Below are 120,590 nucleotides of genomic sequence, written 5' to 3' on the forward strand. Positions count from 1 at the left end.
AAAAACAATCGTCATAGATACAACTTGCTTTTTTATTTACAATATCTGTTGCTTTCTTCCTGAACTTCAAACAACTGAATAAAGTTCTAATCTACAGTCTGACGTTATGAACAGATGGAAACTGACTTTGAGAACTTGACTTATACGTAAATTGGATTAATTCTGTCATTGTTCTAAAAGTGATAGAAATCATTGCTATGGAGTATTTATTCAGTAACAGGGTTCTCTCCAGCTCTTTAAACAAAATATACATTTTCAGGTCAGGATACCAACTTTATCCAATCATGCGTCAGATTATTTTATGTGGTGTGTACAGTATTGTATAGATAATTTTTTTTACTGTTTTTATGCAGACTGCCAAGAGGAAGCGAGGACACATCAAGAACAAGTTGGTCCTGAAGAAAGGCAAGAAGCTAAACGGCAAGAAATAATGAAGATGACTCTATTAGAAAAACAGAAAAAAATGCAACTTGCAAAGCAGCCTCTTAACAACCAATGAAGAAGAACACGGTGGCTCCCTCAGACTGCCCCTGTGTGGTGGGGAGGTTGAAGTGTCATATCTGGCTAGCTCCAGAAAATGTTGTCCGTTTTAATCTCTAAGGACCTTCGTCTCAGTCATATTTTTCCTGTTTTGTTTACTTTTTGTTTGTTTTGGGTTGATGTGTTTTTTTTTTTAGCTTAATTATTTTGTACTTGAATGGCAAGGCACAGAGCAGCTTCAGTTGATTCGTGTTTTATGGTAAATTAATTAAATGCTTATCAGAATTGGGGGTGGGGGGGTGGCAAGAGGAGTCTGGGAGCATTTGCACCAAAGAGCCTTGACTTTTACTCCTCGGCACATGAATAATTTATGTTTTTGTGAGAATCAGGACACGGTGGAGGACTTGGTTCCTGACACGTGTACAGAGGAGCGTATGCGATATGGAGGAACGCCACGGCTCACCTGTAATATTAACCTTTTATTTGATCATCTTTCATCTACAGTATATTATTTGATGCGTCTGCTTGGCTCTTTTGTGCGGTTCGACAAAGTCTTCAGAATAAAAAAAACATGGCCTAATATGTAAATATGTTATGTATAGAAAATGTTTAAAAAAGGGTTATAATATATTGGAGTATTGTGGTGATTTTTTTGTTTGTTTTTTAATATGCAGATAATTGTTTTCTCTCTGTTTAATTTGATGTGAGATTTCTTTTATTTTCATTTTGTTTCAACAGACAGAACAGCGAATGCAATAATTCTTGTTTGGAGGGACGCAAGACTTTGTGGAAAGAATGAATGTGAATTTTTACGATGACGTTCTCCCCCCTTTCTCCCTTCAGAAGTCTAGATTGTATATTCTGCTGCTAGGGTTTCAGATAAATATGGAAATGAACAACAGTAGTGGTTGTAAATCAGCCCTTCCTTGGGTTCCTGTTGGAGGGAGCTGCTGTGGTTCACTGGGCAGCCTGTTGCCTCATTAGCGCTTTCCATCACATTGATATGTGTTTTCTGTCTTCTCTGGCGTCACATGCTGACATCAAGTATTCCACACTAGTAGAAATCAAGACGTATGCTGGGGAAGTGAAGGGCGACAGTCCGTGTACAGGTGTCCATGCAGGCAACTCAATATAGGAACTAAAGCTGCAATCCATAACTTTAATGTCCTGCCTGGGATTTGATCCCGGGCCCCCCCTGCCTGAGTGCCGACGTTTTACTGTTGAGCTATTAAGGGATTCAAAGTGCAGGGGAGCTATGCTTTGCTCACCAAAAGCACAGAGGTCAAGGTCATGCTAGAGCAAGGCACCACAATATGTATGTTGACTCTGTCCTCAAGACTCACTAGAGAGTTGTACAGCTCTTATCTGCATCTCAGCGACATGTTGTGCCCAACCTTTATGGAAGTCCCTCTGAAGAATCAACCTGAGAGCGTTCAGAGGAGGAATCAGGATACAGAAGGAGATGGTCAAGTTACACGTAGCAGGTGAAGTTATATAACCAGTCATGTGTGCCTTCTTGTTCAGATGAGTAAACGCATTGGCGTACCTATTTTGTGTCTTGTCCTGAAGCATTTGTAAAAATCCTTTCCTTTTATATAGTGCCACTTGGAGGACAAAACAGGATGATCTTTAGAGGCCTCATTTTAAGGAGGCCTCTGAAGTAGGGCTGAACAATATTGGGGAAAAGGTGACATTGTGATATTTTAGATAGTTTTGCAATATGTATGTTAAAGTAGGAATTACTTAATTTCACCAGATACAATGCCAATTACTATGCTTATATCTAAATGTATCACTCTAGCAATGATTAGGGTGAGTCTGGTTGACTCAATCTCTCAACGGAGAAAGTGCCAAGTTACCAGGAAGTCATTATATTTGGAGAGTTATTCCTTGCTACCGTGGAGCATAGAGGCTGACTACATGCCTGTCTCAAGACATGTCCAGAACTAGAGGGACTGATGGATGAGTCACAAAGACTAGTAACACAGTAAACTCTATTGGCTCACACACAACCGGCCTCTGTTTTATTCACTAAAAGGTTATGGATTGTAGCTTTAATTTGAAACCTATAGAATATGTTATTGAAGTCAGTCAGCTGTTAGGTTCACTGCACGCCATCTTGGATGTCCTTTTGTCCTACCCTTCCTATGAACTCTAAAGCCTGCTATATACTTAGTCGTATGACGGTGCCCCCGATCTACAAGCTCACAATGTGTTGTACAATTAAGTATACATCAGTCATATCCCTCTGGGCACAGTACTGTTCTCATCTCTTCAGGTGCTGCAGATGTCTTTGTTGAGTCACTGAAGGGTGCTCTCTGTTTTGGATGCTTTGATAGAGCGTGTTTTTGGAATAAAGGAAACCACACGTGAACAAGGCTTCCGTTTCAAGTCATGTACTGTTATGTCTGTTTTTGTATCAACCGTTTGATTTCCCATTTGTCTGGGGGTGGTTTTTTTTCCCTTTTATGTGGGAAGTTGTTTGCTGAAACAACGTGGTGTGCCACTTTTCCAAGCCTCTTCAAAATCGTTTCCACATCGTTGTTTAGCAATGTTATTCAGCTGTTTGTTTTCTTATCTGTCGACGTAAAAGACAGTTTGGACTAAGCCTTAATACGAGACAGAAAGTGTACAGATTTCTCTTACCTTTTTAATGCTTTCATTCTGTGTTTTCTTTTATCAGGGAAAATGATAACTCAATAATTTGGTTTTAGTTTATACTGTATATTGCAGTATATTCTGTTTCAAGTCCTCCACTACATCTGATTTTCTTTCCTCAACTGCGTGTCTCCCATTCAAGTTTACATTTTTACATTGTTCAGTCATGGTTAAACAAGACAAGATTAAAACAATTCAAGTTTGTGTAAGTTGTCATTCTCACGGCTAATTATTCAGTCACAATGTTTTAAATGTTATCCTAGAATCTGGTTTGACGTTTATATTTTTTATTTTGTTCTTTGCTTTGCATAATTTCCTAAGTTGTTTGGTAGACGCATCAGTCAGCCCAGACAAATACAGATGGAAGAAAAGGTAAGCTTTTAAATCGTCTCTGTCGTGTGGAAACCTCATGCCCAAAAATGATGCATTGCCAGAGCTGGGATTTGAACTCGTATTCTTCTGGTTATCAGGCACTTTACCCATTGAGCCAAGGCTCCCTTCTCTTCCAACACAGTGGCTGTTAATAATGTTCATGTCAAGGACCCACAAATTGATATGTATTTGGCTATATGCATAAAGATGTAGTGCCAGGGGCCCCGATAAGAAAGATTTATATAAAAGTATTCAACATTTTTAGAGAGAAAAGTCTTTGTCAGCGGCGAGAATCAAACCTGTAAACTACTGGTTCCAAGTCAGGCTCTTAGCCCAGTAAATTACTGGTTCCAAGTCAGGCTCTGTGCCTTACCAAATGGATAATAACAAAAGCCAGAGACTTGTTTCCATTGTGGTTCATAAACATATAGACAAAATATTATGCTTTTAACATATTTTTCTTGTGTTGTTCCTCAAAGAGGAATGAAGACCTTACCATTAGCCCAGTGTGTAAGACACTGCCTACATAATCCAACCCATTCACTCTTTACCATGAATCTTTCCTTTCCAAGGAAGGAATCTTTCCTTTACAAGGAAAGGTTCAGGGTAAGGAATCTTTCCTTTACAAGGAAAGGTTCAGGGTAAGGAGTGAGTGAGGTTTGAACTCACACACCCAGAAACCCTTAAAAAGCAACACAGAAAGCAGTGAATTTCAGCCGGTACTGATAGGGGACTAAATTCATAGTCACAAGGACTGGCATTGCCAGGACTAGTCGAACTAAGTTGCGCTAGTGTCGGGTACCGAAGATCAGCACATCCATGCGTGAGTGGGGTGGGCGTGGGGGATTATTCCCCCGTGGTTTCCAGACAATAAAGCAGAGGGTTTATAGAAAAAATAAAAATGGGCAGCTGAAACATTACAGAAAGAGAGAGGAAGGGGTGGAGCTAGAGAGGAAGGGGCGGAGCAAGAGAGGGTCGGAGCCAAGGAAATTAGAAAACAAGGAAGGGACAGCCTAGGGGGCTGGCCAACGCCATTGCTTGCATAGCAGACGCCATTGATGCTCATGGGAGCCAAAACTGGAACAGGAAGTTTGGTGAAATACTATGAAGTCTATGGCAGCCATCTGGATCAGCTTGTGAACAAACACTATTTCTGAACGATTGTGTCCTTTGTCAGATAATCGGTTCAGGAATATAAAAGAAGACATATCACAGGTTTTTATCCAATCAATTCGGATTTTTTTAGCACACTGTATAATTTTATTGAGGCATCTAAACTGAGGCATCTAAACAGCGGCATGTATCGTCCATAGACTGTATAAAAATCGTCTCTGGCAGTGTTGCCAGATTGTGTGAGAGAAATAAACCAGGTCTAGGAAAACAAGCCCAAAAGAAGCACCGGGGGCCAGGGGTCTTCAACGTTTTCCCAAACTGATGGGGAGATGGAGCAGGGACCCCCTACCTTACCTCGACCCCATATATTGTATAATTATGTATACAATTGTGTTTCATAAACATACATGTTATTGTGCATCAATACTAAGCTATTAAAAATAATAGACAGATTAATATATTCGTGCTTTTATATTAAACATACATGTTGTACAGTGAGTAGGGTGGCCGCACTGCCATTTATAAACATACCTTATTAACCGAGAACAACAATCTGTCAATTGCACAATAATCATGTATACAAGCTATTCAAAATGGACAGAATCATTTATAGATATCATCATTTATTTAATACATAAATGTGGAAAATGTTTATATATATATGATATATATATGGATATTTAAAAACATATATAAAATATTTGTATATATATAATTTATTTTTATTGTCTAATCAAGCAACAATTTCGCGGACCCCCTGCAGTACCTCGTGGACCCCCTAGGCGTTGCGGACCCCTGTTGAAGACTTGCACTAGGCCATTATGAGCACTTTAAACCTTTACTGTATACATTGAAAATAGCCAATCTACAAGCTCACAACGCGCTGTAAGCTTGATCTGCTATTTAAAAAAAATCTTGAAGTGAAATATTGAGGATTTTTGAAACACTAACAACACAAATCTGGTACGGGGCCCTGGCACAAAACATTTGAGATGGGGGTTTAGGACAAATAGCCTACATATTAATTTGAGGGTCCATGACATAAACATAATTAAGAAGAATTAAGTCCAAATAATCAACTACACTTTAGAAAAAAAGCCCATAAACCCGCAACTACCAATATACAAGCAACTTCACAGAAAAATAAGCCCAAAGTCGCTTATAATAAGTGGACATGGCAACACTGGTTTCTGTCTCGGCAGTATCGCCTACTTTGTGCTCTTTAGATAGCTCAATAAACTTATGCAGTGGACACATCGAAAAGCAACACAGCAGAAAACAATGTGTGATATGTCTTCTTTTATTTTCCAGAAGCAATTACTTTACAAAGGTCTCAGTCATTCAGAAATATATTTTGTTCATGAGCTGATCCACCGGGCTCTCATTAACTCCAATGCATTCCACTGAACTCACGGCTGCAGTCTGGCTCCCATGGTGCGACGAATCTGCCGGCTGGAATTGCATGATAGCGAAAATGACGTAGATGACCCTACCTTCTTTAAATATATCTTGGTCGGAGCGAGGAAGACGAAAGCTAGAGAGAGAGAATAGACACAGTAGTATAGTAGTAGTACTGTAGGGTAGTAGTACTGTAGGGAATGCTGGTAAACCAGGAGTTCCATACCAGTGTGTTTTCTAAATACACCTAAAAGCAGTCTTGACTTTATTTTAACCAGGAGTTCCATACCAGCGTTTTCTAAATACACCTAAAAGCAGTCTTGACTTTATTTTAACCAGGAGTTCCATACCAGCGTTTTCTAAATACACCTAAAAGCAGTCTTGATTTTATTTTTTACTTAAGTAAGTAGAAATACTCTGGTACAAGCAAGCGTTGTGCTTGTAGATATAATCAAAATCTACAATATAACTAGTAACTAAATTTTTCAAATAATTGTAGTGGAGTAAAGTTCAATATTTGTATCTCAGATAAAAGTATGGAAATACTCAAGTAAAGATGTTTCTGTCTTTAACGTGCTGTAGTGTAGGACAGTGCAAGCTGTTGCCCCTCTCCTAAACTCACTGCTGGTGTTAGATAGTGATAAACTAAACAGTTTGTATCACACCCAGTGGTGGAGTATGTACTTACCTCTGCCTAAATAATGATGTACCAAAGGAATATCACTTATCAAGACCTTGTGATCAGTGGTGGAAAGTAACTAAGTACACAATATTTTTACTTCTACTCCACTACATCTCAGAGGCAATTATTATACTTTTACTCCACTACAATTATTGAAAACTTTGGTTATTGCAAAATATACATTAATCACTTCAGCCCATATACATTTCGGCAAAATAGCCGATCTATAGATCTGCTATTTTCAAATGATTTTTTATAAATGGGACATTTCTGCATAATGAGTAGGCCTACTTTCTACTTTGGTACTCAAGTACATTCTGACTTTTACTTGTAACAGAGTATATTGATACTTTTACTTACGCACACGTCATGTTGTTTAGGGAGTCAGTCACACTCTACAGCAGTGAAAGAGAAAAGTCATTCAGTATAATTCATTAGTATTGTTATTATCACTTAACACGTCATCCTAAAGTGTCAGTCCATCCACTCCCATGTCATGAGATTTAGAAAAACAATTCTAGCTCAGATTTCTTTCTTCTTCTTTTTTTGCTGAAAAAGAGCCAATCTACAAGCTCACTGCACTGGATCTGCCAAAATACGGACTGTGGGCCTCATTTCTTTAGTATCCAATTTGATAGACTGATCATAACGTTACAGCCAATACCTTTAATTATGTTGATGGACTTCAACCTGGTATTTAAACTTTCTCCCTTTGGTCCGTACGTACATATTTCAAATATAAACTGCTTACCCATGGCCACGGATGTTACAATTATGTAGCCTACGTTCCCTACTTTCTCCATATGCTTTCAACTGTATTGCACTCAATAATATGTTATAATTATATGACAAAATGGCCACCAATCGGATTAAAATGCTTTTTATTGAACAATGTGGAAGATACGGGTAGGCTATTGTAACATCCGTGGCCATGGTTAAACACTTTATATTTGAAATCTGAACGGAGAAGTGCAAACACCAGGTTGAAGTTCATCCGACGACCCTGATGGCTAGCGCGTGCTTGTTTACGTTCTCATAAGACCGCATGGCTCATTTGCATACAAGTCAATAAATTCAGCAGTGGTGGAAACTGGAAAGTAACTAAGTACATGTACTGTAGTACCATTTTTTAGCACATTTCAGTACTTCTACTCCACTATCTCAGAGGCAAATATTATACTTTTACTCCACTACAATTATTTGAAAACTTTAGTTACTTTGTAGATTTGGATTATTATTATTACAGAACATACATTAACATCAACGAGCTTGTAGATCTGCTATTTTCAAAGAATTTCTGCATAATGAGTAGGCTACTTTGTAGCCTACATTTTGAATTCCAACTTGTAACTTGGATAACAATGACATGACTGTAAAATGTAGGGGAAACAAGAGTTCGTCACATTATTATTATATTAATGGAGGAAACAAGAGTTCGTCACATTATTATTATATTAATGGAGGCTACCTATAGAACAAGAGACATGAATGAATTGCCGTCTGATATGATGTAAAAACGAGAAAGCATTTGAATAACGAATTGGATAATGTTTTAAACCATAGCATTGTGTTACCCTAGAGCAGGGGTCCTCATAGTACTACAGGGGGTCCGCCAATTGCGCCAGATAGATTTTTTTTTACACTAACCACTTGAACCTAAAATAGCCGATCTACAAGCTCGCCTCATCAGCTTCTCCTATGTTTGGTGCTGTAGAGGCCCAAAAAAAAGAGCCAAATGTGACGGGTGAAAACGATTCACCATATATGGAATAAAACGTATTGGACATTAAGTCAGTCAGTAGAAGCGCTCGTTCTGCAATGATGACAATAACTGTGCTTAGTTTGATCAGGTTAATGTTGCATTATCGGCTACAAGCGTGGCTCGTGGCAAATAGTAATGCTTTGATCATCTCACAGAATGAATACTGAGAGTATGTTACGTTATATGGTAGCACACAAGCAAGCATACTCACAGAGCCATATTGAACTTACGTTATATGGTAGCCTACAGTAGCCTATATACGCAAGCATACTCAGAGCTAGCCATGGTTCACATGACGCTTGTATACAAGCGTCATGGTGCCGAGTCCCCCTGGTCTAAAGTTGTGTTCGATTTTTTCACATTGCCATCTCTTACATAAACATAAACGTTCAAATACAAAGTGCTTACCACCGAGCCACGGATGTTACAAGGCGATGCGGACCGCGACGAGTACTCGTATCTCCCGTATTGTTCAATAAAAAGCATTTTAATCCCATCGCCGGCCATTTTCTCCAAATTGTCTCCGATACTTTCGACCATGCGACACTAATGGTTGGAAGGTGTATTGCACTCTGATACATTACAAAAAAAAAAAAAAAAATGGCCGGCGATGGGATTAAAATGCTTTTTTATTGAACAATACGGGAGATACGGGTACTCATCGCGGTCCGCATCGCCTTGTAACATCCGTGGCTCGGTGGTAAGCACTTTATATTTGAAATCTGAACGTTTATGTGAGAGATGGCAATGTGAAAAAATAGAACACAACTTTAGACCTGGGGGACTCGGCACCATGACAGTCATGTTTCAGGGCTAACTCAGAGCCATATTGAACACAGTTGGCTCGGGCTCGGGCAGGAGTCTATCCCGTTCTCCCTTCTCCCTGTGCGTGTGGTTTTCTGTTGATTGGCCGCAGCGTCATGATGAAGGCTGTCTCTACACTCAGCAGAAGAATATGGAATATCATTCTTGTGCTGAGTGGAGACGCTGCCTTCATGATCTGATGATCATGGATTTTCAAACTCCACTCACTCTTTACCCACTAGTCAAAAGCAGTAAGAATTAGCCGGTACTATATAGCGAAGCGGACTAAGTCAGAGTCACCAGGCCTAGTACACCCGAGTTGCTACCGCCTGCCGTACTAAGGGCCGCGGGTTCGAATTCTGGTTTGCACCTAAGTCAGAGTCACCAAGCCTAGCAGACCTCGATTGCTACCGCTTGCCGTACTAAGTTCAAATCCAGATTAGTCCCATGAAGCCAGGTACTGAAGATTGTCCCGACCATGCGAGAGCGGGTTGGGCGGGGGGGGCTTATTCCCCCTGGTTTCCAGACAACAAAGCAGAGGGGTTATAGAAAAAATATAAGTTGGAAGCTGAAATTTTACAGAAAGACTTAATATCAGTTGTGGAAAACAAGAACTCTATTTTACTTGAGTAAGTATCAATGCTGTAATGTAGAATACTCTGTTACAAGTAAAAGTCCAGAATTTGGGTAAAAGTACTGGCATCACAATGTAGGCCTACTAGTAGAATCTACTAGCCTACTACTAGCAGAATAACTGTGTAAAATGCTTTTGAAAATAGCAGATCTACAAGCTTGTGAGGCATTGTGAGCTTGTAGATCTGCTATTATTATGTTTTAATAGACAACGTTTATGGTGTGTGTGTGTTGCTACTAACATGGCACCCACCAGGGGGCAGTACATTGGTAATGCTTTTGAAAATAGCAGATCTACAAGCTTGTGAGGCATTGTGAGCTTGTAGATCTGCTATTATTATGTTTTAATAGACAACGTTTATGGTGTGTGTGTTGCTACTAACATGCATGGCACCCACCAGGGGGCAGTACATTGGTAATGCTTTTGAAAATAGCAGATCTACAAGCTTGTGAGGCATTGTGAGCTTGTAGATCTGCTATTATTATGTTTTAATAGACAACGTTTATGGTGTGTGTGTTGCTACTAACATGGCACCCACCAGGGGGCAGTACATTGGTACCAGATGGGTTGGGTCCCAGAACACCACGTCGTGTCGTGGATTTGGACTCTTTGGTCTGACCTCTATGACCCCTGACCTCCAGGGATCAAGGGTCACAGAGGCACGCAAAGGCAGAGTCAAAGATTGTTAAAATAGAAAGATACACATTCTCCATTGGAACCACTTTGGAACCACTAAAGGCGAAGTAGTACACAAATCCTACAAATGGTCTCCTAAGTAGGCGTGGTTTGCTTCTCCCCCGACCATCCCACCACCCTCCCCCTCCCCTCTCCCTGGCTGACAACGTCATGTGCATTTGTGTATTTTCTTCATTAAAGAAAATAAATGCTTTACATGTTTGAAAGTGCACTGTTATTGGCAAAGATGATTTTAAAGAAACCCCAAAAAATTATCTTCTGCTAGATATGCTCCTGTTTCTGCTCAACATTGTAACAGGTCCTTTTATTTATAAGGTATATATTTTACCACTATAGACTATAATGTGTTTAGCAAAATGTCATGATTCCCAAATCATACCCCATTAACCAAGACAGTTAATAATGGAAAATGATATTATTGAGCATTGGAACACACATTTTATTTAATTTTTGAAATGTCCATAATGATTTCACGCGTAGGCCTACCATATTCACATATAGAATCTCAGTTTATCAGTTTTTAGAACATCTTATGGGGACAGACAGAGCATAGAGTTCAAATCTAATATAATAATACAATATAATATAAGGGACAGGCTATAATATAAGGGACAGACAGACAGACGGAGCATAGAGTTCAAATCTAATATAATAATACAATATAATATAAGGGACAGGCTATAATATAAGGGACAGACAGAGCCTTCTATGTCTCGTCCGTCAGACTGCAGATGGACTCGATGGACTCTTCAGATATCTTCCCAGATCTCGCGAGAGTGTGTTGCTAGGATAGAGAAAGGTGGTTAACAAAGTAGATTTTCTCCTAATTTGTGTCACTTAAAAAATAGCAATTTTAGTATGAAAATCGTGCATATTTTTTGTCTTGTGACGATCGGCTCCAATATTTAGTTCAGTAACCATGGAGCTAAAGAATGGTTCAGAAGCTGTGTTCACGTTCATAGTAGAGCGGATAGTAGGAACAATCGTTCACTTTGTGATACAAGCGTGAAAATTGGCATGAACATTCCTTTAGGTCAACTCTTTGACTTTTTTAATCGAGCCACTCAAAAATCCAAGATGGCGGCCATTTTTCAAGATGGCCGATACCTTAGTGGGCAGTTAAGTGATATGATGGTTTATTTGGTGATACAAGCATGAAAATTGGCATGAGCAGTCTCTGTGGGTCACTTGTCAATAGGCCACCCACAGCTACTTGAAATTTCAAGATGGCGGCCATTTTTCAAGATGGCCAACACTTTAGTGGAGCATTTAAGTTATATAATGGTTCATTTGGTGATACAAGCATGAAAATTGGCATGAGCAGTCTCTGTGGGTCACTTGACAATAAGCCACCCACAGCTACTTGAAATGTCAAGATGGCGGCCATTTTTCAAGATGGCCACCACCTTAGTGGACTAGTTAAGCTTAAGAAATCATTTAGTTGGTGATACAAGCATGAAAATTGCCATGAGCCGTCTCAAAAGGTCATTTGACAAGAAATCGCCCACAGCCACTTGAAATTTCAAGATGTCAATCTTTAAATGATACCTTTTCTCATAGAAATGTATTGGGTTCCTCAAAAAGCTCTGTCAAGAGAGGTTGTTTGACTGTGTTTTGTCTGACTCCTCGCCCACGACCTGTCCAGTTTGGTAAGACCTGTCAGGAGTTGCCTCCCACCGGCATAGCTCTCAGGGTTCACTGAGGTAGGCCTAAACAAGCTCCCTTACCACGACAAGGTAACAGTCACAAGGGAGGATATATATATATATATATATATATATTGTTTTTTTTAAACTAACAGCCATTACATGTGTCAAATAAATACTAAGGGGTGGGGATACAAAAAATAAGATGAATAAATTAGCACAGTTGTGGTGCTGATAAGCACAGTTGTGGTGCTGAACGGACAGTGCTCCAAAATTATGAGTAATGGCTAATACTGAATGGCAATAGCCACGGAACCATGACAAACGATACTAAGGAACTAAACTGAAAATGTGCTTCACTGTTAGATATGGCAGTGGAAGGCAGTGGAAGCAATGTTACTAAGTAACAACTGAAAATTACACAGTAATAGACTAGATAAAAAGTAAAACATGATGCGTCGATGTGACGAGGGGAAGCCGAGCCATAGGCCTCCACTTGAAAACACAGAGGACAACAGGGAATAACTCTGGCAAAATAAACATGCAAATAGGTTCTAGCAGGGGCAACTACATAGGCATGTGAAACTGAGTCCATATCTGAAGCAGTTACACCTTCCAGTACATGCCTTGGAGCACCCACATTTGGTCAACTCCCAACAACTCTCCGCAATAGGTGGAAGTGGAGTCCAGAAAACTTTCCACTTCTCGTCCTGTTCCACCCATCCCCAGTCAGATGGGCTCGGCATTTGTGGATGTCGCTTCAATGCCTGTCCCCACACGTATCCAGCCTCATAAGAAGCATGTTTGGCATGCTCTTTGAGTGCTGCTTGAGTTGGTGGGATCAAGTCATATTGTCTTTGCTTTCTGGCAAAGAGATCAAGCCTGGCCTCGTTCACAGTTGTGACATCGCTGGACCGGTCATACATTAGATCTTCTTGGCCTCTTGACATGGATATCTTTGGTATCTTCAGTGTCTTCAGCAGATGTAGATGCTCTCTTTTGGGCCCTTTCCAGCTCTGTGTTGTTGAACCTAAGTTTACAGCTTGAATTATATTTTGCTCCGTTTCTTGTCGATGTGCTTTCTATGCCATCACCTTCATCTAGTCGGGTTGGACTAAGTAAGATAGGCAGAGCATTGATCTTATGAAATAATGGAACATTTCTTGCAATGGTATCATAACCAGTACGATCGTGCTCTCTGTTGAATAAACTCGGCTGAATGAGTTTTTCCTTGGTGACCTGCTGACAAATTAAACATCTGTCCCAGTTAGTTTTCACAACTGTTATGATGGCTTCTGCCATGTCTGCAGCATAGGCAGAGGCCGAGGGTTTATCCTTTTACCACCTTTTACCAAGCACTTTGATGTATGGGATACAACTAAGTTCGTGCCTTAACCCTACACTTAGTTCGATCGTTCATCCAATGCCATTTAAATCCTGAGCGATCTGTACACCATCCGGTTAACTAAAACCCCATTAACCTTGGCTCGGCTCTCCCGTGCTGGCACAACCTGTCAATTCAGGTGCGGCTATCTAACTGTTTTGGGGTAAATTAGACAGCATTTGGGATACCAACTTTCAATTAGCTGACATTGAACCCCACTCTGAGTTTAACAGCAGTGATATATCACCAGTGTGCCCTGGTAGTGCAGATATTCACTCTTATCTAATCTATCTATGATCAACAAATCAACACAACTATATTGTGATGTGTTAAAAGTTGTTCTTTAGCATAATAATAATAATCGTATAATCGTCCTTAATGAAAAAAAAACATACATTTCTATGAGAAAATGTATCTTTTGAGGATCCAGGGGGCGGCCATCTTGAAAATAGAAATGTAAAGTGGCTGGGAGTGTTTTCTTGTCAAGCAACCCTTAGAGACTGCTCATGCCAAATTTAATGCTTGTATCACCAAATAAACCATTATATAACTTAATTGCTCCACTAAAGTGTTGGCCATCTTGAAAAATGGCCGCCATCTTGAAATTTCAAGTAGCTGTGGGTGGCCTATTGTCAAGTGACCCACAGAGACTGCTCATGCCAATGTTCATGCTTGTATCACCAAATAAACCATTATATAACTTAATTGCTCCACTAAAGTGTTGGCCATCTTGAAAAATGGCCGCCATCTTGAAATTTCAAGTAGCTGTGGGTGGCCTATTGTCAAGTGACCCACAGAGACTGCTCATGCCGATTTTCATGCTTGTATCACCAAATAAACCATCATATCACTTAACTGCCCACTAAGATGTCGGCCATCTTGAAAAATGGCCGCCATCTTTGATTTTCAAGTGGCTCGATTAAAAAAATCGATAAATGACCTCTAAAGATGATCTGTACCAAGTTTCACGCTTGTATCACCAAGTGAACGATTCTCCCAAAATATTGCTTTTATCCGCTGCACTATCACTCTTCCATTGGAATCAATAGACTCCAACTTGCTTCCGGTCTCCTAAAAAGGTGTCCACCTACGTCACGCAGAAACAAGGAGAAACGGGAAGTAAACCGGAGAATGCGACTCTTGCTATTTTCCTCTTGGGCAGAGTACATGTGGAGGGAGGGTCTGTCATTTTAGACAATGTTAACCACTTTAACCATTATCTTATACTTTGGCTATTAAAAAATAGCAGATCTACAAGGCACAGAGTGCCACGCTATGAGCTTGTAGATCTGCTATTTTTTGAAAAAGCATGTGTTTTTTTTTGCAAATCTTTGAATATATATATATTTTTAAGGTGAACATTTGTAACTCAAATCTTTGCATCTGGCGTATATCTAGATTTTTGAAATAACTTATGTTGCTATAATCAGTGGTTCTCAAACTTTTTCATGTCAAGGACCCCCAAAATGATATGTATTTGGTCACAGACCCCCATCGTAAAATATGATAGAGATATATGATAACTAATACTATATAATAGAAGATATATGATATATAATAGAAGATATATGTAACTAAATATAATATAACAGAAGATACATGAAAACTAATATCATAGAAGCTATATGATAACTAATATAATGGAAGATATGATAACTAATATAATAGAAGGGTTTGCTAGGTTAAAATAGTGGTGGTTGCTATGGTAAAACTGTGGCTGGTATGGGTGTACCAGGTGGTTGCTAGGGTCTAATAAGCAGTTCCTAGGCTCAACTGTAGCTAAATGGCATTTCCCCCATTGAAATGCATGGGATTGTTTTTAGCAATTACAAGTTAAATATCTCTAAAAGTATTAAGTATTTCAAAAATTCAAATGGTAGGCCAAACGTCAGTGGTGGAAAAATAACTCAAATGTTGTACTTAAGCATCAATACTGCAATGTAGAAATACTCCGCTACAAGTAAAAGTCCGGAAATAAAAATGTACTTGAGTAAAAGTACAAAAGTATTGGTATCAAAATGTACTTAAGAAAGTACTCATTATGTAGAATGTCCCATTTCACAAGTTTTCAAATGTATAAATATCTTATGAAAATAGCAGATCTACAAGCTCACAATGCATCGCATCGCTACGCATTGTGAGCTTGTAGATCGGCTATTTTCAAATGGCCAAAAATTTATATAGGGCTGAAGTGTGTAATGTATGTTTTGTAATCATAATCAAAATCTACAAAGTAACTAAAGTTTTCAAATGATTATACTGGAGTAAAAGTACAATATTTGCCTCTGAGATGTAGTGGAGTAGAAGTAATTGTACAGAAAATTGGAAATACTCCAGTAAAGTAAAAGATACCTCAAAATTGTACTTAAGTACAGTACTTGAGTAAATGTACTTAGTTACTTTACACCACTACCAAACGTTGTAGAGTTGGAACGGAGTTTGAAGGACTAGTTAGGGGTCAAAACATGGGCTGAATGATATGTATTGTATAATAAAAATCATGAAGATAACAATAGTGTGATGGCCTTATAGCGATCACACAAGTAGTGAAGATAACGTCACAATAATTATTGTGATACACACTGTTGCTAAAAGTTTTATCGCACACAAAAAAAAATTATTTTCAGTTGAATTCATCATCTTTTTTAATCCCAAAAATAAAGATGTAAAAAGGACAGACATTCAATAATTGCCATGGCACATTTTATTAGAACCAAAAAAACTAAACAAAAAAACTGTTCATTCCTACTTCCTCCAACCTATGACAAATGAGGTGTTGCATAGATGACGTACAGTAACTAATGGATTAAGAGGAGCACTGGCATACATTGGACTGTCAACATAGTGAGCATACATTCATGATATCTTAACGGGCACAAGTTTGTGTTTTCAAAATTAAATAAAGGGGGCAGATGGCTATTATGATGGATATACCGGCACATTTTTAATCAACAATCGGTCTCCTGTTTCATTGAGAGCTGAAGTCATCTGAAAAGTCCGTATTGGTGTTCGCTAAGGCCAGTGTTATGGTTTGTGGGTGTCTGTCTCCTGGTTACAGTGTTCAACTGTACAACTTGATGTGTGGTGTAATTATTACCATGTGGAGCAAAAATACTTGCAATGTTAAAGCAAATCTTGCTGCCACTGAGGAAAATGGCTGATAGCCTCAACAACAAACGTTTGTACTTAAAATGTCATAATACTACCATTGATTGATTTGAGAATGGAACTGGTTAGTTGCAGCATAATCCCAATCCTTGTACGTTTTCTGTACCATACGGTGAACCCCAGGGCCGGACTGGGACCAAAATTCAGCCCTGGCATTTTGGTCTGCAGTTACTGTGTTGGGTTTGAGTTTGATTTTGATTTCAGAGCAGTTCTGCAATGGATTATGGTCATTGTTATGGAACTAAAAAGGTCTTAATTCCAGCAGGCTAGATGCTTCAAGGTGTATTGCTGCCCTCTACAGTTCATAGCATGAACTGCATATTATTTCTTGCAGACTGTAGATCAGGGGGTTAAATGGATTTAATTGTTTCCAATAGTTCAACCGATCTCAGTCAATTAAGTTTGTTTTTCTACCACAGAAAATAAACCTTCATTTTGGTTGATTGTATTCATATTAATCATCATGGGAATCCTACATCAGTGCTTCTCAAATGTTTCATGTGGCCATGGATCTAAAGAGTTTGTGCCAGGGACCCCCAGAAGAGATTTGTGTTAAAACATTCAAAATTTTTCAAACAATTTTAAAGTATAAATATGGTTAAAGTGGTTAAAATGATTGCGATGCTAGATTAATTACTAATCTGGAGTCCCTCATAGACCCTTTTGAGAACCACTGTCCTGTCCGGATGTGAATGCAGTGGCTGCCCAATTACCTCATTCACTTAGATAAACGTGATGGGCAGACGTGACAGAATGGCACAGTGAAGTGATAACAGCACAACAGCTTCTGCTGTAGAGTTAAGGATAGAAAAGATATACTAGATGCAACCAGGTACATTCATAATACAACCAGAACTTTAAGTATTACTTGATTTTCTTCATATGAAGGGAAGGGATGAATGGAAAATACCACCCATACATTAAAAAAAATGGCCTCCGACAATATTTCAGGAGTATTTCAACTTGTTACTCTTACGTAAGAAGAAAAAAAATATATAGATTGTCTAATTAAGTGGTGTCCCATCATCTACGTTTTCAAGAATCAAGATTATTTACTTTAGGAATGAAACTCAGTGATATTGAACAACTTCACATCTGCTAACTTGTTATACTGCGTAACAACAATACAAGACAACAGCATCATGTACTTCTGACCGTTTCATTGATGCAGCTCATTTATACCTCCCTTTACGTACAAAAAACATAGTCCGTTACAATGTAGCCTAACCGTCACTGTTCACATACTTCCATGCATCCTTTACATTGGCATGGATGTTAAGCAATACATCTAGGGCTGCAACCATCCGTTTTCTTAGCGATTATTCTGAGAAGCACATTTTTATATATATATTTTTTAATATATCAATAAATCGAATAACCACTAAAACGAACTGCTTTATACTTCGTCGCACAACAGTATTGTACACAAATAGTGAAAATATCTGATCTACTCACAGATTAGACTGGCTATTTTCAATAGTTTTGAGATTTTTCGCGTATAGACTTCCCCAGAATAGGAATTGACTATTAATCAATTATTTTATCGAATTATCTAGTAGCAATTGTTCTTTTATAATCGACTAAATCGATTACTTAAATTAACTGTTGCAGCCCTAAATACATTCAATAGAGGGCAGACAAAAACAAACATGGCGACGGTCGAGGAGGTCGGAGAGGTTGTAAAAATGTATTGTACCGGTTTAGAAAGAGGTAAAAGCAGAGGGAGTGTTGTCCCTCTGCCACAAGGCTGCAGAGCCTTGTGTCAGTACTGACACGTATACATTTTGAGCATAAATGAGCCGCTTAATTATACTTAGGCGTACAATCCTTGACACAAAGGGTCGTTCGACAATAATGATTCTCAACTGAAAATACGTCATTTTTGTTGATCGAAAGATTTGTACGACAAAGTGTACAGTAAGTGATGCTGTGTGACCTGATCACTACTGAAAAGAGACTGTGTTGTTTGCAAACGACAGTCGTTTGCTGTTAATTGAAAATAAGTTGTAAGAAATGGGGAAACACCGGTGTCATAACTGTGCATGTGCAAAAAAGGCCTAGGCAAGGTGAAAAATAGAAATACTCTACTTGTATAGTAATACTATTATAGAAAATGTATATTTGTCCCAATAACCCCCCTAAATCTTTGTTGTTTTTTACAGTGGAGGCGCTCTTTGGCACATTGTTCCTCGCGGTGCATCTCTGGCGTCAGAGTCTATAGCACTGATCTGAGGTCTGTGGATTAGGGCCCCCTCTCCCCAGTCCTGGGTTCTGTGGTACTTTCCCATCAGACCAGTGTGTTGTCCTTGGGTCAGGGAGACTTCCACAGTGGGTCGTTATAGATCCAGACCTCTCCCTTTAACAAACAGAAGAGAACAGATAAATGGCTTCTCTCTATAATGTCCTGTGTTTTGATTATCCTGCCGAACACATAACTATTTATTTGTTCTTTTACATTGTACACTCGTACGCTGATCACAGAATGTGATCATTGAAGGGCCAAACTGGTTCAGCCCATTGACGCACTGTATACTTGGCATTACTGCCGACCATCGCCCAAAGCGTACCGTTTGATTTTGCATTTGATTCCATTCGTTTGATTATGCTATGAAAACTTGAACACTTGCTTGCTTGAAATAGGTAATCCAGCACAGTGACAGTTCTGTTAAAGTTATGTAATTGTTGCATTTTAACCTCATTAACCCTGGTGTCCCTATTTTGGGCATGTCATTATAGGCAAAAATAGCCTCGGCCTATGGTTAATTTATACACGCCGTGCAATGACATCTTGCAGCAAAAATATTAATCTACAAGCTCACAATTATGTTGTGAGCTTATAGATTGGTTATTTTCGTCGAACAACAGTGTCAGTCTTAAGGGTTTCATGTATTTCAAAGCACCGATTGATTAGAAAGATCTAGCTGAAATACCTCCCTAGGGAAATTTATGAGAATTTTAAGGTGAGTTTAACACCTGAAAGCCCGAATAGAATACATAAATAAATAGAAAATCTTGCAATTACTCTAAAATCAAACAAACTGCTATATTCTAAAAAATATCCAGTAGTACGCCATTAAAATTGACATTCTCTTTGATTTGGGAATGACCACAAATGGAACACGTTCTATCACCTTGCAGATGTTAGTATCCCAATGTTGCCGTGAAGCAAAATAAAACTTGTTAATACTTTGTGATATTGTAAGATGTTAATGACAGTGTACTATAACGAGCGAAAGACAGACTTATTTATGCATTCTTTAATTGTGTTTGTTATAGAAAGTGAATAGCTGTAGTTTGTGATGTACCTCTTTAGTGAAGTGTTTGGGCGTCCAGGGTGTGTTGTCCTTCGCTCTCTGCCTCTCCTCTGCTCTTTGGCGTTCCTCCAGACGATGTTTGTGCTCAGTGGCCTCATCGATGTTCCCCTCCTTCAGTGACTTGGTGACGTGTTGCCATAGCCGCCTACAGTATGACACACACACAGGAGGCATAGTGGATGTCATGTACACAACAACATTCAGTCAAATGTAGGGCTGTCACGATTACAAATTTAAGTTGACGATTAATTGTCACTCAAATAATTACGATTAACGATGAGTTTTTGGCATTGTTGAACATTGGAAAATACAATTAAAAAATCGGTTTGCCTTTTAGGCTTCGTAATCAAAAATTGCAAAGGGCAGATATGACAAATAACTTGAATATACAACATTAACATATTCAATATGTATTTCAATTTTATTCATGTAAAAAAGGCAGAAATAGCTGATCTACAAGCTTACAACGCGTCACGCGTTGTAAGCTTGTAGATCTGCTATTTCTGCCTTTTTTAATATTTGAAAATGTGTGAAAATGTTTCAACATATAGACGATTATGCAATAATAATTGCGATTAGCTCAAATAATTGTGATTAGACGATTATGTAATAATTGTGACAGGCCTAGTCAAATGCCTAATTTATGCTCCGTCGTACGACGGTGTCACGCACCGAAAAACTAAAACAGGCGATCGACAAAGCTCACAATGCGTCACAGATGTTGTGACACGTTGGGAGCTTGTCGGACAGCTATTTTTGGACAGAACAGACCTTGGACACTATCTGACATTGATACAGTAAGTGAATGGGGTTTACATTATAAGTTTGTACCCTGGCTTGTGTTCTAACGTACGTACCACCCAGTAAAAATCCTCAGTGTTCATTTAACACAATTTAAAAATGTACCCAGTCCAAATTATTTATAAAGCACATTTAAAACAACAGTGTTGAACCAAAGTGCTGTACACTCTGTAACAAAACATTCTAAAATACAATACAATACAATACCCAGACTTACTTGATGAGCTGAAGCCCCACCTACATGTACATGAGGTGTTTCTGTCACACTCAAGTACAGTTTGAATTCCAGACTTTTACTTGTAACAGACTATTTCTATATTTCAGTATTGATACTTTTACTTAAGTAAAAAAATGTAGCACTTTTTCCACCACTGATGGTGTGTACACATGCACACACCTACTACACACCCCATACACATAATAAGACATGAGTTTTTTTAAACTGTGCTTGTTTCACAATTTATGAGCCATCGATGGATAATATCAATTGGGAATAAGGTCATATATCTGTGTGATCATGCTGTGCCTGCACGGATTAACTGCTTTGGGAAATCCATGTGACTCCTTCCACCATGTCATTCACTTATCTCTCCATCGCAGCTTGTTGCTGTTCCCTGTCGTCAGCCTCCAGTACAGAGGTATGCCCAGTCAAGGAGACAAGGAGACGCCCAGTCCCAGTCAAGGATCATTTTTATTTTTCAGTGTGTAACATTCTGACAGCTCATGCATTTTCTGGTGTGACTTTACTGTTGAAATTGAGTGTGAATGTTAATGTTAATGTAACTAAAAAAGCTAAAAAAAAAACACTGGAATGGAACTCCTGGTTTACCGGAATGGGGTTCAAATCCCTGCAGTGTCCTGCTGATTGTCATGAAAGCCCATATTATTTGCACTCAACTGATTCATTATCTAACCTATGTTCATATAATTGGTCCTCACTAATGCTCATTATAACATGGCACCATTTTTGTCTACCCTCGTCTGTGTCTCAGAGGAGGGCTGTGGACAGTTCAGAAAACCGGCCACCAGTGACATCATTAGGCAGGTTCTTTTCTTTTTTTTTGGACAAGATTTCCTATTTTTTTTGTTATTAATGCTAGAACAATGGCTTCTATTATAGCAAGCCAACTTTCCATTTCTATTTGCTTGGATTCCCCATCGATGATGACAAAAGTTATCCTTGACAACAAGGTGCGATGGAGAGATGAGTGAATGACATGGTGGAAGGAGTCACATGGATTTCCCAAAGCAGTTAATCCGTGCAGCTACAGTATGATCACACAGATATGACCTTATTCCCAACTGATATTATCCATCAATGGCTAATAAATAGTGAAACAAGCACAGTTAAAAACATTTTTTTTACACAATTGTCTTATTATGTGTATGGGGTGTGTAGGTGTGTGCATGTGTACTCACCATGAGAGCCAGACTCCACAGCAGTGGCAAGGAGCTCCTGGTCTGACAGCTCTGCAGGCTTACAGGATGCAGCGCGTGCTTGAACACATACTATTGTGTCAATGTGTAGTAACTACTTTTTGCATCAACTCTTCCAAGTTACCGGCCATGTTGGCAGGATTTTACTGAAGAAAAGGTGAAATTGAAAACAATTAGACAAATAATGATACATTTATGATGATGATTAATAATACTGATAATCTTTGTAGGAAACCAAGTTAAGTATACATAATTATTTTCTCTTACAGGGATAGCAGGTAAATCGGTGGGCAGGCAGCCACTCACACTGTATTTTTTACATTTTCTCAACAGTTTCCCTTATCCCTTCCTGCAGGTTATACTAGCCTACAGGTCTACACCTACAATATTAGCCGTAAGTAGCCTAATCAAACTTGGCTCTACCCATCTACCCAAGTCTATCCATTTACAACAGAAATACATATCAATTTACGACATAATCCAAATATAATCAATCACTGAATCATTACTGAGGTGTTTAAGAAAATATTAACTTACTGACAGCCACAACAGAAGAAACATACAATCAAAGGGGATTTCTGAGCATGCATGTTCTCAATCAACCTAATTACATCCTGCCGCTCTTTTACAACAGTAGAATAGTAATCATATCAGTAACATTAGCATCAACCAATAGTAAAAAGTACAACGATCCTAGATCAGTGCCATCAACCAACAGTGAGTACAAAGACCATATCCTAGGATCAGTCACATTGCCATCAATGAATAGTGCCAACACTAATGCCTGACTGACATTACATGTAATTAAATCAGTCACATAGATGAAAAAGAGAAAAAAAAATAGGAACAGCAGAAGCAGTGAATCACTCTGCAGTCATTTCTAAACAATTCTAACATGAAGGACCCCTCCAGTCCAAAGGAAAAACATTTGAACAGTTACCTACCAGATTTACATCCATGTATATTCCACTGTCCCAGTGTGAAAATAAATAAGTCCCAGTATAAACCACCATAGTCCAAAAATAACCTACCACAGTCCCAGTATGAACTGCTACAGTTCGCTGTATAAACCACCACAGTCGCTGTATAAACCACCATACTCCAAGTATAGTCCCAGTATAAACTACCATAAACCACCATAGTCCAAGTATAAAGCACCAAAGTCCGACAGGGAAGCACCATGATAGGAAGCACCATAGAAGGCAGGGAAGCACCATAGGAAGCACCATAGAATATTATAATATTATAATGCTGTCAGGCACGTACTCCAAGTTTTAAAAACAACAGATGATAGAGGCATCAACAAAACTGACTAAACAGAGGAATTCTGGCTTCCATATTTTCAACCACTTATTTCAAGGCATAAATACATGGTCCATAGTACCATGCTTGTCCTTGAATCCAAAATGATTGTCTGTGGTCCTAAAATAAAAACCTAATCATCTAATCTTTCCAGGACTATGCACTTGGCCTATAGTGATCCAAGCTCCCCATTTTTATTTCATGAGTGAGAGTTTACAGACATGCTAATAAACACGTAGAGTGATATAGTAGGACACGCCTGGTTCAAAGTAGTGCACCAACAAATGTGCTCCATTTGTTATGTTAGTAGTCATTCTTTGTTAATTCACTTCAAATGTTACGTATATCCAAACAGCACTGCTGTTTTCTGCTCTTTGTTCTCTGAACAAAGGTTAAACCAAATTATGCGAAGAGCTGGAAAGAGGAAATTCAATCATTTGACTTTTGTCCAGAGCTCCTCATATTTGTCTCTCAAAACCGTTTGCAGAGGCTCTTGTCAACTTCAGGAAGGTACAGTAACACCCGCAAAGTATAACACTGTGACAGCTATTTTCAAGTGTGAGCCAAGTTGAGTGAGGAGAGCTGAGGGCAGCACTGTGAGGGAGGCAGGGCTCTAAGTGTGTGTGTGTGTGTGTGTGTGTGTGTGTGTGTGTGTGTGTGTGTGTGTGTGTGTGTGTGTGTGTGTGTGTGTGTGTGTGTGTGTGTGTGAGAGAGAGAGTGTGTGTGCAGCTTGTTTTCATGACTTCCTCTATGCAGAGAGAGGACGTTAGAGTAGTGTTTCTCAATGGGGGTGGTACAGCACCCCAGGGGGCATACAGTGAAGTTTGGGGGCCGCTGGAAGCAATATGTTTTAAAAGGGTGTGTGTGTGTGTGGGGTGCCCTCTGGGGGGGGGGGGGGATTTAATATATTCAAGTGTACATTTTCTTCATTTCATCCCAGACTTTTTTTTCATTAACTCTGAATTGTGTGTAGATGCACGTTTTTTATTGGGATGATGATGGAAGATTGGCTAGATTTGAAAGTGCTGAATGGGGTTTGTACAGGTGGAAGCATGTCTGGAAAGGCTACTAAAGCCTAATTTATACTCCGTTGTACGACAGTGTTGCTTGCCGAAAACAACACTTTTAAGAGCCAACAACATTGTATAGTGAGGAGTATAGTAGTTAATAGTTAAAAGTGTAAGCATATAAAAGTATCTATGTAGTATAATTTAAAAGGAGGTCGGCATGCTGAGGAGAGAGGGGTTACTGTTTATAGAAGGAAACCATGTATAGCACTGGTTCTCATTGTGACGTCAGGGGACCCCCATGAGTCCTTGATTGTTGAGGGAACCAAATGGACCCTTACGGAGCCGTAACTCCAACAGTGCACTAACCGAACAAAACTGTGGTTCCATTTGTACACTCTCAGAGTTCAATGTACAATGATGATTCTACAGTATAGATTGGGGTCTGTGGCCTAATGCATATCAAACAGGGGGTCCTAGAAATTAAAAAGGTTGAGAATCACTGGTCTTTAGTATGAGGTACATATGTCAGGTGACCATATATTTTACCTGGACTCTGTCCGCCCCTGCTTCTCGACAGGCCTCAGTTTCTTCCTGATGACTGGCAGCTTGGTAGTGTCGATAACTTTGGTCTCTCCGCTACTGTAGGTGAACTCCAAGGTACCATTCCACTCTCCCTGGGCCTTACACACTATGGTGCTGGTCGGGGTGTGCTTCACCTCTGCTGTCACTCTAAAGAGAAAAAGAAGTTAAGACTGTCAAGCAGGTGTGGAAATTTCAAAAACAGTGAAAATAGCACATCTACATGGTCAGAACACATCACGATGTGACATGTTGTGAGCTTGTACTGTAGATGGGCTATTTTCGTTATTACTAAAGAAATGTTTGGAGAGACAGACCGACCTGTGGACTTTCCCTCCGTAGAAAGGCTTGGTGTGGAAGGTGACTGCGGCAGAGTACCCGCTCTTCACACAGTTAATGGAGACTTTCCCCCCCAGCTCCACCCAGGGCACGGTGAGGATGGATCGCGCGTAGGCACAGGGTAACGTGAAGACGTACTCCTCGTCATGTTCCAGAAGACACAGGACTCCTAGGAGGAGACAGAGGCACAAGGACATACTGTAGATGTCAAAAACTTTAAGCAGCACACTGGTGACAGTTTAGTTTTAGTGCGTTGATCACATTATGGCATACATCCCCACTGCTGTTGTACAGCAGTGGTTAGCAGTGGTTCTCAAACATTTTCATGTCAAGGACAACCAATTTGTTATGTATTTGGCCGTAGACCCCCATCAGAGAAGAGTTTTCACAGTCTTTCAAGATTAGTCAAGACTTTTCATGATACTGACCATGATACTGACCAGGATACTGACATAATTTGACATGATACTGACCAGGATACTGACCATGATACTGACATAATTTGACATGATACTGACCAGGATACTGACCATGATACTGACCATGATACTGACCATGATACTGACATAATTTGACCAGGATACTGACCATGATACTGACATAATTTGACATGATACTGACCAGGATACTGACCATGATACTGACCATGATACTGACATAATTTGACATGATACTGACCATGATACTGACATAATTTGACATGATACTGACCAGGATACTGACGATGATACCGACATAATTTGACTTGATACTGACCAGGATACTGACCATGATACTGACATAATTTGACATGATACTGACCATGATACTGACCATGATACTGACCATGATACTGACCATGCTATGCTACTGACATGATACTGATATGATGTTGACCATGATACGGACCATGACTAACCATGATACAAACCATGACCTACCATGATACGGACCATGACTAACCATGATACTGACACGATGTTAGGGATTAAGCCTCTTGCTCAGGGACACCTCAGCAATTGCCGGGGCCAGGAATCGAACCTGGGACCTTCTGTTTCCCAGGCCGCCCCTCTACCCATTCAGCTATGGCCACGACTATCTGTATACTGTACATATACAGTACATACATTTGTATACATGCGTATACTGTATGTATACATATAAGTAATGGCCAATCTAAAATATTGTTGAAACAAAACCAATGAACTGTATTAGACAGAAAAGTCCATAGAGTACCGAAGTCCTGACGTCACCTCGCACTACCCCTGGGCCCTGGGTCACAGCGAAACAGCAAATCTTTGATCGTGTCATATAAGAGCTGTGTTAAAAAAATGAACAATTTTGTCAGGTACCGTATGTGACTCTGTCGTTTATATTGAGTTACATTTGATAACGTCTGTTTGGAGAAATGTGTACTTTTTCACAGTCAGTTGATGCTTCATATCATATGAGTAAAATTGCCTGGGTGGTTTGTTTATTTTTGGAACACAGTTCTTATATGACGCCATCTAAGATTCCCCAATGGAAATTCCAATACAAAAAATTACGCAGTGACCCCAGGAGGATAGCGCCCTCTAGCGGCAGTGATGTCAGACTTCGATGCTCTATTCTTGTCGAGTCATTTGAGGAGAAAAAAAAACTGTAGAGAACCAAATCATGTGGGAGAAAACTGAAAAAAGGGCATGGTGGTTTTTATTTCTCACCCCTGACGACAGATCAGGTGAGAGACGTCATGCAGGCCAAGCACCACTGACCTACTTCTACCACGGCGTGTGTATATCTGAGTCTACAGCACACTGCTGCTGTTTGTCTGAATGTCTATGAATGTACCGACTGTTGCAGTCGCACACACTACTTAGATCACTTGATTTGGTCTGCAGTGTTGTAAAGTAACTAAGTAAATGTACTCAAGTACTATACTTAAGTACAATTTTGAGTTTTCTTTTTTTACTTTACTGGAGTATTTGCAATTTTCAATACTTTTATCTCAGAGGCAAATATTGTACTTTTACTCGACTACAATTATTTGAAAACTTTAGTTACTACTTTGTAGATTTTTTATTATTATTACAAAACATACATTAACCACTTCAGCCCTATTTAAACTTTGGCTATTTGAAAATAGCTGATCTACAAGCTCGGAGATCGGCTATTGTCGACTATTGTCACAGGAGAGATTTGGTGGGGAGGGGGCCTAGTATAGACCCCTGGCGGACCCTGGTCAACAAAGTAAATAGGCTTTAAATTGTTAAACTGCAATCCACCTGTCCTACAGTACCTGGGACATGAACCCTGGTGTCCCACACAAATGCCAACATTTCGACAGCTGGGCTAAGACGGAAAGCCTGTTTGGGCAGGACAGATATTAGATATCACTGCCAATGCTCTCGTCAACCAGTATAGATTGGTTAAAATAACCCAAACGTTATGGATTGTAAGCAAAGAAAAAGTTTAGAATTTGATCAGAAAATGTTGCACTTTTTTGACAGAATGCTGCGATTAACCTGAGACTCAGCATAATGTGGTTGTCACCCTATGTATATTTACAGTCATGAAATATGAAGGTAAGCATCACCCATTTGGAAGCAGAGCGCTTTCTTGTGATGTTCAGTAAATGTGCATAACGCATAAATAGAATGTATAGAATGTATAGGAGGCCACTGGTGTCTCCTTTCATATAGCAACATCTTCAGAGTCCCAGCATTGCTCTGAGGCAGGCCATTAGGGTGAATTCATAATGCTTCATTACTTGCTATTCTTTCAGAGTTGGCAGACATATGACCAGTACTTGAGTCAAAGTATAAATATACTCCTGGTCAAATATTACTCAACTACTAACAGTACAAGTGAAAGTTGCTCTGTCAGATTTGTACTAGAGTTAAAGTACTGGAGTACTTGATTTTAAAAATACCTCAAGCATTCAAAAGTATTGAAATTTTGACATTTTACAAAACATTCAAAGATTTCCAGATGTTTAAAAAATATATCAATAATAGTGAAGATAGCAGTTCTACAAGCTCACAACGCATTGTGATGCGACACGTTGTGAGCTTGTAGATATTATAGCTATTTTCACTGTTCTTTATTTTGAAATACGGCTAATGTCCTTTTCCCTTCCTAGAAATGTTCTGTAGTGGAGTCAAAAGTACAATGTTTGTCTAAGACAAATATTGTACTTTTGATTTCAAAGACAAATTGTCTTTGAAATCAATGTAGTGGAGTGAAAGTCATAAGTATTAAAAAATACAAATACTCAAGTACAGATTAAAAAAAAGTTTCCCATTTAGACCTGAGGCCGATTCTAAAAACGCCAAGTTTTCTGAAAAACTTCCAACTACAGAAAGGTACTGTATAGTTACAAATAGGGGTTCCCGCCCAAAATGGGTTAACCTATTTACAGTACTCAAGTAAATGTACTGTGTTACTGTCCACCACTGCATATTCTTGTTCTTGAATAGTTTACATCATAACTGCATGTTCATTCATTTTATACATCGAACCACGTGCACAACAATGTTTCACTGCAAAACACCCACAGGGGACTGATGTAGACCATATAATAGATGGAAGCAATAGACGGAATAGATGGATACTAAGAGCTGCAGTCATTCATTTTTCATATAATGGTAAGTAGTCCCGTACGGACCTCAGCTTTCATGTGAAGCAGGCATATCTCATTGAATGAGCCTCTGTGTTCTGGTATTACTAATCATTCCTAAGTGGGTAAGTTGAAGAGTCATGAGGGTGGACATCACATGTCTGCTATAATGCACATTGCTATTTCCATTTTTACAACAAGCTTGTCTCAGCAGACCCCAGACAAACGGCAAAACAACAAACAATCACCCCAACAGATCACATCGACATTGACCTGTCAGCCTGCACTATGGACTGTACCCACTTTCCATTACTGCCCTTGAATCTCAATCAATAGTGTTTTTTAGCACCAATGATTAGTACCAAAATTGGTCATGAATGCTGCTCCATGAGACACCAACCGACATTCAGAGATACTGTAAGACTGGAAGCTTTCAGCACTATTTTCTATTGAAATAGAGCAACAATAAAAAATAAGTTACGAACAAAGCAGCAAAAGTACATAGAAATCAACAATACATAGAAATCTTATATTATTAATATTATATAACAAATGAGTTTTTAGCAGCTTTTTAAAAGCATCGACTCAGCAGTTTTTAAAGGACAGTGGAAAGCCGGGCAGAGCTATCCTCCTGGAATGTGACGCATGACTAGGGCCGAAGCAGTTCCACGTGCGCCACAGAAGGGGCCGTCGCCAAGTCACTACGATCCGGTGAGAAAGGGCCGGTCGCGTAACAGGAACTCGGTTTGGCTCCTCCCCTTTCTTAGTCCGCCACTTCCAACACTACACGTTTAAGGCAGTGGTGCTGACAGCAGAATCTGTCTTGAGAGATTAAAACCCCATCCTAACTATGGGAGCAGAGGACACCATTAATACAGCATCCAGGGAGCAGTTAGGGGTTAAGTGTTTTGCTCAGGGACACTTGGGTTAGGCGAGGGTTGAACCAGTGACCTTTCCGATCCCCAGATGGCCTCTCTAACCACTCGGCTACGGCCGCCCAAATGCTGATGATTGTGAAGGCTGGCTTATTGATCTGCCACCAGAGATGTCTCATTCTAGCAGTAGCACGCTGTGCCAGTCAGCTCTACTCAGACTGCAACTCAAACTTTAGCCAGAGGAGTAAAAATCCTATTAACAGAAACCGTTTGTTCAGTGGATTCTTTGAGCTCCTTTTACAAAATTCAGCTGACAGCTTGCAGCATGTACTGTACAAAATGCTGATAGTGACTGGCTTCAGGGCTCAAAACGAAGGCTACATTTAGATCAAGTTGGATGAGGTTGACACCAAGGTCTAAAAAGCACTTGCCCTCGGGCAAGTACAGGTCATGTTTTACTTGCCCGAAGATCGTGTTCATTGATCGAAAAATAAAAATGTAACAAGGGTGTGTGGTGGGGGTCACCATTACTGGTGGAATACGTGTGCCAGTCACTATAATAATATTATTATTATTATTATTATTATTATAATATAATATATAATAATAATACAACTTTATTTATATAGCACCTTTCAAAACTGTGTTAGAAAGTGCTTTACACATGCATACTATGCAAAATAGGCAGAAAAAGCAACGTAAGAGGACTTGTTTTATGTCTTAATCACAAGAGTAACCCGGTCCATTCAAATTAACTAGGATCGTAAACAAGGAGAGCCATATCTTTGTTGCATCAAGCTACAGCTCACATGTGCCCACACGCACACGCGCACGCACACGCGCACACACACACACACACACACACACACACACACCCACCCACACACACACAGCCCAGGACTTGGGACACAGACACTCGTTCAACTACAGACACGAACAAATGTTTGAGGGGTGAAAGACATTGCTACTCATTTCCCCCAAAAAAATTATGCACCCTAGACAGTGTAACAAACAAATTCAAACAATATCACAATGTCTAATATATAAGGCTACAAAATAACCAAAAGTATGTGAATTGTGCAGAGGATCACAACGTTTTGCTTGAACAAAATCCCACCTACAAGTTCCATTAATGATGTTAAAACCAAAAAAAATCCAAATACATTTCTACTGCTATGTTAAGACCCATTCATTTTATTTACCACCAAAAAGATATGGATTGCAGTTTTAACTCAGATAACCCTCTACCCCATTACAAGGGCTTGAGTTATCTTTGGACACCTTAATGGATACTGTTATAAAGTGCATTGCCATGATTAGTTTGCCATGGTGGCCTTGTGCTGCGTCTTGGCTTACCTTCTCCCACCATGGACACTCCTATAGACATTCCCATGAACTTGCTCTTGGTCCAAACATGGGCGTTGACACACATCCTCCTCTCTTTGCACTCGCAGTAGAACCCAGAGACAGGTGGGTGGTGAGACACCTGCTCCCCCACAAAGCACACCCGGTAGCACCCCCCCGAGGAATCGTCTCTCTCGCCCTGCGGGGAGTTGTTGGGGCCCATGTCCGGGTCCCTGGCTGACCCCTGGTTGGCTCTGGCCGAGGGCTTCACTTTGTCTCGAGACACTTCCCAGGAACAGTGGAATGTCTCTCCGAGCGCCGGGTTGTAGGGTTTCTTGGCCACAGCTCCCTTACGGCCCTCGTGGAATGCAGTCAGGTAATACTCCACGAAGCGGACAATGCGCTCCTCGGCCGTGGCACCGGCGGTGATGGACAGAAACATGTCGGGATGGGCCATGAAGTTAGCATACATCTCCAGCAGTGAGCGCTTCTCCAGGATGAAGGTAGGCAGCACCACCTTTTAGATTATGACACAAAGCACGGAAATTAGTACTTTTTTCCCCCCTTATTTTTTTCTTTTTAAAATACAGCAGCAAAAATACAGAAAATAGTAGATCTTCAAGCTCACAACGTAACGCAATCCAACGTGTTGTGAGCTTGTATAGATCGGATAGTTTCACGATTTGCGCCACACCATTGTATGACACAATTGTTTTTAAGTATAAAAAAGGTCTTAACACATTGAATGCCAAAAACGGTCCGGACCGTTTTTGAGGGTCCAAACGAGAAGTGCCGAAAACGGTCCGGACCGTTTTTGACCCAATTCTATTTTTATACATGTGGGCCACGTGGGGCGCTAAAACGAAACTTTGACATCACCCAAGCAGTTTCTGAGAAGAAGAGGCTGGATGTGGCTCCATGTCAAAAATCCTTCCGGTCGGCGTTTTCAATGTTATCTCCTTGATTAAAAGCTTAATATCTCCATTTCTTTTTAATGTGGTGGAAACGAGCCGTTTTCGATCGGCGATCACGCTGCAATGGAGGGTCGCGTTGGAAATATTATTGTTCCAGGCGTTAGTCGGGACCCTCCGCCGTCTCGCACGCACGCTTTGTTTACATGCATTTCCGCGTCGGGGCTTCTCACAGCACGAAATGTATAACGCAAGTGGATGGAAGAAATGCTGGCACTCAACGTATAATATTTTAATAAACCTCTGGCACCCAATGTGTTAAGAGGTTAATCACATTAATCGATTTAGTCGATCATAAAAGATCTATTCGAATTCTTCCACCTTGATTTGTTGACGTATTAAAAATATATTAAAAAAGTGCTTCTCAATTATTCGGTTAATCAAAAAGTCAAGCGATGGAATAATAACTAAGAATCGATAGTTTCAGCCTTGCAACTTAGCACACAGAAGAACCGTGTTAAATACACAGCTAGGGCAGTGGAAGGAGCATGTATTTTAGTAGGAGGAAACCCATGTGAACACAGGGAGAACAAGCAACCTCCACACAGTGAGGCCACAGTCAGAACCCAATGCGGGATTCAAACCCAAGACCTTCTTGCTGTGCGGCAAACACCCCACCCTAATAGCTGCCTCACCCGTGTGAGGTCCATGCCCAGTTTGAGCTGGGAGAGCAGATGCAGGATGATGCTCCGCTGGTCATCCTGGACGCCCAGATCTTCCTCCTCATTGTCCTCCGTGTCCGTCGCCTCCTCACTGGGGCTGATGTCCTCCAACCCTGGATGCTGCTGGTGAAAGACAAACACAGATGACTTAACCCATTGGTTCTCAAAGTGGGGTCCGGGGACCCCCAGGGGTCCTTAGGGGGGTACCAGGGGGTCCCCAGCAAAATCAGTTAATTTTGCATTCAATTCAGTTTAACCACTTGAGCCCAATATACATCGGCTATTTGAGAATAGCCGATCTACAAGTTCACAACCCGTCGATTTGCGTCTGCGACGCGTTGTGAACTTGTAGATCTGCTATTTAAAAAAAGAATCTTGCAACAATGTTTAACTCTCTCAGTGCCAATGAAAAAATATATATATTTTGCGAACCATGCCAACTTTTTTCTTTTTTTTTTTCAAAGTAAAAAAAAAGTGCTTAGGAAGGGGAGATACAGCCTTTTTCAGTTATAGGTTAAACAAAGAGTGGATGGAGCTGCAAATCTTCAGATAATGATATCTTGGGTTCTGAACACTTTAAAAAAAAAAAAAAAAAAAAAAAAAAAAATTTATTATTTTTTAAAAACTCAGGATTTCTCGTTCTGGCACTGAGGGTATAACCCGAAAACTCGGGATAACTCGGGGTCTGGCACTGAGAGAGTTAACATTTGGAATATTTTATAAACATTTTGACACAAATCTTGTATGGGGGGTCCCTGGCACAAAATATTTTCAGATGGGGGTCCGCGGCCAAATACATATCAATTTGGGGGTCCTTGACATGAAAAAGTTTGAGGACTTAACCCATTGAGACCTGAGGCCGATTCCACAAATGTCTTCTAAATCCTAACAGTTTTCTGAAACACTTATGTTGCTTTAATATCAGTGGTTCTCAAACCTTTTCATGTCAAGGACCCCCAAAATTATATGTATTTGGCCGTGGACCCCCCATCTCAAAATATTTAGTTCCAGGGACCCCCCCAGAAGCAAAGATTTAGGTTACAAATGTTCGCTTTAAAAAATATATATATTTCAGAGATTTGCAAAAATTGTCATGATTTTTCAAAAATTGCAGATCTACAAGCTCATAGAATAAAATAATGGTTAAAGTGGTTAAAATCTAAAATGACAGATGCTTTCCCTGTCTTAATGGGTTAAAAAATGAGGGTGATGCTGTGACTCTTATCCAGTCGTCGCCATCTCCCAGTCTCCCTCTCAGCTTTCCTACTTGTCTGTCTCTCCTACACTCTTCACACTCTCCCACTCTTTCCATCGTTGCATCGAGATACATTGTGAGCGTGCAAAGTAAGTTAACTTTTCACATTGAACATGGACTGCATACTGTACATATTGACGTGTCAGGGATGAACGTTGAAGGTTGAAGGACACAAGACAGAACAGAAGTGCTTGAGTGGCTCTCAGTCAGTCCATGGACCAGACCTCTACAACAGCTGAGCAGGCCCCCATAACACAGCAGTGTTTCAAAGCAACCAGGGCCATGACCTCCATTTGTACTCCAGCACTCAGCTGGAAGCATATCATAACGAATCTGTGTTACAGGAGGGCTAATGCTTCAGATATCTACTGAAGTAGCTTGGATGGGCAAGGAGGAGAGAGAGATTGAGAGATTGAGAGAGCAAATGATACATAATGCAGCTCCCCCACTGTGGGCAATAAAACTATCTACATCCCCCTCTCTCTATCGCACTCTCTCTCTCTCTCTCTCTCTCTCTCTCTCTTGCTGTCCCTTTCCCTCCCATACATCTCTGCTCTACCTGTCTTTCTACTATCTACAGTACTGAACCACTCTTTCTTTCTTTTCTACACCCCCAACACACTTTGTTTTGGCTTTCTATCTGCGTACAGACAGTACAGTTATATTCTAGAGAATTATGCATGAAAGAGAATGTCACCAAAACGATTTAACAGGCAAGTTAATAATAAGCAGTAAATGCTATCTGCTCTGCATGTGACGAGGCCGAGTGACCCACTTCTGTTGAGAAAGGTAGAAAATAGACAGCATTGTGTGAGTGTAGGGTGTGTGTGTGTGTGTGTGTGTGTGTGTGTGTGTGTGTGTGTGGGAGGTGCAGCTAAAGTCTTGATGTCTTCAGTAAATGGATCGTCAATGTCAGCAAAGTGAGAATAGAGTAACAAAGGGAGGATAAACAAAGTGAGATTTCCAGCAGGAAAGAGTCTGTCACATAAATACCGAATGGAATATTTATGTGGAATTTATGCAATTCCAGTGCACGGCAGCCACGCTCCACAGGCACTCGGTGCACGGGGACGCTCACTCATGTTTAATTTATAGTCCATTCACGCTTACAACATATGCGTTTATTGGCTATTTTCAGCACATGACACCGTCGTACGACAAAGTACAAGTCAGGCTTTACATGCACACGGATATTCCCACTCACTCAATCACTTCTCACTTACACTAACTGTACGCTGTATAGTCTGTATGCACGTAAACGACTGTACACACACATACACACACACACACACACACACTTATATTACTATACTTGTAAGGACATCAACAATTTAGGACGGTGATTTTATGTAATTTTTAAACCTAAACCAAAAAGGATTCAGGTTAGGAATAGGCATTTAGAAGTTTGGTTTAGGGCTTAGGGTTGGCCTTGATTTATATTTATACTTATGCTGGTGTTGTGCACCGAAAATAGGCTATTTTTGGCTTGTGAAATGTTTTTTGTATCCATAAAACAACCATTTCTCTCGTGAGGACCAGGACATTTTTCCTCACCATGTCTATTTCTCAAATTCTACTATATACTCGTGGGGACGTTTGGCCTTACGCACATACACTCACACAATGCTGTCTATTTTCTACCTTTCTCAACATAAGTGGGTCAGTCGGCCTCGTCACACACACACACACACACACGCACGCACGCACGCACGCACGCACGCACGCACGAACTCAGTGGACTCCCAGAAGCAGGGAGGCTCACAGCAGGAGTGAGTGATATATAAATAGCAGTGAAAACAAAGAGAGGGAGGCAGGGAGAGGAGTGTTGTAAAAGCTAATTAAAATGGATTTTGATAAGAACAGGAAATTACTGCTGGGGGGGTCAGAGGAGTTCTACCTGACCCTAAAGCAGACACTGTGTGGACTTTAATGGATGTTGTTATTCAAGGCTTTTACAATTTTAATGCATACAAACAGTGGATGGTAAAACAACATGAATATCCTTATTGAGCAGGAGGTTTTTTTTATGGTAAAAAAAAATAATCTTTCACTGTTTTTCAAAATAACCATTCCACATAAATGTGTTTTTTGACAACTCTAAACATTATTAAATGTCAAAATGCCTAAATGATGAGGCAATGGAAATGTAGCAGAAATGTATTTATGTTTTTAAACTAACAAAACAAAAAAAAAATGCAGTTTCCGACAACCTCTTGTTGCATTCCTGAAATATCCCAGTAGCATTCCTTTTTGAGCGGTTGGTTCTGTTTAGAGTTGGACAAACGCTGTAATGACTGGGACGTTGCCACTGGCATTGCCATGAATGTTATGAATGTTAGTATGACTCAAGTTCTTTTCCAAACATCATTTTTCCCCCTTTTTTTTTTGCAATGAAACTCCTCTTAGCTAACTCATTATCATGTGTTGTCCAGCAACAAGATAGGTGACAACGAGATACGACTCTATATAGTACTAATCTTCAATGTGGGGTCCAGGGACCCCCAGCAGTCCTTGAGGGGGTCCCCAGCTAAATATTTGATAGTTAGGAGGAACCAAATTTTGACCTGTATGGGCCTGTAACCCTGATTGTCCAAATGGAACAATGGTTCCATTTGAACACTCTCAGAGTTAAATTAACACTGAGGATTCTATAGTATATTGGGGTCCCAGAGATAAAAATGGTATCAAATGGGGGTCCATGGCCTAATGCATATCGAAATGGGGGTCCTTGAAATGAAAAAGGTTAAGAATCACTCCTATATTATACAGTAACTCTAATAACCTGAAGACAACAAAGATTTACATCATGGTTTAACAGACCAGGTTGCACTGTATAATACAGCATCATAAACCAAACCTCTAATATGCTCTCTGTTATCTCCTATTATGTGCCCTGACAGGTGGTGAAACCGCCTCTCCCATTACTAGTCTGTATTCTAGGTCAGATCTTGTTTTAGGTAATAGAGACACACAGTTCAATCAGACCATATGTCTCATCTCATTTTATCAAAGTAAAAACATCCTGTGGCAGCAGATACATGGTGGAGACGTATTTAGGCATTGGTCTATAGTGGATTGGATTATAGTGAAGCACGATAACGGCTTTGTGAGAAAAGTGATATTTACAGAACAAACTGTACTGGGACTCCACCTTCAAATTCTCACAAAAACTGTTCAGGAACTTTGAATTGTTTTCTGAAATTAAGGGAACTGGAAAATGAGCAGAATATATCTGCAGCTTACCAGCCTTGTGTGACCTGCTAGCGAGCACCTGTACAATAGGTCCTAGGGGATGGTCAAAAATACACCAAAATGTATCTTGTTACCACACACAAATACCCCTCAAACAATTGAAAATAAATATAGCTGTAATTAAATGTATTTAGCCCATTAAGACCAGGAACACATCTGTCATTTTAGATTTGAGCTATAACCATTATTTTATACTTCATTCAGAAATAGCAGATATACAAGCTCGTAGATATAGCGTGTAGATATAAAAGCTCGTAGCGCGGCTACAAGCTTGTAGATCTGCTATTTTAGAAAAATCGTGAACATTTGTAACTCAAATCTTTGCTTCTGGAGGTCCCTGGAACAAAATATTTTACAAAAGTTCGCTTTAAAAATATATATTTTCAAAGATTTGCACAAATGTTCACGATTTTGCCAAAAAATGCAGATCTACAAGCTCGTAGCGAGGCACTCGGTGCCGCACTATGACCTTGTATATCTGCTATTTTTGATGCGTTCCCGGATCAAATGGATGAATTAAAATACATTCATTTAGTATTTTAAAAACACACCTTTACTGTACGTAAATGGTAAATTTCTATAGCACCTTCATCCAAAGCACTTTACAACATGCATTACATTCACCCATTCACGCACCGACCGCGGGAGAAACCATGCAAGACAACAACCTGCTCAGCGGGAGCAGTTAGGGGTTCAGTGTCTTGCTCAAGGACACTTCGACATTAACCTAGGGGCAGCCGGGGATCAAACAACGGGAACCTTTCGATTCCCAAGAGGCTCTACCTCCTGAGCAACTGGCTCCATAAATCTGGGACATGTTACATAATTAATGTTCTTACCATTTTACGAATTTTAAGAACACATGATGATTACATTCGATGGGGACAGTGAGATTTAATTTGGACCTGTCCACTTATACAGAGATGAAAATAACAATAATATTGTATGTTACAAAAGAGAACACGGTAATTGGTGGGCTAAGTAGAGGCCCCCCCTGCAGGTGGGGTCGTATTCTCTGCAACCCCTAGATTTACACCACTGATGCATGTGCTCAACTGGATGTTAATCTGGTCAGGTGATGTGAGCTGGGTACATTTCATAAGTAGCCCAGAACTTCCTCAGGGAACATGCACGACAAGCAACCAACATACAGACTATAAACTATAAAACTATAAAGTCTATAAACTTGTTGGTTCTCAACATTAACCACATTGAACCCAACAATTCCTTTTCTGGGCATGTCACAATAGCCGAACATTCTGCAAAAACAAGGCAAACATTTGGTGGAATTAGCAGATCTACAAACTCACAACATGTCACGCTATAAGCTATCTTCGGCAAAGAGATTTCATGTAGAGGGAAAAAAGGAGGGTACCAAGTATAGACCCTGGAATCCCAGTCAGCTGATATATAGAGTAACTGTATTTACTGGTTGTTTTCCTTTAGTTTTATTTTTTTAACACAAAGTAGTTTGTATATTTTGAAAAACAACAATATATAAACGGGCATTTCTATAGGCCTGTCAAATACAAATGACAAAATACTCACAAGTAATGCAAATACCTATTTGAAATACATGTAACAGAAATACTGCCTCTCATCTCTGGGTCCTACAATGTTTATGAAGTCATCAAAGGCACAATAAAGCTCACAATCATAGAGGGCAGTAAATTATCTTGAACCCCCAAAACACATATATACTTCAAAACAAATGCGTGAATGGAAGTAGATATGTGCATCCACTGTACATGTACATAAGCACACACAATTCGTTATGTATTCTAACACTCACGTTGCATTGTTGAGAATCGACAGGTTTGCCCTCCATGGAACTAGACCTCATCTCAAGTCACCGTGTGCTTGTTTTAGAGAGAAACTTCCACAACAGAACACAAGCACACCACTGAACTCTTCAGGTAGACCAATATCAAATCACTTCACACAACCTTAAGGAGGTCACAGTTCATGCTCCTAAAAAAAACCTCCACAGATTAAGCAGTGAGCTAAGAAAGAAAATGAGGCAGCAAGAGAACAATTTTTCATCTGGGAGTTTTCTGAGTGAGTGAGCAGCTTCCTGTGTTTCTGATTCCTCTGAGAGAGAGACATGTGATGTGACTGAGTGCGTGACTCTCTGAGAGAGAGAGAGAGAGAGAGAGAGGGGGGGGGAGAACACGAGAGCATGGAACTGAGAAAGAGAGACGGGAGAGAGACGAAGAGAGAGAAAGAACATGAGAGCATGTATGTGAGCAGGCGAGAGATAGAGACAGACTGCATTAGAGAGAGAGAGGGAAAGCAAGAAAAGAGAGAGAATCTCTCTTCCTCCACCCACCCTGAACAAACAGGGGGGAAATTAAAGTGGAGGTGAATCCAGTAACTCCTCCAACTCATTCTCATCTCCTCTCTCCTCCACTGCATGTTCTCTCCCATGGCGTCTCTTGAACCTCTGTTAGCCCTTCCTCCCTCCTCCCATTGACTCCTGTTCTGCGGCCTTGTATCTCTCTACTCATATTGTATCTTTTGTTCTCCTTCGTCCCTCACTTGTTTCTCCTGTAATAATAATTATTAGTATTATTATATAACTATTAATAATAATAATTGTATTATTAGTTCATAGTAGAGAGAGATACTTGTCTCTGTCCGTCTTTAGTCATCTTTGATACATTCTTTCTCTGTCTTCCCTCCCTGGTTGTCCTCTTTCATTAAACCTTTTTTCTTTCTTTTCATTCAGCCTACATACAACATCCTTTCCCTTGCCGTCTCTCACTCTTTTCTTTCCCAGGCAGTGTCAGAGGAGAGTGTGAGCAGCTCGGATAGGAGGGCAGACAATTCAAAGGCTAACTCTTTGTTTCTTCTTTCCTCTTGACGTTACCAGGCTAACCTTTTAGGACCTCATCTCCCCCGTCATACAGAAACACTCTCTCTCTCTCTTCAAACCCTCACTTTACCACTTCCAAATGTCAGCCTGTTACCTATGCACACCCATTCTGTCAACCCTTCTCTCTTACCTTCCTTCACCGATATGACGTATCTCTTATCAGCATTCCTTTGATGTGCATATGGGTTCAAGTCAGTCAGATTTCTCCTCGTGGAACTGCTTTAAGCCTGATTTATACTTCGTCGTATGGCGGCGTCTTCACAACGCCTTATCAAATAAAGCAGCAATCATGTAGTTTGCAACATTGCAATACAATGGCTGCCTCCAAGAATTTCTTTAGGGGGAAAAAATCATGGTCAGTATCACGGTCAGTATAATGTCAGTATCATGTCAGTATCATGGTCAGTATCATGTCAGTATCATGTCAGTATCATGGTCATAACCATGATACTGACATGATACGTCAGTATCATGGTCAGTATCATGTCAGTATCATGGTCAGTATCATGGTCATAACCACGATACTGACATGATACAACAGTATCAAGGTCAGTATCATGGTCAGTATCATGGTCATAACCATGATACTGACATGATACAATAGTATCAAGGTCAGTATCACTTTAGTATCATGGTCAGTATCATGGTCAGTATCATGTCAGTATCAATTTAGTATCATGGTCATTATCACTTTAGTATCATGGTCAGTTACCCAAAGAAAACACAAGCAAGCACACCTGGATAATGGTGGCTGTCAGCTTATAGAAGTAAACACCACAATAATTCTGGACTTTTGTTCGGCCAATAAAATTATTAATATGATCATAATCTTTGATTCCATGCCTTTTTAAAAGCTCTGTGGATGCATTTTCTTTTTTATTATTCGTTTTCATAACTTATTTTATCTATATGCCCTTTAAGCATTAGTCACATTACAAAGGGACTGGGAGAAAATAATACCTAAAAGAGAGGTTGGCTAAATTATTCCCATTCTTGTTGGGAATGGGATGCCAGCTTTGTTATGCAAATTTAACTTTGTTCTGTTCTGTTCTGTGCATTTAATTTACTTGTTTGTATGTTATCAGTGGTGTAGTGGGAACAAGGGAGCGGTGCTCCCTCACTTCCAAAAATAGGATTTGGGTTTTGGTCTATGAATTTAGTTGCTTGTTTGAAAAATACAAACAATAATCACTGTATCTCTGCAGTTGCCTGTGGAGGGTGATCATTGCCTCCTGCAGGTTGTTAAGTGGAACAGTCTTGTATCCTACCAGTATGCACTTTCACAATATCCCTGCGGGAATAACATAAAGTGGCTCACAAATGCGATAATGGTTTAGAATCTCAGGCAGCCTTAAAGAACTGCAACATTAGGTTACATCCCTCCTGGGTAGATGGCATCCATAACTATAAGACTAAATTGTCTTAGAGTAATCTGTGGCAATGTCAGCCTCTCAGCCTTCTGTTTCCCCTTACACTGACTCGCGCGCAGCTTTCCTACTGTCTGTCACTCCTACACTTTCTCCGTCAGTTTTCCTAGTACTGCCATATATTATACAACCTGCACTTAATGAGGTCAGTTTTCTGTAGATAGTACAGCAGGTAACATAAATAAGTAAAGGTTTTGGAATTAATAAAAGACAGGATAAACAGCAACATCAAAATAACACAATATTTGAAGTAGTTGGGAAGTAGTTTATAATTGGTTCATGGTGTATGTGAACCCAGAGTGCAAGTTCAATAATAAAAAGACGTGTAGAGGATGACTCATTGTTTTATCTCTCTGCTCTGTCCGTCTGAAATTCATGTAAATTTCACATAAATGCAATGATGAGTCGCTCAGAATGTCATCTGAATGTGAGTGATGTGTTGAAAGTGACACTTGTGAACATTTAGATGGATTTTGATTGTTTGTCAGAGTTTCTATCGTTCATCAAATTGCTCTGAAATGTATCCTAACGATATCATTCACCAGTATCATCATTGTTGACGTCAATTCAGTGGTGGAGAAAGTACTCAAATATTTTACTTAAGTAAAAGTATCAATATATGCAATGTAGAAATACTCTGTTGCGTAAAAGTCCGGAATTCTAAAAAATTCAATAAAAGTACAAAAGTACTGGTATCAAAATATACTTACAAATAATATATATATACGTACAAAAGTAAAAGTACTTGTTATGCAGAATGTCCGATTTCACAAGTTTTCAAATGTATAAAAATCTTTTGAAAATAGCAGATCTACAAGCTCACAATGCGTCACGCATTGTGAGCTTGTAGATCGGCTATTTTCAAATGGCCGAAATGTATATAGGGCTTAAGTGGGTAATGTATGTTTGCTAATCAAAATCTACAAAGTAACTAGTAACTAAGGTTTTCAAATAATTGTAGTGGATAATAATATTTGCCTCTGAGATGTAGTGGAGTAGAAGTAAAAATACTGAATAATGGAAATACTCCAGTAAAGTAAAAACACTTCAAAATTGTACTTAAGTAGGCTACAGTACTTGAGTAAATGTACTTAGTTACTTTACACCACTGGACGACATCATAGTTGTGTTGGGGACTCTGCCATTCATTTGAGTTTTAACTATTCTTAAAATGACACATGACATTGTGTGGACAGCCCTTTATCCCGGTTTCTCTTAATCCCTTTTCATTCCAGCATTTATATAGAAAGGCTCTATAGGTAGAGAGATAACCAATCAGGCGAGCTAAAGTGCCACCGCGAGGAAGGAACTCACCATGTCAAACATGGGTGAAACTCTGCTGCCAAACACGCTTTCTGGTTCAGTATAAATCATGGCTGGGGACTGAGGAGACATTGGAGTTCATCCGTGCACGTGCAAGGAAACAAAACATGGAAAAGAGCGACCTTCGACACTCACAAAATGGCTGCATACCAACCAAAAGGTGAGGCAGGCCAGCAACTTCCATGCCTTACTGCTAATAATGTGTGCTCCTACAGTATACAGTAGTACACGCTGAGAGGGCAAGTGATTTGGAATAACACCCTATGGATACAAAGTTTTCATCAAATGGTACGCATACTGTAGATAGCATAGTGTGAGATACATTTCCTCTTGCTGTCACTGTATATCAACATAAAGACACAGCTATGCAATACAGAATTCTGCTGCCCTCTGCTGGAGAGAATTTGAAGTCATCAAAGGTGTGTTCCATGGATTTGTAACAAGGAGTTCCCAAAGGCAATTTTAGCAAGCTGTAACCCCTTTGGTTGAGCGGTACAGTAGATGTTTGGTTTCACATGGATGTTTGAATCCAGGTAGTTATTACTCTGATGCTGCCATATAACTGTATTTGCAAGTCTATCGACAGAACGTGCAGAAATAGGCCCACATGGAGCGAAGACTATCTATAAGTTAGAGTTATCTTCCAACATTATTAACATTAAATACAATTAGAGGAAAGATTGGTGATGCCAAGTTGCCAACTCTGCCACAGAGTTTAGACTAGGATTGGTGTTTATAGGACGAATCCCCTGGCACAGGTGAGAATGTTTGTACACCTGACACTACAACAAAACGAGCAAAGAAAAGAAAAAAAACTATCATTTGTAAACGTAATTAAATTCCCATTTGCCTTTTGTGTCTACAATGAGAGTACTGATGAATGTCTGTCATTAACCCCCTCCTTCCCTCGGCAGGGCAAGAAATGCACTGGTGATATTATATCATATAATGCATAAAACCTACCTGGTTTCTGCAAACACAAGCACTTTTCCGTATTCACTTTCTCATAGCAACGAGCTGGTGATGATAAAAACGATAGTGATTGAATTTTTTTTCTTGTGTGTCGCAATAACTGAATATCAAACAGCTCATTCTGCTGTGCGGTGCATGACCTCTGTTGCGGTGCAGCAATTCAAACAGAAAATGGATTATTCTGGTGTTAAGATTTGATATTTTCCTCCATGTGTTCAAGAGACTCAGTCATGGCTGTTTTAATGGGCGAATACTGCGTGTAAGCAACGTACTCACAGCATGAAACATTGCAACTCCATATGCTCATTTTAAACTCGTCTCCAGGTATGGAAATATCACATACATCGATTACAGTGCAAGTCAAGTCGTGACAAAAGTTATGCGTGCTTTACCTTTTAACACCACAAGGTGGCATCCTGTCCCTCTTTCTCATTCTACAGTACCAGGTTCACCTCTAAGGCCCTCCTGACAACTCCACATCATCCCAACAACCAGTGGTGGAAGAAGTACTCAAAGTAAAAGTATCAATACTGTAATGTAGAAACACTCTGTCACAAGTAAAAGTCAGCTAATCAAAATTTACTTGAGTAAAAGTACAAACGTATTGGCGTCAAAATATACTTAAAGTACCTATTAAATACTTTCTGTTGTGTTCTTAACAGTACCAAAAGTTAAAGTCACAGGTTATCATAATTATGTCTAAAATGTGTAAAACAAATCTTTTGAAAATAGCCGATCTACAAGCTCACAACGTTGATTCAGTTGATTTTCAAATAGTCAAAGTATAAATAGGGCTGGGTATGTTTTGTAATAATAATCCAAATCTAAAAAGTAACTAGTATCTAAAGCATTAAAATCATTATAGTGGAGAAAAAGTACAATATTTGAGATGTAGTGGAGTAGAAGTAAAAGTATAGAAAATTGGCAATACTCCAGTAAAGTTAAAGTACCTCAAAATTGTACTTGTAAGTACTTTCCACCACTGCCAACAACAGACCCAGAACACAGACACTTTAAGCTACAATCCACAACTTTCATGTCCTACCCGGGATTCGAACCCTGGTTCCTGCTTGCTAAGGGAAGAAATGTAATTTTGACCTTCAGGCAGTACCACTTGTCAACCAGTAGTGGTCCTACCAGACCACAGGATATATACTTACTGTATGTCTCAATAGAAGAGCATGCAGACCAACTACAGCCACAGCATATGTGTTAAGCATATTGTGTTAACACTATGCTACCATACATACAGATTGATCATCAATATAATGTTTTATTCATTCAAATGAAGCTCTAAGCTGCCCTATTATATACTTCATCATCAGAATCAGCTGCAGCCGCGCATCGGCGCCGCCATCTTGCGCAATCGCGATCATATGACAGTGTTGCTCTTTTTTCGGCCTTTATTCATGCCCAAAATCGGGACGCCAGGTTTAAAGTTGTTAAAACCATAAGGTCATCAACTCTGGAGGGACTAACCTTTACCAGGTCATCCCCAAACCTCCTCATCTCATCACACCGAGAGGATCTGATGACGACAATCATCATCGTCTACTGTGATTGAATATGAGAATAATCAAAAGAGAAAAACATGAAGGGTGCTGAATATCATTAGAAGATGAATAACGGCCCAATGCCGAGCTAAATGCAGACTAATGAGCCTCAACAGACTGTAAACCCAATGTTTATCCTTCGTCTTCAGACGAAGGCCAGGCCGCTTCTAAAGGCACTAATGACATCTGTCTCAGCACCACCACAGCTAACACACAAGAGCACAAGCAGCAGGGGTTCAGCCAGTCTGAACAAATCTCAAACATGATTCAGCAGCACTGTGTGTGTGTGTGTGTGTGTGTGTGTGTGTGTGTGTGTGTGTGTGTGTGTGTGTGTGTGTGTGTGTGTGTGTGTGCGTGTGACTGTGCGTGCGTGCGTGTATCCTTGGAGTCCCAGTGCCATAAAAGACCCAAACCTTAACTACTGTTAGGAGGGCTTGGTACCAAAACAAGATGGCCACAATTTGAAAGAGCGACGCCTACTCTTCACAAAATGATCGTTAGCAAAAAAAATAAAGAATAAATACAGTATCATTCTAACTGTTCAGAAATGACATTAACAGAACAGATATTATATTTTACAGAATGACAGATGAACAACAAGAACCAAAATAGAATAGCTTTTATAAATTCACTTCTTTTTTTTATTAGGTGCAACCCACTGAGACTGTCACCTTGTTAATTAATAAGGATTTTATGCAGCCATCTGGATGGGAACAACAGACCACAGGCTTGAATCAGAATGTGTCTGGTCAGTTTGTTGCTTTGCAACACATCGCAATATTCAGTTTAACACACTCATATTAACTCAGAAAAGTTCTCTCTGCCATTTCTGTAGGTAGTTATGGGTAGCAGACAAGCCAGCCTATTAGTAGGGTTAGACAGGGTTTAACAGCTGTGTGTGTGTGTGTGTGTGTGTGTGTGTGTGTGTGCGCGCGCACGCACGCACGCACGCACGCACGCACGCACGCACGCACGCACGCACGCACGCACGCACGCACGCACGCACGCACGCACGCAGACACTCAATAGAAGCGCGCACGCTTCTATTGAAGCACCAGACTTCAAGATTTTGGGAAATTAAATTGGATACAAAATGTGCAAAACTCTACCTACAGTACTGTATATATAAAAAAAAAAAAAGAAGCATTCAAATAAGTGGTTTCGATTACCATGACAACGAACAACTCTCGGAAACATTCAGCACTAATTGGTAGGAAGCTGTCTGCCTGTGTCAGGTAGCGGCTGTCTACTGCATTAACTCACCATACTTTATACAATATCATCATTACAGGAGCCAAATTAACAGAGGAAAGTCACGCCTTCTCTCTTCATTATTCTGCACATAAGTACACGCTGAACAGCTTGACAATTAGCTGTGAATAACTCTTCACTGTTGACCGCAAATCCATAGTCGCGATTCTGTAAGTCATATACGTCGATGGGAAATTATCATTAACATGAAGGATTACATCTCCCGGTCTCTAAATTACACGTCTGCTGGGCACGGCAGGACGGCTGGCTGGTAAGCCTGGTGGGGAACTTCTACTGGCTTGTTCATTCAGTGCACGTATCAGGGACAAAATGTCACCTTCCCCCTCTAAGACTCAAAGGAAAGGTTGGAGTGGCTGCATTTCATATGACCTGACAGAGACGCTTTAACGTGATATTTAACATTCCGGGGTCATGAGAAGGAACGATTTCAAACGATTTGTACAACGAGGGTATAATTAGAAGACATGAAAATACAGCTGACAAAGTGGTGCCATTAATCTTAACATGTTTATTCACCGTGAAGGATCCCTGTTCACTCTGTTGTTTGAATATTAAGACAACACAGTCAAAAGATCAATGTGACTCAAATGACAGAGCTGTGTCACAAATGGAACTGTGAATCACACACACACACACACACACACACACACACACACACACACACACACACACACACACACACACACACACACACACACACACACACACACACACACACACACACACACACACACACACACACACACACACACACACACACACACACACACACACACACACACACACACACACACACACCTCTGCTCAATGCTCCCGTTTCTACTTTTGGGCCGAGCTGCCAAGATCATTAATGAATTGATGATAGAGTTCCGGATAGCAGCTGGCTTACAATCACAGGTTAATTGAAGCGTAGAGTTAAGGTTAAAGCTGCAATACGTAACTTTTATGTACTACCCGGATTTGAACCCTGGCCTCCCCTACGCGAGAGACCAAAGATCTACCGCTCATCAAGAGGAAATTCCTGCTTGGCCAGTGGATATACTGCGCTCATGATCTTCAGGCAGTACTACTTTTCAACCATTAGGTGTCCTACCCGACACCAGGGTATATACATTTCTTACAGAAGAGCAGGAAGACCACCTCCAACCACTGCAGATGTGCTAGCTATATTGGATTAACATGCTTTACCATACAGACTGGTTAACCCTATATACCTAATTGACCGGGGTCCCTCAGACCCAGTGCTCTATACTATAACCACCTTCCTCTTCCTTTTCAGAGTAATCCTTATCCTTTCTTCTATACTAAATGAAAGAAGGAGTCCGTGCTGGAGAACTGGTGATTTTATAACAAAAATAGATTCAATAAATCTACGTGAACAGCCAGGGTTCTAACTTTGTATCATCCATAGTAACAAAAAATATCACTTGCTCTGTTTTAGTGCGTCCGCTTTCCCTCTACACCAGAACAGAAGTAAACAAAAGAACAATCCCATAATACTCCTCGCCGGCGCGCTCAGCCCGCCAACAACTTAAAAGGAACATACCCCTGTGTACAAAGCATAGGGTTACAATACTTGGTTCGCTCTTTTTTTCCCTCAACACGAAAATAGCCCGTGTACAAGCTCACCGTGTGACGTGTTGTGCACTTGCTCTGGATTGCAGCTTTAACTACCGCGAACCTCTTTATCTTCATCCCCGCCAAGCGCATGCACTTTTGCAACCTCGCCGGAAAGCAACATCCCGTTTCTGCGACACACAACCCACGACCCATGTTCCCTTTTAGAAACACAAAGCACGCCCCATCGCATAGGCTCTGAAACTGGCCATTTACGGCGGCCTGCCTTCCCTGTCACTGATACAGAGAAACAGCGAGAGCCATCAGGCAGACATTGTTCAAGTTGTCAGTCTGTCAGTCAAAACCAGGCAAGGAGGGAAGCAGATAGACATTATAAAGCCTTCCTCCTGGGGCAAGGGCTGTTTCTGTCCCTCGCTGTGTGTGACCCACTTATCTGACAGCACCGCCGTTCAAACTTTTAACCCATTAAGACCGGGAAAGCATGTGTTTTAAAGCGGACATTTTCAACTCCGATCTGTGCTTCTGGGGGGTCCCTGGAACAACATATTTTGAGATGGGGGTCCACGGTCAAATACATATCATTTTGGGGGTCCTTGACATGAAAAGGTGCATTCAAAGATTTGCTATTTTTTTCATAATTTTCGCGCTATGAGCTTGTAGATCTGCAATTTTTTAATAGCCAAAGAAATCTAAAGAATTACACAGATGTTTTCATGGTCTTAATGGGTTAACAGGCTTGAGCACCTCAGAGGCGCTCAAGAAGAACAGATGAGAATGTGAGACGGAGCGACATAAATCATTTCACCATCGTCATCACAGATGAGCTAAATCTGGGATGAAATACCATAAAATATACATCTATCATAACCTCTGCGAATCCGAATACTGTCATGTATGAGTGAAAAACCTTGGCCTGACAGTTCTTCTGTTGATTTGTCAAAACTGCGTTTAAACCACGCCAGACATTTGGCCCCAGATCATTCAAATCCAATTAAACATCAAACTGAATCAAATGAGTTTAAAGCACCTTTTACACAAATCAAAGAGCAACAATAGAGACTATAGAACACCACTAGGAACCAACAGGCTCAGTGCTAAAACCACAGCGGAGCTTAACAGCACCAATACGAACAAAACAAAGAACAAAACCGGCAACAATAATCACACAGCAACGTGTGTGTGTGTGTGTGTGTGTGTGTGTGTGTGTGTGTGTGTGTGTGTGTGTGTGTGTGTGTGTGTGTGTGTGTGTGTGTGTGTGTGTGTGTGTGTGTGTGTGATCTAGTAGTTGTCCATTATTACCAGCCAGAATGTCACACATACACTTTGGTCGTGTCGTGTGTGGTTGTCTATAACACTGGTTCTCAACATGGGTACCCCCAGGGGTCCTTGAGGGGGGTTCCAGGGTTTCCCCGGATACATAACTGAAAGTTGTAGGATGAAATGTACCTTTCTGGGGGTCTGTAACTCAGAGAGAGCACACTATCAGAGTCTCTGAGTATAGATTGAGGTCCTACTGTAGATATACAAATCGTATCAAATGGGGGTCCGTGACCTAATGCATATCAAACTGGGGGCCCTTGAAATTAATCACTGATCTATACTCATTAGAACCGTTGAAAGAGGAACAAGAAGGATAGAGAAGAAAATAGCTTGGAGCACTTCACCAATTTTCAACCTTATCTTCATATAATTGGTCCTCACTAATGTTCATTATAAGATAGCACCATCTTTGTCTACTCACTCTGCGTCTCATTGGTGGGCTGAGGACAGTTCAGAACCTTGCCTACCAATGACATCATCTATGTGGATTCCAAGTTAACAGAAACGACGACCTCTCTCTTACTGGAAAGTTAGCATGCTGAAATAGAAGCAATTGTTCTTAAAATACAAAATAAATTACTTTGAAATGACCAAGTGCCTACCGATGATGTCACTGGTATACAGGTTTCGGACCTGTCCAAAGCCCTCCTCTGGGACACAAGAGTTAGTAGAGAGAAATGGATACAAAGTTACAGGTAAAGAGTAAGAAAAAGAAAAAGTACTGTTGTGTACAGCAAAAACAAGGCAGAAGAAAAAACAAGAAGCAATGGTAAACTGGAGGTAAAAACAAATAAAGTGTCCATTACAGTCACTGCTTCATAAGTGTCTCAACGTATCTCGTCAAAAATCAGCGCAATGCCAATCAAATGGTGCCTTATAATGATCTTATAATGAGCATTAGTGAGGACCAACTATACGAAAAAAAATGGGTGTAGTGGTCCTATAAAGGACATGTAAATGTTGAATGGTCTCACCTCAGCACCATGGGACAGACTCTTTTTCCTGAGGGCCGGAGACGGCTCGGCTGATCGTAGAGGGGTCGGACCCCCGTTCTTCAGGCGCTCCCCTACTGATGGAGACTTTGGCACAGTCCATGCAGGGGCACAATCTGCAATGGGACAACACTGCACCATCACAAACAGCACATGGGTTCCGATATACCAGTGGTTCTCAGTCAAGGACCCCCAAATTGAAACGTTTGAAAAGGTTTTGGTGCCAGGGATCCCCATAAGAGAAGATTTGTGTTGTTAAAAAAAAAGAATACGTAAAAAAAAAACTAAAAAATAGGGTTAAAGTGGTTAAACTGTTCCTCATTTTGCTGGGGACCCTCTGGAAACCCTTCAAGGCCTCGTGGGGGTCCCCAGACTGCCATTTTGAGAACCACTGAGACATACAATACTGAACAACAATAAAGCCTGTGTGTTGACTTAATGTACAATTACAGTAATTGCTCTTGTTCTTTGGTCAAGGAGAACGAGACGATCGCTGAGAGATGTTTCGGAAGAAGAACAAAGACAGAAAGGGCCTGGGGAGCAACGTTGTGTTCTAGTGGGGATTCATATGATGTGTTTTGTGATGGCAAAGATAGAAGATATTAAATTTCACAGATATGAGGCCAGGCTGAGACACCCTAGCCTGGTAAACCCTCCCTCCGGAAATCTCATTTCTATTTGATTCCTGGAGTGAGTCTGGCATGAACCGCCTCTCTGCAATATTGGCTGTGTATGCCAAACGGCCGCGCCTATCAGCGTCGTCGCTCATTGTTCTGTGATTGACAGCTTACGTTGGCCAATCAGGTGGCGAGTTCGAGTGAGCCCAAAACACGAACGGCAGCCATCTTTTTCTTGTGCGGCCAATTCTCCGCTATTTTTTTACTTCAAAAAGCTCTCCAACTTCTATTTTGAGGCACGGAATTTACTTATAAGATATCGTTTGGATAGAATTTAGTTGTTTAACTTCATATATGTGGTCAATTAATCATGACAAAGCCTATTTAAAAAAAAAAAATTAGAGAACCGGTAGGGGCGGGCAGTGACACCATTGTACCCGAAAAAGGCAACCCATTTTGGGTATGGCTGTCTCAAAAGTCCCGTCGCGTCACATTAAGACTGGTGAACTGCTGATTGGCTGAAGGGGAAAAATTATCATTGGCTGAAGGGGTTGTCAGTCAACGGTATTACTCCCGCCCAACTCCAGCACAGCCAATATTGCAGACAGGCGGATCAGGCCAGACTCACTCCTGAAATGAAATGGAATTGAGATTTCCGGAGGGAGGGTTTACCAGGCTAGAGACACCCTACTGTGATGTGAATAGACAAGACAACCGGAAATTGTGTGTGTGTGTGTGTGTGTGTGTGTGTGTGTGTGTGTGTGTGTGTGTGTGTGTGTGTGTGTGTGTGTGTGTGTGTGTGTGTGTGTGTGTGTGTGTGTGTGTGTGTGTACCGTAATCTACAGTACTTGTCCATTATTACCAGACAGAATGTCACACACACACACTTTGGCAAAAAGGTCAGGAAGGACATCATTCAACACAGAACCATTAACCACTTTAGCCCTATATACCTAATCTTCCGACACCACCTCATGCTTGGCGTTGTGAGCTTGTAGATCCATTTCTGCTAATTTTAAGAAGATTTGAAAGTTTTTTAAATGTTCACCTATAATGACAAAATAGGGATGCCATGTTGAAAGTTGTTAACTGCCTAGAAACTACAACCCCCTAGACCTGCTCTTAGTTGATCGGAGATCTCCCCCTACTGATATCTAAATTCAATGAATGGGCTAAATCTGTGTGGAAACAATTACAACATTTTAAAAATAATTGCATTGCGGAACCAACGCAAAGTCTTTAGGGTGGTCCTATTGGAATGTGATCTGATTTATTTTTCAAAGCAGTGGGTGTAGGTTTGTTAGTGGCCAGTCTCGCCCCTACATTAAATTTAGAGGTCACGAGACGTTTCGTTAGGCGGAGATCACCCGTCGTCTGACTATGAGACTAGGTTCATACTTCATACACAAAAGACTTTCTGATTCAAAACCATGTACTGCAATGTTTAGTAGTTCAAAGCAAACACTTAAGGCTTTATAGTGATGGTTTCAAGGTGCAAACATAGAGGACCATGCCATAGTCATGCTAAAAATCAGCTCATATCTTACACATAAAGCAGCTCATATCTTACACATTTATATGGTTATTAGTGTGTAGAGGCATCCATTGTAGGGCAGTACAGTATACTATTAATAAAGAGATACCCAAGACTATCATCTCAGCATCCTTTAAGGTCAAATGTATAAAAATCCAGGTTACACACATCTCTCTTTCCTTGACTACACTACCATGTATAAATAAAGCAAAGAACGGCCTAAAAAGAGATCTTTAATGAAAGTATGAATGGCCAGCAGCCACAGCCTATGATATTCCGTAGTGAAAAGCAATGCCAGTCCTGAGTTGGCTTGAAGAAGTGTCTGAGGCTAGTCTCTAAAACAGACCTCAGACCAGGCAGGCTGGTCAACTGACTGGAACTTTAAGCAGTGTCTGTTAGCTAACCATCTCCAGAAATACTGTGCTTCTGTAAAAGCACTGTAAATTATTCATGACTATTGATTTGATGATTGTTTATTTGAGAAGTTCTCCTTCAGGAATAAAGGGAGCCTTGGTGCATTCCAAAAAGTGGATAGATTTCATCTGAATAATGAGGATAATTTATTACAGAAAAATACATATTAATAATATATACTCTGCATCGTGAGTGATTTTAAAGGGCAACTTCGCCGAGTTTAAACCTGAATCTGACCTAAATCTAACACATAACATGACTTAACTCTGACCACTGTGTTCTGTGGGTCAAAAGTTTGCTCTCTAGGCCGTAGAAAGTAATTGCTAGCTTACGTAAAATGCAGTGTTTTGACACATTTTATGTAAGCTGGCTGCAATTTTTCAGTGGCATTGAGAGCAAGCTCTCAACATGCATTGGGAAGTGAAAATTTGCACATCCTCACAACAGAACTATAGGGATTCAGGTATAAAATCGGCCAAGGTACGCTTAAACCACTTAAACCCCATTTTACTTAGTGGACCAGGGTCCCCCAGGGCTCTATACTAGATCCTCTAGTATTTCCCTCTTAACCAAATCTCTTTGCCCCAGAATGGGGATGATAGGGTTCAAGTGGTTAAGGTAACTGGCACATTATTCTGAGATGTCACAACAATGCACCAGAAACAGGAAGACTCTTTGTAAGAAAGAGTTTCTGTGCCATTGGATGTGTACTGGGTACCGCAGGAGCATGCAGGCCAACAGAAAGGCAGTGAACTGACAACATGACATCATGCAGTGTGTGTTTCCAATGGCATTACCTTCCAGTTCTGGGCTGTGACATCAATGCTCCGTATTTTGTGCTGCCCAATTCTGACCGAACATCCACGTCCTGCCCAACTCCAATCTCTCTCTATCGCTCTCTCTATCGCTCTCTCTCTCTCTCTCACACACACACACACACACACACACGCACACACACACACACAAACACACGTGCCCACATATGGTGGCACACACCACATACTCTCATTACATTTGACATGCCATTGACTTCTCAGCTCCATAATGCACGACTCAAGGCACTGTATGGTTTTTCTCACATCAGACTGTTGGGAACAAGGTGTCAAAGACGGTGGCAATGCAAACCATCCATTCCTTTATGGATTTTCATCTCATTAAAGGAAAATGCTCCACATGTGGGGGGCCTTCAGCAAGCGGAGTTTTTGGAAGGCGAAGGAGGTGGAGGAAGAGGAGGAGCAGGAGGAGTGGGAGAAAGGGGTGTGGTGAGGTGGTGGGAGGAGATCCAAGAGCGAGCAGCCAATCTCCTCCGTGACAGCAGCTCAAAGTGAGCAATCCGACTCGTGACCGGTGGGCGTGGTGTTTTTATCGTGGGAGTTCACCAGGACGCACTCGGTAACCAGCCCAGCACATCTACGGCACAGCGTCTCCAACGCGCTCGCCCTCATCGCAGACTCAACCACGTCACCTCGGGTCGTCGGGTCGTTTTGCCTCAGTCCTGAGCCCGGAGGGACCACTGTGCCAGCCAAACCTGGTCCCACCTCATGCTTGGCTCACAACTGGAGAGTGAACTTTGCACCCCATGCAGTGGCAGCACAGTGGCACCGTGGTCTGTCCTGTGTGGGACCGACCAACCAACCAAAACAACCCCAGCCTCCCCATCATCAGCCACAACACATCCAGACGCGGCCCCTGCCAGTGTGCCACACACACACAACCCTCTGCTCAGTCAAACCGAGCACCCTAAAGCCCTGGTACTGGGGCGTCGGGGGGTACATGCCGTAGGCGAGGCGCAGCTGGACCCCCGCAAGACTTGTCAGCCAGGCAGCGGACGGACGGAGGTTTGTACTTGCAGCCCGGTGGTCCTACACCGCACCAGCCCCTGTCTGATGAACAGGTACAGGGCAGGCTGACTGTTGGCACAAAGGGAACAGAAGACCCACAAGGCGTGAGGACGGACAGGACAGGACAGGTGACCAGTGACACCACAGCACCCCGATCCCGAGTCAGAACCCACTCAGAGCCCAGCCCAGAAACCACTCCATTAAGAATTTGAGACAGAGTTGAATCAACCTGACTCCCCTCTGCTGGAAAACAGAACCATACAGAGGTTAGTTATTATCACAACAAAAGCCTAGTTCAGACCTAAGATTTGCGAGGAGATAAAACCGGTTTAACCCTGATATATACTTTGCCTTACAATGGTGTCACACGCAGAAAATCTTGCTGATCTACAAGTTTGTAGATGTGATATTTTCCGTGTGCGACACCGTCGTGCACTGTAGCATAAATTAAGCATTAAAACGGTGCGGTCTGAATTAACCCTTACAGACCATAAATCTATGAGAGCTAAAGTACAGGACCTCATCCAGACTTATGCTCTACTTTCCACTGGTCAGGCTCCCAAATATTAACAATAGAGGGGGCATAGAAACACATAGAAGAGCCCGCAGGCTGAAAAGGGTTTGCGTTGAAAGATCTTTATTGGCTCCATTTGGATCTGGCACAGAGAGGGTTAAACATGGCAGAGAGATCTGAGGGTTTTAGGCACCAATGTGGATTTCTTTGGCAAAGACTTATTAGGCCTAATCCGCAGAGAGAAGTTAGAAGTGCATAGTATTAGTTATTAACCACTTAACCACAAATGCACAATGACGCTTCGGTAGAGGTTTGGGTTGTGCAGACAGCTTGCCATGATGGAATTACAAATAGTAATGAGATATCTTCATCTCGCCAATATTTGGAATTACATCATGGCAAGGTAACTACACAACCAAAACCTCTATTAAAGTGTCATTATGATTTAACCACAAAAATGTTCTTAAAAAAAAAAGAAAAAAAGTGAATCTACAAGCTCACAACGCATCACAATGCGAGGCGTTGTGACCTTGTATGTCTGCGATTTTCCTTTATTAACATTTTCGTCTAGAATGCTACTGTATGCCCAAAATTGGGATGCCAGGGTTAGTGGTTAAGGTTCTCTCATTCACACATACAGCACACACATTAAAACCCAATTGTTTTTCTTACATGCACTTAGCACATTGTCCAAAATGCTTCTTCATAAACCTTGTAAACAATATTGACCATAAATACGCTTTCACACACTTGCATACAGTTGGCCCTGGTAAGAAATATTAGGATTCCAATGCAAAACTGATGACAAGACATTAAGTCACAACAATGAATGGAGAAAAAAACAAAACAGCATCAACAACACAATAGAGAAACCACACTAACAACTACAAACTATGGAAGAGAAAAGATAATGGGGAAAATAAATTCAACAAACAAACATACGGATGCAACATTCAACAACATTTACTACAAACATTCAAGTTCAGGGCCCCCATCAGGTAGGGACAAGGGCCACAGTCTAGCTCCGCCAGGTGGCCCTTGTCACCAGTGCCCAACTCTGGCGAAGGAGACGGGAGGGAAGACAGAGGAGGAGAAGAGGGAGACGAAGGGGTCGGGGGCTCCAGCAGCATGGTTGGAACGGGGCCCGGGACCTGGGACTCACCGGAGGGGAGTCCATGGTCGGTGTGGTTGGCCTGGGAGGACTGGGACTGAGGGATGCTCTGGGTGTGGGTCTGAGACTGCTGGAGGATGTTCAGGCACTCTCCCAAGCAGCTGAGGGTGGCAGCGGATGTGGCTTTGAGCAGCAGCAGGTCTTGGTCAAGGCAGGAGACGGGGCCTCTGGTGGGCAGGGAGTCGATTGACTGGACCAAGGATTTCTGCTGACCCTCAGCCTGGGCCATCACCTTTAATGGAGGACAGAGATGACAAGGAGTCAGGAGACAAAGATACCTTGGGACAGTCAACAGTCTGTTATTGATCATAATTATAGACAAGTCAATACTCTGATAGTCTTGTGTGGCCAGACAATCAGAGATCTCAGAGGCCTATTGATTGTCACGGCAGACTTCTGAACAGTGTTTGTGCCAAGGTTGGTGCGGATCTGAGCAACGGATGTTATTATACGTTTCTAACGTCCACCGTCCACCCATTAGGCAATTTTAATATAGTATAAATGCATTGCAGAACCAAGCCAAGACTTTAGGGCGGACCTGCATATTAGGAAGGCGATATGATTGTTTTTTTCAGTAGCGTTTTTCTCCTCGGTTCTAGCCCATATCGGATTTCGATTTCCACAGACATATCAATAGGCAGAGGTCTCTGATCATCTGGCTATGCAAGACTAATACTCTGATTCCACTAGGCTATCTTTTACATAGTATCCTTTAAGCCAGGGAACAGTGAGGGACACCGGACTGACAAAGACTCTTTGTTCCTCCTGGTACAGGCAGCTACTGTATAGAACTCATGGGTTCTGGTGCATGTCAAAGTAGCCTGGAAACCAGACAAATCTACCACACCTAAAAAAAAAATATCCCTGGGCAGATTGGTCTGGCACTCCTCGATTTGAATCTCATTTCGCTCACCCCAGAGTTGTGGGTGACCAATCAGAGCCCAGTATTCAAAGTGGGATTTTTTTTGCTGTGACGTTTGAATCTGTTTGTAACCACCCCTTAAATTAATCTTCCACACCGAAGTTCCAGACTAATCTACTACTAATCTACTACGCAGTGATATCAGTCTGGCCATGCCAGGCTAATTTCAAAGCGTCCTGACATTTAGTGTACGTACATGTTTAGCTTACATTAGCTGATTGTGGTTGTCTTGAAGGTTTGAAAGTCCAGAGTTTATAATCCAAAGCAACATTTTTAAAAGAAGGTCAAGACCTGAGTCTGTACATCCTTTTGAGGAGAGAGAGAGAGAGAGAGAGAGAGAGAGAGAGAGAGAGAGAGAGAGAGAGAGCCAGAGAGCGAGAGAGAGAAGACCAGCTGTGCTTCCAATCTTGTGGCCCTTCTGCCACATCCTCTGCAATCACAGGCAGAGCCAAAACCTTCCCGCCAACCAGCCTTGAACAAACACAGCTTCACGGGGTTGCGACCACTTGTCACGACAATGTCCGTCAGATTGCCCCGCTCCTCCCTACAGTACCTGCCTGCTCGCCTCTCATTGAAAAGGAATTACTAGGCGCTTCAATCACTCTCCGTGTGAAAAGACCTTTAGGTTGAACCAAGGTCCCCGATTTTCTTACATAAATGTACTAGTTTAAGAAGAGTTCTGGTGTTGTTGAGGGATTTGCATTTCCTCCTCACTCTCTGGTGTTTACATTCCACTTGGAAATACAAAAGGAGTGAAAATCAACAAACAAGGGTATTGGCGTTGTAATATAGAGCTATCAGAGGCAATAATTCAATGAATATTTGACCCCCTGTGAACCAAGGTAAGATCTGAGCGAGGGGCCTTGCTGGTTGTTCCCAGGTCCTGGCTGCTTGCCAAGGCTGATCGGTCCTTTGCCCTCAGGGATCCCAGACTCTGAAACGACCAGCCAGTTATGCCTGTTAAATCAGGCTTTGGCTTGTAAATTCAATAGTTTCCTAAATGGTCCATTGATGTTTCCACTTTATTTTGTTTTATGATTCCTTCTGTTGTTTTTATAGTTCTGCCTACACCATTATACTGCCTGGATATATTTGTCTATTACTGCCTGGATATATTTGTCTATTACATAATATTATATGATCACACATCATGATGCATTACATTAACACACACACACACACACACACACACACACACACACACACACACACACACACACACACACACACACACACACACACACACACACACACACACACACACACACACACACACACACACACACACACACACACACACACACACACACACACACACACACACACACACACACACACACACACACACACACGAGAAGCTGAGTTTGTCCAATCATTCAGTAATTGATTTGAGTGGGATGTTCAAGGGTCCCATGGTAAACAACTTTTCTTCAGCATTGTTATAGTACTCAGTGGCTGCACACTGCTCCAAATACACATGCTGGGTATTTGCAAATGTTTTGACAATTAAATAAATTAAACCACAAATAAATCTGTACCCTATGGGACTCGATGCCGTACCCCCTTATTTGTTCAACATAGCTTTTTAACACTTTTAATGCTGAGCGTTAAATGTCCCACTTGGCAGATGAAAGGCATTGTGATTGTAAACTACAACATAATTTGTCACTGCAGACAGACCATGCTGTACTCCAAAGACTCAATCGATGGTAAACGGTGCAATGTTGGGTGAAGGGGAGGATGGATCGTTTCACACAAACTCTACAATAATCCATCTCACCAACTACCCTAGTGAAGGACACTCCTATGACCCACTCATGAAGGACACGCATCTCACTGCGCTTCATACAGACAGACATGTATATAATCTAAAGGCACAGATGACACAGAGTATGACTAAACTATGCCTGGGGTAACATACAAATTAAAGCAAAATTATACTTGCTATGTAGTACTGATGCAATGTAGTCATTGACATTTTTATTAAAAAATATATATATTAAAAGAATATCACCAATATTTGAAGTTGCAAGGTAACTACAAAACCCAAACCTATACCAAAGTGTAATTTAGTTTCAAGGCTGCAACAATTAATTCCATAATCAATTACCCAAAAAGCTTTCTGTGTTTTTTATGTAACTTTGAACTTGTAACCTACAGTATTTGAACTAGGAAAGCATCAGCATAACAGTCCAAATCACAGCTGAACTGTCGCTAAGTGGTCTACCTGAGATGCTTTCTGCCAAGTGTCACAGTTAAAGTGGTGTTATGCAAACTGAAGCGCCTGTCTATTTCTGACCTGCGTGTGAGAATGCCTCATAGCTCATCTGTTTCATGACGACAGTAAAACGCCTCCCTTCCCTTGTAAACAATGTGAACAAGACACAAACGGATTCCGTGCTCTCAGTCAGGAGAGAGTAGTAACTAGAAAAAGAGCTCCTCGGAGCACAGGTCTCCGCCAGGTCAGGTAGGTTATTGTGTGGGCCAGCAATGTTCGGAATTCGCCAATCAGGGTGTAATAGGAAAAATCTGACAGATCCGTCTTGATCACATGACCATTGAGATAATGTGAGCAATATAAAAACCAGTGAGGAGCCCCACCAGGAGGACGTAGAGCCTTCGTCCTACTCCTCCCGCCCAACACTCCCCGCTGACAGGTGCTGCCCCAGCCCGTAGGAGTACGTACAATGACCGATATCACCCTCCCAGCCCGGCTTCCCTCCTCTGAACACGGGCCAATTGTATTTGTGTACACGCTCGACAAAGCCGGATGCGAACCCACAACCTCTGTGGTGGTGGGCAGTGACTTTTACCACTGCGCCACCCGAACGCCTCCTTATCCAGGGTTTTAAAAATCTGACAGCTCATGGATCAGTCCGTCCTCTTCCTAGCTCCACAACCACCTCTGTTCTATCTGTAGAGCTTTCTGGCTGAATGACATCACTTGTGTTGTAATGGGGTCCTCATGTGGACATCACCGTGACATCATAGTAGAGTAGATCTGCTGTGTTTACAGCTTCACCTTCAAAACATGAACCTCTCCGTGGTCATCAATTCTAAGACAATAACATTGACAACTAGAAAAAGTGCTCCTCGGAGCACAAGTGTCCGCCAGGTCAGGTAGGTTATTATGGCCTCCTGGTGGCGCTATAATAGGCCAATGTGAAAAGGGTGCCATTTCTTCTTAGGCCTTTCACAACAATCGGACACTGCATTCATGATTTGAGGCATTTTGTTCCAAAAATGTGGTTTGCTAAATTAGACCTGCTGGTGGCGCTATAACAGGCCAATCTCAAGGGGGGCATTTCTTCCTCGGCCTAGTGGGAATGTGCGTACAAAGGTTGACGGAAATTGCACACTGCGTTCATGATTTGAGGAATTTTGTTCAAAACTGACCAATCCTGTAAACTTTGGAAGCCAATGTTAGGCAAGTAGGATGGAATATGAAATATCGGACACATCCATCTTGATCACATGACTATAGAGATACAGTGTACTGATTTGCGTGTTTTTTGGACAGAATCTGAAGGAGTAAGAGCAAAACATTTGTTTTACAAAAGTCATCCTCCTGGTGGCGCTCTAAAAGGCAAATGTGAAAAATGCAGGGCAAAGGTTTTTCCTTGGGCTTTAGGGAGTGTGCTTGCAAAGTTTCACGAAGATCGGTGCAGTTATAGGTAAAAACGTGAATCGGCCTGTTATAGCGCCACCATGAGGCTGATGTTAAAGTTTTCAAGTGGCATTTCTTCCTGGGCCAAGAGGGAATCTACGTGGAAAATTTCACGGAAATCACATGCTGCGTTCATGATTTGAGGAATTTTGTTCAAAACGAACCAATCCTGCAAACTTTGGAAGCCAATCTTAGCCAATCAGGATGGAATATGGGAAATCGGACAGATCCGTGTTAATCACATGACTGTAGAGATACTGTGTACCGATTTGTGTGTTGTTCGGACAAAATCTGTAGGAGTAATATCGAAAATGTTTTGTAAAAGTCGGCCTCATGGTGGCGCTATGACAGGCTGATCTGAAAAATGTGGGGCAGAGGTTCTGCTGTGGCATCCATGGAGTGTGTGTGCGCAGTTTCACAGCGACTGGGCCAACGGTGGCGGAGATTAGCTGCTCGCAGACAGAAGGACGGACGGACACGGACGGACGGACAGGGGGAAAAACATACTCTTCCTGGCCTGGCGGAGACAACAATACAGTGCAACATCACAGTTGGTCAATGATTAGATTCACCGTTTCTCAGTCTGGTCCAGGGCCCACCAGACGTTCAAATGGACCCTTATGGGACTGTATAAATGGAAAAAGAAATTATATTTATAAACCATAAGACACTCAGTAATTTAACTTGTGTGTACAAATGGAACCAAATGGACACCATATGGGTCCATTTGTATATACTCTCAGAGTTACAGGGTCTATTTGTACGCCCTGGTGGTCCCCGGACCCGATGTTGAGAGCCAGTGGATCAGATCTTCAGATCAGAGCGATTTGTAGGAGGAATCTAACGCATTAAACCTCATTACTCTAAGTCTCTTCATTCCTGAGATATGGTTCATTGTGTCATTTTGACCTTCACCTTTATCCAAAATCTGTTATTTTACTAACAGACACACAAACACAACAATACATAAAAAATTGCACATACGTACATACATACAATGACAATACACACACACACACACACACACACACACACACACACACACACAATGACAACAACAAATACAAACAAAATGGTAATAAATATAATATATATAAATGACAATGACAATAACCAAACAACACACAAACAAAAACAATGACAACAATAACCAAACACAATGCCAACAATACAGGCAGACAACTGACAACAATTTCTTCATACTGGGACACAACACCACAACAAGATAACCATCAGATTTTCACAGGAATCCGTGAGGCTAAGGGCACTAAGCATGAAACGTCCACTCTTCTCTCATCAGTCAGGGGAAAACAGGCCCAGTGAGATGTCCAGAAATAGCCTGAGACCTCAGAGGTCTCATGCAGCCACGGCTGGGTATGACTCACTGAGAGACAAGTCATTTGACGGGTTCACATCAGATACAAAGGCAGCTGGATGGAAGAGACATGCAGTCTGACTCCATCACACTTCTGGATGGTTGGATTGTGGATGGATGGATAAATGGATGAAAGGATGGATAAATGGATGAAAGGATGGATAAATGGAACTGGGATTGGGCCCCGACTCACAAAACGATTACAGTACCACAGTACAGTACGTTAATTTAACCACATTAACCCAGGTGTCCCTATTTAGGCAAATGTTCTGTTTTTTTCCAAAATTTGTGCCACATTATGAGCTATTTTTGGCATTTCCCATAAGATAAAGTATAGAAAAAAGGTACTGTAGAGCTTAAGTGGTTAAACCTCTAAAATGTTTAGTTATACTAAACTATCATATCGTCTTTTTGTTTATTGAATCATCTTCATCTACACACAACCTAAAGGTCACACTTTATCTCATGTGTGTCTGTGGGGTAGGCTTGTGACGATTTAAACATTTCCAAACCGGTCTGATTTTCATGGTCAAACTGGACTGAACCAGTTATACCGACTTTGGTGACCCATCATTAGATTAAGCAATGATACTTCATTTCATATATACATTTTTTTTTTGGGGGGGGGGTTTGTTTCAGCTCACCTTATTTGTTGTATTCAAATCCATAATGTCGCCATATTGCCTTTCATTTTCTTTGACAAGCGAGTCATGGCAGTGACTCATTTCTATAGTGACTAGTTTCCACTGGTCACCATTTGTGGTGCTACTGCTGTCCGTGTTCATTCAGTCATTCATGTACCTCGGATTAACAGGCTACAGACACTGGATCAGATAAACCTTGACGATTAAAACAGCAGCTGCAGCGATCAGATGTTTGGATGTCATGATTTGTAAACAACAGGTTTTATTGTGTCTGTCAGTGAAATCTGATCTCCTTGTTACCCGGTCAGTCGGCTCAGAGTAATACCCTTCTATGGTCATTCTTTTTGCATAATCTTTTGCGTTTGTTGTACTACATGCATGTTGTACAACAAACGCACCTCAACTAAGCAGAGTCGCCTACAGTGCAGCCCTAATGTTGATGCCCAACTAAGCCCAGTGCATTTATAAACAAAAATAATAATGTTAATCATGTTGACCTATTGCTTATTATTAATGATATACAATATGGATTTAGCGTCATTGGCAAGTACTTGGTCCTTTCCTTTTTTCCTCATAATTCTCCAAATTCCTTTGCCGAAAATAGCCGATCTACATGCTCAGGAATGCTAGGGTTCATATTCATAACTACGAAATGCCGTTCACGATATAGAAACGATGTAATGACTGTTCCTTCAAAATGTGAAATGTCTGTCTGGCGCAAAAACAATATTTGACAAGATAAAAGTTCACTCACAATAAAGCTTTCATGTTAGCTCAGCTACATGCACCTTTGCTGGACGACAGACAAAGATCCAAGGTAAACCATGGAGTGAAGAGAACACTGCAACCTTCTGGGACATGACTGGATAGATATTACTCTTCTGTGATGTCAGCCAGATTCAGGACAAAAGACCAACAGACAGGGGACAAGTTCCTGCCCACAGAGGTACTGTACTTGTACAATTTGAGGTATTTTTACTTTCTTCAGTATGTACAATTTTGAGGTATTTTTACTTTCTTCAGTATTTACAATTTTCAATACTTTTACTTCTACCCCACTACATCTCAGAGGAAAATATTGTACCTTTACTTATTATTACAAAACACACTAACCACTTCAGCCGTATATATATTTCGGCCATTTGAAAATAGCAGATCTACAAGTTCACAATGCGTCGCATTATTTTCAAATGATTTATTATACATTTTTAACTTGTGAAATGGGACATTCTGCTCAATGAGTATTTTTACTTTTGGTTTTAAGTATATTTTGATGCCGATACTTTTGTACTTTTACTCAAATACATTTAGAATATGTGACTTCTACTTGTAATAGAGCATATCTACATTGCCGTATTGATGCTTTTACTTAAGTAAAACATGCGAGTACTTCTTCCATCACTGCCTGCCGACCACCGCGGAGACAAAAAAAAAAGGCATCCTGCTTAGCTCCAATGAACACAATACCTGACTTACCAGCCCTGAACGCAGCCAATTATAGGCTGTGTTCACGGGTGGTAAGTCGGGCAGGGAGAACGATGGTCAGGGCAACTGTTTAACAGGGAGAAGAACTAGACTGGATAGCGCGTTCACCCTCCTGGTGAAGCTCCCCACTGTCAGGTGAAAAGAAGCGGCTGGGGAAAATTGCCATTAGGACTAAACTGGGAGACAAAAAATACCAAGCGATGGGTAGCTGAGGACGAATGTCGATCTCATTGAAGGACTGTTCCACATGCGGCTGCCTGGTGAGGTTTTGCCAAAATGGTTTTGCCAAAATAAACTCTTCAAAGGCAACGAACGTCCCAAAGTATGAGGACTGTAATGTAATTCAACAACACAAGCTACATATATATCATAATCATCAATATCATCATGGCCAACATCATGGTAGTAACACTCCGTAATTTAATCAAGAGATGTGCAATACGAACATGCCTATTGCATCCATCCAGTCACTGCTCTGTCATAAATCCACCTAAATGCACACGCCGATGTCCGAGCATGCCGTTCCAGTAATTGTACGGCAGCACTTAACTCAGCCTCCAGGCAGAATCAAATACACTCTACTCTAACATCAGCTGGCCCCATTCCAGCATCAGCCAGCCATGTTTTATGGACTTTATGACTCATGAACGTGGTGTGGTAGCCAGGCACTAAACCAACCCACATCAGGTGGAAGAGGGGAAGGGTAGAGAGAGAGAAGTGCAAAGAGGAAAACAGAGCGCAGGCGATGTTGCGCGCGAATCGGGTCGCACAACAGAACACTCAGTCATTGGATCTGACAGAGGCAGAGTTAGAACCAACATAAAAGCAATGGAAAAATGAATCACACTTCAAAGAGGACCTTGTTTGCTCCACTTTGGGAGTCCATCTGTAGAGAAATTGCTTGAAAAAGAGGGAAGCAAATGAGTGTTTGTTTTACTTAATGACCACACCATCTGCGCAATATTTACACTAATTGTCCTGGGTTCGTTTCAGGAAAACAGGCTTTCTGCTCCTAAAAAAAATGAGAAATGTTTCTCCTCGCCCACTGCTCTCTGGTTTGTCCTCTCTCTGTCTGAGCCTCACTCATCAAGTTATTCTTAGCCTGACAAGGCACAGGCACGGCAGGGGGGTTCTGACCCGGAGGAAAGCAGCAAAACTTGAAGACGGACATCTTCAATGAGCAAGAAAGGCATGTTAAAAAAGGGCCTGGCATGAGATTAGGGATGAACAGTTAATCGAACTAATCGATTTAATCAATTATATCAAATAATCTATTTTAATATAACTATGTTGTTTTAAATACAATTTAGGCATTTAGCAGACGCTCTTAATCCAGAGCGATTTACAGTAAGCAAGGTTAAACACAAGGTAATAAATAAAATGCAGTAATCTAGGATCATACAGTATGTAAACAAAGAATCTATCATCAGTCTAAACAGCATAATATCAAATAAATTATAATCTGTACATTGAAACTATACAGACTATAGGATGCCAGGTCAACAAATGAGCCTGGAACCTGTCTAATAACATACTAAATTACATTTTAATCTTTGCATAAGGTCAATGCAAGGTCGTCAAGGCTAGGGCAAGTGCTACGGCAAGTGCTGAGGGCTAAGGTGGAGTCTGAAGAGGTGAGTCTTCAGATTATGGACACGATTCTCGATTATTGGATTAATCCAAAAAGTAATAGTGTGAATAATTGTGAGGATAATGTTCGAAAGTTGCAGCCCTACATGGATAACTTCATGCAATGTCATTGAATAACAAGCAGGAGAATAATTCTACACAAGAATCTAAGTCTAAATAAAAAAACATCTGCTGGGGAAGTATGACAATCAATGTGATGGCTTGTTTTGCTAACGTTTCTCAGTATACCGCTCTGCAGTGTCAGTGCTTAGGTTGATTCATGGTACCAACATCCCATTGTGAAGCTCTGATTACATGATAGGTTATTAGCTTAGCTGCAACCTATTCACCAGCGGCCTTATTGAAACACTGTTTGGTGGAGTACATACAAAGCTGCTTTGTCCCAAACACAGCCCCCTAAATAAGAGCTGTCGTTGTTGCAGTGCCGCCTGCATGAGAACAGCCAGTGTCAGGTAGAAATAGGAGAAAGGATTCCTTCTGACTGCTGACTGCTGTGCCCTTTAGCAACAGAGCAAGGTCAGTACTGAACCAACCAGTGTTTCTCTATGATGGAGAAACAGTTTTCATTTTGATCTGTAGAGCATATTAGAGACGGTTCCTGAGTAAAGGCCATGTCTGTTATCACTATTTATCTACTTACCCCAAAACCCAAAGCACTCTACTCCTCAAACTCTTTACTTCTCCAAAAATAACTGTTTGCAGAAAAACTGGCCTTGCAAAAATAAAAATAAATATCTGCATAAAACAACATTTCTCTAACATTACAATTGTATTTCTCTCTGCAGTGAGTACATACTGTATTACAATAGTTTTTTCTCTTTCTCTCCACAATAAGCTTGGTCATCACCTTTGAAAGTCTTTCCATCAGCTAAAAATGTATTCAAGTCTTCTTATCTACATAGTTCAGTAGTACATTACCTCATTGACAATATACCAAACAAGTCCATGACTAAACAGAATGTTTTTAATCATATGGAAGCTGTCCTGCCTTCAGTACGCCTGCCAGGCATACAATCAAGTCTTTAATCAGTCCATTTACCCAAAACCCTGCATCACATCTAATCTTTTTCAGTTAATCATTAGAAGTAAACTTCTGACAGGCAATTAGTTAAGGGGGGGCTGAGGGTAGCTCCACGTTAATGGAAGATAAGAAGGCATCAGTGAATGGCTGCATTGGTGTATGAACATGTAATAGATGAGGACTTTGTGCTAATCTGAACTGACAGGTTCAGTAAGTGAAGAGAATTAATGTCTGTCAGTCTGACTTGACGGACAAGTGGGAAATTCAGAAAGGAGGGGTTTAAAATGTCTCACGATTAAGGCAAAGAAACCATACACACAAACAGGCCTCACTCCATGCATTCCTCAGTCATAGTAATCCAATAGGTTCTGTGCATAACTGTAGTCCTGGTTTCCTGAGGGTGGCACACCTGTTTCCAGTTCAGTTCCCCATAGCTTCACTTGATTGGTGCGGCAGCAGTTTTCAACCGTAAACAGTCATATGCGTTTCCAGTTTAAATCTGCTGCCTCACCAATCAAGCAAAGCTATGGGGAAACTGAACCGGAACCAGAAATGCGGTTGCCACCTTCAGGAGACCGGGACTACAGTTATGCACAGAGTGTACAGTAAAGTGATTCAAATGTTGTGAGAGCAGAAGGAAAAGGAGAAGGTAGCCGTCGTGCCTCCTTCATCAATTAGAGTTCTTGGAGCCAAACAGGGTGCAGTTTATGTTCTTGGCAATCAGTAGTGCTGCATTTATATCAGTTTATCTCCAGTGGTGTAAGGTAACTAAGTACATTTACTCAAGTACTGTACTTAAGTACAATTTTGGGGTACCGGTATTTTTGGGCGGTGAAACCGCCCCTATAAGTGAGATTTGGAAAAATGTACAAATATCTTGGGCAGTGAAACCGGCCCTAAAAGTTTGTAGAATTATCCTGCGCTGTGATTGGCCAATCACAATCTATTCAGGACTGTGATTGGCCAGTGTCACATGACACATGTGCATAGCCCTATGTGATTGGCCAGTGTCACATGACACATGTGCATAGCCCTATATAAGCAACCATAACTTAAAAAAAACCAAATTATTGTTTTTTTTAAGTTATGGTTTTGTCCATCATAAAGTGTGTTTTACAAAAGATAAATGTATTTATCTTTTGTACATGATTGATCGACTCCATTCAGTATTGTGATTAGCTAGCAAGACACATGCTGACACTAAGTGGCTCTTTCAGATCAAAGCATATATATTGGTTGACTCCATTCAGTATTGTGGTTAGCTAGGAAGACACCGCCCACTTCACACAGGGTGTGATTTTTACTTTACTGGAGTATTTCCAATTTTCAATACTTTTACTTCTACTCCACTTCATCTCTGAGACAAATATTGTACTTTCACTCCACTACATTTATTTGAAAACATTTTACCAAACAGTTACCAGTTACTTTGTAGATTTTGATTATTATTACAAAACATTAATTAACCACTTCAGCCCTGTACATTGCGGTCATTGGAAAATAGACGATCTACAAGCTCACAATGCCTGGCATCGTGAGCTTGTAGATCTGCTATTTTCAAAATATTTGTATACATTTGAAAACTTGTGAAAAGGGACATTCTGCATAATGAGTACTTTCTACTTTTGGTACTTTAAGTAAAAGTAATTTTGAATTCCGGACTTTTACTTGTAACAGAGTATTACATTGCCGTATTGATACTTTTACCTAAAAAAAATTTGTACTTTTTCCACCACTGCTTATCTCACACGGTCAGGTATATCAGAGGATACACCCATAGGTTCAATAATATATCCTCTGCCAGATCTGATCTCTGTCACCTGCCATGTTATACTGTATAGATATACAGTATATACAGGAAAATGCTAACCAAGCTAAAGTTACTGACAGACATTGAACGTACTGCAGTGTACAGCAGGCCAGAAATATTTGCTGAACTCACTGCACCAGCAGCGACCCACCTGACACTAGGGCAAACACTGAGCACAAAGGCCATGGAAAATGCAATGCAGCTCCATGGCAAGAGTCTGGGAGTGAATTCCACTAGAATCTACAGTTTCCAACATTCAGGCATTAGTCTAGGGAATGTGGAGATTCTCACAGGTTCTACCTGGTTCCAGTTAAGCCACATTATCCCTGGCCATCACTATTTTGGGCATGTCAGTGGTTAAAATATTTTATTGATGATTACTCATCAAATACATTTGTATTGACATTCCCCCTCGTTTGTGCCCTTCTCTGTAACCTTTTAAATATTTCATATTTTCATATTTGATTCCGGCGGGCGGACCTCTGACGTCACACTCATGTCACTACGTCGTCATGCACGCTCATGTCACAGCCATAACCATATAAGGAGTTCCCAATGCAGCCACGTCCAAATATGGAGTGTGTCGTCTAACCTCAATGTGTCGTCATGGCATCAGGCGCAAACAAATCCGTCAGCTTCATATATGAGCACAAAAGGGGGCATGCCCATATATGGGCATATACTGATGACATAAGGGATCTCGATATATGGGCATAAAAGGGACAAGGACAGACAGATAAAGAGATCTCCATATATGGGCATATCAGTCGGATCAGTCAAAGGTTGTAAGATGACCTCAATAGCAACCGATAATGAGCAAAATGGAGGATGTTAAAATTTTAAAAAGAATAAATAATCTTACCTTTTTCAGTTGAAAATGGGCCTTTTTGTCGAGTGACAAAGTAGGATAGATGACAGTCGTGTTTTGACATGAAGTGAACACACTAAGTGACATCATCAGCCAACACCCACCTCTTTGACCTCCATGAGTCTTCCTGGGTACTGGTTCTTAGCCCGCCGGCCAGCGGCAGGAGACTTGTGGTGGGTGATGGTGACGATGTTGCTGGGCGTGGCCGGGTGGCCCAGGTGTCTCTGGGATCCGGGGGAGGACGATGGAGGAAGGTGAGGAAGGAGGGAGAAACTTCGGGTACGACCAGAGGAGGAAGAACCCTAGGTAAGAGAGATGGAGAATTAGAGTGAAAGAGGCACGAAGAACAGAACAGGTGAGTAGAGAGGGGGGGGATAACTGAGTCAAAGCCCAGTGGGTCATCCATCACAGAAACAGAAAACTCCAAACAAATAAAATGGGTCATTTATGAACCAAGTTCAATAAATAGCACCTTGAAAATGTCCAGATTGTCGACAATGCAGGCATACAGTACAAACAAAATGGAGCCATGTGTCTGAACCAGTGACTGAATGCTTTAGAAACTCAACTTAAAGAGCAACTTAAAGGCCATTCCTATCGGAGGACGTGAAAATCTGTCGCAGGCTGAAATAAATTAACTGTTTGTGATTGGATAGTGGGGTAAAGCAGTGACCATATATGGGCATATCGGCCACGTCACTGACCCAGACATAACCATAAATAAACCTGATACGCCCAAATACAGGCAGGACCACGGCCACGTTACTCTGTCTCAGACATAGCCATAAACAAACCCGATACATCCATATATAGGCAGGACCACGGCCACGTCGCTATGACTCAGACATAACCATAAACAAACCCAATACGCCCAAACATAGGCATGCATTTATGGGACCGACCGACTTCAAACTCAGCGAGCGCATCGGCAATGACAAGAGGGAGTGTGGCGCCCGCCAACGAGTCGTTCGGATTTGCGTTTGTCCAGAACCGCCGATCCGACCAATATGCCCGTAGCTGGGCAAGCCAATATACTGTACAAGGTATAGGGCATAAAAGGGATAAGGACTGGCAGATACAGATATCTCCATATATGGGCACAAACGGGACAGACAGACAGGTACAACGGGTACCCCCGACACAATGACTCAGACATATTGGTCGGATCGGCAGAGCGACGTACTAGGTGTCGGCCCGAACCTCTAGTATAGAACACTAAGACTTCCCAATGCATTCTACTATAGGCTACTGCATGTCTCAAGAGCTAACTCTCCACTGGAATATCTATGCAAGTCTACAAAGTTGCCATTTAAAACTTTTTTAAACAAGGTCTATTTTCTGCTTATGCCTGTAAGTTTAAGCCTCTTCATCTCGGAGCCTTGGTTGTCCACGATCATTGAAGTGTTTCCAGTACTTTTAATACATAAAGCCACTGTATTTATACAGTACGCTGGCTGCAGCATCAGACAGAATCTCAATTTCGTTTTCTATCCTCCCACTCTCTCTGTACACTCTAAAGCTGGGGGGAATTAAAATGTTATCATGCTATTTATAGGTCAAATATTGATATTCAATAATGTCTCCATTTTGTTCTGTCTTTATTTACTGGCCAGTGAATCATAACGCTTTAAAAGGGTAAGTGAAAGATAGAGAGGGTGAATTAGATGATAAGATAATTGGATAAGACTAATTAGATAAGAGAATAAGAATTATGTATCTCTTGTCTCGATATTGAATTGTACCATTCTTTAAAATACTTTTTTTTTAATTATCTAGCCCTATTATTATTATCTTAGGCAGTGTCCATTGTCACAGAGATCATTTCAGACACCAGTAGGTCTGGTCATGCCAGAGTAGAGAACACACAGACACACAGAAAACAAAAATCAAATCGATGAAACTATTTTCTCCCTCCCACAGAGAAACAGCCAGGTTACTGTTTTAGAACACTGTTTCTTTCCCTGTGGCTTCAAATGAAAAATGCTAGAACAGGATAACAAAAAAAACTGAGGATAGTGCAGCATCTAACTGAGAGGCCCTGTTAGCAGCGGGAAAACACCCACTGACACTTGATTAACATTTCTCATGCTTTAATGGAATAAGATTGCTCATAACTGGTGGTTTTGCCTGGGTCATACTAACAGTTTCGGACACCAAGGAGCCGAGGATTCAGATTGGTCTGTGGGCGGGGCGGGACCAGAGCCTTCCAATAAATATTATGGTCTGAGGGCGAGGCGGGACCAGAACCTTCCAATGTAAAATTCAAGTCTCTTCCCTTCCTACTGCGATTTGTTGAGCACTATCCAATCGGCCATGAAGTGCCTATCTAAAAGTTGACGTTCATGAAATCAGGCTCAAATGGAAGCCTCCCACACTGTGAAGCGGAGTGAAAGCAACTCAGTCTGGATTCCAGGCTAGCTTCTTACAAGCAAATGGGAATTGATCAAAGGGTGGAGCTAGTGGAAACGCTATGGGGTCACCAAAAACGTTCATCCTGGAATCTGCCCATTCAATTTTCAGATAATGTGTGTGCTACAGGAAAGGCCAAGGGGTCATCAGTCAAAATCAATCTACAAGCTCACAACGTGTTGCACTGCGATGCATTGTGGTCGGCTATTTTTTGGTGTGCCTCGCCGGAGCTCAACTAAGTATATGAATCACCTTTAAGCTACTGTACGAGTCGTGAGTAAGCAGAATAGGAAACAACATTTAGGCGTGCAAACACACAAACTGTAGGCTTTGTCCTCTAAACTTGTCAAAGACAGAAGCTCCAGGCTCCTCAACAAACTGGAACGGAGAGAAGACGTCTGACAGAGATAGAGCAGGAGGGCAGGGACATTCTTGAGTGCATGAATAAGTCTGATTATATCTTGTGTTCAACCGACTGACATACAAATGCTTGAAATTTGTATGTGCATGTTCTGATAGGGATGTGGGATTTACCTGCAATTGTTGTGCAATTTCTGGTTTTCATGGGACAGACACCCATTGTACGAATGGGCTAATTAATTCAAATACGGCTTGACAATAAATTGTCTCTCTTTGGTAATAATATTACCAAAGATATTATATCAACTCAGTGTAGAGAAGCACAACCTCGGATGAGATTGCGTTTACTCCATCAACTCATTTAACGACATCTGTAAGATGTATACAGCTTTGGAAAACTTTCTTTTAGCTTACTTTCAGTTACTTTCTTTCAGCTTTACAATCACAGGGATAAATAGTCATTCCATATCATACGTTCCTTGCATAATGAGCAGCTCTGTCACCAGAGATCTGAGGCTTAGAAAAGGATTACACTGACTGGTACAGTAATAAATGTCGTCATGGGAAACAGTTACTGTGTTAAAACAGAAAAAAGTTATTTCAAAAATACGTATTATACATTACTAAAAATGTACTTTTTTCCCCACAAGCTTATATTATACAAACCTTGGCAGACAATACGAAAATTAGTTTGCATCCTGGAAATATATTTTCACATAATACATATTTTGTTCACTCAAAACATACCATTTCCCATATATCTTCCCTAAAATAGCCTAGATTTTGGGCAATCTTTGGATGATGTATAGGCTCTACGAGGGCAAAATTGTTCCTCTGTAAAATAAAATGTGTGTGATGCAGTGAGGAGCAGGTTGGCAATGAAGCAGCGTACGCATTTTATTGAGACAAATGAAACAGTACTGCTCCACTGAGTAGTAACAGTGAGAAAATACACACACTTAAACGAACGGCTGAAGTGTGGAGAGCAAACAATATTATTTGCTTTGCTTAAAAGACTACGGATCATGATGTACAGTATGTTTGTATTGTACATGAAGTCAACTGTACAGCTTTGTGTGTCTGTGTCTGTGTGTATGCAGTAACTCACCAGCCCCTCCTGGCCTGTTCTCTCCACACTCAGATGTTCATCTGATCCCTTTAATTTCCTCACCTGAAAACACACACACACACACACACACACACACACACACACACACACACACACACACGTTGACTTGGACTCAATACACAACCATACAATACACAGCAGTGTTGACCTCTCTAACACAAGATTATCTTACATATGAACAGTGTTGGGCTATATTACTTAGGAGAGTAATATGTTACTTATTACTCCTTTGAAAAGTAATAATATTATATTACTTATTACTTGGAATCAAGAGTAATATATTACGTATTACTTTATATTACTTTCCCCGCGCCCCCCGCAAAAGAAAAGACGTGTACAGTTTTTAGCCTTTTAGAACTGAATCCAATTTAATGGAACAATAGAAAACAGTCAACAGTCTTTATCCTTTTAAGTATTTTGCTGCTGCAAATTCCATATTTGGAATTGGAACAATAATTATCCTTACAGGAACAACATCAATCTGAACTGCACACACTGGCTGCAGCCTCTCAAAAACTGAAACAATAAAGTAAACTTTTTGAACATTTCTTAACCTTTTCAACACATCTTACACCAGTCAATATTAATTAGCCAAAGTGCAAGGGGGGGAGGAGAGAGGAGAGGAGATATAGAGCAGTGGTTCTCAAACTTTTTCATGTCAAGGACCCCCAAATTGACACTTATTAGCCCGCGGATCCCCATTTCAAAAGATATGCCAGGGACCCCCATAAGAGAAGATTTTTTTACGACTCTAGCAGTGATTCTCAACCATTTTAATTTCAAGGACCCCCAGTTTGACATGCATTAGGGCTACAGACCCCCATTTAATGGCATTTGGCATCACTTGGACCGCAATTTATATTGTAAAACCTATGTCAATTTAACTCTGAGAGTGTACAAATGGAACCAAATGTACCCGTTAGGGTCCATTTGGTTCCATTTGTACACTCTCAGAGTTACAGACCCATAAGGGTCCATTTGGTGCCTAATCTATCATTTAGCTGGGGACCCCCTGGAACTCCCTCAAGGACCCCTGGGGGTCCCCGGACCCCACTTTGAGAACCAATGATATAGAGGAGAGAAGAGGAGAGGAGAGGAGAGGAACACTGTTTCCTCTCCTCATCAGCAGTTCGTTTCCCCGACCTCCAGACAAGTGACGCAGGGGGACTTCTGAATAGGTTGCTTTATTGGGATACAATGCGTGTCACTGCCTGCCCCTGCCGGTTCTCTGAATTTTTATTTTTAAATAGGCTCTCATGATTAATTGACCATATATATGAAGTTAAACAACTAAATTCTATCCGAACGATATCTTATAAGTAAATTCCGTGCATAAAAATAGAAGTTTGAGAGCTTTTTTAAGTTAAACAACGGCGGAGAAATACACGACGCGGCGGTCGCATACGGGTCATGCGCTACGTCATAACTGTGCGCAGGCTGCGTGCTAAAAAGAACTGATCTGCAAGCTAAAAAGCATCTCTGTTGACGTAGGTTGATAGCTTGTAGATCTACTCTATTTTTGCATGATGCGACAACTTGCCTCTACGAGAGACGGAGAGGGAGTAAAAAAAAGACGCTCGTCATCAGTAACGAGTAACGAGGCCTTTTTTGACCGAGTAATATGGTATTATATTACTGTTTTGGCAGAATAATACCTTACTTTACTCGTTACTGGGAAAAGTAATAATATTACAGTAATATATTATTATTAATTCGTTACTACCCAACACTGCATATGAAATATCCTATATTAAAATTGCCTAAAGGGTGGGTAGACCGTGGACGCCATTGCTCCGATCCACACCAAACTTAGCACAAACACTGTTCAGGGGTCTGCCATGACAATAGTCACACCAGGGGCCACATGTGGCAATCCACACACAAACACTGTACACCAGTGTTATGGCAGTGTTACTGTTTAACTCATTCAATCCGGGAACGCATCTACAAATGTCTTCTAAATCAGTTCTCTGAAACTCTCTCTGATTGAATGGGTTAACAATTCAAATGGCAATAACTCTGTGATCATTGCTCTGCAAAATACAGTAGGACTAGATTTGAAGGCTGTGTAGCGGCCTGAAAATCGAGTTTTAATAAACTCTGGGTTCAAGTTTTCAAATGGAGTACTGAATCTTTTAATCCAGGATTTTCCCTTGACGTCGCAGGGCTTGAAATTGCGACCCCCAGGTTGAGAACCACTGCTCTAGTCAACACATCCAGACTAGCATCATAGTGTTCACTTGGCTATTAGCTCATGTATCCATGGTTACAGCCAAAAAGGGCATTCTCTAAAATGAGCTGATATACCAATGGAGAATGTACAGTTAGTCCTGCTGTCTCCTCATAGAGGGAAGCAGCCTATTAGTGTGTTTTCCACAATCCTCAACTCTAATGTGGGTGAGGTGCTGAATGATTTCTTTTTTTCTCAGCATCCATATGACATGTTGCACAGGGAAGCTTATAGCTCACATTTCTAAACCCAGAGATGCAGTATGTAGAAGCTGAGCTTGACAGCATTTCTGGGAGATACAGTGCAGTTGGTAGAGTAGCACACAAAGTCTGCATAGAGACAAGACTACATTAATTAGGTATCTGTACAGCATTAATTGGATGCCAATTACTGTTGTTTGCAGCTGTTCATTGACGTAGTCAGGAGACACGCGAAGGATACTATCTTCAATAGTCTAATTAGACACTCTTACCATTTAGAAAATATCTTAAATCACAACGATTTATAACTAGCACAAAATAAGCAGTTAAACATATTCACCTCACTTGTGCTTACTTATCTAAAAATTCTATTCTAGTTATTTAAAATAAACAATTGTTTTATATAAAATATAAAACAATTGATATTTAAATTGTGATCAGAACACCTAATTATTGTATAGGATTATGCAACATTCCACTTCAGTATTACCATTACATTTCTAGGAACAAACTTTGAATTAATATAGGACTGTCACCAATTTGTGGTGTGGTTTGCAACGGCCGCTGAAAACGGATTCAGTTGCGATTCTGTTGCACCGATCACAGTTGAGAGGGAGAGGTTACTTTAGCGTGACCGTGACTTCAAAATATTAGCAAGGCAAAGAAAAACAAGCCGTGTCGAGTCTATGAAACGTTGCAATGGTTTAAACATCTGAGCTGAAAGCATATTGGAAACTTTAAGATGGCCAGAATGAAGAAGACTACAGCGGCACTACAGCAGAACCGAACACTAAAACAAAATGAGATCTGGTCAAGTCCGGTATGCAACTCACTGAACCTCACTTGGGTTTACACAAGCGTCACAATGGCATCTATAAACAGACAGAGAAACATGCATCTTCAGTGAAATGTCAAACACCTTCCTGAGTGAGTGAGCCATTCCTGGCTGTGGCCAGTGTTTTGAACTGTCAACTGTGTGTGTTTTTGTGTGTGTGTGTGTCTGTGCACACACCTTGGCACTGCAGTCAGAGTGGCGTCTGGCGCAGGCTTGGAGTTGATTGATCCAGAACTGTTGTTCCTTGGCATCAGAGGCTGCAGGGACACACAATGCAACACAACACAATATAAGAAACATTACATGATCCAGACAATGAGAAATATCACTACAGTATAACACTATTGTATCACTACAGTAAAACAACACTATTATATCACATTCACTACAGTAAAACACTATTATACCACTACAGTATTTAACACTATTACTATCTCACTACAGTATAACAATACTATATCACTATAGTATAAAACTATTATACCATTACAATATAACACTATTATTCTCTACATCATATCATGATATTGTCTGTGTGTGCGTGCGTGCGTGCGTACTAGCATGCGTTTGTGTTCTTAATGTGAAGCACGTTGAGTTTACCTACTAAATGTGCCATACAGATAAATTGACTTGACAACCTGACAGACATGCCTATGGCATGTCTGATTTGATATCCAGAGACAACACACACACACACACACACCTTTTTTTATCTGTATTTTATCTACTTTTATTGGTCTGTGGAGGAACTTTGTGACCAAATTGTTTGGTTAAAATACTGTTGGTTCATACACTTAACAATCTGTCCTCTTATCCACATTACAGTAGGCCAAGCAAGAGGACTGACAGTGAGAACTGTACTTTAACCAGACATGGGCCGGCTGCTTGCTCCAGGCAACACTATCCTTTCCTTCCAGATCTCTGATTGATGAGCTCAGAATGTTTTCGCCAACAGCTCTGATATCACGGAAGGTCAAGTCAGGCCGAAACGTCAGCCGACATAAATATGTACAGTAAGTCAAAGAGCTGCCGGAGGCAATGAATGCCCTGATCTATAAAGCTGCTTTACTGCATCCTAAATCACGGTTTTAGTTGGCCTTTAACGTTTTAGTCAATGGCACGAGACTGCTTTAGATCTCGGTCCATTATGAGACCGATTATACCAGACAACATCGTAGTACATTTTCTAAACTTATTTGCAAGATGGGGCACTTAAGGACTGCCTGAGGCGTCACAGAGTTACACAGATCCAGCAACACAAGAGACCTGTCTCCATGGTAACTCATAAGAGAGAAGTGACGTGACATAATTCTTATTAATTAGGAACTGAAAATAACATTGTCCTCAAGTGCCCGAAGGCAATATTACTACTCTAAAAGAAAAAAGAAGAAAAACGACAAGGATTGAACGCCTAATCCTTTACGGGAGGAGGTACATTTTTATCTATCCTATGACACGTTATTTAGACTAGAGATAGGACTTACGTCACCATAGGGTGAAAATATTCACACTTGTCACGCTGCCCACAGCTGCAGCACCAGCGTGAACTCTTATAAAAGCCATCTTAACCCATTTAGACCAGAAAAGCATCTTGTGTCATTTGAGATTTCTTTGGCTATTAAAAAAAATAGCAGATCTACAAGCTCATAGCGCGGCACTGAGTGTCGCGCTACGAACTTGTAGATCTGCTATTTTTTTGCGAACATGTTGTGCTTCTGGGGGTCCCTGGAACAACATATTTTGAGATGGGGGTCCGCGGCCAAATACATATAATTTTGTGGGTCCTTGACGTGGAAAAGTTGGAGCACCACTGATATAGCAACATAATGTTAGGATGTAGAAAACATTTTTAGATATGTATTTGGCCGCGGACCCCCATCTCAAAATGTTTTGAGATTTGAGTTACAAATGAATTTGGAAAATATATATATTCAAAGATTTGCAAAAAAACAAGCTATGATCGGTGCCGCGCTATGAGCTTGTATATCTACTATTTTTGAATAGCCAAGGAAATAAAATTACACCGATGCGTTCCCGGTCTCAATGGATTAAGAGAGAAGGAAATTCACAGAAAATGAGACATTCAGTGTAAGTCTTTGATGAGCGCGGTGCACACGCTGTGCTCAGCCATGGAGCGCGGCTGCTTTTGTCTCTGAGGGGAGCAGGTGCCGGGGAGGTATGAATACAGGAACACCTGTACCCAGCTGTCATTTGCAAAGACCCCCTGCCGGGATTCACACTCCTTCAACCTCCCTATTATACATTGTATACAGCATTTCTGTTCCTCTGTGTGCACTCACATGGTAAGCGGTTTAGGAGAGGAGGTTGACTGGAAGAGCAGGCACTCCCCCAATGCAAGAGACGAGCATGAGTATTGCCATGTTCCAGAATGAAGCAGTTGCATTGTGTTTTACGTTTATAAAACGATATGTTTATTGTTTAGATGCTCATCCCCACCGATATCCTATAAACGCTCATATAAAAAGGAAACCAAATGGGCTACAAACTAAGTTGATGGACAGGATTAAAGTGGTTGACCAATTCAACTTGACACGGAATCCAGCGAAACCGAAAATATCCGACAATACCCGAGACCCATACGGGATCACATCCGTGTTTTATTATGGTCAATTGGGTCCAGGTCGGTTCAGATTCTATTACCTTGCGTCCCAGGTCTGTTGATCATTATGCATAACACCTGGGTGGATCCGCGAAGACTCGTACTCAGTGCTGATGATCAGGAGAGAATAGCATGTAGTGCTGTTTAACTTATGTGATGATTATGCTCATATAGGATCAGATTACTGCAGCGCAAAATAAGGGGAGAAAAGCTGCAAATGCATGCCAGCTGAGTTGAGAGAGCAGATGCTACGTAGCACACTTCATTAGCATATTATCACCGACTATCTACTGGTAGAACAGCATTTTGAATAGCAATTGTAATTATTAGGTTTGTCAGCTCCATATAATATCCAACAGTAAGAGTTGGTTCTGTAATATCTCTGAACTAATCGAATCTCTGAACGAATTTAACGGGTCCATTAGGGCAGTGGTTCCCAAACTTTTTAGCTTGAGACCCAAAAGAGAAATTTGATGTCTCCCCAGGACCCAAACTAGTGAAAATAGCCAATCTACAAGCTCACAACATATATTTTCCCTCTAATTAATGTATTTCGTTTTTAATGGAATTCTTTGGGAAAACGTTTGAATTTGTTTTTGACTTGTGAATTTTTTTAATAATGAATAACAAAATGTAGGAAACAAAAAATAAAGGGGTGTTTACTCGCGACCCATAAAAAGTTTGGGAAACAGTGCATTAGGGTTTAGCTCCGTCATGTTGGACCTGTGAAGACCTCTAATGCAGGGAGAGAATTTCCCTTCAGACAGAAAGTGATTCCCTTACTAATGTTAATGCTATATATCTTCATTTAAAAACACATCATAATATTTATGAACATGGGACCACGCCAATGAGCTGTGCCATAAACTAACACAGTGGGCAGGTTTTATTATCTGCAATAAAAGATGGGGAAGGTACGGTAATATTGTTATGGACAAAAGGGCCATTAACATTACATTTAGGACAGGTGTATTTAATACCTTTTCACATAAGGTTATTGATCCTAACCCATTGATTGCATTGTTTGGTGTAGTCCTACAGGAGTCACCAATAACAACTCATAAAGCTGACGCATTTACTACGCTATGTAGACCTTTATTAATCCCACAGGGTAAATTCTGCTCAGGTGGTCATGATGAGCGCTCAAGGGGGGAGCTTTTAGGGGTTAGGTGCCTTTTGCTCAGGGACACTTCGACACGTACGTGTAGACTGGGCAGACCGGGGGCGAACTGGTAACCTTCAGGTTACATGACGGCCTCTCGACTCACTAAGCTACAGCCACTAGACATCTGATACTCTTTAGTTGGAAGAAAGTTATGCCACCATCTCACAAACCCTGTTATGCCTTCAAATCTGTCACTCCTTCAATTCCATCACTGGTCTTTTAAATCTCTCACTTAAAAGTGCAACTTGGACTGGGAATAAGTGAGCATCTACATTATTATTTTCTGTGATGTGTACAAGCTTATTGTAATTGAGGAAAATCTAAAGGAATAGTTCACACCAAGAAATTACTTTATTCCCATTGTTTACCCACCCGGTGTTGTCTTTGACTCGTGCAGAGTTTTAGTTGTAAAACATTCCATAAATCATTCCAAAAATGACTCCACGTAACAACAGCAAAGCTATATAAGAAATCTGTCCATAAAGTCCAAAACACCGCTCATATTATCATTTAGATTCTGGTCTACTGAAGTCCGCTGTTCCAGAAATATCACCAAAGAATTTTAAAACACCTGGAAGCTAAACCGGCTCATGCACGAGCAAAGAACGTGCATGGGCGTGCCCGTTCCAAGGGTTCAACCGGAGCTTATTCACATGCACACGAGTGCATGTGACGCGTGCATCTTTCATGCATGAGCCGGTTTAGCCAGTACGTTTATTTTCTCGTTCTATAACCATAGAAAAAGAAAATATAGAACGTGAAGAGATAGAACAGGCTGCATTATGAACTGTGTTTTGGACTTTATGGACACATTTTTTATATCGTTTTGCTGTTAAGTGGAGTCTCATTAATTCCATTCATCAAGTGATTCTTAATTTTTAAGGAATGTTTTACAAAATTAAACTCTCAGCGAGTCAAAGACACCACCGGGTAGGTAAACGATGGAAATAAAGTCATTTCTTGGGTGAACTATTTCTTAAAGCTACTACATACAGTACACGTACCCCACATACAGTAATCATTACTTTGGAACAAACTGCCTAGTTTTTACCTCTTGAACCCTGGCGTCCCCATACTGGGCCTGGCAGTAGTACATTCAGCGAAAATAAGGTCCAGGGTATTTTCTATGAAGAGATTTGGTGTAGAGGGAAAGAATGAGTGGGCCTAGGATAAACCCCTGGAGGACCCCGATCAAAGAAGTATATAGGGTTTATAGGGTCAATGATTCTACTGACAAATTCAACAATGGTATTGTATCACAACAAGACACAGAACTCGGAAATTGAGCTTCAAGGTATTCATTTGATGAATGCCTCTGTCGCAATTGAAAGGTCTAATGAGAAAGTACTAACGAGGGCCTGTTCTGCATCTGTCCATTCACCAGGAGCTACAATAGACTTCACTTTCCTGGTCGGTGAATTGCATTTAAATGCCAAAAACTAATTCTAGGAGGTGCTTGGATGGTGGCTGAATGCTATACAGACAGACAAAGGGAGAGAAAAAGACGAAGACAAAGAGAGAGAGACAGTGAAATAGACAGAACTACTACCACTTAATTGCTAGTCAATTGTAGTACCACCATCAGCACATAATCACACTGTTGCTGATTACAGTGATGAGACCATTTACAATTTACAGTTTAGGCATTCAGAAGACGCTCTTATCCAGAGCGACTTACAAGTGCGAGATCACAGAAAATGGAATGGTAACACTAGTCAACAAACAGAGTAAATGGTCACATAATTAGAGTGCAAAGAGAACAAGGTCGTGTTTTAAAGAAACTATAACGGGTAAACATCAAACCTACGGTAGCATCTGTCTACACAACATAGTATCTCACTCACATTCTAAGCATTTCTGGAAAAGCAAAAAAAAAACGTATCTAAGTAACAACACATAATATGTGAAGAATTAACCAACACATCTGCATAGTATAACTAGCATCTATCAAAATAGGCGACAAGAAGTGATACAAGGACAGAGAAGTGCGAGGGGGTGAGGTGGAGTCTGAAGAGGTGAGTTTTCAGATGGGCAGCGAGTCTGCCAGAAGCAGACAGAAGCAGTTATTGGTCCTGATTTTGATACGCATCAGAATCAATGCATGTACCAGCCAGGGAAATCTAATTAATTTAAGGAGATATAATATGATATCAGAATTAATGGAGGCCATTCTACAGAACAGAACTAGGTTCACTGTTGCACTGTTGCAGAATCAGTTGGATAAAGGAACCGCATTGCAGCTGACGGCTTAATACGAAGGGCTCTCAAACTTTTTCATGTCAAGGACCCCCAAAATGGCTTAAAAACGACATTGCAAAATAGCAGCTCGAAATTTTTCATTCTTTTTGAAAACGCTTGACAATAATGACCCCAGAAAGAACTTAAAATGGCACAATAATATAATTAATTGAATTTGAACTGAAATTATTTTTTATGTATAATACACACATACACATTATTTTTTTCCTTTGTCTTTTCTTTCCTGTCCAATTGGCTACCCTTGCGGCCCCTCGCGGCCCCCACTTTGAAAACCTGTGGCTTAATAATGATCATTATCTTTTGGACAGGCAGGATTTAATTATTCAGATACATAGTGCGGTTAGGAAGATGGAGGTTGGCATCCTAATCAGCGTGTTCAAAAATGACTCGACCTCCATCAACACATGACTGCTTTCAGCGAGGTGTAGAATGATGAACAGCTTCATCCCACGACGTCTAATCATTCAAGCATGATTTAAATCCTCTCCCTCCCAATTTCTCTCTCTCCCCCTCTCTCTACTCTTCTCTTGACCAACAGTAAAATACAAGGCCAACTGTTTCTCCTGCACCAGGTAATAAAATTCTGGCGTTGCATTTTATTTCATTTTTTACTTTAGCACATGACCTTGTAGACAGCTTAGTCAGTGTTCAGCAGGCTGGATCCACCTCAGCTTCCGCTACATGTCACAACTGTTGTCCCCGGTCCAACGGAGATGAATAGTGATTTTTACGTTCACACAGAATGAAATAAATTACTATGAGTCATGATCGTGTACAAATCTCAAGGCAGCTTCTGAATCACAGAAGTCTAACACAGTGAGCGCAAGCCAGTGGTTCCTAAACTTTTTAGCTCAAGACCCAAAAGAAAAATCAGATGTTTGCCCCAAACTAGTGAAAATAGCAGATCTACAAGTCCACAACGTGTCGCTTCGCGCCGCATTGCGAGCATGCAGATCTGCTATTTTCACTACTTCTGACACATTCGTTTTCTAATTTGGGGGCTTTCTTTGATTATTTTTCTTTTATTCATGAAATTATTTTAGAAAAATGTTCATTTTGTTTTCAACTCATGAAAATAAAGGAAACAAAAAATAAAAGGCATATTCACTCGCGACCCACGAAAATGGATCCGTGGATCCACAAATCGGTCCCGACCCACTGTTTGGGAAACAGTGGTATAAGCTACTGGTGGTCTGAAGGGGTCAAACAAAGCTGCTTTTCAGACAGTATCAACACTGAGAGGCTAACTGGATACCGACTGCCACTTGAACATTGAACTTTATCTTTCCCCACGAGGAAAGGCCTTTCCGGGGGTCACCATGGCAACCAATGTCAAATCTGAGCCTACCTACTAATCTAAATAACCGACTGTGTAAAGGGGCTTTGTTCCTCCCCTGTGCTGTTTATGAAAAATTCTACATTTATTTCAAACGTCGCCATTCCACTTCCAGCAACTCCACAAGTGAAAAAAGTATTTTTTTTTACTTTCTTATATGCAGTAAAGATAAAACGTCTGGAAAGAGCTGGGTTTTTCGCTGAGTGGATTCACTAAATCATGCACCAATTATCTCAATGGGTCTCCAGGAGTTCTTTGACTTGCGAGTGTGTTTTCCTTCAGCTCTAGTCAGTAACAAGTCATACCTCTCCAGTGAACTGTATAAATCCTCCCCTGTGCCTGGAGGCTATGCCTCCCACCTCCATCTCTCTGTGCGATTATTTTCTTTCCTCTTAGCGTGTACACGGATGGCTGAGTTATTCATAGAATATAGGCCACGTTATTCTGATATCCCGCTTTGGGAGTGTAAGGGACATTCCAGAGACTCTTAAACAGGTTCAAGGAGTCCATCTTGCCTCAGTGAATACAGGTCAGTGCCAAGGTGCAGTAGGCCTGTAGCACAGTGACCAGCTCTAGTCTAATGGTCAGGGACCAGCTCTTACAAGTGACATCCCATTTTAGTAACGCTAATAGCTTTGAAGGCAGTAGCCTTGTACATTTTTGGACCCAAAATAGGTCATCTTTAATCATGAACCATACCTCGTTCTGTTTCTATTACTAATTTTAAAATATTTACTGGCTTTCGTGTTGAAGTACTTTTTAAGGTACTTTTAGGTGCCGAGCCATCTAAAAGAGGGTCTATAGACTCTAGTCTATCCAGGGATAATCTCACAAACCTACCTATCTAAATTTCTTGTGCATGCTGCCAGTAGGCCAAGGAAGTAGCACGCTGAATTCTTTTCACATTACATTCAACAAAAAAAATTACATACTTAACGTTTTACATTGTTTATTTTATAATGGAAGTCAACGGCGGCCAAAACAAGCTGAAACCTTGCCCAAATACAGAGACAACTGACCTACTGAAATAGTAGGTCATAGTAGTACTGACATCATAGATGGCTGACATCATAGACTGTCCACATGAAGTCCGAGATCCACATGGAAGCTACACCAATATTAGACCCCATCTTGTTAAATGTGGACCAAGAGTCATTGTGGACTTCAGTGATTTTTTCTTTTAAGATTTAGATTAATATTTAAGCTTTTACCACAGAGTATTTAAATACATGGACACGCTGAATGAAAATACAAACATCCCTTTTACAGGCTAGTGACTAAAAAGCATCCGTTCTATACTATATAGTATGTACACAATGCATTTATGTTCTTTAGCAGTATTTTTTTAGCAGCGGTCATTGGATTCCTCTCTACTAATGAAAGACCAAGCAGGAACCAGTGAATTCACCAATTCAGCAGTTCATTCAGAGCCAGTGATATTTGCATCCACACAAATAGATTCACAGCACAGGGGAAACATTAATCTACCGTTGTAATCAAAGTTAAAATCTGACTCCAGCCATTGTGACTCACATAATCTTCCACACCGCTGCGAGAATCAATGACACAATCCCAGAGTGTTAATGTACCTTGGAAAAGGGCATTTTTTCCTGTGCACACATACACACACACACACACACGTGATTCATTCTAGTAATCCATTTTCCATAAAGAGGTGAGGGTGCTGTTTAAGCTGCTTTTGGGATTACTGTTCTACTGCAACCAAAACACCCAATAATCAGAAGCAGTGTGTAATAATAACTGCAGTGTTTACAGTACACACTTGGTTATCTTTGTCTTTGGTCCAACTGTGACGCGTTATGTTCAGCATGTGTTACTAGTTTGCCAAATAAGGGCAGTCGAGGCCAGCATGAGGTCATACCTCTGAGTTTGTACAGCTCTCCGTTGACAGAGTTTACAACGAACATGTGCGGAGCCTCGTCGCTCTGGGTTACTGAGGCACCAATCAGGGGCAGGGAACCTCGGGGCTTCTGGCTCTTTCCCTGCTCATTGACAAAATACTGCAACTGTCCCAGTTCTGGATCTAAAACAAAGTATCTGCAGAGAAGAGGGGGGGGACAGAGCAAGAAATGGAGAAAGAGACAAAGGGGGAGAGAGAGAGAGAGAGAGACTCATAAATGAGGGGGATAGAGGATGTAGTGAGAGATAGAGAGAGAAGGAAACAGAAAAAGAAGGTAAGGCAGAAGAGAGGAAAAACAGCATTAATGTCATCATTTTGTTGTATGTTCTCATTATCATGTTCACTGATAACACTTTCTAATATTGCTGTTGCTGTAATTGCATAACCTTTCCAGACTGTGTATTTCCTGTGTGAAAGAGCAAGAGAGAAAAAGAGGGAGAGAGAGAAAGGTGGGTGAATTAATAATTTGACTGTGAGGAAGGTAATGAAAGAGCTTCATCGGGAATATATGGCACACTTAAATGTCTTCCATCCAGTGCAAAGTGGCAGCGTGTGGGCTAACCTTCATTAACTCCATCCACGCTGAAAATCCTCCTCTAAACCAACCCCTTGCACTTTGAAAGATCACCCTCTCGGAGGCTCATTTCCTGATCAGTCAAGGTGGCGATCAGCTTGGCCATCTTGTGCGGAACTCACAGCTCAGGGCGTGAAAATTAAACCCTGCTCTGTTCTGCTGTGTCATTATTGAAGCACATTCAATTATGACCAAATTGAATTCCTGCCTCTCCCTTCCTGCAGTGCAATACAAAGCTATGTGTGTAAATATAACTGCATGCATTGCACCCATGTAAGCATGTGCTGTGCACACATGGCTCTCTAAACTTTAGAGATGTGCAATAGACTTATTGCACAGGTCTTCAATAGGCGGTCTAAGTATATGCAACACAATGTTATACAATATACTATATGAAGTGGTGTGGCCTTGGGCTAACACCACTTTAGTGTCATATATGGTTCAGTTAGCTTTGTTGTGGATGGTATTGGTACCTACACATACAGCATATGATTCTGGACTTGCCTATGTTTGTCTCTCCTCCTGAAGCACCGTACATTTGATCTTTTTCTAGGGATTTTGACACGTTAAAGATCAATGCTCTCTTTCCATGTCTGATGAGAGAGGCTTCAGTATTGACCCAGTCAGTGGTTACATGGCTCAATAATTCCACCTCAGACACCAGCAAAAGTCCATCCTTACAGACTCTGCTGGTGCCAAGTGTTTCAGTGATTACAACATCCTCAATCTTCCCTGTATTTGATTCGAGAAGAACACAAGGTATCAATGCATGAAGTAAAGCAGCAATCCATCACCTAAGTTCCTAAGACCTAGGTTTTCTGAAAAGCTTCAAATATTTATTCAAAAATTACAAAACAATTATGTTGCAACAACCCCAAAAGGGGTTCCCGTCTTGAAAGGTAGTTACAAATAGGGGTTACCGCCCTAAATGGGTTAAGACGTTATTTTGACCTTCCTGTATGTACTAGACTCTAGTACTACCATACAGGAAGTATGTACAGGAAGTACAGGAATTGTTACTCTAGTAACTAGAGTAACAAGAGAATGCAGTTTTTGTAGTAGGGTCTGCTCCTCTATTGAGAAATGTATATCCTGTGGTGGGGTATTGCAAGAAGTTCTATGGAGACAATTTTTTCGCCCCTATACGTCCGTTTGTTTGTTTGTTTGTTTGTCTGTCTGTGAACAGCTAATCTGCGGCAACGTTGGACCGATCAGCGAGAAACTTTGTACACACTCTCCCAGTAGGCCAAGGAAGAACCTCCACCCCACACACAATACACAATATCTGGAGTCATGTGATCAAGATGTCAGATTTTTCAGATTCCATTCCGATTAGCTACAATTGGTTTGTGGGAGGGGCCCATTTTGCACAAAGTGCCACAAATCATAGACGCAGTGTCCGATTGCAGTGAAGCTTTGCCTGCACACTCCCAGTAGGCCAAGGAAGAACTGCCACACCCAATTTTTCCAATCGGCCTCATGGTGGTGCTATAACAGGTCGCTTCACGTTTTGGCCTATAACTCTTGAACCATACAATCCTATTTTCCAACATTTCCGTTTTGCAACTAATGCCGCAAATCATGAACTGATCTGATCTGCCCCACATTTGTATCACACATTGAGGGGCCTCTAGGTTCATGGGTATATGGTATTTATTGTGCACCCCCATCTAGTTATTACACTGGCCCAGGCCGCAGCCTGAGGAAAGAGAAAACATAGGAGAAAACAAGAAGACTAAACTAGCACAACAAGAAACCTATAGGAGTCCTCTACACTGCAGTGAAAAGGTGGGTCAGCATGCTTTTAAAAGTCCCAAATTAGGCCCAAATGTTCTCATGAGTCAACCCATACTGTTTGCCTGTAATTGCCTCCCATTTCTTTTACAAAAACGACATATCATGAATGCAACATCATACCAAAATAGGAATCACATAGAGCGCACCTCCAAAAGTGCTTTAAATTGTGCCCATAGGGGGCGCCACAAACCGGCACAATTGCACCACCTGTCGTCCAAACTATTCCCCCTGCAGTTTCCTTGTGTCCTGACTCCTGACTGACGGCTGCATCCGTCGACTGACAGAGGGTGAGCCTGGGTTGGCAACCCAGCCTGGCCAAGGAGGTCAAGGAGGACCAATTCTCACATTTCCAGCTCTGTGCCAAAATGCATAAGCATTTTCTAACTGAGCCAAATAAAAAGTGAAATGTGAGTATTCTGTCCTCCTTAACCTGAACTTTGAGATTTTTGTATATCCTATCATATTTTTGTAATAATAGCCCAGAATCAATGTTATCGTCACATCACACAATTACAGGTGTAGAAGAGTGGGTGGATTTTATTTGTGTGTGTGTGTGTGTGTGTGTGTGTGTGTGTGTGTGTGTGTGTGTGTGTGTGTGTGTGTGTGTGTGTGTGTGTGTGTGTGTGTGTGTGTGTGTGTAAGCACTCAACATTGGAGTTATAGAAAGAGTTAGAAGGATAGCAAAAGAGAGAACTATGCAAGGCAGAAATGCTTCTTGTGCAGATGGAAAAAATATGAAACATAAAACATTCCAATGTTCATTCTAATAGACTGATATCGACAGTAGGTCTATGTAGGTTCAACAGAGGAAACACACTAGGGTGACCACAGTCAACAACTATGTCGATGTGTGTCTGGTGTGCGTCTGTGCAATGTAGTACTAGGATTCCACTACACCCAAGTAAGAGGTGAGAGGACAAACAAGGAAGTCGGTCTTTCACATCTGACATTTTCCCATGAACCCTCAGGATTTCCCTTGAGAGAGGGGGGGGTTGAAAGAGAGAGAGAGCGAGCACGAGAGCGCACAAGAGAGAGAGGGTAATTGATCCTCTCCTACATTACAACGGTGGGTGATTCATGTTGGCCAGTGTCAGGGAACTTTGTGCCTGAGTCAGTCCTTATCGCTTCTCTCTCTCTCTCACTACAATAACTCTTTCCCCTCTCTCACACACACACACACACACACACACACACACACACACACACACACACACACACACACACACACACACACACACACACACACACACACACACACACACACACACACACACACACACACACACACACACACACACACACACACACACACACACACACACACTTCTGCAAGTTAAGCTACAAGGCAGCATAACAACCTTTACCTTTCAACGCATGAGTAACCAATGTCAAATTAAACCATAATGATAATACAACAATGTCATGCACCAAACATAAATGATCTGCAAGCTCGCAACAGATGAATTAGGCATTATGCTTGTCACCTAATGGACCGTTACAAACAAGGATAGAATAACCATTCAATTCATTTGTAAACAGTAACATTAATATCCACACAAAGCAAATAATCATTTTGTAGGCCAATATGTCTTTGCAAATCTAATTGCATGACATTTCCACTACTATGTACTACTACTAATGTAAATTAACTCAACAGCACAAAGAGTTATTGTTTCCCTAATGATCTGTAATGTCTGTAGTCTTTCAGTAGACATTCAAATTAAATTAAGATAGATTAACCTTAACATTTTCAAAGATTGTGAGGTATAACTTACCATTGTTATTATACAAATATTTGTATTGAATCTTTCAAAAAGGTACACACATGCAAACACATAAACAACTACAAGACACTACAGACACTAGTACTCAATACCCAATGAAACGGATACACATACCATCCAATTACTAATTGACCGAAAATACAAGGACATTTTAGTAGAACTTACCATTGTGAGGGAAAATATTGGTTTGCGATAAATAGGGCTATATTAATATTTCTTAATATTTGTGTTCTGAGAAGCAGGCTATGTTGCTGTATTGCTCTGTCGTGAATAAAAGATATAGAGATAAGGTCGGGCTTCGCAGTCAGAGGTCAACTAAGGTCAGCCTCTGCAAAGCCTGACAATGGCACAGAGGGGTGCCGTGTCCTGTGTGGTCCAATAAAGATAAGGTTATTAATGGTCAAATTGCCCCCCAGAGGAGGTGACATTAACACACTGCTTCTCAGGAGAGAGGAATTTTGGATCTCTACATTAGACACTGTTAATAAGGGCCTAAATTAAGCCCTCGATATCAGACCGTTCTTGTAACCTGTCATTCTATCTGTGCTTTCTTTCTATTAATGGGTCCCCTTTTGCCTGTGTTTCAGATTGATAGTCTCCCCCTGCCTTTGACTGTATCACATCCCACCATGTGGGTCTTGGTTTTAGCCTACCATAAAATAAGTGTAGGTCATCACTGCATTGTGATTTGGTCCCCGTTTTTATTGTTCACTTCAGTGTAGTATTGACCACCATCTATGGTTTGAATTACTCACTGTCTTATAATCTTCATATATTTTTTCTTTTGTATATCATTTGTTTTTTTGCATACAAATGCTGTATTTTTTTGTATTCTGCTATTTTGTATTCTTGATGTTGTATCTATAATAGTTCAATCCTACTATAGGCTGTTTTTGCAACACATTGATTGCACCTGTGTGATCATTTCAGCCCAGAACTGATTGGTGGCTGGTCTGAGGTGTTGCTTGTCTGGCTGACATCTGGCTGACATCTGGCTGACATCTCGGAGTGGATGTCGACAAACCACCTGAAGCTCAACCTGGACAAGACCGAGCTGATGTTCCTCCCGGGGAAGGGCTGTCCGCACCGAGACATGGCCATCACCATTGATAATGCTGTGGTGACCTCAACTCGGACTGCGAAGAATCTGGGTGTGACCCTGGACGATCAACTGATGTTCTCGGCAAACATCGCATCAGTGACGAGGTCCTGCAGATTCCTGCTCTACAACATCAGGAGGATTCGCCCCTTCCTCACGGAGAAGGCAGCCCAGGTGCTCATCCAGGCTCTCGTCATCTCCCGCCTGGACTACTGCAACTCCCTCCTTGCTGGTGCTCCGGCATCTGCCATCAAACCTCTGGAGCTTGTTCAGAAAGCTGCGGCTCGCCTGGTGTTCAACCGCCCCAAGTTCTCCCACACAACCATCCTTCTCCGCTCTCTACACTGGCTCCCCGTAGCGGCTCGCATCCAGTTCAAAACCGTGGTGCTAGCCTATAGGGCAGTGAAAGGAACAGCTCCTTCCTACCTCCGGGCTATGGTCGATGCCTACACCCCTGCCCGACCACTTCGGTCTGCCACCTCGGGGCGACTGATTGCCTCGTCACTCAAGGGTCCTTCTGGCCGATCCACACGGTCACGACTCTTTTCTGTTCTGGCCCCACAGTGGTGGAATGAACTTCCCACTGATGTTAGGACAGCAGAGTCACTGCCCATATTTCGCCGCAGGCTGAAAACTCACCTCTTCAGGAAACACTACCCTTCCTCTCTGCCTGACCTACTTGTTGTTAACTAGTTGTACGAACGCTTGTTTTCTATTGCTGTATTGTTTATTGGATTATTGGATTGTTTATTGGATCTTGTTTAGTCGATATTATTTGTTTTAGCTCATGCTCATTTGATTTAGCTATTTTGTCTCATCTGTTTAAGGAAATAGGTAGCTGATATATTGCACTTTTACCTTAGCGCTAGGTATACTCTTGGTTGCTTGTTTTTGCAGAAAATGCACTAAAGACTTCTGGTGATTAGTAGTTTTCGTTCCCTACCTATGTTGAATACACTTATTGTAAGTCGCTTTGGATAAAAGCGTCTGCTAAATGACTGTAATGTAATGTGTTACCACTTATAAGGAGTATTGTGTTTGTCCTTTGCCTAATTCTGAAGAAGACCTTCTGTCAAAAAGTTAATCTACAAATAAAGCCTTGACTGGGAGCTTCTTGTAAAGTCACAGCGTGCGGCCTTCTATTATTTCTTATATTAATCCACTGTTGGTCCTGCACCTGCTGCCCAGCGGATGTGCCAGTTTTATTTTTTCTATTGATGCCCACCAACTGAATATAATAAGACAGTGAGTTTTAGTAGTTCTCGGGCTGATGTTCGGTTCTGTTCTCTGGAAACTTTCAATAAACAAACAGTTTGATTCATTCCCTACATTATGATTCACTCTTGTGGGATTGTTTAATGAGCTTAACAAGTTCACATAGTTATCCACTTACAGTAAGCCAAACATTTAAGATGAATAGTGAAAATAGCTTGTACTGTAGATCGGCTATTTTCAAAATAGTTTCTAAAATGTGGAAATTTGTTTAAAGAAATTGTGTAAATCTTCACCTATGCAGATTTGAGTTGAAAGTGGTTAATAGTTAGAATTTCCATGACACCATAATGTTTCCAGGCATGGAAAACACAATCCTTAAACTGTGTAGCAACATTAGGTCAGTTTCTGATAGTCCAACACAGTTCCTCCCTCATTCAACCACTCGGGTATTATCCACTTTGACAAACAGAGTTTTACCATGAAGACACATTTCTTTCTACTATCAATAAATAACCTTGGTAATAATAGTTCTGTTAAATGTGCTTAGCGCAGTGTTATTATCCACAGCAACAGATACACTGCCATTTCCTAATGGTTTTAACATTGACTCTGCTGCAGAAAAACATTTGTCAGCACAATTCAAGTCCTCTCCCTGGGATTTTGTCATGTGATGCTGATCTGCCAGGAGCAACATAAAGGCTCACGATCACCACCTAACTGAATCACAACAGTGACTGGCAGGTAATATGAATTAGAACGTGCTGTGTAACCTTGGATGGTTTAGCTAAGTGGGATTGGTGCATTTGAAATGCACAGGGCCAGGGTAGCCTGGAAACTAGACAAATCTGCAAGGTCATCTTTGTATTTGCTCTGGCAGATATGTCTGCCCACCCTACCGTTCAGACACATTTCCAGCTGACCTGGCCCACATTGGGCCAATCACAAGTCCCAATATGAAGGACTGCCCTAAAAGTCTTTGCATTTAAAACATAACTGCAATGCAGTTATGTTTGAAATCTCTGAATTGTTTCAATACAGTTTTAGTCACCAGGCGTATCGATACTATAGGTGACATCTGTTTGTCTAGCTACATGAGACTAATCACAAGTTCACAACCGTTATTATACAATGGGTAGTTCTGGCCAAAATAGGCCGAAATAGTCTCTGAAAAATGCCTAAGGTCTATAAATAATACTCCGCCATGATTAGAAATATAGCCTACTGTTCAACCTCGACTTTACCAGAAGCTCCTCCCACTCTAGCATCGTCAATACGCTGTGCCAGTACAAGTTTGAAGTTCACAGACATACAGTAGTAGCTAAATCTGTCCATGAAAAAAGAAAAAGAAAAAAAACGAACTCTGCACAAGCGCCTCGTTCCTGACTGAGCGCATCACTAATAATGATGGTAATGCACAACCTTTCGTGTAATATTGCTTAAATCACTTAAGCCCTATTTTATACTTTCAAATAGCATAAACAGCGATCTACAAGCTATTTTGGCTATTTTTGTTATTTATTTAAAATTGTTGCCTATAATGATTGATATGCCCAAAATAGGGAAGCCAGCATGAAAAAAACAACAACAACAAAAAAACGGGTTAAATCTAATATGTGTCAGGTTTGATATGATGACTGACAGTCTGCAGGTCTGTCCAGCGCAGCACAACAGGTTCACACAAACTCAGATCAAACTGTCAAACCAGACAGCGCTGCTCAAATATGAATCAAGAGATTATGTTACTGCATTGCCTATTTTCACCCTCAAATGTTTTCAGAAACACATTTCATTGTACCGTTTATACAGCATGAGAAGGTTTGTGACCAGACTGCCAAAGCAAACAACGCTCAACTTGCATGTATTGCTCAGTGCTAATACATGGCATTGATCTCTCAAATCGAACAAGTTTTCTTGACAATAGGGCCGTCCCGATCACCAGGGCTGTCACGATCATGACATTTTACTTGCCGAGTAATTGTCGCAAATAATTGCGATTAATGATTTAAGTGTTTTTGGCATTGCACAGTACAGATATGACAAATAACTGAACTATACAAAAAATATATTTATAATAAGGATAATATACATACTTATAATATATATTATACACTATCAAACTTTAAAAAAAGATATATAGTGCCGCATCACGACTCGTTGTGAGCTTGTATATCTGCAATTTACACTATTTTTGAACATCGAAACGATTATGACAATTATGCAAAATAATTGAAATTATTTTAAATAATTGCGATTAGGCGATCATGTAATAATTGTGACAGGCCTACTTGACAAGGGTTAGAAAAAGCCAAATTGTGAGTGGAGTATGTCGTTTTCTGAGGAAAAGCAGAGCTCTAGGGATCCCATAGATCCATACTCTGCCAAATCAGACACCCACAGCTGTGCGTGACCCAGACACATGCTTTGATCAATGGAGCACAGACACCGCACCAGCTCCTCCTTTCCACCATGCACATCTGCAAAGAAATTATTCATCCTTCATAAAATACTCACTCCCTGGCTGGCAGGCTGCTTCGAGAGACTTAAATATAGAATCATCATCAGTGGCAAAGAAAAGACCATCCTCTCCCAGACTCCCACCATAAATACAGCAGAAGCCAAAGAAAATTAAGAGATAAAGCCAACAGGTAATGGGAGTGTTCAGGATTTTCAGTACTCTATTACAAAGTATACAGTAGTACCTTTATTAGAAGGATCAACCCCTTGAGATGAGTCATCTCGTAAAGTCTGCCTAATATGAACATACTGTAGTTCATAGATCTCTGGGTACAGATTGTACAAATGTACCTCAAAGGCATAAGTATAAGCTGACTGATTAGTACAACTATAGCTTAATGTGATATCTATCCATCTATAATATACACACAACACATATTTTTTCACGCAATTTGAAAAGAATGTTGTCGATTGGGTGCAATGGAAAAACATACTTTCCCCTTTAGTGCCTTAAAAACTAGGCTAAATATGTCTCTGTTGTCACCTTGGAAACAATATGTGAGCCACAGTACAGAAACCTGCTGCTATAGTTTGACTACAGCAAAAATGTCAACTTTGAGCCGAGTTTAGCTGACCATGACAAAACCCCCGGTCTCTCTCGCTTTCTCCCCCTCAGTCTCTGTCATACTAAAAGACAACGGTCTCTCTCGTAGCCATACCCAATGGATAATATCTTTCTCTCAGCAATACACAAAGACACAAATGCTCTCTCTCTCTCAATTCCAGAGACAGCAATGGTCTCTCTCTCCATGCCATACTCAGACACAAATTGTCTTCCCTTCTCTCTCCATCTCTGCTATACCCATAGACAACAACGGTATCTCTTGCTTTCTCAGCCAAACCCAGCGTTCTCTCTCTCTATCGTTTTTCTGATAACGATTAACGTAACTGGACCAAAGCAATCTGCAGGTACACTAGTGAATGCTGTTTCAGCCTCTTAATGTGAAGATCTCTGTAGATTCAGCGGTCTGGTGTTTGGCACAGGAAAGCACAGCACTTTTTCAATCAGGCAAAAGCCTGATTGTAAGGTGCATGTGATGCCAAGGGGACATTTCAGACTTGTCAAGGTGTGTGTGTAATGTATGTATATATGTATGTATGTATGTATGTACAGTATGTATGTATGTATGTGTGTGTGTGTGTGTGTGTATGAAGGTACTAGTCCATTAATTGTGGGGTATGGGAGCCTAAAGGTGGTATAATGTAGAGGCAACGAGAATGAGTGGCTGTCATGCCCCAAACGGGCACTGCAATAGCATTATTAATTACCTAAAAATTCACAAATCACAATCATATAAATGAGCTGAAACTATAGCGCAAGGGTTCCCAAACTTTTCAGGATGTGACCCCTCAAAATAACCATATGTGAACTGGGGACCCTGACAAGCACTTGGAATTGTAGGAGTTGAGGCGTTACATTTTGTTTGACTCGGTTCCACAGATAAATATTGTGAAAATTGTCGATCTACAATCTACAGAGCTTGTATGTAGATCGGCTATTTTCAAAAAATATTCCTCTTTCTTAGGTAATATACCAATATGTGACAATTTGGCCTATGTTGGACCACTTTTATAGTATAGGTTATTGGTTACTTTTGATACCCTGAATGCACTTACTTAATGTTGGTTTGTTGGGGGACCCCCCAAATCATTTGGGGGCCCCCCTGGGGGTCCCGACCCCCAGTTTTGGAACCACTCCTGTAGAGTATAAGCTGACAGCATATACAGTAGTACTTTAGCTTGTGTTTCAGTACCAGATCACAGCATATAAAGGGAAAGCTGCATGCAAGACACATGCATTTACACACACAATGCAATTTGTAATGAATCTTGTTGACTGTATGCAATGGGAAAAAGTGATTTCCCCATTACTGCCTAACCAATCTGGGAACCCATCGCCAACTGAAAATGAAAAACAGCGCCCTCTGCTGTTTGTTCTATGTCTGTTGGCTCTGGGGGGAAGAAAACGTAGAGCCAGAGCACAAGGAGACCGGTGTTTGTGTATGCCTATGCCGCGTCACTTCCGGTTGGTGCGACTATGTTTTCATTCCCACTAACAATATTTCTACACGGAACACTAACACCACTTCTCCCAGAGAACATGGATCGTTTTGGTTATAAGCCCACTTGTTTCTATGATGAAAGAGTAAGTTAAAATGTGAATATATTTCCGTGGTTTTGTCTGCTCCGCGGACGCTATTGTTAAATTAGTTTCGGTTTGTTTCGAGGGGGAAAGATCGACGGACATGTGAATCCCGCCCACTACATTTGATTGGGTAAAGCGCGGCCTGCTTCCTGATCTGAAGGCACGCCTACTTGTAGCCCAGTGTGTACATGTTACGACGAGCCTTCACGACAGATTCTCACGCAGTGCAGAATCTGTTCTTGAGAGATTACTGCCTAACTGCTTAATAACTAGGCTAAATCGGTGTGTGCCATCACCTTGGAAACAATATGTGAGCCACAGTACAGAAACCTGCTGCTCTAGTTTGAGTACAGCAAAAAATGTCAACTTTGAGCCGAGCTGAGCTGACCATGATAAAACCTCAGTCTCTCTGCCATACCCCACCAATGGTATCTCTCCCTCTGTCTCTCTCTCTCTGCCATACACAATAGTCGGTCTCGTCTGTCTCTCTCTCTCTGTCTCTCTCTCTGCCATACCCAATGGTCTCTCTCTCTCTCTGTGTGTGTCAATCACTAACAATTAGCGTAACTGGACTAAAGCCATCTGCAGGTACAGTACTGAATGTTGTACATTGTATCTACAACAGGACCATCCCGTTTCAATCTCATATTGGCACATGAAGACCTCCGTTTGGCACAGGGTAGTAAAAGCACAAGCATTTATCATGCTGATAATATAGTGAATGTGATGCCAAGGGGATATTTCAGAGTTGTCAAGGTGTGCAGTGGTGGAAACTACTAACATTTACTGAAGTACTGTACTCTCTCTCTCTGTGTCTGTGTCTGTGTCTGTGTCTGTGTCTGTGTCTGTGTGTGTGTGTGTGTGTGTGTGTGTGTGTGTGTGTGTGTGTGTGTGTGTGTGTGTGTCTAATAGTCCATTAATTGTGAGGTATGGGAGCCTATAGGTGGTATAGGCGTAATGTACAGGCAACCCATTAATCCCGAAATAGGCTATAAAGTGCATGTTTCCTGGTTCATAAGCGCTAAGTAGGTGGGAATTCATATGTGCAGGTATATGCAACGTTTGTATATGCAAACTGTATGTGTGTTCATAAACATGCAACCACGCATGATATCTACATTAAGAGAACATCCCTCCAATTTGACACATGACCACCCACATAATTAGCACAGGTTTTTTTTGGGGTTTTTTTTGCAACGTTAAATTCTTTTTTTCTCCTTAATATTATCTTGTTCCCACGACTTCAGATCTTGTGGGAACTAAATAGGAACTTAAGGGAAGATGGGGAAAAAATATACTGTATTCCTCCAAAAGATATTTTTCACACTTTTTTTTCCTGATACATATCGTTTATATTCCCCACACACTAAAACAAACTCCATCCTAAAAAAATACACCCTACACACACACACACACACACACAAGAATGGATGGGAAAGTAGAATGTGATTGATAGGTCATATAATTACACCAACATCATCTCATCAACTGCTGATTCAAACCTCAGTCATTTCCACTTTCAAATAGTTATCTATTTCTGATTACATAAGTGTGTTTTTTTTTAGGTTCAAGGTTCCTTTACTGATATATACATAATAGTTAAATGATTTGTTCTGATTCCTCAGACATTGTAGCAACAATAATAATAATAATCAACAACAAATTCAAGTCAGATGGTCATGTTATGACTTTTAACCCAACCTAAATATACAAAGAAATGACTGAAATATTTAATAACTTTATACTTTAAAACTGTAGTAAAAACTTTAAAACATTAATAGTGGAAATAGCCGATCTGTAAGCTCACAACACATCGCAACGCATGTGAGCTTGTAGATCTGCTATTTCCACAATCAAAAAAAATATATATGAACATTTTTCAGGCCTAGTGACAATAACGTTGAGTTGAGAACAGAATGGAAGATGTGGAAGTCATATAACACCTGAGTTATACTTAGTTGTACACCGGTGTCTCGCACCGAAAATAGCAGATCTACAAGCTCAGAACGTGTCACAGCGCTACACGTTGTGAGCTTGTAGAGCCCAAATTTTTGGTGCGAGACACGATGCACAACCAAGAATAACTAAGATCACATGTTGTCTAATGTGTACATGAACCAAAAGCAATAAATGACAAGATTTAAAATTATAGTTCAGTTCAGTACCATATCGACATTTAATGTAAATTTAAATATAATATTTCTGGGGTATACAGGTCATGTATATTACAGCCAGGACCATGTCAAACGTTAGTAAAAAATAGACATATAGAATCTCATCTCATTCATTATTAATAACGTCCTTATGCTTGGATAGGATTACAATGTATAACTGTATTGTCAAAAGAAATAGCCGACTCAAATTCTTCTCAGAATATAGCGCTTTTCAGGTTAAATCATATGCAACTTGAGTGGACCTACATCAGATGTTGCTGCAGTAGTCAAGACACATTCATAATCTGTAAAAGAAAAGAAAAGACAAAAAAGAAAAGAAAAATGACAGTGCCCCTTGGGGACCAAAATACCAGCTTATGTCACATCAGGTTCAATTCCATGTTGGGGACCCGCTTTGTCTAGATGAGTGGTTCTCAAAGTGTGGTCCGGGCCGGGGACCACCAGGGGTCCTTGGGGAGGTTCCAGGGGGTCCCCAGCAAAATGAGTTAATACAGCCACTAACCACTTTAAACCTATACACATCGGCTATTTGAAAATCGCTGATCTACATGCTCACAATGCATGCTCACTGTTGTGAGCTTGTAGATCTGCAATCTGACAGATCTGATGTCAAATGACATGATGCTTCTACTCTTCTCGAAGCTCTCTCCTCAGTGTTCTGTCAAAAACTAGAAAAAGTGCTCCTCGGAGCACAAGTCTCCGCCAGGTCAGGTAGGTTATTATGGCCTCCTGGTGGCGCTATAATAGGCCAATGTGAAAAGGGTGCCATTTATTCCTAGGCCGTGCACGGCAATCGGACACTGCATGCATGATTTGAGGCATTTTGTTCTAAAAATGTGTTTTGCTAAATTTGACCTGCTGGTGGCGCTATAACAGGCCAATGTTAAAAGGGTGGCATTTGTTCCTCAACGTAGTGCAAATATGCATTCAAAGTTTCATCGCAATCGGACGCTGTGTTCATGATTTGCGGCATTTTGTTCAAAACGGGCCACTCCTGCAAACATTACATGTCAATGTTAGCCAATCAGGATGGAATATGACAAATCTAACAGATCCGTCTTGATCACATGACTATAGAGATCATGTTTACCGATTTGCGTGAAATTTGGATAAAATCTGTAATATAAAAAAAAATGTTTTACATAAGTCTGCCTCCTGGTGGCGCTATAAAGGCAAATGTGAAAAATGCAGGGCAAAGGTTTTTCCTTGACCTCTAAAGAGTGTGCATACAAAGTTTTACACTGATCGGTGCAGTTATAGGTAAAAACACGAATCGGCGTGTTACAGCGCCACCATGAGGCTGATTTGAACATTTTCAAATGGCATTTCTTCCTCGGCCTAATGGGAATGTGTGTGCAAAATTTCACGGAAATTGCATGCTGTGTTCATGATTTGAGGCATTTTGTTCGAAACGGAGTACTCCTGCAAACTTTGAAAGACAATTTTTGCCAATCAGGATGGAATATGAAAAATCTGAAATGAGCCGTTTCTTTTAATGACTATAGAGATACTGTGTACCGATTTGGGGGATTTTTGGCCAAAATCTGTAGGAGTACTGTTCAAAAATGTGTTTTGCACAAATCGGCCTCCTGGTGGCGCTATAAAAGGCCCATGTGAAAAAATTGGAGCAGAGGTTCTGCTCTGGCATCCAGGGAGTGTGTGTGCACAGTTTCGCTGCGATCAAGCCAACGGTTTCAGAGATTAGCTGTACACAAAATGACAGAATGACACACGGACACACGGACACACACACACACACACACACAAAAATGCAAAGATTCTAGAAGATAATCTGAAACATGATTTTACAAGATTCTACTCAATAGTTCAAAGACTATTGAGTAGTCTTGTAAACTGTGTAACACAACAGCAGCAAGTAAACAGAGGTATGTTTACTTCCCTGATTTGATTTTATGAGCTACTGATAAAGTGGCTTTGTCCCACTTAGTGTAAACTGTTTGATCAGATTTCATTCAACCCAAGTCCTGACTCCTACAGACAAGGCCAGTTACATTCAGGCAGTGTTAACTTGTCATTAACTAGACAAGTGGTTCTCAAACTTATTCCAGGGCCCCCAGTTTACTATGCATTAGGCTACAGACCCACATGACTCTCTGAGAGAGTACACATGGAGCCAAATGGACCAATAAAGGTCCATTTGGCTCCATGTGTACACTCTCAGCACTACAGACAAGTAAGGGTCCATTTGGTCCACTCCAAACTATCAATCATTTAGCTGGGAACACCCCCCCCCCCCCCCCCCCTCAGGTGGTCCCCGGCCGGAACCCTCTTTGAGAACGACTGAACTAGACTACATGTTTATTCTGGATGTGAGCCAATCGCACCCAATGAACGGAAAAGCCAGACTGTCACCAATAAGCACTTTGGGATTGAAAACAGGACTGCTTCTATCAACACAAAAATAACAAATTGATATTTTATTTATACCTGTTGATAACAGCTCCGGCCGACAGGCACCAGTCAGAACAAAGGCAAATAACAATTTGAACATTGCTGTCTTGTATACTAGACCATTACTAGTTACTACTACATTAATACTAGACCTTAAAGTGGGGTCCGGGGACCCTCAGGGATCCTTGGGGGGGGGGGATAACGAATTGGGCCTTTACATAGCATCACAATAATTTTAACCACTTTAGCGTTTTATACTTTGGCTATTCAAAAATGCCAGATCTACAAGCTCATAGCGTGCACCGAGTGCCACGCTATGAGCTTGTAGATCTGCTATTTAAAATGTGTGCAAACCTTTGAATATATGTTTTTTGAAAGCGAACATTTGAAACTCAAATCTTTGCTTCTGGGGGTCCCTGGAACAAGATATTTTGAGATGGGGGTCCGTGGCCAAATACATATAATTTTGGGGGTCCTTGACATGAAAAAGTTTGAGAACCACTGTACTAGACTGTGTGCAGAGTCATCGCAATGATTGTCCTTCTCCTTATGATATGTCCTATTAGTCGAGATACCAAGACGCAATTGTAAATAAATATAGCATTTATTGTTAGGAGTACAGATTGGCTTTGTCGCGCGGGCCTCCCTGGCCTGGTCCGAACCCTGCTTTAGTCAGATAACTACTTGACCACCAAGCTGTGTGTTTAACCACATGAAACCTAGCGTACCATTTGGCGGAAATAGCAGATCTACATTAAAAGCTCAGGATGCATCACAACACGGCGCATTGTGAGCTTGTAGATCGGCTATTTTACTACAGGAAAAAAAAGGAGTGGGCCTACTATAGAGCCCTGGGGGACTCTGGTCAATTAAGTATATAGGGTGTGTGGGGTGTACTTTTCCTGTGAGCTCATGTAAAACACCTCTATCTTAGAAATTCAAGGTGTCTCCGACTGACCGACTCCGTTTGCCTCAACATCCTGATTGACCCAGAATCTCACTGACAAGACCAAGACAGAAAACACCTTTGTAATGTATGTTGTATCTATTTGTGTGGTATGTACTCATGTGTGCCGCAAAGGACATAAAATTCCTGTTTGATAGGCTAACATATTCATGGGTGTGTAGCGCTATAAAAACGTTACAAGTAATCATGATCATTAAGGGCGCAGAATCAATGTGTTCCACTCCTCTTCGTTCTATATAGTAAATGTCTTGACCATTCTACCTGCAGAGGGTTTCAAATTCAATTAAAAAGTAATTAAATAAATAAATAAATAAATAAAGGCTGCTTGCTTCTATGGCAACAATCCTATTAATTATGCCTACATAATGTACATAATTAACATAATTAAATGCGCACTATTACATGGAGGTGAGACAGCACAGAAGACCTACAGTAGGCCAGAAGGTTTTTTGCTGTCTGGTTGTCAATCACCCCCACACGCACGCAGACGCACGCACACACACACGCACGCGCGCACACACACACACAAACACTGGCCACCTGCCCGGACAGTACAGTATACTCCAGCATACTGCCTGCTTCACTGCAGTAGTGCAATGATCACAACACTGTGCGTGCATGTGTGTGTGTGTGTGTGTGTGTGTGTGTGTGAATATTTGTGGTCAACGTGCCATGTTGTTTATTTGTTGTCAACACGCTGTTTGCTTACACTGAACATTGGACCTCCAAAGACACACAAAAGTTTGTATCATTCATGTTAGCTACATTTGGTGGCTGGCAGGAAATGGCAACAATGAGGACTCCAAACCTCAATAAACACTTTTGTAAACTATCCCAGATGCCCAGATGTTTCACAGCTGGTCCAAAATCAACAGGCAGACATTGCAGTCATCTCAGCATTGCTAAATAAGACTTCAAGACCCCCCCCCCCCCCCCCACACACACACACACACACACACACACACACACACACACACACACACACACACACACACACACACACACACACACACACACACACACACACACACACACACACACACACACACACACACACACACACACACACACACACTGGAATGTATCCAAAGGTTGTGCAATATAACTTATAACTTACTTAATTATATATAACAGGAAACGTATAAATGATGCATGGTCCACAGCTGCACAACAAAGCACTGCTATAATGTATGCAGGTGAAACTGTCCTGTAGTCAACTACTTCTATACAAGACGTTTCCACAAGGAGCAATATAACATATCGTTTCAATAAGAGAATGCAGTAGTAGTAGTACCAGAATCACATACTATCCCAATGCCATTTAAGGCTGATCTCTAGAGCAGAGGTTCTCAAAGTGGGGTCCCAAGCATTAGTTAATAAAGCGTCACAATCATTTTAACCACTTTAATCATATTTTATAGTACCTAAAAAATATATATATATATATATATATATATATATATATATATATATATATATATACACAAGCTTGTAGATCTGCTATTTTTGAAAAATCGTGTACATTTGCACAAATCTTTGAATATATTTTTTTTTTTTTGTAAAGAAAACATTTTAAACTCAAATCTTTGCTTCTGGGGGGTCCCTCGCAAAACATATTTTTGAGATGGGGGTCCGCAGCCAAATACATATCATTTGGGGGTCCTTGACATGAAAAGGTTTGAGAACCACTGCTGTAGAGGGCCCACAATAATAATTCGTGCAGTAGCCTATGGATTCCTCTCTCCCCTCACAGCTGAGCTCACACACACACACAAGTCAAGTGACGTGGTCAGAAGTACAACGGGGACGAGGTAAATCATAACAACACGACGCATATATCTCATGTGACGTGACGGTAGCCTATATGATGTACTGTAGTCTGTCTGTGTACGTGGTCGTTTCCTCGGCTCGTTCTATAGCTCAGAGCGTTAGTGAGTTCTCTCTAACGCTCTGTCAGGCGCGGTGCTCTGCTCATAGACCGAACATTACACTGCCGTGCGAGGTCTCTGTCTTTAGTAAAAAAAAAAAAAAAACTAAACTACTTCGCTAATCACCAAAACAAAGGCCGTTTTGTGTCATTGAAAGTCTATTCTCCAGGGTGGGAAGCCTCTCAGCACCCCACCTCCCCTATATGGTACACTTTTTGGGCAGAAAATAATACATGTCCACCAGACGGAAATTATTTTATTTACTCCACTGCGCCCTCTACAGATCTGGTCAATCTAAATTACCATTGACCAGATCTGTAGAGGGCGCAGTCGAGTAAATACAATAATGTACGTATATTTTATGTTCTGCCCAAAAAGTGTATTATACTGAGAAGGTGGGGTGCTGACAGGCTTCCCACCCTGGAGAATAGACTTTCAACAAGACAAAACAGCCTTTGTCTTTCGGTGAGTAGCGAAGTAGTTTAGTTTTTTTGTATTACTAAAGACGGAGACCTCGCACGGCAGTGGAATTTTCGGTCTGCGAGCAGAGCAGCGGGCGTTAGAGAGAACTCACTAACGCTCTGGACCAGCTGGCTACTCGTTCCACTGCTTACCTGTTCTGCCAGCCTTGAATCAGATTGGTGTATTTGCTCAGCACTCCTTCCAGCTGACGTTTGTGCGCTTGCTGCAGATTCATGCTGTTCCCCAACGACACAGTCCCACGACCCCCTGCTACTGCTCCGAGGGAGGCTGATCCGGGACTGTGAGACCCGGGGGTCCTGCTGCTGGCGACCTTCCATGCGGGGTTCCCCCGGTCTCTTTCCGAGGACACGGACCCGGGGCTGGGGTTGTTGTTGGTCCCGGGATGCGGACTGCTGCAGAGCGCCTTGTCCATTCTGTCTGGAGACGGGACAGCGTGGATGGAGCAGCAAAAGGCACGAAGATTTTTCTCACAAGCGCATAAGTGGTAAACAGGGGCGGCGTGTGTGTGCGCGGCGTGCGTGTTTGTGCGTCTGCCTGACCTAAATCAGGAGCATGAAATATGTAGAATCCATGTTCCTACTGTGGTCTGAGCGTCTCTCGATGCGTGACAGCGCTGGCATGTTCCCCCGTTTGTCTGTCAAGGACTTGTTCTTCCGTTACTGCGGTCGGTCGTGTCACTTCAGCGTTTTCTCCTGTAAGGAGGAGAGCTGAGCAGCACAGCACACACACACAGCTCAGGCACTCCCACTCCGCTCTTGGCCATCCCCCGGATATTAGAATATCAAATATTTATCATGATTATTATTATCATTATCTTACTATTATTATAGATACGTCGCCACAAAAACATCCCCCAAACTGAACAGCATCAAAACTGCACCAGCTGCGGCTTAATCAGCTGAGGTACTGCTGCACGTGTTCAAATTAGGCTACCATATTTACCAACAATCAACGAAATTAGTCCATTATTTAGTGCACACAATCTGCTAATTCTTTTGGGGGAAGTCTGGTGAATATGAAGACATAGAGACCATTATTTAGTGCACACAATCTGCTAATTATTTTGGGGGAAGTCTGGTGAATATGAAGACATAGAGACTCTTAAGTCTTCATATTCACAAGACTTCCCCCCCCCCCCCCAAAAAAAAAGAAACATAGGTAGGCCTACTATGTGAATAAAGATATAATAATAAAAGATAGACAACAATTATTATCCATTATATTTGACATAAAATGGACATTTCCCTTTGGCACTCTGACATACAGTAGCCTATACAACAGATAGAAACACAACTATTACATATTAAAATGCAATAAAATACAAAAATCATAAGATAGCCTATAAGTTGAAAAACACATTTGTCTGTGTCCCCAGAAAGAAAACTGGGCTGTCATGAATTAATCAAAATCAAAAGAGACCTTTAACTGCTTTGATAGATTGACAAACACAAGCACAGGGTTTCTAATATCATTCAAAGGCAATGAAGAGTGAATAATTAGGCCTGCTTAGCACAAGAGATGGTAGCTTTTTTGTTAAGTGGTTGCTTAAATACTTCACTTTTGTCTAGTGACTACTTTAAAGCATAGCAGCTAGTAAGTATGGCATGTCCAATCAAAATAAATGTATTACTGAAGAGCTCTGAGCAAAAGTACAAGGGTAGCCTATACAGTACAAGTATACGAGCCAAGGTGGGGACCACAAATGGCAATGGAGGCAAGGGGGCTCTAAATGGCAAGGCCAGTGTGTGGAAATTCCAACCTCCCAGACATATCAAGCTTCTCTGTGATTGTAAGTCCTTTCTGCTAAATGGTTGTGAATGCTGCACCTTGAAACCTGCCCTGCAGAAGTCCCTGGATGGGTGCTACTGCGAGACCAGAATGTTACATCAACCAGGATGAGCACGTTACCAACAAGCATCTGTATGGGGGCAGTGGTGGACAAAGTACTCATATGTATGTACATAACAGTACTCACGTAAATGTTCTTCGTTACTGTCCAGCACTGATGGGGGTGACCAAGGGTGAGGCTGGTCAATCACTGCCACAGACACCGGGAGCTCCCAGCCAGCACGCTGCACTGTGGGAGCCAACACATGGACATCGATCACAAAGGCGTCCCACCTACCTACGTGGATGGACTAAAGAAAGATACAGGGGCGCGGAAAGTACTGGAGATGACTGGAAATGTGAGGGCGACCTAGAGAGAGCACAGGAATCATAAGGACATAATTCATTTCATTTCAAACCTTTATTTATTCTCGAAGGACATTGAGGTTGAGGTTTTCAGTGTCGTCGAGATACATCACAGTACAAATTCATTTTCATTTTCACATCAATATTCAATGATAAAACAAATGATAAAACAAAACAAAACAGAAATGTTCCCCTTTCGTGTGATACAACACAAATTTAAAAGCAGTTGCAGAGACTTGTGGCTATAGGTCAGCAATCAAAGATTGAAATTGACCATATGTTATGGGGGAACAGATCTTAAATTTATGCTGTAGGTCATTCCAAGTGGTTGGGCCACTAAAACAGTTCAGTCTTTACTTTGGGGACCTTTAGCGTGAGCCAGTCACTGGAGGAGCGTGTCCTATATGTTACAGGGTTCCAATCCAGCAGAGATTTAATATACAATGGTAAAGTCCCATCAATTGCCTTAAAAATAAACAGGTACCAGTGTTTGTTTTTCGCCTGTCTGCCAAGGAAGGCCAACCGACTCTATCATCAGGATGCAGTGATGAGTCCTATAATGCTCACCAGATACAAATCGCAGAGCAGAATGATAAACTATATCCACGGGCTTGAGGACAGAAGGAGCAGCATTCCCATAAATGACATGTCCATAGTCCAACACAGAAAGAAAGACTTCAATAACCCTTTTCCTACATGCCATAGCTCTGTTCCTGTAGAAAAAGCCAATATTTTGCCTTAGTTTACAGGCAAGATTGTGTATATGGCATTTAAAAGTGAATTTGTCATCAAGCCATATTCCAAGGTACTTGTATTCAGTAACCCTTTCTATAATGGATCCATTTGAGGTAGTAATGCTTAAAGTTACTATAATCATTCATAATCAATCAATTATCAGCAATGTGTACACACGCACGCACGCACGCACGCACGCACGCACGCACGCACGCACGCACACACACACACACACACACACACACACACACACACACACACACACACACACACACACACACACACACACTGTGTGTGTGTGTGTGGGTGCGTGTGTGTGTGATTCACTGCCACTGACGTAAAAAACGTAATTTGTCCCGTTTACCAATCCTGCCACACACACACACACACACACACACACACACACTGTGTGTGTGTGTGTGTGTGTGTGTGTGTGTGTGTGTGTGTGTGTGTGCGTGTGTGATTCACTGCCACTGACGTAGAAAACGTAATTTGTCCCGTTTACCAATCCTGCCACTGACGTAAAAAACGTAATTTTATTTTTTTCAAATTTAGTTTTTTTTTCAAATTTGACCCAAAGACCAAGGAGATATGATTGTTTAAAGATCTAGACTCCCATCCACTTCCTTGTTAACTTAAAACTTAAAAATTCTGTATCTCGGCTCCTGAGTACTTTTTTTTTTCAATGAAAAATCTCTGGCAGTGGGCAAACGCGGCCAGCAATAATTGTGGCAGTGAATGAGTTAATCAGGTCATCCATAAGAAAGATACGGTATATTAAATATTAACCACTTAAATCCTATATACTTTGTTGTCCGGGGTCCCCCTGAGCTCTATTCCAGGTCCACTTTTCCCTCTACAAACAAAGTGTTGTGAGCTTGTAGATCTGCTATTCTTGTCAAATGTTAGCCCCAGAATAGGGACGATAGGGTTCATCTGCTCAATGGACTGAGAATAACATTATCAGGATGTTGATATTGTGCTGAGCCACTGAATCAATGCCTTGATGAATCTCAGCAGCAAATATTCCTGCTGCTTATCTTTTGAGCCACAAAGCAAGGATTATTACGAAAGGACAGGCAAATATAAGCAGGTGGGAGAGAATCAATGATTTGTTAAAAAGCATTTGCTTAAATTCATGCTAGGGTCAGCTGCATTTCATTATGAGAGAACATTCCAATTTTGTTCAGTGGCACAGCAAAAACCTCTGTTCATTTTATTTGAACCCAGGGTTAAATTAACACTGAGGATTTTACTTTGTGGCCTTTAGAATGAACTTAAAATTTGAAGGTCTAATCAACAAATGTACATTAAACAAACCCTGCCCACACAAACATAATTTGTACTACATCTTTTGATTGTGACCTTGACCTTTGAACCTTTTCGACTCAAAAGTGTATCACCCAAAAGGCAGCCTACTGATCTGTTCTTGATCTTGACCTTGATGTTACCTTGACTTATGACCCTTTCAACCCAAAAGTTATATAATTTCTTCGGCGCAGCCTACTGATCATTCCCAACAAGTTTCATGAAATATTGTTTCCATTTCTGATAGCAGCCTGTTTGAACATTGACCAATGACAGACCAGAAGGAGATGATTTAATTCAGCTATTCATCTATACCCTGAGATACTCGTAGATATATTGCTGGGGTCAGACCTCAGGATTCCCTACTATTGTTAATATCTGCAGTCTGCAGGGCAGACTCAGCACGAAAAGAACATTTCTAGCTATCTGTAAAAGCCAAGTTGATGATGGAGCTTGGTCCTTTACTATGTATGTACCTTGGGTGTACAGGGTAGAGCAGAGGTGTCATATTGAGATCAAGGAGGCTTATTTATAAGGAAGGGACACCGACGTCATTTTCATTTTCAGCAATTCCAGCCGGCAGATTCGTCACACTGGGTGGCAGACTAAAGGTCCTTACACACCGGCGAATATGCGAATATACGCAAAATTCGGACTCGTTCCGAATAATTAAAAGACGCTTTTTCGCTTCGCGAAACTGATGTGGACGCTTGCATTGACTTTATAAGGTTTTAAAAAAAAACGTATTTATTCGCATGAAGAATTCGCCCCGGTGTGTAAGGACCTTTACACCGGAAGTTTGGTGAAATAACATCGGAGTCTATGAGAGCCGGCTGGACAGCTTATGAACACTATCGTTCAGAAACACTATTTCTGAACGATTGAGACCTTTATAAAATACTCACTCAGGAAAATAAAAGAAGACATATCACACATTGTTTTCTGCTGTGTTGCTTTTCGATGTGTACACTGTATAATTTTATAGAGGTATCTAAAGAGCACAAAGTACGTTTCTGAACGTGTCAAGTATCTGTCCACCATTTCCTGTCTAGCAACCAAATCTCGCGATACCTTTGAGACAGAAACGATACCTGCCGCTGTTTAGATGCCTCAATAAAATGATGTAGTGTGCACATCGAAAAGCAAGTAATTAGAAAACAACCTGTAATATGTCTTCTTTTATGTTCCTGAACCGATTATATGACAAAGGTCGCAATCGTTCAGAAATAATGTTTGTTCATGAGCTGGTCCAGCCGGCTCCATTCACTGCAATGTATTTCATAAAACTTCCGGTGCGAGGTTTGCCACCCATGAGTGTCATGGCGCATCCCCGGCATCCAGCGCGTCCCTTCCTTTCATCAGCTTCCTTGATTGAGATGAGGAACTGAGCCTGTAGTGAGGTACACATCCGCAATTTGTATGACCTGAAATCTCAAATGAATTAGGTGGTTGGAAATGCAAAAAGAAACCTGCAGATTTTGTCTATGCAAAAGTTAAAGAAAAAACAAGAAAATTGTCTGGTGAATAATTACATCACATTTTACATGTGTATGGGGTCCTCATGCAGTCCAATGAAACACACATAACATTTGAATTAACATTTTCTATGATCTTAGCCTATTAAATATCATTAAAATATTTTATCATAACCTGTTAACCCAACCAGTGTTAATCCAATCTTTTAAAGCTGACAGCTTGTGCAATTGCGGCACCTCATCATTTTGTTTCAGTGTCACATTCATGCCACAAGTCTGGGAAAATAAAAATGTATAAAGCGTGGGAATTTGAGAAAAACAAGTTTCTCTCTTGTGCTACGCACGTACATTTGCATTTTGTGTTCTGATTGGCTGTCATTCAAAGGTAATTGGCTGTCAGGCTCAGCCTCGAAGTAAACAATCAAAGACATAGCTTCAAAAGAATAGCCTCTTGGTCTGCAAGTCTTTCTTGATGTATCTTATTACTGAGTCTGACTTCCACAATTTCCATAATGTAGCATGTATCAATAACTGGCAGGAAGGTGTGTTCTGCGGGTTTGCTCCTCAGAATAACCTGTCAGAACAAATCTGTCTATCACTTAATCACAGGGTGTCTTGAAAGGAGTGGTAGAAAGTTACTAAGTACATTTACTCTATACTGTACAACTTTCTTCAGTATTTACATTTTCTTCTACATCTCATAGGAAAATATTGTACTTTTACTCCACTAGGATTATATGAAAACTTGAGTTACTAGTTACTTTGTAGATTTTGATTATTATTACAAAACACACTAACCACTTCAGCCGTATATATATATTTCGGCCATTTGAAAACAGCAGATCTACAAGCTCACAATGCGTCGCGATGAGCTTGTAGATTGGCTATTTTCAAAAGATTTTTTATACATTTTGAACTTGGGACATTCTGCACAATGAGTACTTTTACTTTTGGTACTTCAAGTATAATTTGATGCCGATACTTTTGTACTTTTACTCAAGTAAATGTTGAATTCCGGACTTTTACTTGTAACAGAGTATTTCTACATCGCAGTATTGATACTTTTACTTAAGTGAAAAAATGTAGTACTTTTTCCACCACTGCTTGAAAGAATGAAGGAAATTGATTTTTGAGTTTTGTTTGATGGCCAAAACCTTTCTCAAAGTTGGTGAGTGCTACCATACCATGCGTCTTTGGATGTATTTTTTTAAGGAAACGGATTCTAGTGTGGTCACATTCCATCAGGCATCTCACTGATGTGCAGCAGTGTGACTTTTGTGTAATTTTCTCCACACACACACACACACACACACACACACACACACACACACACACACACACACACACACACACACACACACACACACACACACACACACACACACACACACACACACACACACACACACACACACACACACACACACACACACACACACACACACACACGGTTTGGATAACATTTTCAGGTTCTGTTCTAGATACTTCTGTAGACATATCTTGTAAGTTTTGTGATGATTGGCCCCGACGGTTGTTGACTTAGGTCTATTTATGTGCAGAGCCAAGCCCTTTTGACATTACAGACAGAAAATGTGTTTTTCAAATGGCAGAAAATCTCAGTCTGACAGACATTATTAGTTCTTGAGGCACATTTGTAGAGTGAGGATAGATGGACGTCATTTTGAGCTTGTAGATTTGATAAATGTTCTCCCTCAGCGTAAGGACTCTACTACCAGGCTTCATGTGATTAAACTTATCACAAAGAGAACCTGGTAGCTGACCTTGATCCTCTGACATTTTATAACTTGATCATCAGCCAGCCTTACTGATCTGATCATTGAGGAATAAGACTTTGATTCATGTGAATGAAACCTCTGGGGACCTGAATCCAGTTGACACCTTGGTGAGTTACGGCAGGTTGTAGCTTGTCTTTGGCGGCTTTAGGGCTAACAGTGGCTGAATATTCAAGACACAGGCTGATACTTGAGATAAGTGAATTAGTTGTGGATGAATATTTAGTTGTATAACACATATCGAAATGCTTGTTATACACCTTTTTTTTTTTACACTCAGTGTTAAACTAACACAGGATTTTACTGTTGTGAATTTGTTCAGGAATGTGGAGGAGGGTGGACGGGCTCAAGTTTCAAGGTAACATTATGCTCCTCATCTCATAATAAAGACTGAATGCTCCTCTAACTGGCCAGAGAATGCATTCTCACTGATGGGTGTACTAATCCTGTGCACCTGAAATAAACTACAAGCCTTAAATTCAAACCTGTAGAGCATGGAATAGAAGACATAAACTGGCAGTAACCCATTTTTGGGTCACTGACAAATCTCTATGCCTGCCTGGCAATAAATCAGATTATAATCTGTATAGATTGGCTCAACCTCATGGGGACTACAGATGTTGGACTATGGACTACAGATGTTTTGACAACAGACATACAGTAAGTCTCTAGGAGCCTATGGCCCACCATTGTGTGAACACATCAACAGTGTTCGGGCAGTAGGTTTGAATATGGGACTTTTCTTTGCAGTTGCAATGAAAAACCATTCATTTGTATCATTGACTATCTGGAAGACCTGGTAGTCCCAGCCCTGCGGAAAGGGGTAGTAGACATCTCCACCCATGCTGCAGGATCTATAGGGACATGTTGGCAAATGTCCTGAAGCATTTAAACACACCAAGGAGAGCTCTATGCGTGTTATTGTGTTGTGATCCTCAATCTCAAAGGTTGGGGGCACTGGAAAGGGCCACTCTACCCTTCATCTTTTAGACAGTAAAGGTTTTTTGTTCACTATAGTCTGAGGGGAGCAGGTGTGGTACTCCATCCTAATGGTGTTGATGTGCTGCGATCAGGGTTGCATTGCTCATAGGACGGCCTTGCACGCCGTGCAGGAACCTATTTGACCAGGAGCACGCGCCAGGCACATGCATAGATTCAAAACAACTTTAAATTCACACCTCGAACAAAGCTTACAAAGGCTCCCGACTCACACCAGGTGAATTAACATAGGAATGAGCCTAGATGCATATCAATTGTCCATTGTGTGACCTGTAGTGTAGGTGTTAAGCGACGTGAGCGTCACGTCATTAAGATGGAGTGCAACCACGTTCCAATTCAGCATTGCAACACTGGCTGCGATGGTATGCCTGCTGGTGTGTGCTTCCCATCGCAGGAAGCCTGTGTGGTATGATGAGCGATTCAAGTAGTGGGTTTTGAGAAAACCCATCCTCCCCCACAGAGGATGGGGCCTAGGTGGGATGCACACCCCCCTGCTGCTCGCCTCGTGTATTACGTGTAATAGATTCTACAACCAGACCCAATCACAAGCACAACAGAAAGAGAAGGAGAAACGTCATGCTTCAAAAAGCTGCTTGAGACCGAGTCCAGGGACTCACACATACAACCATCCTAATAGAGGTTCATATAGCATCTGGAGAATCAGGGCCTTTAATGTTGTCTACTTTCAACATGGCTTCCCTTTTTTTGGGTATAGGCAAAAGTTAACATTTAAAAAAAATGAAAATAGAAGAAATTGCATATCTACAATATGAGCTTGTAAATATGCTACTTTCACTACATTTGCACAACATCCTCAGTTAAAAAAATGCAGTTATATTCAAGCAGGAGGAAGTTATAGGTAATAGTTAGGTCAATAGTTAGTTCATGTTATTACCTTTCTCTGACTTTATTCATACTTTCTATTTAGACTATTAGAGAAAAATCTCTTTAGTGTGAAATTGGTCCAGAACTCAGCTCAGCTGCTTGACTTGTAACTGGAACTCAAGAAAGAAAGCATTATATCACATAATTTTTTCCTCCTTACACTGGCTTCCTATTTATTTTATGAGTTTTGTTCCAATCTCCATCTCTGGACTTGTATCCCCCTGTGAACAGTGATGTTTGTGTAAGTCTAGGCTGATGATAAAAGAGAATTCAAGCTCAGGAAAAGTTATATTTACTAGATATTTGGTGAATATAGTTTTTCGTTTTTTTTTACTAATTATACCAATTATTTGTTTGAAATTGACTTATACGTACTATTTGTTTGAAATTGAATATTTTTTACTAATTATCTGAGCGAATTTTAACAAAATTAATATAATATATAATATATAATTATATAATATAATTAAAATGGGATGAAATCAGCTTTTCCCATATGAGTAAAACGTGCATGTTTTCGGCATATTTGAAATTACTGAAACATACAATTCTACTCAGTGATTCACTACAAAAATGAATAGTTTAATTCAGCTCAATTTAATTACAAACTGCACACAGTCCTTTTTATTATGTTGTTTACTAATATTTAATTACTAAATATTAATTCAGCCAAGTCCCACTTTTTACAGTGTACATAATTAGGATTAAATTATATTATTAATCTAATTACATTATAATATTTCACTCTGCCTCTCTTCCCTAAGTAATGAGTAAATGCCAGTTTCAGTGGACAAACAGACAGGTTGACCTGATGCTGGATTTAAAGAGAACAGCTGGATCAGATTAGACTTGATCTAATTGTTCTTGGCAACATGAACAGAGATTAACTGTAGTGTTTTGTTTTGAGAACATTTTATCTACTTACTATGCACTGTCTGCTAACAAAATGGCTCCATATTGTGTACTCTCTCTCTCTCTCTCTCTCTCTCTCTCTCTGCTGTCTGAAGAAATGTTTCATCATATAGTAGTTACATTTATTTTGGTAAAAAGGAACAAAACATGATGCGCTCCAAAAGTCAGTACAACTCAATTTAAAGGTCAAATCAGGACAAAAGAGTTGCAGAATTGTTTTGCCCATATGGCATCTGGTGAGGCTTTGTCTTCCAAAGCTGCTGGATGTTCACACAAACAGCATGATTCACAACACACTAACCAATAAGTACCTAATGGACTGAACAGGGTTATTGACCCAGCATACTGACAAGGTCAGCACTGTGTGTGTGTGTGTGTGTGTGTGTGTGTGTGTGTGTGTGTGTGTGTGTGTGTGTGTGTGTGTGTGTGTGTGTGTGTGTGTGCGTGTGCGTGTGTGCGTGTGTGCGTGTGTGTGTGTGTCTAAAAGACAGAGAATGATAGAGAAAGTGTAAGACAAACAAAGAGAAAGAGGAAGAAAAAAGCAAGACAAAGTGGGATTCTTTAAACATGTCAGAATGTGTGTAAATGAGTGAATATTGAATATTATCATGTTCACTCATGCCCTATACTCCTGCACGCACTACAGCACTAGGACCATGTTCTATTCATCAAGGCAGCGATTCCAACCCGGAACAAAATCTATTGATTGATCTTTAAAATAAACCTGCTCTGAAAATGCACGCGGCCCACCCATCTGACCACAACATGGCAGCTGAAAGGCTGCCGTGTTAAGTGGTCAGAGGGGTGGACCGCAAATGCTTTTGAGATTTTCAAGCGGGCCCTGATCCAGAAAAGGTTATGCCTCTGATCTAAACGATGGACAGTTCACACCCAGCCTGTCTGCAGTTGTCTGCTCTGAAAACCAGTGAGTAGGCTACATCTTCAAATGAGAGCAGATGGGCCTGTCTTCACCATCTGGAAATATCATCTATGTGACCCTAATGACAAGAAGTTAGTAAATCCACGTTGCTCAACCTCCTCTGATATTGTGCTGCGTTTTGAGCCTGGATCTGTAACCGTCATTTAAAAAGCTGTGATATTCCAAGAGAGACACAACTGAATGGCAAATGCAGCACACAAACCATCGTTCTGGTACCATACATCATAGTGACATAGAAAACAGTGTTAAAAGAAGAATAGATTAACCAATCTATCCATTCATCATTCTGTGGTAAGAGCTGGTTCTAGGTGCACTTATATTGTGCCTTTATCCAATTACAGTGTGTATAACATTCACCCATTCAAACACACAGCAATGCCAGAGAGGAAAAGTCCTCCCTTGGCTGGGGGAAGTTATTAGGCTTTTGGTCTTCAGTCAGATGCTCTGGGCCACTCTCTACACACGCAAGGCACTAACCTGCTCATCACAAGCAGTTAGGAGTAAGGGTATAAGGGTCTTGCTCAAGGACACTTTGACGCTAAGCCAGGAGGAGCCATATCGAAGTTGGAACCTTCAGATTTCCAAGCTGCAACTCAACTCAACCCTCCTGAGCCACTGCTGTATTTATACTAATGAGCTCTTCACTTTGAGAACTGTCTTCCCAAAAAATCTCATCTGTAGGGAACTAAAAATGAGAAGGAATGACAGAACTGGTTGATGCAGATGCCAAATGGCTGTGAAAAGTGTCACTTGCTCTCTGCAGACTCAATTATCTCTCAATGAACATGAGATGGAGGACTAGAACTCTGACTTGACACCTCTGTTAGTCAAACCCGCTCAGGCTCATTACAGGCATTACAGGCCCTCAGGCTGCTCCGTCTAAATGAGTATATAATGACTAATTAATCCTCTGGAATGCGACATTTGTCTTCCAGGAGACATTTTTGAAAGACAACAGGTCAATAGCGGATCAATATGACAATGACGATTCTTTTTAAGGATTGTTTCAGAGTGACCACAGTGAAACATAATTATGGATGTATATGATCCACACAGTAATGAGGGAATAGCTTTCTGACAGGCCTGTATAGATATTATATATTTTATATAACATTGATTTGCTGTTTCTGAGTTGTCCAAATGTCAACAGAACAGTACAGACCACTGGCTGTTAAGTAAAATCTGATTGTGTTTCCGTTAAGAAATCACGTACTGTAGGTTGAGACTCAGGTCACAGGTCACCTGTGCTGAAAACAGATCAATCAACACTGATATGTGATGTGACTCTGTGATGGACATGCTGTTTATCTACAGAACATCAGAGACATCTGCTGGCCAGGAATGACATGCAGGGCACACACATTAATGTTTGCACTGAGGTTGAAGTAGGCTGATAACAGCATTTCTATCATGCAGAAGTACTGTGGATTTAGGTTCACTGTAATGGTGAAGTTTAGATTGGATTCAAATAGATTTACTGTAGGTTTGTTGAAACAGTATACAGTACAGCCTTGTGGAGAAAATGGAAGGTTCATTCCCTAAATGTTGGGAGGGGGTGGAGGTATAGACATGTAAAAAATAACATTTCACGAACATCTTTCAAAAAGTTTCATGACTTGAATTGAATTCGAAGTCGATGTTTGACGTGACATTCATCTTATTTAGGACAGAAACTTTTAATTAAGAATATTATAATGATTGGACTAAAACTGGATTTAGCTATTCCTCTTCTCACCATCTCTCACCAGATGCTTATTTAACCTTATTTTTTCCCTCTAAACCAAATCTCTTTGGCGAAATAGTCAATCTACAAGCTCACAATGCATCGCAACTTCGCAAGCTTGTAGATCTTCAATTTTTCGCTGAATGTTCGCCTATTATGACATGCCAACTAGAATAGGGACAATATAGGGTTCATGTGGTTAATTAATATGTCTGATGAAAAGATAGAGATCTGCATCCATCCACATAACATCTGTTCCATTAATCATTTGTTTTAGTGCATCTAATGCTCATAGTTTTATGTCACCATATAGCCACTCTTCTAATGAGAACAATAAGAGTCTGGTTTTCAGTTCAGTGTGTGTGTGTGTGTGTGTGTGTGTGTGTGTGTGTGTGTGTGTGTGTGTGTGTGTGTGTGTGTGTGTGTGTGTGTGTGTGTGTGTGTGTGTGTGTGTGTGTGTGTGTGTGTGTGTGCTTTTTTTTGTGAAATGAGCCTTATATTGCAGTCCATCAATATTCAATCTGAAGCCAGACAGATCCAGTCATTGGGTTTCCAGTAGTCTGATTCAGGCAGTCACACAATGCACTTGATGCAGTAGTACAGTCGACTACTCTGCGGCTCCGCCACTTGGCTCCATTCAAGGACATTACATTAGCATTGATCTTCTACTCCATCCGGCATTAACAAAGCTATGGATGGAGTTCAAGGGACCAAAAAAAAGCAGTATAGGCAAATCTTCTGTTACGTTTTCATCAGCAAAGTCTGCTTTTCTCCATTCGCCTAAATTATTTAAAATATCTTATGGGCCCATTAAGGCCTCTCCTCAAATACATGGTTATCTACAGTGGCCTACGTTGTGACTGAGCTACCATCTGTTCGTATTTTTCCCCCCATCTTTGTTCTTTTGGTATCCAATCTGTAAACTGATCTAATCTGTTTCCAAACAGCAACAGACCTGAACATTAGTACCTCAATATAGAACTACATGTCCCATAATGCTAAGAGGGAAATATCCTGTCCAACCACTGCACACTTCGAGGTTTGTCCAGCGAGCGTGGTTTTGATTGGTGTGACTGTCAGTGTTGCCATGTCCGCTTATTATAAGCGACTTTGGCTTGTCTTTGCTTGTAAAAATTGGCAGTTGCGGGCTGCGTTTTTTGGGGACTTGTTAAGTTGTTTCCAAAATGTTCAATCATTATTTAAACCAGTGGTTCTGGTTCAGTGGTGCCAGGGAGCATTTGTTGTGTTGTTAGAATGTTTCAACAACAAAATTCAACAAATTCCACATTTTATTGCAAGAGTTTTTGAAAATAGAAAATCTACAAACTAACAACGCAGTGAGATTGTAGATTGGCTATTTTCCAAATATAGCCGAAATAGCCAATGCAGGTTTAAAAGTGCTCATGTTGCTTCTTTTGGGCTTGTTTTCCTAGACCCGGCTGCTTATTTCCAGTGGTGGAAAAAGTACTCAAATTCTTTACTTAAGTAAAAGTACCAATACTGCAATATGAAAATACTCTGTTACAAGTAAAAGTCCAGAATTCAAAATTTACTTGAGTAAAAGTACAAAAGTATTGGCATCAAAATGTACTTAAAGTATCAAAAGTAAAAGTACTAAATATTAGAAAATAGCAGATCTACAAGCTCACAACGCGTCGCGCTGCGACGCGTTGTGAGCTTGTAGATCGGCTATTTTCAAATAGACTATGT

The 120,590-nt window shown here is 41.0% G+C and overlaps 2 protein-coding genes across 3 annotated transcripts in view; one reads left to right on the top strand and one right to left on the bottom strand.

Annotated features, from left to right (window-relative positions):
* Positions 1-3,347, top strand: part of LOC308095219 (dolichyl-diphosphooligosaccharide--protein glycosyltransferase subunit STT3B) — a 143,996-nt gene extending 140,649 nt beyond the window's left edge. Inside the window, exon 16 of the mRNA XM_080442192.1 lies at positions 354-3,347. Within this exon, the coding sequence (XP_080298318.1) occupies positions 354-431 (78 nt within the window). The 3' untranslated portion in view covers positions 432-3,347. The remainder of the gene's footprint in view (positions 1-353) is intronic.
* Positions 3,348-16,321: 12,974 nt separating this feature from the next.
* Positions 16,322-106,595, bottom strand: osbpl10a (oxysterol binding protein-like 10a). 2 transcript variants are annotated; one of them, XM_080441545.1, is made up of 13 exons: positions 106,049-106,595; positions 86,786-86,961; positions 77,701-77,780; positions 74,238-74,300; positions 70,465-70,662; positions 56,910-57,150; positions 50,810-50,943; positions 32,982-33,128; positions 31,388-31,892; positions 25,562-25,748; positions 25,208-25,390; positions 20,103-20,256; positions 16,322-19,153 (listed from the first exon to the last, which is right to left on the bottom strand). In XM_080441545.1, the coding sequence occupies exons 1-13, from the start codon at positions 106,327-106,329 to the stop codon at positions 19,109-19,111; spliced, it is 2,394 nt and encodes a 797-aa protein (XP_080297671.1). In that variant the 5' UTR covers positions 106,330-106,595; the 3' UTR covers positions 16,322-19,108. The 2 variants fall into 2 exon arrangements, with proteins under 2 accessions (XP_080297671.1, XP_080297670.1); XM_080441544.1 differs by having other exon boundaries at positions 32,982-33,131.
* Positions 106,596-120,590: the final 13,995 nt, after the last annotated feature.

Source organism: Gymnoscopelus braueri (assembly GCF_963280865.1).
Source record: "Gymnoscopelus braueri genome assembly, chromosome: 11".
Classification (NCBI taxonomy): Eukaryota; Metazoa; Chordata; class Actinopteri; order Myctophiformes; family Myctophidae; genus Gymnoscopelus; species Gymnoscopelus braueri.

What these genes read in the sequence shown, in the direction of transcription:
- osbpl10a (XM_080441544.1), bottom strand. Translation starts at nt 106,329, where the DNA reads ATGGACAAGGCGCTCTGCAGCAGTCCGCATCCCGGGACCAACAACAAC. An exon ending in CGACCATGGACTCCCCTCCG is followed by an intron (nt 50,944 to 56,909) that starts GTGAGTCCCAGG and finishes GTCCCATTGCAG; the next exon opens with ATTGTGCCCCTGCATGGACT. An exon ending in TGGGCATGGACCTCACACGG is followed by an intron (nt 31,893 to 32,981) that starts GTGAGGCAGCTA and finishes ATAATCTAAAAG; the next exon opens with GTGGTGCTGCCTACCTTCAT.